Source organism: Macaca mulatta, chromosome 16 (genome assembly GCF_049350105.2).
Source record: "Macaca mulatta isolate MMU2019108-1 chromosome 16, T2T-MMU8v2.0, whole genome shotgun sequence".
NCBI classification, from domain to species: domain Eukaryota; kingdom Metazoa; phylum Chordata; class Mammalia; order Primates; family Cercopithecidae; genus Macaca; species Macaca mulatta.
Window position 1 is genome coordinate 20,247,660 of NC_133421.1, and position 132,643 is coordinate 20,380,302.

Consider the following 132,643-nt stretch of genomic DNA (forward strand, 5'->3'; position numbering starts at 1 on the left):
CAGTGAGCCGAGATCGCGCCACTGCACTCCAGCCTGGGCGACAGAGCGAGACTCCGTCTCAAAAAAAAAAAAAAAAAAAAAAGAAAAGAGGCTTCTGGGATTGAAGGGCCTCAGCGGCCCCAGCATCTGAAGATTCCTCAGTTCCCTGGGCTCCTTGGACCTCCTGCAGTGACGTGGTGAGGGGAGACCCTGTGTCGGTCACCAGAGGAGCGGGGTGGCGGGGGGTGGGGGCAGATACTACTGTGTCATGTGGTGGCACAGCCACGAGCCCAGCAGGGCCGGGGAGGCCCAGAAGAGGGAGGAGCCAAGGAAGCCTTCACAGAGACAGTGACGTCTCAGTTCCATCTTGAAGGATAAGTACCAGTTCACCAAGCAGACTGAGAGGTAGGGGGACTTGAGGACACCCAGGGAGGAACTGGGGGCAGCAGGAACTAGAGCTGGGTGGGGGCAGGGCTAGGTTCCAGGGCCCCTGGTGCCGAGCCCAAGGCCTTGCATTCAATCTCTGGAGCAGTAAAGGCCGTTGAAGGTAAGTTTGAAACAGGCGTGTCATGTCCAGGGTTAGGCTTTTAGGGTGTTCTGACATCCTGTGCATGGCGGGCAGATTCAAAAGAATAAGACTGGAGGCCGGTGATCCGTCCCTCTCCGCCCGTGCTGGGCGCCTGGTCTGCATCGGTTCCGTTACCTCCCAGCAGCCCTTCCCGGCTGCCTTCACTTCCCTCCACTCTGTTACTCTGCTGGCTGAGCTCCGGGTTCTCCCATCCAGGTGCCCGCTTGACCACTCCCCCCGAGGGCCTGAGGCTGGACAGTCCAACCTCCATCACTGCCCGCCCAAACCCACCCTCTCCCCAAGCTCCCTGGGCTTGGCTGGGACCCCAGGGGCTGAGGGGGGCAGTCATTCATTCCCACTGAATACCTGTCATGAGCCATGCTGGGTGTTGGAGTTTAATATTAAAAGGGCAGATTCAAGAGCTGGACAATTTGGGTTCAAAGTCCTCCTCTGTCTCTTAGTTGCTGTGTGACCTTGAGCAAGTTTCTCTCTTTCTCTGTGCCTCAGATTTTCCATCCTTCAAAGAGTTGGGAGAGTTGAGGGTGGACCATGCGTGCACACATGGGACCGCTCAGTAGGCGTCCGTAACCGTGGTAAAGATGAGGCTGTGGGCTGGCCCCTGGGGTCCCAGCCGAGCCCACTGAACTTTGGGAGGTGGGGGGGTGGATGGGGAGTGATGGAGGGTGGACTCTCAAACCTGAAGCCCTCAAGGGGAGTAGTCAAGAGGGTACCTGGATGTGAGAACGTGGTACTCGGCCAGCAGAGCAGCGGCGTGGAGGGAAGTGAAGGTCACCTGGAAGGGCTGCTGGGAGGTGACCAACCAACGCAGATGCAGGTGCCCAGGACAGTTGGGCAGGTGAGCATTCAGGAAATGGTTGTCCAGGACCCACCACCCTTCACAAAGCACCTGGCAACACTGTCCTTGAGCCTCCCTATCAGTGGCAGGAACCTGCCTGACCTGGCTGGTGAGGGGAGCCCAGGCAGGGTCGGGGGCACCCCTGGGGGTCAGCTTGCTGGTCTAAACCAAGGCCAAGGTCAGAGGTCTTACAAAAAAGCCCAACCCACACCAGAGCGTAAAAAGTGATAACTTGGGCCAGACACAGTGGCTCACGCCTGTAATCCCAGCACTTTGGAAGGCTGCTTGAACCCAGGAGTTTGAGAACAGCCTGGGTAACATGGTGAGACCCTGTCTCTACAAAAAAACACAAAACTTTGCTGGCTATGGTGGTGCATGCTTGTGGTCCCAGCTACTTGGGGGGCTGAGGTAGGAGGATCGCTTGAGCCCAGGAGGCTGAGACTGTGATTGCACCACTGCACTCCAGCCTGAGCAATAGAGCCAGACCTTGTCTCAAAAAAAAAAAAAAAGTGATAATTCTCCTTTCTCCTCTCCTTAGCAGTTTGGTGTGTGTCCTTCAAAACACTGTGACTGTTCAGCACCTTACATTGTACATAATGAGAGGATAAACATGGATATAGATCTATATTCTGTAGCTTGCTTTTTTCACTTACAAGTATATCATCCTTGGCCAGGTGCGGTGGCTCAAGCCTGTAATCCCAGCACTTTGGGAGGCCGACACGGGCGGATCATGAAATCAGGAGATCGAGACCATCGTGGCTAACACGGTGAAACCCCATCTCTACTAAAAAATACAAAAAATTAGCCGGGCGAGGTGGCGGGCGCCTGTAGTCCCAGCTACTTGGGAGGCTGAGGCAGGAGAATGGCGTGAACCCAGGAGGCGGAGCTTGCAGTGAGCCGAGATCCGGCCACTGCACTCCAGCCTGGGCGACAGAGCGAGACTCCGTCTCAAAACAAAACAAAACAAAAAAACAAGTATATCATCCTTCCATGCCATTATATAAAGCCACCTCATCTTTTCAATGGTCATGGTGTTGCATGGTTTGGAGGTCTCATAATTCACTCACCACCTTCTCTGGGTGGTTATGTAGGAAATTTCCAAACTTTTTGGCTGCCCTGAGCACCCTTGCCCTTGCAGCTTGGGACTGTTGGGGAGTGTTTCCATCAGGGCAGACAGGCAGACAATACTTAGCAGGAATAAATGATCAGTCTTGTGCTTATTGCAAAAGCAGGAGCAACAGATAAGCTGGAACTAGACCTGGCAGGCAGGCAGAGAGAGGCCCTGGAGGGGTTCGCTGCAAGCTGCCACAGATGACCGTGGGCTCCCTTCACTCACGTGCGGTCCGTTCCAGTGCTGCCCAGCTCATCCCATGGTTGGTCACGCCTTGGTCACAATTCTGAAACACTTAAGAAAGAAACTCATAAACTCATAGATGTCCCCCATACACAAGATACAAATGGCTCCAGTCATCCCGCTTAGGCTCCGCTGACCCCTCCACGTCCCGTTCCTGGTTCTTATGAGTCTGAGGGACTTCTTCTGGGGATGGAAGCGGCTTAAAGGGGGGTGGTACGGATGACTTCTCAGCTAGAACGGTCTCCATCTTTCTTGGGGTGAGTGAAAAGGTGACCCTGCTGGGTCAGGTGGGGTGGGAATGTGGGTGTGATTGGGTTCCAGGTGGCATTTCATCTTCCGCAGACATGGCTGGGCTTGTTTGGTACTTCTCCCTCCATGTCCTCCGCCACCACCCTCCTCCTGTTCCCGTCCTTCAACAAATCAGTCTCAGGCCCTTAAGAGCACCTTTGGCCGGGCACGGTGGCTCAAGCCTGTAATCCCAGCACTTTGGGAGGCCGAGACAGGCGGATCACAAAGTCAGGAGATCGAGACCATCCTGGCTAACATGGTGAAACCCCGTCTCTACTAAAAAATACAAAAAACTAGCTGGGCGAGGTGGCGGGCATCTGTAGTCCCAGCTACTCGGGAGGCTGAGGCAGGAGAAGGGCGTGAACCCGGGAGGCGGAGCTTGCAGTGAGCTGAGATCTGGCCACTGCACTCCAGCCTGGGTGACAGAGCAAGACTCCGTCTCAAAAAAAAAAAAAAAGAGCACCTTTACTGGTGCTTTCTTTCCCCAGGCATTTTTTTCTCTTTTTTCATTGTTTTTTTTTTCCCCTTTAAACTCAGGGGCAAAAATCCCTAGGACTTTTGATCCAAAGACGGCAATTATCACTAAGTGGTTTATTTCCTTCTGAGACCTAGCCAAGGCTCTCAGAGCCAATGCTGCTGGTACAACTACTCTATCTTAATGAGATAGGTTGGATAAGTGTGGATCCTTCCAGCTGGGTCCTTCTGATCAGTGCAAAGCAGTCTTTTATTTTATAACACATTTCGAGCAATGGCTTGGGAAGTAAACACCATCTGAGACTGGCTGGCCGGAGGCAAAGGGAGATGGCAGGCAGTTGAGCCTGCCTGTGGGTTCTCTCAGCAGTGACTTCCTTTTTCCCTTCCTTCTTCTACCTAGCCCTGTATGTGAGGGGATTAACTGGGTTTTTTTGTTGTTGTTGTTTGTTTTGTGAGATGGTATCTCCCTCTGTCACCCAGGCTGGAGTGCAATGGCGCAATCTTGGTTTGCTGCAACCTCTACCTCCTGAGTTCAAGCAATTCTCCTGTCTCAGCCTCCCAAGTAGCTGGGATTACAGGCACGTACGACCATGCCCGGCTAATTTTTGTAATTTTAGTAGAGACGGGGTTTCGCCATGTTGGCCAGGCTGGTCTCAAACTCCTGACCTCAGGCGATGCACCCGCCTTGGCCTCCTAAAGGCATGAGCCCCCCAAAAGCATGAGCCACTGCGCCTGGCCGAGGTGATTAATTTTTACCTGCACCTCAGGGTTATCCAGTAACAGGCTGGCTGGGTTTGCAGGCCAGCGTGTTCCTGGTGGCAGTCGCTCACTCATTAACACTTCTGGAAGTGTTGCTTGTCTGGTTAAACTGCAAATGCTTTGCAAAGTCATGTCACTGAGCAGAGGTGTGAGACTGCCAGCCAGCCCTGCTGTGTACACTGATAGAATTAGTGAGCAAGCATCCCACTCTGATGGAATCCAAATGGAACTGTCACTGTCACTGCGGTGGAGACGGTGGGGCCACATCTGCACTGAAACCTGCTCTGTGTCTTCAACGGCTGTGTAACGGCGGATGGCCATTTCCTTGAGTGGGACGAGACATTGCCTACTCGGCGTGGCTGCTGGGAGCGTGAAATGGGATCATGTGCAGAACAGCCACGCATGGTCCTTGGTGTTTGATAGACATTGGGTCCCTCTGTGGTCCCAAGCAGACACTGGGGGCGGGGGCAGAATGGATGGTCAAGTTGAGGGGCTTGGGGCTGTTTCACCGGTCTAGAAAAAGACAGCAGAAACGTTGGCAGCAGGACTTTATTGTCCAACACAGGGCTGTCTCTGAGCCTTAGCTGTGTTGGCTGGAAGTGAGCCATAATGCAGGTGTCACCCTCCTAAGCCTTGCTCAGTCCACTCACAGCCCGATGGCCAAGGGAGGACATGGCTGCCCACCACGGCAGTGTCTTCAGAGGTAAGGCATTCGTCCCGACGCTCTGTGCTTCTTATACAAATTAGATATAGCTGAAGCCACCCATTAAGCAACCCAGCCTTTCTGGGACTATTTGGTTTGCCCCTGGGTCCACTAAACACAGTTAATTTTCCCCAAGCCCCCTCCGAGTTCAAGGATGTGGGGAAAAGAAAGAGATCAGCCTGTTACTGTGTCTATATAGAAAGAAGTAGACATAAGAGACTCCATTTTGTTCTGTATTTGAGATGCTGTTAATCTGTGACCCTACCCCCAACCTTGTCCTTGCAAGAGACATGTGCTGTGGTAACTCAAGGTTTAATGGATTTTGGGCGTGCAGGGTGCGTCTTTGTTCCTAGAAAAGCTAGGTATTGTCCAAGGTTTATCCCCATGTGATAGGATGAAACAATGCTGCTAAAAGGATTTTCCTTTAAACTTATTCATGTCACAGAGATCCTTGTTCTTACGTCTTACTGCTGATTTCCTCCCTAAAAAGGATTCTATTGTCCTGCCACTCCCTTATCTTTAAGATGGTAAAGATAATTATCTATAAATACTAAGGGAACTCAGAGGCCGGTGCCGGCGTGGGTCCTCTGTAAGCTGAGCGCCGGTCCCCTGGGCCCCCGCTTTTCTTTCTCTATACTTTGTCTCTGTGTCTTATTTCTTTTCTCAAGTCTCTCGTTCCACCTCGCCCACAGGTGTGGAGGGGCAGGCCACCCCTTCAAAGGAGGCTCCCTCCCCTCCTCCTCCCACTCGCTTCTCCCAGCCTCCCTGACTCCTACACTCTGAGATCTGCTCCCCACTATGGGATGAGGAAGCCGAACGGCATGGTGACGCAGCTGCCCTGCACGCAGCCACACCATGGGCTGGAGATGCCACTGTCCGCTCGGTTTAATGATCAATTAGCTCCCTGCCAGGAAGTCCTTTCTGACCTGGTTTGCCCCTCAGTCCCTCGGGCTTGGACCTAGTGCCTGCGGCAGGACAGCCATGGCCGCCAACTCCACCAGCGACGTCCATGCTCCCGGGACGCAGCTAAGCGTGGCTGACATCATTGTCATCACCGTGTATTTTGCTCTGAATGTGGCCGTGGGCATATGGGTAAGGGGAACTGTGGTGGTGGCGGCCAACTGGGCTCTCAGGGTGGGTGCTTGGGATGGGAACCGGGGTCCAGCATGTCCCTATGGTGTCAGCATTGGTCCCACCTGGTGGCCTGGTGATCCTGTGGTCCTCCTCCCAGCCTGGGGCAGATTTGCTTGGAGACCTTGACCAAGCCCCTTTCTCTAGTTGGGTAATGGCGTCTCCATCTGTAAAGTGAGGAGAAGGAAGGTCTCTGGAACAGGTAACTGGGCTTTTGTGCTGCTGCCCAGTTGGAGTCCTTGGGTGTGGCCATCAGCCTCCTGGTCCCAGTCTCCATGGTGTCAGTGACTCCCATCTGCTTGAACAACAGGCTCCCAGGGATTCCCTGGCTGCACCCAGAGCTGCTGGATCAGAATCCGGAGGAAGGGAGGGCCCTGGGAGCTAGGGGTCTTTATTTTTAACAAGCTCCCTGGGATTCACATCCTGTGGCCTAGCTCTAGATCATAAGCCGGTTCTTTCTCCTTTCGTAAGAGTGAGAAGTGAGCAGTGATCTGACCCCACGCACAGATTCCAGGCGCAGCGGGGCCCTTGGAGACAGGCTGTCTCATGTGCCGATGGAGAAGCCAAGGCTCTGGCCCTGCGGCAAGGGAAGGGCTCCCCTTTGGTCTATCATGGAAGCCTTCCTGAGGGAAGGTGGACCTAGCCTGGTCCAGGTCACCTGCTCCACGCTTAGTGCCTGGAGGTTGGGCTCCACTTCCTTAGTCCCAGAGGTCCCCAGGCTGGCATCCCTGAGCCCTGACAGTCTCCTGGGGAGAATGAGTACTCCTTCTTCTTTTTTTTTTTTTTAACTGAGACGGAGTCTAGCACTGTCACCCGGGCAGGAGTACAGTGGTGCTATCTTGGCTCACTGCAACCTCCACCTCCTGGGTTCAAACAATTCTCCCGTCTCAGCCTCCCAAGTAGCTGGGATTACAGGCGTCCACCACCACGCCCAGGTAATTTTTTGTATTTTTAGTAGATACAGGGTTTCACCATGTTGGCCAGGCTGGTCTTGAACTCCTGACCTCAGGATTTGACCACCTTGGCCTCCCAAAGTGCTGGCATTACAGGCGAGAGCCACCGCACCCGGCCGAGTATCCCTTCTTATCTACCATAACCCCTGGCCTAAGCACGAAGGCCTGGCAAACAGGAGACTGGTCACGTCCCCTTAGTTTTTTGGGCCTCAGTGTTCTGATCTGTGACATGGAGACACCACCTACCTGGGGTGAGGTCTGCTATCAAGAGGCCCGCACAGGACCAGACCTTGCTGCTGCCATTGGTTCTACAGTGGTAGTGGTGGTGGTGGTGGTGGTTGTAGCAGTGGTGATTATAATAGTAGCAGCCGCAGTCATTAAAATTAATTATCACAGGTTGGATTTCAAAAATCTAAATCCCAAAATCTGAAACATTTTTAGAACATCAACATGATGCTCAAAGCAAATGCTCATTGGAGCATCTCAGATTTTAGATGTTTGGGTTGGGGATGCTTAACGGGCAGGTATTCTGCAAATATCCCCAAATCTGAAAGAGTCTGAAATTCAAAACTCTTCTGGTTCCAAGTATTTCGGATAAGGGCTCCTCAACCTGTATGTGATTAAATATTAACTTACAAGTAGCCCAGTGCTGGCCATCGGCAAAGCCGAGTTCAAGTCTCGGCTCTGCTCTGTGTACTTACGTCACTTAACCTCTGTGGTCTTCAGTTTCCTCAAACACGCAATGTGGGTTTCTGTGCAGCCCACATCTCAGGGCTGTTCCAAGGAGCAAGGGGCCAATAGAAGTGAAAATCTGTTGCAAACTGTAATGTGCTATATTCCTGTGAGAGTTGGTGGCTAGAATTCAGTGGAAGAGGTGCCCATGTGGGGCAGAACAGTCAGTGGAGGGTTTCTGGATGAGGGGAGGTAAGGGCCAGGTAAGATCTGAGAGGGAAAGAGGAGGGGAGACAAGGCTGTCCTGGCTAGCACAGGTGGGGTATTTCGTCAGAAGTGCACGTCTAAGAAAGATGTTCTGGGCACCTGAGGCCAGGCCCTTTGTAGCGCAGTGACTTGGGTCACCAGCCCTTGTTGCCCATGACCCACCTCTCCTAGCTCAGCCTTGCTGTTTGCAGGTTGGTGCCCCTGGCAGTAGGGCTGTAGGATTTCTGCCCTGTCCCTCCAAGCAGGCCAGGCTGGCCCGGTGGGGAGTGGCTAGCCAGAGAGCAGTGAGCACATCCAGAAAAGATCAGAACCAGACAGGGAGGATGCTGGAGCTGCATCCCACAGGGAGAAGCAGACAGAGCAAGCCAGGCAGGTGCAGCCCTGCAAAGATGTTTAGATGGTGGGCCTGGGAGAGTCTGCGGCGGGAGCCTTTAAGGAAGAAATGTTCCTGGAGGAGGGGACTTTGAGCTGAGCCTTTGCATTCATTAAAATATCTGTTAACAAGTGACAGAAAACTACTTTCAAATGAGCTCGAAGATTATAGGAAATGTAGGGCGGGCGCAGTGGCTCACTCCTGTAATTCCAGCACTTTGGAAGGCTGAGGCGGGCGGATCACGAGGGCAGGAGCTCGAGACCAGCCTGGCCAGCATGATGAAACCCCATCTCTACTAATAATGCAAAAATTAGTCGGGTGCCTGTAATCCCAGCTACTCGGGAAGCTGAGGCAGGAGAATCGCTTGAAACCAGAAGGCAGAGGTTGCAGTGAGCTGAAATCACACCACTGCACTCCAGCGTGAGCAAAAGAGTGAAAGTTTGTCTCAAAAAAAAAAAAAAAGAATACAGGAAATGTAATTGCGTCCAGCAACAGAAAGGGCTTCAGGTGCAGTATGATCCAGGTTCACAGCATTATTAAGGATACGGCTACACCTCACTGTGGTTCTTTTAGCCTCCATCCATGTGTAGCTCTGTCCTAAGCCAGCTCCCCTCATTTCCTGATGTGAAATGACCAGCCCAGTGATTGAGCCTGAGTTAAAATCCAGGCTGCGCCACTTGCTAAATGGGTATGTTTTCATCTCTGACACCATCAGATTCCTCATTGGTAACATGGCACCTACTTCATAAGAGCTGTTGCGAGGACTAAGAACTCCACACAGCTCAAGCAGTTGAAGCCAACTCTGGCATAGGGGGTCCTTGGGGAGCCTTAAATGGGTACATGTGGCCCCCAGCAACTGCCAGCAGCCCCCAGAGCCCTGGATATAAGAAGGCAACTGACAATGCCCACTATAGGCTTGAAAGATGAGAAGTGTCAGGAAAAAGCACTGGCCGTAACCATAGATGCTCTGAAGTTGTGCAGTGCACCCCGTACACATCTGGATATGGCCATCCGGGCCAAGATGGTGAGCCTTCAGACTATGCTGCATGTAGTATGGCAAGATCACAGCACACAAAGAGAAAGTGGTGGGAGCTGGAGCTGGAGCTGGAGCTGGAGAGAAACATTCAGGAGCCACATCAAAAGTTCTGAACTGGGTGTGGTGGTGTCCACGTGGTTCCTGCTACTCAGGAAGCTGAGACGGGGAGACCACATGAGCCCAGGAGTTCAAGACCAGCCTGGGCAACATAATGAGACCCTGTCTTAAAAAAAAAAAAAAAAAAATAGGCCAGGCGCGGTGGCTCATGCCTGTAATCCCAGCACTTTGGGAGATCGAGGCAGGCGGATCACCTGAGGTTGGGAGTTCGAGACCAGCCTGACCAACATGGAGAAACTCCATCTCCACTAAAAATACAAAATTAGCTGGTTGTGGTGGCACATGCCTGTAATCCCAGCTATTAGGGAGGCTAAGGCAGGAGAATCACTTGAACCCAGGAGGCAGAGGTTGCAGTGAGCCAAGATCGCGCCATTGCACTCCAGCCTGGGCAACGAGAGCGAAACTCGGTCTCAAAAATAAATACATAAATACATAAATAAATAATAGATAAATAAAACTTTGAATGGTGAGTCCATACAATGAAGCCTAATCATCTTGAGTATAGGGCAGGGCAATTAATGCGGGAAGAAAGAGACCTGCATATTGATGGATATATTTTGTGATCCAGCCTTATGTATGTTCTGAAAAGAAATATAAAATCTATGTCTAAATACCTGTCCTGTGCCCCTCTTTTCAAATTCTTCTGTTTTTTCCTTTTTTCTTTCTTTTTTTTTTTTTTTTTTTTGAGACGGAGTCTGGCTCTGTTGCCCAGGCTGGAGTGCAGTGGCCGGATCTCAGCTCACTGCAAGCCCCGCCTCCCGGGTTCACGCCATTCTCCTGCCTCAGCCTCCCGAGTAGCTGGGAGTACAGGCGCCCGCCACCTCGCCCGGCTAATTTTTTTTTGTATTTTAGTAGAGACGGGGTTTCACCGTGTTAGCCAGGATGGTCTCGATCTCCTGAACTCATGATTCGCCCGTCTCGGCCTCCCAAAGTGCTGGGATTACAGGCTTGAGCCACCGCGCCCGGCCCTTTTTTTTCTTTTTTGAGACACAGTCTTGCTCTGCAGTCCAGGCTGGAGGGCAGTGGTGCCATTGCGGCTCACTGCAGCCTTGACTTCCTGGGCTCAAGTGATCCTCCTACCTCAGCCTCTCGAGTAGCTGGGGTTACAAGCATGCACCACCATGTCCAACTAATTTTAAAACTTTATAGAGACAGAGTCCCACTATTTTGCCCAGGATGGTCTTGAATCCCTGGCTTGAGCAACCCTCCTTCGTTGGCCTCCCAAAGTATTGAGATTACAGGCATGAGCCACCATGCCCAGATGATTTAACTTCAGTTTCTCCCATCCAAATAGCACTAAGGAGGGGCTTGAAAAATCCATGTACCAGCCAGGCGCAGTGGCTCATGCCGTAATCCCAGCACTTTGGGAGTCCTAGGCGGGCGGATCACGAAGTCAGAAGATCGAGACCATCCTGGCCAACATGGTGAAACCCTGTCTCTACTAAAAATACAAAAAATTAGCCGGGCGTGGTGGCGGGCGCCTGTGGTCCCAGCTACTCGGGAGGCTGAGGCAGGAGAATGGTGTGAACCCAGGAGGCGGAGCTTGAAGTGAGCCGAGATCACCCCACTGCACTCCAGCCTGGGCGACAGTGCAAGACTCCGTCTCAAAAAAAAAAGAAAAAAGAAAAATCCATGTACTCACTGACCCTTATCGAACACTTACCAGATGCCAGGCACCATTCTCAGCATGCTACAGGTATTAACCCACTAAAGCTCATAAAAACCCTCTGAGCGTTGGGAAGCCAACGCAGGTGGATCACATGAGGTCAGGAATTAGAGACCAGCCTGGCCAACATAGCGAAACCCCCTCTCTACCAAAAACACAAAAAATTAGCCAGGTGTGGTGGTGTGCACCTGTAATCCTAGCTACTCTGGAGGCTGAGGCAAGAGAATCGCTCAAACCCCGGAGGTGAACATCGCTGTGAGCTGAGATCCTGTCACTGCATTCCAGCCTGGGTGATGGAGTGAAACTCTGTCAAAAAACAAAACAAAACAAAATTCATGAAGGAAGAACTTCTTAGGACCATGTTACAGAGGAAGAAACCAAGGCACATGCGTTCAGTAACTTGCCCAAGGTAACATGGCCAGGAAGCAGAGAAGACAGGATTTTACTCCCAGACATTCTGATTGCAGATTTTTTTATTCCATCTACATGGAGGACAAAATTCTACACTCCCCCGAAACCAAAGGCATGTGGGAATACGTGGGTAAGGAACTGACTGCTTCTGTTCTTTTTATAAAAGTTGAGATGAAATTTACATAATATACAATTCATCATTTTAACAATTTTAATTTGTTTATTTATTTAGAGATGGAGTCTCACTCTGTCGCCAGGCTGGAGTGCAGTGGCGCAGTCTCGGCTCACTGCAACCTCCACCTCCCGGGTTCAAGCAATTCTCCTCCCTCAGCCTCCCGAGTAGCTGGGACTACAGGCGCCTGCCACCTCGCCCAGCTAATTTTTGTATTTTTAGTAGAGACAGGGTTTCACCATGTTGGCCAGGATGGTCTCGATCTCAACCTCGTGATCCATCCACCTCGGCCTCCCATAGTGCTGGGATTACAGGCGTGAGACACCGTGCCTGCCCATTTTAACCATTTTAAAGTGTGCAATTCATGGCATTTCGTACATTTGCAATGTTGAGCAACCATTACCTGTAGCTAGCTCTAAAACATTTTCATCACTCCAAATGGATACCCTGTCCCCATAAGCAGTCAAGCACCGTTCTTCCTGCCCCCCAGCCCCTGGCAACCACTCATCTGCTTTCTATCTCTATAAATGTGGCTGTTCTGGACATTTCATATAAATGGAATCATACAATTCGTGGCCTTTTGTGTCTGTCTCTGTTGATGAAGCATCGTGTTGTCAAGGTCCATCCAAGTTGGGCATGCATCAGAGCTTCATTCCCAAGATATCTGTTGTTGTTTTTTGAGATAGGATTTCACTCTGTTGCTCAGGCTGGAGTGCAGTGGCACAGTCACTGCTCACTGCATCATCCACCTCCTGGGCTCAAGTGATTCTCCCACCTCAGCCTCCTAAGTAGCTGGGGCCACAGGCGTGTGCCACCACACCCTGCGTTTTTTTTAGACCTAGGGTCTCACTATGTTGCCCAGTCTGGTCTCAAACTGTTCGGCTCAAGTGATCTACTTGCCTCAGCCTCCCAAAGTGCTGGGATTACAGGCATGAGCTACGGCACCCAGCAGAACTTCATTCCTATTGAAGACTGAATAATATTCCTTTATATAGGATACACCACATTTTGTTTATTTACTCATCAGTCAACAGAAATGTTGGTTGTTTTCACTTTTGGCTATCATGAATAATGCTGCTATGAACGTTCGCGTACAAGTTTTTGAGTGGATGTGTATTTTCAGTTCTCTTGGACATGCACCTAGGAGTGGAACTTCTGGGTCATATGGTGATTCTGTGCGTAACTTTTTGAGGAGCTGCCACGCCGTTTCCGCAGCAGCAGTCCCATTCTACTTCCCACCAGCAGTGCACGGGCTTCCAACTTCTGTCTCGTCTTTCTCTTCTTGCAGTCCTCTTGTCGGGCCAGCAGGAACACGGTGAATGGCTACTTCCTAGCAGGCCGGGACATGACGTGGTGGCCGGTGAGTGCACCCTGACTTCTCACACACCCCATTTTGTCCGTGGAGCTGTGTCTGATCTCTAGGTCACCTGGCACTTGCATCTCTGAGCCAGTCCAATTCAGTGGAACAGGCCGGAGGCGGGCAGGAGGTCCCCAAGTGAGGGGCATAGGTCTGAGCTGCTAGAAATTGTGTAAGGGGCAGGGGCTTTGGAGTGTGAAACTTACATCCACTCCTTAGCTGTGCAGCTAGTCATGGGTAGAACTCACACCCTGGGCTCCTCATCCATGAGGTGAGGCTAGGATGCCGCTTAGGTTTGTGAGGATGAAGGAGAAGCTGTCAGGCCCAGGATGGGGCCGGTGCAGGGAGCCTGCCTCTGATGCGTTTCCCTTTCTCTCCTCCAGATCGGAGCCTCCCTCTTCGCCAGCAGCGAGGGCTCTGGCCTCTTCATTGGACTGGCGGGCTCAGGCGCGGCAGGAGGTCTGGCCGTGGCAGGCTTCGAGTGGAATGTGAGTCCTGGAGGACGGGCAGCCTGTGGGAGAGCCAGGGCACAAGGTGCGGCCACAGCCCTGGAGGGGGGCAGCTCCCAGTGGCTGGTGTCAGCCCATGTCCAGGTGGGCTCTGGGCCAAATCCTGTCTTCAGAATACCAAGGTGCTGGATGGCATGACTGGCAGGGAGCTGTGGGCCTTTCCCCAGACTCAGAGAGGGGAAGAAGCCACCCAGGATCTCATGGCAAGTCAGGAGGGGCGGGGGGAAGCCAGGCCACCAGATGGCTCTGTATGCTGTGTCTCTGGAGCAGAGCTGTGGGAGCTGCACCTGCAGTCCTCACCTGCCTCTGTCCCCACAGGCCACGTACGTGCTGCTGGCACTGGCGTGGGTGTTCGTGCCCATCTACATCTCCTCAGAGGTGAGTCTACTCATGAGGCCTCCAACCGGGGGGCTGGGCCTTGGTCCAAGTTGATGGTAGTAATGGACAGGACCACCGTGGCCTCACATCAGGACTTGGTGAACTCTTAGGGCTGGGTTTGCTATTAGCCCAACTAACATTTGTATCAACCCACTAAGGTGGGTCCCCTCGGACCTCAGCCTGGGTGCTGTGTTGGCTGGTTTCCATGGCCCTGAGTGCTGCATCTCAGGAACAATGTCCCATCCAGCAGGGCACATAGGCTGCACACCTGGCCCACACACCTGGGTGGCATACCTGGGCTGTACACCCGGGTGGCATGCCTGAATGGCACACCTGGCTGCACCATCCTCGACTCTGCCCACTCCTTCAGCCCTGGCCATGCAGCCACTAAGTCCAGTCAACTCCACTTCCCAGATGTCTCTCAGCCTGTCCCCAGCTCTGCCCCTCGCAGCCACCTCCCTCATCCAGCCTCATCATAGTGCACCTGGATTTGTCAAAACAGCCTCTAAACTTGTCCCTCTGTCTCCAGCCACGGCCCCTCCAATCCATTCCTCGTCTCGGCCCTAAAGAGCCAGTCTTGGGATCTCAGCCTGCCACTCCCCTGCCTGACACCCTCGGGACGCAGCTGGAGCAGCCTGGGCTTCAAGACCGGGTGCGGAGGCTGTAAGGGGTCAGTGCCTGGGCCTTGCCCTTGAGAGGCTCACAGCTGCTTTGTGGCAGTGGGAGAGGCAGAGTGACTGAGACAGGCCCTGTCTGGAGCGCTGGGCATCATCTGGGGGATGCTTAGCCCCTACCCATGTGCCTCCCCAGATCGTCACCTTACCTGAGTACATTCAGAAGCGCTATGGAGGCCAGCGGATCCGCATGTACCTGTCTGTCCTGTCCCTGCTACTGTCTGTCTTCACCAAGATATCGGTGAGCTGCCCCCCGCTCCCTGCTGGCATAGCCTGGAAACACCCTCAATCTGTGAGCCCCTCAAGTGGACCTGACGTCTTCTCATTCATCTCTGCCTTGTTTCACAGCTGGGCAGACTGAGGCCCAGAGAGGGGCAATGACTTACCTGGGGTCACGCAGCGAGTCTGGACAGGTGGTCCAGAGCTCCCTAGTCAGGGACAGAACACAACCTGCTGACTTCTGCTCTGACGCAGGGTGTTAGGATGGTCTGAGGTCAGCACTGGGGCCGACACGGGGGTGAGCCAGGACCTCCCACTAGGGGGCGCCAAAAGCCCACGTGGTCTTGGCCCTGTCTGGTCTGCACTGAGCTGACCTGCCTCTCGCCCCAAGGCTGGTGGGCTCCATCACTGACACCTATCCTTGGGGGCCTGGCCCTGCCCCATTGGCATATTAAGAGGAGGAACACACCTCGAATGTCAGAAGCATAGAGCTCATCTTGTCCAAGCCTCTGACTTTACAGAGAGGGAAACTAAGGCCCAGGGAGGGGAAGATTATCCCAACCCTCCTGGTGACCTTGTGGCAACACCAGGCCTTTCGCTCTCACTCCAAGTCCCTGGGGGCAGCCAGCTTCATCCAGCCCCAGGCTTCTGAAGGGGCTTGAGTCCTGGGGCTGCCTGATTCTGAGGGGGCCGACACTAGCCCCTGAGACCCCCAAGCGTCCCTGTGCCTGGGGCTCCTCCCTTGTAAGGAGGGGCAGCTGACCCTGTCTCCCAGGGTTCCTGTGAGGCCGGTGAGGGCTGCTGTGTCTGTGGGAAGCGCTCTGTGAGGCCCGGCTTTCCCTCAGAGGCAAACGGCCTCCTGGGCCGTCTTCATTCAGCTCTGGGACTAGGAAAGCCCAGAAGAGGCGTCGATTAAGTGGAGGGAATGGAGGTGCAGGAGAGGTAGAGGCCTCGCTGGTCAACCAGGAGCTGTGGGCAGGATTACCTGGAAAGAGGACCCTGAAAGGGTCCATCCAGAGCCCCCACTGGGCCTCCATCTGCACTGGCGTTGCTGGGTGACTCTGAGGGGGTTCCCAGAGTGTCTCATCCTTCTTGTGGGCAGGTCTCAGGGGTGGCCAGCAGCAAACCCTGGGCCACAGTCTTCGCCAGATGCCCTTGGTGTACTCTAGGAGGTTTGCTTTCTCTGGGAGCCCTTTAGAGTCCGGAGGGACTTGGCCTTGGCCTGCCCTTAAGGCTGAGTTTAGAGTTTTCCACTCATATTCTCCCTTCCTCTCCCACATTTCTTGATCTCCACCCCACCCCATGCCAGCCACCTCCCTGGAAGCCAGAGATACAGAAATAAACAAGACCTGGCCCCGGCCTGCCAGGGGCTCGCACTGCAGTGAGAAATAGATGGATGCATGGGACAGGCATGAAGCTCAGAAGAGGACACAGTGGGGCTTGCTGGGGGTGGCATTTGAGTTGGGCTCTGATGGAAACAGGGATGCCGATGGGGGACAGGAGCAAATGACAAAGAGAGAGGTGAGAAGAGGCAGGATGTGTCTCGGGGTGGTCGGGTCTGGAGCCCTAGACTGTAGGGATCACTAAGTCAGACACCTCTGGGGACCAGATAAAGAACAGTGTGGGGAGAAGCTGGGAGTGAGTAACAGGCAGTAGTGGGGACAAAAGCAAACCAGAGAACATGCCTCAGCATTCACACACGACAGGCCCGTTGCCACATTTGCCTCTTAGCTGCCAGCTTTCAGCGTCTGGCCTGCAGTGAGAGATCAGGTGAGGGAGGTTTAATTGTAAGAGGTTGAAGTATCCAGGGAGCCCAAGTGGAACAGGGGTGGTGTTTTAAGTAGGATAGTGACATGGTCGTGTTTGTACTTTGTGCTCTCTGGAATCTTCCAGAGGGTGGACTGGAGGGGAGAGAGACAAGAGGAGGCCAGGCCTGTGAGGAGGCCCCAGGTAGGTCTGGTGAGGGAGGGAGGCTGAGCCGCGGGCACAGGGTTTCACCCTGCTGGCTTCTCTGCGGTGGAGCTTATACCTCACACTCGGAGGGTCCTGAAAGTGGATGGCTTGGGCGGGACTTCTAGAAAGGCAGAGGGGGCCTGCACGGTGGCTGGCGCCTGTAATCCTAGCACTTTGGGAGGCAGAGGGGGCTGGCACGGTGGCTGGCGCCTGTAATCCTAGCACTTTGGGAGGCTGAGGCGGGCGGATTGCCTGAGCTCAGGAGTTAAAGACTAGCCCGGGCAACACGATGAAACTCCATCTCTACTAAAATGCACAAAATTAGCCACATGTAGTGACGTGCGCCTGTAGTCCCAGCTACTCAGGAGGCTGAGGCAGGAGAACTACTTGAACTGGGGAGGTGGAGGTTACAGTGAGCTGAGTCTCCAAAAAAAAAAAGCAGAAGGAAGAGCTCAGTGAAGTGAGAGGATCTTAGGGACAATCTTGTCCGGCTCTCCGAGTTTACAGATGACACAACTGAGGTCCAGGTCACAGCGAGTCAGGCAGGGACTACTGTTAGAACCCAGGCCTGTGCCTCCCGGCCAAGAGGCCCAACCTCGGCCCTGCTGCCCTGAAGCAGCCAGGACATGGCCCTTCAAACTCCACTTTGTGATGGGAGTGATTCAGTGTACCCAACTATAAAGCAGTGAGCACCCACTCACATCAAGGCTGGGCTTCAGAACCAATGCTGGGGCTGCCTGGATGAAGCAGAGGACGAAGCTTGAGGAACGCTAATTGCTGGGCTTGGCTGCAAGAGGACTGGTACCCTGGCTGTTTGAAGTGCACGCGCCCAGGCGGTCCCCAGAGGTCCTGACCTCACTGGGCTGTGCCCCAGGAATGCCTCATGTGTCTGCGCGTCCAGCACCTGTCCCAGCCGCTGCCTGTGTAGACAGAGATCTTAGGGTGCCTGCTGCCATCCCTCAGGCAGGGGCACTGGCCCACAGGAGGACCCGCGATGGCAGGACATGGAGAATCACCACCCTGACCCTCAGACGAAGGGACCCAAATCCAGCTCCATCACTGTGGGGCTCTAGCCAGTCATTTAGCCTCTGGAACCGGGCGCGATGTCCCACGCCACTTGCAGTAAAGGTCCTCCACGGGGTCGCTTTGCGCCCTCACTGACCTCACCCCTCCCTCGCCCTGTTGCCCCCACCCGCTCCAGCCACACTGGCCTCTGCGCTTCCATGGACACACCAGGCATGTTCCTACCTCGAGGCCTTTGCATTTGCTGTGGCCTCTGCCTGGAACCTTCTGCCTGGATATCCACGTGGCTCCCTCATGTCCCTCAAGTTTTTCCATTCCCTCCATCTTCACCCCCGTCCCCGCGGGCCAGCCCCCTACCTCGCTCTACCCCCATGGGCCGGGAATGCCTGCTGGCTGTGTGCTCTGTTGGTTCCCTTGCTCACTGGCACATCCCCAGGGTGGCCCGCATGCCTCGTGGGTCTAGGTGAGAGAATCTGTGCCAGGGGTCAGCTCGTTTTTTCTGCAAAGGGCCAGAGAGGAAATATTTTCAGCTTCACATGGTCTCTGTCCTCACTCCTCAACTCTGCCCCTGGGGCCTGAAAGTGCCTGCAGACGATACTGCAAGGCATGACTGGGCCTGGCCTGCGGGTTCTGGGCTGCCACTCCCTGCCCTATGGAAAGCGCCTACTTACTGTGCACCTACTGTGTGCCAGGCCCTGGGTGAGCCCCCCACAGCCATAGATGCTTTCTAGACATCTAGACGGGGTAAGGAAACAGACCAAGGAAATCATAAGAAATGGTAAAAGTGTGTGATAAAAGAAGTAAACACGGTAGGGGGGTGGGGCAGAAATGGGGAGACAGGATCAGGGATTGGGCTCACTGGAGACAGCGCAGTCTGGGGTGGAAATGCCAGCCTTGCTGCAGCCTCAGGGAAAGAGCTTGGCAAGTCCGGGAGCAGGAAGCTGGTGGGGCTGGGGCTGCGTAGGGATATGGAGGGGTAGCGATGACCAAGAGCAGAGAGGCAGTGGGGACCACTCAGAGCCTCTGGACAGGGCCTCTGCCGGGTGGGGGTGCACCTTACTCCTGGAATGGTAGAAATGCAGAACCTGGCCGGGCGCAGTGGCTCACACCTGTAATCCCAGCACTTTGGGAGGCCAAGCTGGGGGATCACCTGAGGTCAGGAGTTCGAGACCAGCCTGGCCAACATGGTGAAACCCTGTTTCTACTAAAAATACAAAAAGTTAGCCAGGTGTGGTGGCACACACCTGTAATCCCAGCTACTAGGGAGGCTGAGGCAGGAGAATCATTTGAACCTGGGAGGCTGAGGTTTTTTTTAAAAACAAAAACAAAAACAAAACAGAAATGCAGAGCCCCAGGTTTTCCTTGCACAAGCCAAGTGCAGGAGGGACCAGTGAGGGGCTGGCAAGGGGACTGGGCCTAGGATGGGGTCAGTAGAGGTTTCGGGGAGTGGGTATGTGTTTTGGAGAGGGAATCCACAGTATCGGCCTGTGGGTCAGAGGCGGGGAGTGTGGCAGGGGGGAGCCCCGGAGGACGGTGATGGCCTCCATGGAAATGGGCAAGGCTCAGGGGCAGAGGACACCAAAAAGATTTGGGAGAAATCATAGTCAACTCCTACTGCCAGTGCAGGGCTCAGCCCAGCTTCTCTGCTGTCCCACCAAGGATGGGAGATACAAGTTCCATGTGGGGGCTGGGTGCGGTGGCTCAAGCCTGTAATCCCAGCACTTTGGGAGGCCGAGACGGGCGGATCACGAGGTCAGGAGATCAAGACCATCCTGGCTAACACAGTGAAACCCCATCTCTACTAAAAATACAAAAAACTAGCCGGGCGAGGTGGCAGGCGCCTGTAGTCCCAGCTACTCGGGAGGCTGAGGCAGGAGAATGGCGTGAACCCGGGAGGCGGAGCTTGAGTGAGCTGAGATCCGGCCACTGCACTCCAGCCCGGGCGACAGAGCGAGACTCTGTCTCAAAAAAAAAAAAAAAAAAAAAAGTTCCATGTGGGAAGGTAGCCAAGAGGGGGCAGGGCAGGGGCCCAGGGCAGGGCAGCCGGAGCACCAGGGCCGGTCTCCAGCCTTCTTCGGCCTCAGACATGTCCTGGAGTGAACGGTTTCCATCGACTGGGAGATGGAGTGAGGCTCCTTCATGCACATGGGGAGCTTGGGGTTCTCAGCTGTGCAGAGCCCACCAGATCAGCCCCATCCTGCACCACATGGCCCACACGTCCTCTCTCAGCCTTGCTCCCTCCTTGTGTACGGGGCTTCCGCCCTTGCAAGCCCCCAGTGATGGCTAGATGGTGCCAGGAGAGGAGCGGCCTTCTGCCAACAGCGTGCGCTCTCTGGGAGGGCCCCTGCCATGAGGTTCCTCCCCAGGACCTTGAAGGCCCCGGGGTCAGCCAGCAGGAAGGGCACGTCCTTGGGGCCACCTCTTAGGATGGTGGGACTTTGACAGAGTCATTTCGCTTCTCCATGCCCAGGTGCTCCCCACGGTGGAGTGGAGGGGATTATCACACCCACCGGGTAGGATGGGGGAGACCTGAAAGACATCAGGGCGGCATGTGGCCCAGAGGCACATTTGTCACTTGTCAAAAGTGGCCAGTCAGCAGGGCATCCTGGGGGACAGCCAGGGCCGTGAAGGACCGGCAGGGTTTCTGGGTACAAGATGAAGGGAGGAGCTGTGGGGGTCCTGCGTGGGGAGGAAGGAACAGGGAGGTGGACAGGACACTTTGTGCAGGGTGAGTGTGGGGCCACATCACAGGAGCAGGCGGGCGCCTCTGAACAGAGCTGGGAGTGGACCAGTAGCTCCAGCCCCATGGGTGGCGGCCTAGAGTGAGGTCCTGGTTTGACCTGTGCCCCAGGAGTGGCCCTTCCTCGGGATGCCGTTCCCGGGTGCAGTCTTCTTGATTTTGTTCTCAGTGTTTTGCCTCCGTGGGCAAGTTCCTCTGCTCTTCGGGCCTTGACCTCCCCATCTGTGCCTTCTAGGAGCTGGAATAGACTCTGGGCTGGGCGCGGTGGCTCACACCTGTAATCTCAGCACTTTGGGAGGCCGAGGTGGGTGGATCACCTGAGGTCAGGAGTTCGAGACCAGCCTGGCCAACATGGCAAAACCCCATCTCTACAAAAATACAAAATTAGGCCGGGCGCGGTGGCTCAAGCCTGTAATCCCAGCACTTTGGGAGGCCGAGACGGGTGGATCACGAGGTCAGGAGATCGAGACCATCCTGGCGAACACCGTGAAACCCCGTCTCTACTAAAAAATACAAAAAACTAGCCGGGCGAGGTGGCGGGCGCCTGTAGTCCCAGCTATTCGGGAGGCTGAGGCAGGAGAATGGCGTAAACCTGGGAGGCGGAGCTTGCAGTGAGCTGAGATCCGGCCACTGCACTCCAGCCCGGGCTACAGAGCGAGACTCTGCCTCAAAAAAAAAAAAAAAAAAAAAAACAAAATTAGCCGGGCGTGATGACGCACACCTGTAGTCCCAGCTACTCAGGAGGCTGAGGCAGGAGAATCGCTTGAATCTGGGAGGCAGAGGTTGCAGTGAGCCGAGATCGCGCCACTGCACTCCAGCCTAGGCGATAGAGCAAGACTCCGTCTCAAAATTTAAAAAGGCTGCAGTTGCTCCTGGGTCACTGGGGAGGGAGGCACAGAGGAGAGTTGGCTATCTCAGATGGTCCCAGGGGCCATCCCGTGCCAAGATGAGGGGGTGGAGGGGCTGCAGGGTGCCGGCAGGTATGGAGGGGCTGGGTGGCTGGCTATGTGTGCTCCACACCCACTTCCCCATGTCACAGATCAGGGGCACTGAGGTTCAGGGGGTAAAGTGGCCTGCTCAAAGCCATGCGGCTGGGACACAGCAGACCAGGGACACAGAGCCAGGGCTGTGTGGCTCTTGGCGTCTGTCAGGCTGAAGCTTGCCCGGGCCCACAGAGAAGAGTGCTCAGGCTGCAGGAGGGGTTGGATAGGGCTAGGTGTTGTCTGACTTCCTCACCCGGGGGCTGCCTGGGAGTTACAGGCAACTGCACACCTATTGGGCCTCTAGCAGCAGCAGCAGCAGCAGCAAACCTTCACTGGATGCCATGTAGGGTCCAGTCTATAGGGGAGACAGCAGTGAAAGGCCCACCACACACCCTTGCTCCTGCCGTTCCTGCACCTGCGGGACTTCTCTTCAGTCTTTGGGGCCTGCCGCCGTGGAAGGAAGGGCAGGAAGGAGGGAGGCAGGCAGGAGGGAGGGTGCATGAACAATAAACTCAAGGAGCAGAGGGGCTGGCATGGCTGTGTTTTGAACGATGAGAAGCAGAGGCTGGGATGTTCCAGGGCAGAGGGAATCTGGTGAGCCGGTGAGCAAAGACCTGGAGGCAGCTAAGTTCTGGGCATGGGATGAAGGGCCATATGTCTGGCGTGGCTAGAGCCAGAGGCCGGGCACACAGACCTGGGTTCTGTCCAGAGGCAGCCAGGGTCCAGCGGGAGTCTGGAGCGGTGACTTTAGGACAGAAGCTTGCAGGCTGCTGTAGTGGGCCTTCTAGAAGCCTCCTGGTCCCTCTTGACCTTCCCTCTCCTGGCAACTCCAATCTCTGATACCTACTAGGGGCTGACTTTGGGGACGTCCTTTCCCTTCCTGGGGCCTCAGTTTCTCCTCTAGTCTGATGGGGCAGCGGCTTGAAGAGTCCGTCCTGCTCTGATATTCAGCACCTCTGCACTTCTCTGCTTGGGCTGGAGGCAGATCAAGCCCCCACCCCCCACCACACCTTCCCCTGAACCACCTGCCCTTCCTACACACACACACACACACACACACACACACACAGAGAACCAAAGATAAGGACCAGAAGGGGCCGAGGTTCTACTGAAAGCCCCTGGCCAGTTTCCAAACTGGCTGGTCTCTCTAAGACAGGTTGAGAGGCGCCTGGAGGGAGAGGTACAGGAAGCACAGGCTTTGGAGCCAGATCCCAACCCGCCTGGGCCCTGTGTCCCTGGGACTGGGGGAGGCAGGGATCCCTGCCTGGGGGAGCTCAAAGGGGCCTGGGGCCTGCACTTCCTGAGCCTCGTGCAGATGTGTCCCCACACTAGGAAGCGCAGGTCTCCGGCCTTCTCAGGAAGCTCCTGGCCCCAGAGGCTGTGTGTTGGCTCATCTCGCATCTCCTGAGTCAAAGCAGAGCGATAGATTTAGGAACTCGGGGTGGAGCAAGATGAAGCCTGTTATCAGCCCATGTCCCAGACAACAGGGTCCTGCCCTCCCTCTCTCTGGGCCCCCACTGCCAGGTGGAGGGTGGGATTCTGGTCTGTGAGGCCCATGCCAGGCTGAGGTTGGCCTCCAGGCTAACACTCCTGCCTTTAGGAGGAGCAGTCCCAGCTTCTGCGAGGGCAGGGGCTGTGTTCAGTCAGTGGGAGACCAGCTTCAGCCTGAGACCCAGCCTCTGAGCCACTCCAGGCTTCAGTTCCAAACCCACCGGGGGGTGGGGGCAGGAAGCAAGGCTGACCCTCTGTTTCCTGGCCCGCCCAGCACACACTTTTCCTGAGGCCTACTGGTCTTCACGGACTCCTCACAAACTCCTCAGCAAGGTCCCCCTGGGAACCGAGGGGACAGGGCTCCACCTTTTATCCCCTGGGGAAGGGGCCAGATTCAATAACAACGCTGCTTTCAGGAAGGGCATTGGCCACTTTGGACTTTATTAGTAACAGTAACGTCCCCTGACATCCACACAAGCTTGCAGCTTCTCCATGGCCAGTTCTTCCCCCAACCTCACAATGGCCCCCGTGATGCAGGCAGACAGGCGAGTGGGGGCCTCCCTTCCTCATCCACAGGCCACTGAGGCCCAGAGAGGGCCTTGCCTGAGGTCACCTAGGGAGTGGCTTGCTGGAGCCCTGGGTCTAACAGCAACTTCAGCCACCCACACAAGCCTCTCTCCCTCCGCAGCTGGACCTGTATGCGGGGGCTCTGTTTGTGCACATCTGCCTGGGCTGGAACTTCTACCTCTCCACCATCCTCACGCTCGGCATCACGGCCCTGTACACCATCGCAGGTATGGCGCCCACAGCAGGGAGATCCACCCAGGGGACGTGTAAAAGGGGCAGAAGGCCACCTCTCCTACAGGCCCGAGGGAGCAGCCCAGGAAGTGGCCCCAGCAGGAGCCCCAGAAGTTCCTCCCTGTGTCCTTCCTCCCTGGGGCCAGTGCCCTCCCCAGCAACCTTGCTTCCACTGGCAGGGGGCCTGGCCGCTGTAATCTACACGGATGCCCTGCAGACGCTCATCATGGTGGTGGGGGCTGTCATCCTGACAATCAAAGGTGAGGACAAGGTCTGTGGCCATGGCGGGGCTATCCCCACAGCAAGCCCTGTGGAGTCTGGCACTGCCCGGCACTCTGCAGGACTCATGCTGTTGGGGCTCTGGGTAGCATCGCTGGGGGTGGGTGGGTTCAGGAGGTTGAGCCACTAGACAGTCAGCCCCACTGCTGGCCCCTCAGTGACTGCCCTGGCTGGTAGAGGCTGCCCACCCTACTACCCCGCTGTTACCAGCTCTGGCCCTGGCAAGGAGCTGACTCAGGAACTCAGGACGAGCCACACCCACATTGGCTCAGCGCTCGATGGTGAGGTGGGGCTGTAGGCGGGTGTGAAGGCACACAACCAGGAGACCACAAAACTGCCTGGGCGGCTCCTCCAATTGTTTAAAAGCATGTACAAAATCCCAAGAGGTGATGCCACCTCCTGCAGGACAAAGGCCAAGAAGGAAAGAAGAGAGCTTGGAGATATTGGCAATACTAGTCTGGAACAGATAGGAAGCTCACAGGGCTGCCCGGAGAGAGACAGAGCTCACCGTCCCTGGAAGTATGTAAGCAGAGCCAGGAGGACCCCGCAGAGAGTGAACACATGTCTAAAGACTCTTCCAGACTCAGACACTGGGACTCTGTGGTTGAGCAGTTTCTAACCCTTGAATGGCACTTGTTCATTTGCTCTGAGCCTCACACGAACCCTTGGTCTGAATACAGAGCCTGGCCTGAGCTCCATGGAAACGGTGATGCTGGGGGACCAGCATCCAGGCAGCAGGCTGCCTCTTCCATGTCCCACTTGGAAAAGGCTAGGGAGTGGGGCCTGGGGTGGAAACTAGTTTCCTACATCCCGGCTTCTTCCTCTCAGACCAGGGAGGAAGTGTCCCTAGGACCCACCTCATGAGAGGGATCTCAGCAGCCAGGCCCAGTATGGAAGGGAGGGGAGTGACAGACACAGACGGGCCAGGGCTTGGCCATGCCAGGCCCTGACCCCGAGGTAGACAGGAAGAGTGAGGCGTTCCGGACTGGAGAGGAAAAAGGCCCGGCTTGAGGCCGCCAGATGGGCTGTGTGGTCTTGATGGAGGCCCCCTCCCTCTCTGGACCTCTGTCTCCCTCTTCTCTGTGCCTCAGGGGGTTGGGGCCACGTCACCACCAGCCACTCTCAGCTCTGCTAAAATCACACCCTTCAGGTGATCAGGATGAACACTTTAGAAGCCTCAGGAAGGTCCTCAAATGTCAAGAAAAATTACTGTTGCTTCCTTGAATCGACAATCAGAAACCTGGCTGAGAACCTCTTGCCCAAGGCTGATGGGTGTCCAGAGGCCAACAGTGACTCCTGCCGGGCCAGCAGGACACTGGGGTGCCCATGTGCAAAATGCTCACTTAATAGTATTATTTTAAATACAAATAAAATAGTCATTCAAATACACCTTTAAAAAAAAACAAAAAACCCCTCTACCCTCACACCTTTCCAAACACTGGGAAAGATGAGGTGGAAAAAAACCCTAGTTTGGTGCATCAGGAAGTTTCCTGTGAGATGAAGGTAGGGGGAGCCCGGGGAGTCAGGGCCCCCCAACCACCAAATTGTCCCTGTCCCACCCTGACCCCTCCAGCTTTCGACCAGATCGGCGGTTACGGGCAGCTGGAGGCAGCCTATGCCCGGGCCATTCCCTCCAGGACCATTGCCAACACCACCTGCCACCTGCCGCGTGCAGACGCCATGCACATGTTTCGAGACCCCCACACAGGGGACCTGCCGTGGACCGGGATGACCTTTGGCCTGACCATCATGGCCACCTGGTACTGGTGCACCGACCAGGTGAGTGCCAACGTCTCCCGCCCATCCCACCTTCCTGCCGTCCCAGCGGGCTCCGGTAGGCCCAGGTGGCCCGTCTGCCCTCCGCATCATGAGTCCGGGCTGGGGCCTCCGAAGGTGTGGCTCCAGGCTGGGACAGGCTGCTAGGGGTCTTTGCGGTCCCGGGGGGCTTGAGCCCTCCGTTTAGAATCAGATGAGGCCCACTGGCTACCACCCGTCCTGGCCTTTAGATGCTTCGACTGAGACAGTTTGGAGTATGGGATTCCGAAGGGACTCGAATGCTCCTCGGTGGCCTTGCCATCGGCCAAGGGGCGGGCATTTCGGGCCAGTCTTGGGCTGCCAGGATCCGGCAGCAGGCGGGGTACCTGGCCTCCCTTGGCCTGCCAGCGGTGGGGGCCGGCCACGGCTGGGCCCGCGTTTCTGGTAGAGCTCTGGACGCCATCAACAGCAGAGCGGTACCTAGGGGGTCCTGGGAAGCCGTCTTTATCCCTAGTCCCTGAGGCAGGGGCCCTGTGATGATGAAACTGCTGGGCCTGGAAGAGAGGGAGCAGAGAGTGAGGCTGAGCGAGAAGGGCCAACCCCGCCCCAGCACAGGACCCTGCTCAGGCACACAGGAGCCAGCAGGCCCGGGTTCGCCTCCTGGCTCTGCCGTTCACCAGCTAGTGGGCCTAGGCCAGTTGGTTCAATCACTCGATGCCTCAGTTCCCCTGTCTGTAATAGGAATAATCCTGCCCTTTGTGGGTGTAGCAAGGCAGCTTCCTCCCAGCTCACCCCCACCAGCCTCCTCTATTTCGACACAAGCCTGGACGTGGTTGGAAATGGGCTGAATGGGGTTGTCGAAAGCAATGCAGGAGTTTGTGTTGAGTGCAGGGGGTGACTCTGGCCCTGCCCCCAAGACCCTGTCACCAGCCCTCCAGGTGACCTCAGATGAACTGCTTCCCGTCTCTGGACAGAAGCAGATGGTGCCCTTGCTTTGCTTGTCCCAAAGGCCGTGGGCAGCTCCAGGGAGCATGTGTGTGGGAAAAGGTCTGGGAAGCAGTGGCCACAGGCCCCACGACTGTCCATGCCTCTGGACCCAGCCCCAGGGGTCCACCATAGGATAAGGCAGCCTCTGTGGAATGAACGATAACAGCGCTCACACAAGCCTTTCCCATGGGGCCTCCCCTGGGAGTAGGCCTCGCCAGCTCCATTCATAGGACAGAGCACTGAGGCCAAAGACAGAGACGGATCTGAACCCAGAGTGGAGTGACTTTTCCGTGGTTCCCAGCTCTGCTCTTCCTCTCCCAAGCAGCACAGGCTCCATCAGAATCTGCCCAGAGACCCTCCCTGGGTTCCAACAGTAAGAACGGACCCCAGCTGGGAGCTATCAGAAGCTCTGGAAGGCTGGGCCTCAGTTTCCCCATCTGTAACACGTGGTCCTCAAGCAGGGCCCCTTGTACTCCGGCATGCTGTGCTCACAAGCTGCTCACATCCTCCATGCCTCATGGGAGGGCTCTCCAGGGAACGTGTGGGCTTACAGCAGGCATCTGCCCAGTTCTCCTGGGAGGGCTGAGGGCCAGCCCCAGTGGGCCAGGGGTTGGTGAAAGGTTGGCCGTGGAGGGCACAGTAGGCATGTGGTACCCTGCCAGGCTGAGCCCCTTTACAACTGCCACATCCCACCTCCTCCCAACGCAGCATGGGCCTGGCATGGCACGGGCGTCTCTGGGTGGAACATCAGTCAGGAGATTTTCCCATCAAAGCCAAATGAATCTGCACACGTCCTGGCCTTGGGGTCAGGGTTGGGCGGGCCCCACTACACAGATAAAGAGCCCGAGACCCAGAGAGGATCACACAGGGAGGTGGAGGAGGGACACTGCTGACCCCAGGTGGTTCAGGGCACCAACCAGCATCGGGCTGTAGCCTGGCCTCTGCCCTATCTCCCTATCCTCCTCCCCTCGGGCTGGATCTGCCTGCTGGATGCGGGGCCTCGGTCCAGAAGCCCAGGCACTAGTCCTGCTTGAGGTTCCTGGTCTCTGCGTGGCTCTCACTGACACTGGGGACTTTTAGGGGCACCTAGGGGTCTGACTCCACTTTGCTGTGGGGCCAGGGTAGCCCTCGAAGACACCCACGGTCTAGTCAGAAGGGAGGCAGCAGTTCTGTGTGCTGAGACCATGGGACGTTTTGCTTTTTTTTTTTTGAGATGGAGTCTTGCTCTGTTGCCCAGGCTGGAGTACAGTGGCGCCATCTCGGTTCACTGCAAGCTCCACCTCCTGGGTTCAAGCAATTCTCCTGCCTCAGCCTCCCGAGTAGCTGGGATTACAGGCGCGCACCACCATGCCCAGCTAATTTTTGTATTTTTAATAGAGACGGGGTTTTACCATGTTGGCAAGGCTGGTCTCGATCTCCTGACCTCGTGATTCACCCGCCTCAGCCTCCCAAAATGCTGGAATTACAGGCGTGAGCCACTGCGCCCAGCCAATTTTTGTATTTTTAGTAGAAACAGGGTTTCAGCATGTTGGCCAGGCTGGTCTCGAACTCCTGACCTCAAGTAATCCACCCACCTTGGCCTCCCAAAGTGCTGGGATACAGGGGTGAGCCGTTCACTATCTTCTGGCTCATCCATGACAAATGGGTGGCATTTTTCTAACCAGAAACAAAACCAGTAACGAAGAGGCAGAGGGTCCAGTGGACAGAGCCCTGGTCTGGGCTCCCATCTGGGCTCTGCCCCTGCCCCTCCCTGGGCCTTGGTGTCCCTGTCTGTGAAACAGGGCGGTGCACAGACCAGAAGGCCTCCCAGGGTCCTGCCAGCTCTGTCACCTGCTGATGCTGCAGCTCCAGGCTGGGTGCCCTCCCTTAGTCAGCAGCAGCCTCCTCAGTCATAACAGCAGCCACAGCTTTCGTGGGCAGCGTGCTGACTCCAATGGCCACACCCCAAAACTTACTCACTGAGAAAGGGAACTCACATTCAGCGGAGGCCCTTGAGGAGCCAGGGACAGGCTTGGCTGGCTACACTAGCAGCCTCACTTAAGTCGTTGCAACAACTCTCCTCATTTTGCAGACGAGGAGTCCAAGGTGAAATGGCCACTCAGGGAGTGAGAGCTTCCTCAGGGAAGGGGGTCTGGCTGGGACTGGACACGAGTGCTGGGAGGTGGGGGTGAGCAGTGGCCTGCTGACATCTGAGTAGGGGGGCCAGCCTTGCTATCTGACAGTCAGGGGTGGGGAAAGCCCCTGCCCTATTCAGGGGGACTGGCAGGCCTCACAGCTCATGGGAACTCTGAGCCTCAGCTTCTCCACCTGGAGTGACAGCACCTGTCCCTGGGCCAGCTGCCATAAGTACAGATGGAAATATAGAGGCAAATATCCCATCAATGGCAGAACGACATGCAGGGTCTTAGGGAAATGCTTCTCTCCCAAGCACCTAGACAGAACCACCATCTAACTCTCTCATTGTCCAGATGGGACAGCTGAGGCCCAGTCTGAGGCAAGGACTTCTCCCAAGTCACAGAAAGCTGGCAGAGAAGCAGGAAGGACAGCAGCTTGCCCTGCGTTTGGAGGCTGCAGCCCACAGACACTCCTAGCCTCTGTAATTAATGTTTCCGTGACATCCACAGCTTAGGGGTAGATGCTAGGAGCTATCCGTTAAACTAGCAAGCTTGGAAAGTAAGTTAAAATCATGGAGGCTTCCTGCTGCTGAGTTGCAGGTGGTGACTTAAACTGTGGAACTGCAAAGGAAAAATACTTACGTTTCAGAGTCATAGGTCGTACAGCTTTGTGAACATACTAAAAACCATGGGAGTGTACACTGTGACTGGGGGAATTATATGGTCTGTGAATACCTCAATAAAGCTGTTTAAAAAGTAACTCTTTTGAAGTAGAATCATAATATCAGTGCTGGGAGGGATCTCAGACATTATGGGTCCACATTACTGCTCCCTCCTCCCATTCTGCAAATCTGGAAAGGCCTGGTTAGGATTTGCCGAAGGCGCCCAGAAGGGCCGATGCCCTCAGGTAGCTTCTAGCCTCCCTCTGCTACTGAACTGCAAGCTTTCCAAACCCCAGGTCTTAAAGCGCCTGAACTCTGCCAGCCATGCAAATACAGTTGGTGCCAATGTCTGCTCCTGGCATCATGAACGTGCCAGCTGCTGTCATGAGGGTCCAGGAGATGAGGGTAGGGGTGTGTGTCCCCATACCACCCCACCCAGGGTCTCCTCCAGCCCTGACAATTGCCAGGGGTGGTGGGCTGGGCAGGATCCACAGCTCCCCTATTGGCAGGTCAGGGGACTGAGTCCCTGGGAATGAGTGTACCTCGGCTCTCGCTGCTTGGCCTGCTGAAGTGAGCTCTCCTGGTTGGTTGCTGACAGTATTGGGGCTTTGAGTGTGGCTGTTTTGGGTGGGTCGGGGGCTAATGGGACATCATCGTGCCTGATGCCCACTCCCTGAGGCCCACCAAGGACCAATCCTGACACAAGCGTCCCTCAGGCTTGGACTCACTCCGTCTCGCACTCCACCCCCAGGTCATCGTGCAGCGGTCACTGTCAGCCCGGGACCTGAACCATGCCAAGGCGGGCTCCATCCTGGCCAGCTACCTCAAGATGCTCCCCATGGGCCTGATCATCATGCCGGGCATGATTAGCCGCTCACTGTTCCCAGGTAGGACAGGCTCTGGGCGCTGAGCCCAGGCTGCAGGGCACCCAGGGTTCTGGGACCTTGTCCTGCAAAAGTCACCAGGAGGAGAGGCAAAGGATAGATGTGAACTGTTCCCCAACCTGGGGTGTGGGGAAGAGTGGTCCTCAGGGCCACAATCAAAGGGATTAACATGGATGTGGCTTGGTACAAGGTCTGGACAGGTATCACTTACTGCTGCGTGACCTCAAGGCTGTAAACGAATGTCCCTGTGCCCCGCCGTTTCCTCATCTGCAAACTAGGGACTGTGTCACCCACCTGGAAGGTGCCATCAAGATCCTCTAACTACAGGCATTGGAGACGTATGGGTGGGGAAACGTCATTTCCTTAGGTTGCCTTTTCAGGACTCTGGGACCAAGAGTCCCCAGCATTAACGATGGCCTTCCATACGGCCCTGGATGGTTCCCACCCCTGCCTGTTCATCAGTTTCCCCATCTGTAACAAGCGAATTGAAGTCATCAGAGTTAGGGACACCGTAGCCCAGAAGACAGCAGCTCGGGCTCTTGGGTGGCTGGCAGGGAGGGACTCATGACCCCTGGTGTGCAGGGACCCTGACTCACCTGTGCCTCCTTGTCTGGGGAGTGCTGGGCCTGCATCCTCCTCGACACATCTGCTTCTTCTCTCCCCCGACTCTGGGCCCACGGGGAGCCACCCTGGGGTCCAGCAAAGGTCCCTCGGGTTATATGGGGGGCACTCAGCTGCCGGCGCGGTGGTGGGGTTGGCCCGTTGGCCACTTGCTCTGAGTGGCGCCTCCGGAGAGGGACTGAGTGCTCTCTCACCTCATAGTACTCCTCTGACACAGAGGAGGCCACTGAGGGCCGTCGGGGGCCAGGCCCACGGCTGGAGCTGCCTGAGTGGCTGTCTTGGTCACTGAGGGTTATGTAGTCGTCATCATCTTCTTCTTCCGCCCCATCCAGCCCATTGGGGAGCCCCACCCCAAGTCTGTCGGGGTCATCCTGGGTCACAGATAGCTGCCCCTGGAGTGGGGCGTGGCCTGGGCCTGCCATCCTGGGTAGCCTATGGTCTGTCCCATTCTGGGGAGCCTCCTCTTTGGGGAGCTCCAGGGCCCAGCCAGTACCACTGCTGTCCTGGGCTAGTACATCTGCCACAAGGACTGTCCGGGGCTTGGGCACAGGGGGCAGTGGCTCAGGGTCCCCCTGGGGGAGGCCATTCTCAGCTGGGATGCCGTCCTGGGGGGCACTGGGCTCTAGGGGAGGGCAAGGTTCTGGACGGGGCCTGCTGTCCTGGCTCTGCTTCCACAGCTGGTGCTGGGCGCTGGCCTGGGAGGTGTCACGGATCTTGATGCGGTTCATCTGGCTGGGCTGGGGGTTCCAGATGTTGGGGTCGATGATATTGATGTAGCCCAGGATGTCGCTGCCAGGCTCCGGGTCTGGCTCCACCCACGTGGGCAGGTACTCAAACATGTTGGCCCTCTCCAGGTGGAGCAGTCCTGGGTGGATGGGTGGCAGCAGCTCGGGGATGTCCCCTGGATGCTCGGCCAGCGCTGGGCCCTTCAGCCCCAGGGGCTTCTTGGCCTCCTGCTTCTCAGAGGAGATCTTGGCAATCTCATCAACGCTCTTGGCCTTGACCAGCGCGTACTTGGGGTTGACGAGCTTCTTGGCCACAGAGCCCGCGGGCACCAGGGGGACCACAGAGGGCAGCACGATAGGCTCTGGCTCCGGCTCCTTCTCCATAGGGATGCCCTTGAGGCTCACACTGTGTGACATGAGGTACAGCTCCTGGAACTGCCGGTCGAACATCTCCACCACCTGGCCAGACAGCACGGAGATCACATTCCGGTCCGTCCGCGCGGCCGACCACGTGAAGCTGCAACAGAGGGAGGGGGCGCTGGTCAGGCACACGACCCTGCTTCTCCCAGCAGCCCCTGTGTACCCGCAGCTGCTGAGCCTCAGACTGTGGCCACAGGGCCCTGGGATCGAGAAGTGAATAGGGGCAGAGAGCAGGTGCATGCTGTGGGGTCAGACTGAGTCTGGGATGTCAAGCAAGTTGGTCGCACCAAGCCTGTTCCCACCTCTGCAAATGGCACGGCACTGTACTTCTCTCAGGCTGGTACAGGATTCACTAAGCAGCTCAGGAAGGCCCTGGACACCGTGGGGGTTGCTGCACGTGGTGGCCACTGCTGCCATGTGTCTATGCTGCCACCAACCCCCATGTAACCATGGGCAGTGCCCACCCCATGCCGCATGTGGTGGTGCCCACAGAGCTGGCCCCATCCCTGAGGACAGCTCTCAGAGTGACCCCCATACGCTGTGGAGGCACAGTCTGGCCACACCCCACCTCCAGGCCGGTGACATCTCCAAGCTGGAACAACAGTGTCCTCAGACAAAGCCCTTCTCTGCCTGCCTCCAGAGACAGACAAGCAGGCAGGTGTGCTCCAGCCCTGCGCACACCTCAGCAGCCTTGGGATCAATGAACTGGAATAACCACGGTGTCGTAAGTTAGCATTAAGGACAGAAGCCAGTTGGGAACCAGACTGGCTCCCACAACTTCCCTGAAAGCTGGAGAGTCACCTGTAGGAGCCGCACACTGCCCGGTCTCCATCCACAAACATGAACTTCTGGGCCAGGGCACCCTTGAACTTGGTTGCCGACCGCGTGAAGAACTCGGTTCCCCCGCTGCTCCGCACTCTGAGATTCTGTGTTGGGAACCAAGAGACAGAATTACACGACTGCAGCCCTGACCACACAGGGCAAGGGGAGGACGGCAGCTGCCCAGGGCTCAAAGGGGACTTTGGGGTAGTCAGGAGGGGAAGGAAGAGGCTGTAAGGACTGGAGGAAGGAGCTGGTGTGTCTGGGACTGCAGGCCCCGGGGTAAGGAGGGAGTTGCTGAGCCGTGAAGCTGCAAAGGGGGCAGGCACTGGTACAAAACGGGTGGGATTAGATGGTCTGAGCTTTGGCCCCAAAGGTGTCTGAAGAGCAGCATCAGGCAGGAAAAGGCTTGCACAGCCAGCCGGTTTGGGAAATGCTGCCATGGGTGGTGGATGCTGTGGTGGGGTCCTGAGCGGGAGGGTAATGTGCACATGTTTTAGAAGTGTCTCGTGGATGGCTAGGGGGTGATGCAGCCAGAGGAGGGCAGGAAGGGGGCCTGCCCTTCGGAATCTGGCCCTTACACTCCAATAAGTCTGTGGCCCTCCAGGGTGCGTGGCCCTACCAGGCCGCTCCCCTGTGCTTCTCAACACCCCAGTCTCTGGAGGGCAGGACTCACAGCAAACCTTTCTCCTTCCCCATGGCCAGGACACCACCCAGCACCCAGGCCAGGTCCTGTACATGGTCAGAGATTCAATTCGGTGCCGGCTTACACGGTTTGGCCCAGGAGCAGACCAGGAAGGCCCTCAAGAGACTGTGGCAAAGGGAGATGCGACCCAAGGAGAAGAGGGTTCGTTGGGCATTAGGAGCACAGCGGGTCCCTCAACTGCCTCAGCTCCAAGGCCAGGTTGTCACCAGCCTTTTCCTGGACCCTGGCCACACAAGGGCCCTCTGTCCCAGTGTGGAGTCTCTGGAGCTGCCAAGGGCCTGTGTGTTGCAAGTTCCAGGTGCTGACTTCCCTTCCCCGGCAGCAGGGCCTGCTGTGAGGGAGGAGCACATGGTAAAGGCTGGTGCTGGGCACGGCAGACCCCAGGAAGGGCAGGGCGAGCCTGGATGGAACCCAGGTGTCGAGGATGGCCAAGGGCATCCCGAAGTAGAATCTCAGGTGTAAAGGGGATCTGGGGCTCATCTGGCCCGTGTCCAGGGCAGTTTTTAAGAAATGCTCCTGGGTGCCCTGAGGGTCTGACTCAGGAGACCTGCGGTCAGGCGGGGAATCTCAGTTTTAACACCAACTCCAGGGATTCCTGACTGGTCTGCCTGCATGCCTCCTGTGATGGGAGTCTCACTCCCTCCCGAGGGGCTCTGTGCCGGCTTCTGGCTCTCGGCTATGACGTGTTCTTAGTCAGGCTGAGCTGTGACTTACTGGTCTGTCCCCTCACCCACTCACTGGCCCCAGCTTATTCACCCCACTCATTCACACAGTCACCAACCCCTGCCGAGGCCCCCAGCTGCAGACAGAGATGCCTGTGATGAGGATCCCCCCTGGGAGGTGAAGGGGAAGCAGGGAGGTAAACGAAAACGAGCTGAATGCCCAGGATTGCAGAGTAGTAGCCCGAAGTGTGAAGGGCTGGCCGGGAGGCTCCCAGGAAAGGACGACATGGGTCACAGGGGGAGGTGGGGAAGCATTCCAGGGAAGGGACTCAAAGGCCAGGCATGAGAGGCCTTTATACAAGAGCACCTCAGGGGAGGAGGGGTGGGTGACGGAGCCTGCAGAGCGAGCAGGGGCGGGCTCCTGGTAAAACACCCAGCACCTTCTTAAGGGCCTGAGCTTGGCCCCGAGCTTGGCCCTGGGGCCAACAGGGAGCCATGGGAGGATTTAGAGCAAAAGCGATGGGGTTGGGTGTGCATCTCAGGAGCAGTTCTGGCATCAGGGAGTGGGTGTGTGAAGCGAATGCTATGGGAGAGGAGCGGAGCCTGAGAGAGCAGAGCCGCCCGCCATGCCATCCAGCCTCCTGCCCCGCCAGTCCTTTCCGTGTCCCAGACCCGTGGGGCTGGGGTGGCCCCAGGCCAGCAACCACAGAGGCGGGCAGGTGTGGGCCGTGGGTGAGTCCCTATCTGATGCCCACCCGTGGGATAAACGATCGCCTTGTCATAGGGCCCAGTGCAGAAGGCAGATCTGCTCTGGGCCGCCCTCGCTGGCTCCCCCCTCCCCTGCCCCACAGGCTGCAGGTCTGCACATAGCCAGCTCAGCAGGAAGCTGGCCACGGCCCAGGACAATTAGCACTCGTGACTTTGTACCCAACACGGAGCACGCTCGGGGTTGAGAAGTCAGACAAAGATCCTGGAGGAGGTACAAGGCCTTCCCTGTCACTGAGGCCAACCAAGCCCAGCTCCATCGCCTCCTGCGGGCTCCTGGCCCAGCCACAGGCCCCTCCTTAGCCTGGAAAATCGGCCACCAGCATCAGGACCCCTCTGGACAGTGTCTGTCCCCACCCATCCCAAACCTTGTCCTGATGAGGGCTCGGAAAGTCACCACTTCCATCTCAGAGTGACTCAGACTCCATGTGAGCCGCAGACCTTGGCTGGGCCGCTGACTCGCTGTGTGACTTGAAGCAAGTCTCGGGCCCTTGCTGGGCCTTAGTCTCCCTTAGCACACAGCAGGGCGGGCCTCCAACTCTTAGGCCCGTTCTACCTGGGGCTCAGCAGCAGGTGGGGGCCTGCAGCAGGGCCCCCCACCTCCTGCCTCGTGACCTGCTCCCCCGCTTGTGCCTGGATGGGCCCCACCCCACGGGGCCTGGCCTGGATGAGGTAACGTCTCAAGACTCTGGGCTCGCGTGTGCAGAGGTGGAGGATCCCACAAAGCCGCATTGTCTCTGAGCTCCTGGGACACCCCCGGCAGAGGACAGCAAATGGGTGGAGGGACGCCGGGGCTGACCCAAGAGGGGTGCCCTGGGCAAGTCTTTGGACCCTCTGGGACCTCAGTTTCCTCATACGTAAGAGAGGACGTCAAGGGCGAGTCAGGGCAGGAGAGGATGGCCGGGCGGTGCTTCATCTGCTCTCAGAGGGTGGCAAGGTGGGGACTCCAGGGCTGGGGCAAACTACAGCACCCTGCCCCCAATCCCTGAAGGCCTCTAGGCCACATGTGCTTAAAAGGACTCGTGATCCAACTGTACCAAACCCGCTGGTGGGACGCAGAGGGGGCTGAGCCCAGGTGTCCCTGGAGCAGAGTGGGTCTAGGGTCTAGGCATTCCTGAGCTCCAGTCAAACAGGCTCCAGTCCTAGCACCAAACGGACGCCAACCAAGGCCTCTCTTTCCACGCCTCAGTTTCCTCATCTATGAAAGGGCTTACTCATCCGTGTGCTACAAGGCTGCTGTGAGGACTGAATAGAGCCACAGTATAGGCGGGGCCCACCCAGGGAAAGTGTCCGGCTCCCATGGGGTGCCCCATGAACTGGAAGTGGCACAGTGGGCTGTGGGGGACCAACACAGAGGACCACAAAATATTCAGGAAGGCACGGACTCCCCAGGGAGGCCAAGACTGTCAGCCATATGGGGTGGGTGGTTGGTGGGCTCAGGGAAGGGAAGTGACCTGCCCACTGTCTCTCAGTAGCCCTGGGCTGGCCTGGGACTGAGGACAGGGTTTCTTCATCACCCACCTCCTCAGGGCCCTGTCGGCATCTCCTGGCCCAGCAGAGGAGTGGGGAGGCCCAGAGATGCATCCTGACCAGGTCTGAGCTGGGAACATTGAGGCCAGGCCAGGCCTAGTGTAAGGAATGCAAGAACAGAGCCCAATATGGCGGCGGGAGCCTGGCTGCCTGAGGTGCTGGCCCCCAGCAGCCTCCGCTCTCCTCTACAGAGCCTGTCTCAATCTCTGTGGAGGGTGGGGAAGGGCGGTCAACACTCACCCTGGCCTTCTCCAGGCTGTTGTGAAGTTGGGGTGGTGGGCCCTTTGTGAACTACATTTGGCCCGACGTATGTGACGGCATGAAGAGGCAGGGCCAGCCTGGCTCCAAGGCCCTGGTCTGAGGAGCTCCTCTCTCCCCTAGGCCAGGGCTGCTCAGCCTCTGCGCAACTGATACATGTCCCCTTTTGTGTGGGACCTGTCCCCAGCAGTGTGGGATGTTTAACAACATCCTTGGCCACTCGATGCTGGTAGTACCCCTTAGGTGTGACAGTTAAAAATGCCAAATGTCCCTCGGCAGAGTGAATCCCCCCGTTCGAGAACCCCTGCCTTATACCCTGAATCCATCACAGACCCAGGCCCAAGTAGAGACAGCAAGACCCAGGCATCCCCGGGGACCGGGGGAGCCTGGGCAGCGTAAGGGCTGCATCGTGCGTGTCCAGCGGGCGGCCTGAGCGGCAGTGATCCTCACGTCCTCGCCGCATGCCTTCCCATGGCCATCCAGCCGATGTTTCTTTGTTCACCAGAAATGGGAAACAGTCTGGCCTTTGCCCAGGGGCTGCTAGTTTTTCCAGTTTGGCTGTACGAAGCCAACTAGCTTTTCAGATGGCCCAGGCATCTCATGGCTCTTGTCTGTCCTAAGCTGGGAGCCTCAGGCCCAGCCTGTCTCCTGTTAGCCCGGGAGCATCCCCCCACACCCAGTATCACCCCCAAAAGCAGCCAAGTCATGCGGCCTGGTCCTGTGACCCTAGGGGGTGGCAGTGAAAGGTCTGGCCCTCTTCCCAAGGCCTGCTCCCCATTTGTCATTTGGGGTGATCACTTCTGTACTCCCACCTGGAAGGCCATCAGGGGCCGGCCAGGGCAACTGGCTGAGGTGCTCAGGAATGGCTGGGAGCCCCACACTTGGGGAGACGCTGGTGCATGCTGCTCCCGCCTCACCTGGGGACCAGGAGTGGGCTCGGCCCAAGCAACAGGGCAGAGTTTTGAGAGTGTGTTGGTGTGGGCTCCATGCTCAGGAGGAAGGAGCCGAGTCAGGGTGAACCACGGCCAGACCCTGGCACAGAGGGAAAGAAAGCCGCTTGGCACTCAGACCAGAGCTGCGTCTCATGGCGGAGCTGTGCCTGTCCCCAGCCAAAGACAGTATGGGAAGGCAGCTCATGACTGAAGGCCCGCCACACAAATGACCTCCTTCATTCTTCACAGCAGCCCTGACAAATACATGACCATATCCCCATTTTGCAGACAAGACAATGGAGGCCTAGAAAGATTCAGTGACTCTGCCCAAGGTTACCATGCAAGTGGCACAGCTGGGGCTCAGGACTGGCTCCTGCTATCACCCCCAAACTGGCACCTGACACCCCAAGGTCATAAGGATGACCCTACCAGAAAACCTGTACCCTGGGCCCGAAGGAGCTGGGGCAGATTGGTGCAGAGCTGGGCAGGGGTGGCGGCAGCTGAGGGCAGGCCCAGGGATTATCGGCAAAGGAAGTGCTCCTGGGACAGGTCTGGGCCCAGCTAGCCCAAGGCGAGGGAGGTAGGTGGGGAAGGCAGGCCCTCCGACAGGGTGACACTAGACTGGGCTGGGCTCTCAGGGCCTCTGGCCACCCGCCCAGGGCTGTGGAAGGGCAAGCTCAGAGGCGAGAATGAGGAAGCCAGGGCACACTTTCCCATGGAGGCGTCTAGCTCCTGGATACGTCACCTTACAGACCCTGCCACCTTCCCTGGGGAAGCGAGACGGCCGAGCAGGGCAGGCTGGGCCAGGGACCTGCAGTGCCAGCTGCCCTCCCCTGACTGGCTGGTCACAGAAGGGCTGGGGGTGGGACAGGGCAGGCCTCATACCCAAGCCCCTGCCCCAGTCCAGGGCCTGGGGTTTAGAATGTATGGTTCTTGCCAGCAGCTGTGTAACTTTCCTCAGCACACAGGGCACTTTACAACCACCATCTCCTTTCATTTCACCCTCACACAACCCCGTGAGGTATCACTATGGCCATGGGGCACTCGAGGCCCAAGAGGTAGAACCACACGCCCAGGTCCCATGGCAGGTCAATGGCCAGTGAGCCGTGCGGGCAGCACCAGGGCAGGCTGCGCTGGCAGTTGGCTTTGATTTTATAACGGAAGCCAGTGATTACCTCCCCTGCCCATAGTGGGACGGCCATTCCTAGGTTTATTGATAGTTGAGCAGTTGGTGTGAATGAGTGGGGTGGGAGTCCTAGAAGATTGGTTGAGACAATAAAAAGGATGAGAGAAATTAGTATGAGGGATCAAGTTCATCCTTTGATGCTCTGCATTATTATTTGCAGTTATTATTATTTGCTGCTTGAGTACCAGGGATCTGCATCCTCCTTATCAGAGCTGATTTCTCACTACTGGCTTTTAGGCGCCACCCCTAAATTGTTGGGAATGGCTTTGGGCAAGGCATGGCCTCCCTCGGACCTCAGTTTCCCCATTTGTGTTGTGGGAGCCTCATCTGAATGACCTCAAGGCCCCTTCAGTCCCAGGCACTCCAGGTCCCCCACCTGCCCCATTGCCTCCGACTTCCTGGAAACTCAGAACTCTGCAAGCAGAGGAGCAGCCAGGGCTTCTCTGCTGAGAAGGGGCCTGGGGGCACTGGGTGGAAGGCGAGGTCTCTGGAGCAGCTGGTCCCAGGTTAGGGTCCCTGCTCCAAACCGATAGGCTTGCTCCCTGCCTGCGTCTGCACACTGGGGGAAGAGCAAAGCACTCGCTGGGCCTGGGGCAGGGGCACGGTGCTGGTGGGGCCCCACTGGGGTCTCTTCCTGGGCATCGGGCAGGGCCAGGCCTTCTGCAGTCAGGTTTCCAAAGTGGCCTTTCCACACTGTGGCTCTCTCCGGCATGAGCTGTCTGCCACCGGAATCGATTCCCTGCGCTAATTACACGGCGGGGAGTGAGGTGGGCGTGGGGCTTGGGGCCAACCCACCAGGGACACCACATTAAAAATGTCCCAAGAGCTAGAGACTCACCACGGAGTGCTCACAACCACTTGAAAGGACTCAGCCGGAGGCGTTGGGGTTGGAGGGGCGGGGTGGGCGCGCTTGACAAATGCTGACAAATTACAGTCGTGGAGCCCGGCCCCTTGTTAACCAGACTGGTGGTGCCCCTTCTCCTAGGACCACAAGCCTGAAACCTGCAGAATTCTGACCTGTCAGACGCTGGTGCTGAGCCCAAGGGTCTGGTGCTGGCCCCTACCCCACTATCTTTAACTTACTAGCAGTGACACAGGGTATGTGGCTCTATTCCCTCATCTGCAAAATGGGAACAACTCCCTATCCCACTAGGATGTTGTGAGGATTAAATTAACCAATGCAAAGTGCCTGTGACAGGGCCTGGCGCACGGTCAATGCAAAAGAAATATTCACCGTCATCACGCACGCTGATCTGCTCTCAGGGAAGCGCTCTGCACACAGCAGGTGCCAAGCGATGGCTGGCAGAAGGAGCGCTCCAGACACCAAATGCCAGGGTGTCTGGGCAGAAGAGCGTTGGACCAATAAGATCCTGTAGCCCAGAGAAGGGAGGTGACATGCCCAAGGACACAGAGCAAAGCAGTGCTGAGAACCACAGCCCACCCTGACCCCATCGGCAGCCTTCTCTGATCCACTTCTGTTCCGTGGTTTCCCCCACCCCAAAGGTTCTTTCTCCTCTGCTCTTGTGCCTCAAATTCACTTCAACTGAGCAGCCATCGAGGAAGCTTTCCCTGACTTCAGCCTCAGGGAGCTTCCTCCGTCTGAGTCAGATCCTAAAACAAGTAAATGGACATTCTAAGGAGACAGATTTTGGCTCAACCCAAGAAAGGACTTGGGAGTTGAAGCTCTTTCTGGGAGTTGAAGCTCTCTAGAAAGGCCATGAGCTACCTGAGGAAGGAGTGAGCACACTATCACCAGAGGTATGCAAGCAAACAGATAACCGATGTGGCATGGGCTGCTCTGAAATAACATGATGCAGCACTTGGCATGAGCTCCAGCACCTGGTCAGCAAGCAACTCATCAACGCATATCTTATCTCTGCCACGTTGGAGGTAGTGAGTATCCTGTCCCTCAGGGAATTCAAGCAGAGGCTAGGTGACTGCTTGGCAGGAGGCTCTAGAATTACTGGACTCTCAGTGCTTGGCACAGGACTCCGTCCTGGGCAGGCAGGTACTTCAAGTGTTTGTTGACAGACTGAATGACCCCTGCCCTCCAGTCACCCAGGCAAGTGAGGAGCGTGCTCACCTTGAGGTGTCCCAGGTGCATTCGGGCCCGCTCACACATGTGCAGGAAGTACTTGACGTTACTCTCATCCACAATGATGTACACGGCCACTTTCCTCTTGAAGCCGGCGTCCAGCAGGTCCTTGAAGATATCCACGTCGGTGAACATGTCCATGACCACAGCTATCACCTGGGAGCAAGAAGAGAGACTGGGGCCTGTCAGATGGTGCAGCAGTGGGGATAGGGTGCCCTGGCAGAATGCACAGCCCTCCTGTGCCACCAGCCTCTCATGGGTGCCCACTCTGACCCCACTCCTGGAGCCTCAGGCCCAGGACCAGGGGCCTCTCTTGCCCTGAAGTTCTAGTTGCAGTCCCAGTTCTGGGCTCAGCCCAGGGGCCCTGTGTCGGTGCATTCCCAGGCCAGGGCCGGCTATACTCTGCCCTCCTTGTAATACCTGGGGATGCTGAGATGAACCTGATGTGTCAATGACCGGAAGGGCAGCAGCTGGTGTGGCGGCTCCCTGGGGCCTCCCGTGCATTCCTGGGCTGGTGTGGACTTTGGCCAGTGCCTAAACCCAGGTGCTCTTCCTGTCAGCTGACAATATCTGTCCCCAGAGCAGGTGACCTGCTGGACCTGGCTCAGGGTGGGGCCTCAGTGGTCAGGGTATACCTACCTACCCCCAGCCCAGCCAAGCACCACCAACAGGGCAGGGATCCTGGGTGGGTGAAGGTGTGAGGTGGAGCATGCAGAAGGACAGGATGAGGTGATATGGGCCCGGCCCCAGTGGGGCTCAGTGACTGTCAGGCCTCTCTCACACCTAGTCCCCTCCCTGTCCCTGGGCAGCAAGAAGAGGGAGTCAGGCCAGGGCCTGTGCCTGGCCACAGCCGTCCACACTGCTGATGCAGACATATGTCCCGCTTTTGGGCGGCCCCACCCCTCCCACCCCTCCCACCCTCCGAGGCTGGCACCACCATCCCTGTCCTAGGTCTGAGGACCCCCTGGAGAAGAGGCGAGGGACCTGCCCTGGGTCACACAGCAAGCTGGGGACAGAGTCAGGCTACAGACTACCCAGGTTTGCCAGGGAACAGAAGTCAGCCTTGCTGGGATGCGGAGATTCAGGGTGATGGAGGCGGTCTGGAGCCTGCTGGGGATGTGTGTGCACGCCCCACAGTGAGCTCACCAGGCTGGCCCCTGCAGGCCCATCTGGGCTCCTCCTGGGCCTCAGGCCCCTGCTGACACCCATCGTTCATCTGGCACCAAAGCCCAAACTCCAGCAGAGGGGAGGGCTCCATACCTGCCCTGCCTCAGACTCACTGTGTGACCCTGAGCAAGACACCTGGCTTCTCTGGACCCAGTTTTCTCATCACTACATCAGGCTCCATCTCTCAGGAGAACTGAGCACACCTGAATACCGCAGCACCTGCAAAGAGCCCGACTGGGGGCGATGCAGAGGGGGGCTTGGTGACGCCTGTTTGCTGCCTTTCTCCCACAGTCACCCCGCACGTTACCGTTTACAGGGGATCTTGTCAGTCTGACTCCTGCAACCTCTCACAGGCACCATGGTGGTGACAGCCCAGCATGCAGCCGGGTAAACTGAGACTCAGTGAGGTCGTAAGACTTGTTGGATGTCACAAAGCAAGTTGGGCCAGGGCCTAGACCCACCTCCGAGTCAGGTCAGGGTTGATCTCCAGCCCTTTGCCTTGGATGTTTAGTCTCGGAGGGCCTGCGAGACAGTGGTCCCCCTCCAGACAGTGGGGGCTCAGAAGCGGAGGTGTGCGACCAGCTGAGACTCACAGAACTCCCAGGCCTAGGGTTCTCTCTGTCCTCTGCGGAGATGACTGCTCCCTATCTCTCTGTTTCTGAAGGGCTGTTTTGAGGCAGAGGGAGTAGCTGGTTGATGCAGGGTCTACGACTGGCAGGGGAGGCAGAATTGGCACCAGATGGGAAGAACTTGCTGCCCCCAGGACTGCCCCAGGTTAGACAGGGATCTTGAGAGGGAGCTCACTCCCTGACCCAGGAGATGTTCAAGGAAGGCCAGAGACTGCTTGGAGAGGGGGCGGATGAGAGGGCAGAGGAGACACAATGCGGGCTGGTCACCATGACCCTGGATTGAGCCACCAGTCAAGGGTGATGAGACACTGGGCAGGGGTGTGTGATGGTAGCAGGGTCCTCCCTGCCTGGGATCTCCCAGACCCAAAGCCACTGCAGCCCCGGAATCTCCTTGGTTAAGCCACTTCTGAGCAGGCAAACAGCCTCACGTGCCACCCTGGAAAAGAGCCTAATGAGGGCGCAGCAGGCATGCTTCTCCCGGGAGAGCTCCAGGGCCTGCCTACCATGGCAGATGGGGACTTGCCCTGGGCTTGGGTTGGGGGACGTGCCCCAGCAGGACCTGCGCCATGTGCGCCATTCCCCACGTTGCCCTCAGCCAGCAGGGTGCTTGATCCAGGGACCATCTGCTGTCAGGTTGGATATGTTGAGGCCTGCACCCCAAAATGGATCCCCCTACAGTGCTGGCTCCCCCCAGGCATTGGGCTCAGTGCCTGGCGTGGTCAGAGATGGGTTTGTAACAGGTGCGAGCTTATGCTGGGGATGGGGAGGGGGTGCCTGGTGCTCCACAGGCAACCCCCAATAGCCTGGCCTGTCCATGGAGTCACAAAGGTTTCTTGGGGGCTCTTGAGTCCTGTCATGCCCTTTCCCATTTTATACACAGGAAAGCTGGGATCACAGTCCATGACTGAGGCTAGAACCCAGGGCCCTGCCCCACCCAGAGCACCTTCTGCGCAAGCGACTGGGCGCCAGTCCTGGGCCCTTGGGCTGCTTGATGGTTTATAAGGAGCCTTTACAACTGTTACCTTGTTCAGTCCTCACAAGCACACCGGGAGGCAGTGGTTCTTTTTCCCATCTTGCAGATAAAGAAACTGAGGCACAGAGGCATTCGCTACCTTGCCTAACTCTGTTGGGAGGCCCAGCTCACTCGTGACACTGTGAGCTCAGCAAGAGCAGAGCCCTTGTCTGGGCCCAGGATGGGGCCTGGTTTAAGGAAGGTCTTGGAGAGCTGTTATCAACTGAGAACAAGACCAATTGGCTTGGTCTGGGAACGACTGCAGGAATCAGGGCACCTGGGACCACAGCCCCTCCTGGGCCCTTGGTTTCCCCATCTGTCAAGTGGGGATATGGGCCTGGCTTGCCCCTGTGGTTTCATCCAGTTCACACATTGGCAGAGCTGGCCCAAGTCAAGAAAAGTACCAGATGCTTCCCGCGGCCCCAAGCCCGCACGTCCTCTTAGAGGTCCTGGGCAGGGCAAGGGCTGTGGAAATGAGAGGGGTGGCTGACTCCAAAGACCAGCTCTGCCTGCTGTATGTCAGGGGCCATACTGGGCAGGAGGCGGGTGGCCTGCATCCCAGCACTGAGCTTGTTCCGCTCCTGAGGCAGGAACCAGCCACGTCCATGTGAGCAGCTGGCATAGGGGCAGGCATGGCGGGCGGGCACGTGCGTGTCCTGCACCCCAGGCCCCATTGTCAGAGCCGATGGGCAGCTCCCAGCCCAGCAGTCTATAATCTGTGCAGGCCGCGCAGGCCACACAGCCCAGCTCCCAGGTGAGGGAGGGAGCCCAGTGGTCTCTGTGCATCTTACTGATGGACAGGCCTCTGCTGGGCAGCCTTGAGGCCTCAAAGATGCAGCTGCAGAACCCAGGAGGCGCAATGCCCAAGACAACCATCTGGCTCCTGCCAGGGTGTGGGAGGATGACCCAAGATGGCAGGGTGTGGGAGGACGGCCACACCTGGGGGGCAGAGGCAGGCAGGCTGCACGTGCTGGGACACCAGCAGGGATGTGGGATGGGCACTGGGCTCCAGTGAGCCAAAAGCAAGCCTGCGCCTGCCCCAGCCCAGGCCTCTCCCTGGGAGCTCCTGGTGCCCAATCGCCTCCTGCATGTCTGTCCAGGGGTGTCCATATGCGTAAGCCCTCCAGCGCCCCGCCCTATGAGCACCTCCTCCCATGCTGTATCCTCCCTGCCCAGTGGATCCGCCAGCCCACTCCACCCTGTCTTCTGCCTATGTCTCGAATCCCCCGTGTCCCTCTGTGTCCTTGGGACAGGTGAACATCTGCCTCCATGTGAGAGATGCAGAAACTGCGGCTGGGAGAGGGGAGGGCACTGGTCCAAGGTGGTGCTGATAGGGATCCCCAGTGCCCTGCCAGGAGCACCTCCATCACCCAGGCAGTGACCGGAGCGGCTTGAGCTGGGGTGGAGGGGTGACAGCATCTCACACAAAGGAGTACCCCACCTGTGGCCACTGACCCCCAGCAGACACGGCCTGAAGCCCCATAACGCTGGCTGCGGGCACTGCGGGTGGGACAGGGCTTTAGGTCACAGGCAGGGAGCACAGGCATGCGCCTCCTCAATCTCCCTCAGCCCCAGCCGGAGCCCCCTGAGCACGGGTGGAGCGGGCGGAGTGGGCCCAGCCCCGGCGCCTGAGCTCTAGGCTGGGCTTTGGGCGAGCCACACCTGCATTCTGGGTCTCAGTTTCTTCATCTGTCCAAAGGAGAAGGTGGACAAGATGTCCAAGGCCCTTCGTCTCTGATGTTCCTGCCGAGGGACCCCAACTCCTGTTCCCTGCCCGGTGCCCGGCAGAGCCTGTCTGGGCAGCTAGCACATCTCATTGTGCCCACGGGTCTGGGAGAGGAAGTGCTGGTGGCCGCCCTCTCCCTGCCTCCCCACAGGGCTCCTGCCTCACAGGTGCCGACAACAGCCTGTGGCTCCTGACACCCACAACAGCTGTTTCCTAGCCTTCCTGTGACCACAGAACCACTCTTAAAGCAGAAGTGGCCTCGCAGGGCGAGTGGGTAGAACAGGTCTCCACAGAGGTGCCTGGGGAGGAGGGGAGGGGCAAGACGGGCTGGCCTGGTTCCGAACATGGTGGGAAATCATGGGTGCGCAGGCCCGGCTTCTGCAGCAGCACCTCTTCAGGGGGCCCTGACCAACGTGTCCTGACCCCTCTCCCGGACGCGTCCTGACCCCTCTCTCCGACGTGTCCTGCCTCAAGTCACCGTGTCTCCTACATGCTGTTCTCCTTGCCACCTGCCCATTTTGCATCTGCCCAGACAACTCCTACCTGTCCTTCAAATCCCAGCTCCAGTGCAGCCCCAGCCTCCCGTGTCGTCACTCTGACCCGTCTGGGTTGAGCGTGTATCACTTGCGAATTTCTTCTCAGGCACAGCAATGGAGTCTCCCCAAGGACTGAGTCCCAAGAGTGGGTAAGAGCAGACAGTTTCCAACCTGCACATGACAAGCCTTACAAAGAGAGAGCAGAGAGGTGGCCATATTCTCCCTCCTCACTATGCTGCAGGCAGGTGGAGGACAGATACCCCCAAGCCTGCCCCAGAGCCTGGAGCCCTGAAGCAGCCATAGACACTGTGCACACTGCAGACAAGTCCCTAGGCCTATCTGAGAAGTGCAGGGGGTGGAGACAGTCTCTCATCTTGGGGCTCGATATTCTCCAGCTCTGATGGCAGATGCCCAGGCAGTGGCAGTGCGGGCTCCGCACCCGCTGGCTCCAATCTCAGCTCCTCCTGGGAAGCTGCATGGCCGTGGGCAAGTACCTTTGTTTCCTCACGGGGACAGTAACAATCCCCACCCACAAGGTTGTTGGAAATTACAGTGAATTCATGCAGGTGAAGGCCCAGCATGGGATGCACAAACAGCAGCTGCACGGACCCTCCTCGTCCTCCCACTAACCCAAGTCCCATCCCACCAGACCCACGGCTCCCTCTGGGGTGAACAGGCCAGGAGCGTCTCACTTCCCTCCGGGTCAGCTGAAAGGCTGTAAGTGACGTGCCAGGGCTGCTCACAGGAATGCAGCAGACTGTCCTAAAGGTTGAGGTGGTGGCCATGATGACCTTGGATTCAACTTCCACTTACGGCCATAATGGAATGACAGAGATGGAATTTACCCTCCTGCCTTAGCAATAAAAAACCCGGATAAAATCTATGATGCCATGGACAACAGGCTTCAATCAGCACAGCGATCCCTGAGAGAAGAGGAACAAACCAGCTGAACCCCAGGATTGCCCCACTACTTCCAGGCTGCAGCACAGGGAGGGGCGCCCCTGTGGCGTCTCGTGGTCTCCCTGAGTTGAGAAGACAGGGTTCACTCTGAGTGTGGCAGCTAGGATTTGCAGGACGGAGTGCCACAGGGGAGAGAGTTGCACAGAGTGAACTCCAGAGACCTGCAGAGGGTCGCCCTGGAGTCTTCGGCTGATGGCCGAGCAGCACCCGAACGTGAGGAAACTACTGAGGCTGAGAAGGGAACCACCGGAAAGGGGAGGCTGAGCAGAGAACCACCAGAAGGGGGCGGCTGGAACAATCGCTGGTGATCACGCAGGACCAGGAATAGTGTATGTGCCCCCAGCCAGAATAGAAACCCCTCCTAACACACAGGGCCTGCAGGGGGGTCCTCAGAAGGATACTGCCTCAGCAGTGGACAAATAAGTCCTAGACCAGGCATAAGCAAACTTCCTAAAGAACCAGAGTGTAGATATGTGAGGCTTTGAGGGCCATATGTTCTCTGTCACAACTACTCAAATCCGCTGGTGTAACACAAAAGCAGCCAAACAAAGTACATAAATAAATGTCTGTGTTCTACTGTTTATAAAAGCCGGCAACAGGCCCAGGGTCCATAATTTGCAACTCCTACCCTGGAGTGAAGTCGGCTCTGGACCTGCCTAATAAAGCTTGACAGGAAGCCACAAAAGCATTAAATTGTTTCCAAGTAACGTAACTGCATCTCAGGACAAGGATCCAAAATATTTAAAGGAGAAAACAAAACAAACAAAAACTACAAGCAGCCCACAACATAAAATCCAACATGCCTGGTATCCAATTAAAAATTACCAGACATACAAAGAAACAGGAAAACATGATGCACATGAGAAAAAAAAAAAAAAACAACAACAATCAAAATCAACCAAAAAATGACACAGATGTTAGAATTGGCAAACAAAGACATGAAAACAGTTAAAACTGTGTTCCATGTGTTCAAAAAGTTAGGTAGAGATGTGGAAGATTTTTTTTTTAGCCAACAAATCGAAATTCAAGAGGTGAAAATGCAACATTTAAGATTAAAAATATAATAGGTGGAATTAACTGATTAGACACTATAGAAGAGAAAATTAGTGAACTTGCAGACATGTAAGTAGAAACTATCCAAGATGACACACAGAAAGACTGAAAGAACATAATCACAGCATCAGCAAACTGTGGGTCAACTTCAAGCCATCCAATATATGTGTAATTGCAGTCTCAGAAGGTACAAGGGTTGGGAGTGAGGGAGAGACCAAAAATAAATAAATAAATACATAGAAAAAAAATGGCCAAAACACTTCTACCATTTGATTAAAGACTAAATCCAAGGCCGGGCGCAGTGGCTCATGCCTGTAATCCCAGCATTTTGGGAGGCAGAGGCAGGTGGATCACATGAGGTCAGGAGTTTGAGACCAGCCTGGCCAACATGGCAAAACCCTGTCTTTACTAAAATTAGCAGGGCATGGTGGCATGTGACTGTAATCCCAGCTACTTGGGAGGCTGAGGCAGGAGAATTGCTTGAACCAAGGAGGTGGAGGTTGCAGTGAGCCGAGATTGTGCCACTGCACTCCAGCCTGGGCAACAGAGTAAGACTCTATCTCAATTAAAAAAAAAAAAAGACTAAATCCACGGGTCTCGGAAGCTCAATGACTGCCAAGCAGAAGAGACATGAAAAAACTATACCAATGCACATCATAATCAAATCACTTAAAGTCAATAACAAAGACAGCCTTAAAAACAACCAGAGAAGAAGACAACTGCATGTCAAGGAACAAAGTAAGTGGCCTTCTCATCAGAATCACTGCAAGCCACAAGACAACAGGCAATATCTTTAAAGCACTAAATGGAAAAAGAAAAAAAAAAATCAACTTAGAATTTTATACCCAGCAAAAATACATTTCAAAACAAAAGGCAAACTAAAGACTTTTTCAGATACAAAAAAGCTGAGAGAATTCATTACTAGCAGACCTGCACTCCCTCCTCCAGCCGCAACCCCGTCCTCCAGCAGCACGGTTTGGACAGACCTGGCTGCAGCACCTCAGTTTTTCTATGCTCATGACATGATCCTACTCCCTCTCCCCTCCTCCTCCCCTGCAGGCGGCTGGCAGGATTAGTGAGATGCCATCTGAAGAGGCCCAAGGAGGTTCTCTGGGTTAGGAAGGCCTCCTAGGATCCCTGGGTGGTGCTCCCTGCCACCTCCTGGCAATCTCCAAACCAGTTTGCCCATACAGTGGCTCTGAAAGCCTGTCACCGAGAGGACTAGTTTAGCTAACAGTCTCATCTTGCCTCCCAGGGTAAAGGGAGTCTGTGTACTTGGTAACAAATGCTGACCCCAGCCAGAGCAAGGATAATTAGGTCAACCAGCTGGCACGCATACAGGTGTCCCTTTTCTGGAGACAGGGAGGGGTGGTGATGGCCACTCCCGTTTTCCAGAGGGGGTGTCACTGTCCCAGTGCCACCCTGTCAACTAGTGGCAGAGGCCTCCTGTTCCTAGGCTTTTCTCCTAACGGGGGACCCTGTGTCCATTCCAAGCTCTGAACCCACCCACAGCCTCCCAGAGCCCACCTCAGCTCCTGAAACAAATACCTGACCCTCAGCACTGTCTGGAAGGTCAATGCTTGGGCCTCCCTGGCTCTGCCATGCCTCCCCTGGGTGGTCTGTGGCGGGTCACTTCCCACTCTAAGCCTCAGTTTCTCTTCTTGGTAACACAGGGAGTGAAACTGGATGAACTCTGAGGTCCCGTTCCCCTCTGACGTTCATCAGCTCTGTGAACACCTTCCCCACCGACTATTAAGACTGAAGCCTCATTAAGGCCAATTAAAGGAAGATCAGGCCTTCTGAGCACCAAATGGCTGCAGTGGGTCGGGGTCAAGAAGCCCAAGCTAGTCATGCCCAGAGCGCTCTGACCAGGAGGCTCTGCCTAGCCCAGTGGCATGGAGGCACTACCCTGAGTCTCCTACCTCCCCCAGACGGACATCAGCTTCCTTGCCACGGCTCAGGAATACTGCAGAGACAAGGGGCTGGCAGAGCTTGGAGAAAGGCCATGAGGTGACCAAGGCTATTCCCTGTGGATGAGGCAAAAAGGCAAGATCCTTTCCCGCTGGCCGCAAGGAGCTTCAGAATCCTCAGAGCTTCCAGGCTTGCAGGCACAGGATCCAGCCAACCAGACCATCCCATGTGGGCAGCAAATGGCACCAGCTGAGAATTTTCAAACAGGAAAATCTCAGAACCACCGATTCAAAAGCCTTTAAAACCTCAGCTTCTCAGGGTCCAGGAGCAACAGACACTGGGGACATCAAGCATCCTAATGCCCCAGAAAGCCTGGCTTGGAAAGGACTTGCCCAAGGTCACAAAGCACGCCAGAGCAGGGTTGAGGCTTCCAGGCCACCTGGTGCCCACATGCTCTCTGCTGCATTCCACTGAGCCCCTGCTTGAACTTCTGCCAGGACAGCAAGCTCACCACTTCCACCCCCAGACTACTCCCAGAGAGAAGCTCTCAGGACAGGAGTGAGGAGTGAAGGTGGAGGAGGTGAGGGGAGAGATCTGGCATCTACCAATGCCAGCTCCATGCCAGACACAGAGTGTTTTACACACCCCACTTTTTCCCATTTAAATCTCACGATGACTTTATGAGGCAGGTGTTAGCTGTTAGCACCACCATGACACGGAGGAGGAAGGAACAGAAGGTCAAAGAGGCCAAGCAACTATCTCCGAGCAACCACTAAAGATAACACCAGAGCTGGGGCTCATGCCTGGGTCCCAGTAATATGGACGCCTGTCTTCCCACGACCCCACGTGGCATTTAACCTGGCAAGGTACTCGAGGCCAGGGATCATTCAGACCCTTAAAGGGGACTAGGACAGCCTGCCAGGCTGGGGCCAACGTGGGCCATGGCACAGGGCGAGACCCCATCTTTCTCCCCAGCTGCTCGCGAGGCAGAGGGTAGCTCAGTGCTTTTGGATGCTCCTGTCTATCACTGCTTCAAGACAAGGCCTGATCCCCATTTTACAAGTGAAGAAACTGAGGTCCAGAGTCCTGCAGCATGCGAGTGGCTAAGTGGGACCAGTACCCTCTGCTGGCCCAGGGGCCAGGACCCTCAGCTTTAGGGAGACCCTCTCCAACCAGCGAGACCCAATCCAGGTTCAGCCACACCTAAGACCTTTGGTGTAACCTTATGAAGGCCCCAGCCGACTCTGAGCCTCAGTTTTCCCAGCTGTGATATGAACATGACGGTAGGCCCTGGCTCTTGGGGTCGTGGGAAGGAGGCCAACCCGGTGGCTGAGCAGCTGCCTCTCCCACTGGATTGCCCAGACGGGCAGGCACTCTCTCCTTAGAGCTCCTTCCTCGAAGGGCTGCTCCCAACTATCCTGAAACTCTTAATTAAGACGCAAGCGCCGCGGGGAAGGGAGACTTTGGAGCGCACAGGAGTTAACACCTGGGATTCCCTTATCAGATGGTTCCCCACCCACTCTCTGACCTGTGGTGGGAGCCTGGGCCAGTCTGTGGGCCCCCCAAGGAGCCAACTGGGCTACCTGTGGCCTCTGGCAGTGTGGGGAGCTGTCCTGGCACTGCCCCGCTAAAGGATGCAATGAGTGGCCTTCCTCCTGGTCCCCAGGCCACAGAGCTCACCCTGTTCTTGTGAGTCCCCGTCCCAGCTCTCCTCCAGAGAGCCCAGTATTTAGCTGCCAAGGAGTCTCATGAAAACGCTTTTACTGCCGGGCACAGTGGCGCATGCCTATAATCCCAGCACTTTGGAAGGCAGAGGCGGGTGGATCACAAGGTCATGAGTTCGAGACCCGCCTGACCAATATGGTGAAACCCCGTCTCTATTAAAAATGCAAAAATTAGCTGGGCATGGTGGCACACGCCTGCAATCCCAGCTACTCAGGAGGCTGAGGCAGGAGAATCGCTTGAACTCAGGACGCGGAGGTTGCAGTGAGCAGAGATTGCACCACTGCACTCCAGCCTGGGCGACAGAGCAAGACTCTGTCTCAAAAAGGAAAAAAAAAAAAAAACGCTTTTACTGTCCTGAATCAGTAAACAACAGGATCCAGCAGCGAGGCTCTGGTGCTCCCATGCAGGGGTAGGGCTCAGAAGGAACAGTGACACTGCTTCTCCAGGGAATGGGGGGTGCTCAGGGCCTGCAGACTGGGGATCTGGGCCCAGTCCCTCCAGATATCAGTTCTGTGACCTCGGGCAAGTTATTTGCCACCTCCGGGCCCCACCAAGCCTCAGTTTCCTCATCTGCAGCACAATGGCGACAACACCTACTTTCCAGAGTTGTGGGGAGGATTACACAGCACGGTAAAGTGCCCGCTCAGCACCTGGCACGGGGTTGGCATTTAGTAAGCGCCTCATTAAGCTGCTTCTATTCTCCCAGAGCCAAACTGTGGGCCAGGACTTCAGCGTGTGAAGGCAGGGGCCTGACAGAAAAAATGTGGGGTGAATCAGGCATCGTGAAACCTGGGTTCGACTTTATTTCTCTGGGTCTGTTCCCAAGCCCCGGCCTGGCATGCAGAGATCAGCGTTCTGGCCCTGGCCACCGGCGCCTCACCCTCCCTCAGTTTCCTCAGCTGTGAAATAAGGAAGGTGTGATCCATCCCTGCTCCTGGGGCTGGTGAGGGATCCTGCTAGGGCCCCCATGCCGTGTCAGGTTGAGGGGGGCTCAGCACCTGCTGGAGGAACCAGCTGGAACATCTACATCCAGCTCTCTCTGAGGGAGCCCCAACCCAGCCCAGCCTCACCCCTTCTCAGGCTGCAGCCGAGCAAGGCCGGGGCTCGCCCCTCCCAGGCGTGATCCTACAGGCCCGTCCTCTGGTATGCAGTTGGAACCCCACAGCAGGTTTTTCCCCAGATAAATCATGGCTCCTGGGGCTGGGGGAGGGGCAGGCAGTGACCTTCCATCTTGGAGTTGGAGCCCACTAGGGCTGGAGGTTAGGCTCGGAGGGCACAAGGTGCTGGGAGTGAGACCCGGGACCCACCCGCCTCTTGTCCCAGGAGAGTCTAGGATCGCAGGGCAGCAAGGTATCAGGGCTGAAGGGGCCCCTAACAGTCTTCAAGACCTGTACCCATTTTACAGATGGGATGGCCGGGGCTTGGAGAGGAGCTGGGGCTTGTTCCAGGTCACACAGTCAGGCGGAGGCAGAGCACGGACTTTTGGCTCCTAGTCCTGCCGTCCGCTAGTTCCATTCTAATCATTTGGGAACGGGGGGGGGGCAGGAAGGGGGGACTGACAGCAGTCCTGACGGGAACACAGCCGCTCCCCTGAGTGCTGTGTCACTTCCCTGCCCCAGGGTCTGCCTGTTGTGCTGACAACAGGTAAGTTGAGTGAGGAGGCGGCGGGCTGGGCTGTCCTGACTCAGCCCCAGCAGCCCCAGCCTGAAGCCCCCGGTAGGAAGGGGCCAGTGTGTGGCGAGGGGGCCCAGGCAGAGGGATCCCCAACCCAGGCAGGGGGCAGGCAGAGTTCTCCCCACACCATACCAGAGTGAGAAGGGGAGGCGGGAGCAGGGGCACAAAAGATGATTCATGGGGAGAGATAAGGCAGGGAGCGCTCCCGGCAGGCAGGCAGGCGGGCAGACAAAGAGCACCGTCAGCATCCGTCAGCGTCCCGGCCCTGCCCCTGTGAGCCTGGGAAGCAGCCGGGGCAGGATAGCTGGAGGACTGCAGTGGCCTGGATGAGCTGCCCCTCCCAGCCCCGGCCTGTCACTCTGTCCTGCCAGGGCCAGGGCATAAGGGGTAGCCTAGAGTTTGAGGGAAACACAGGCCTGATCCCCACCCCTCCACCCAAGAACTAGCTAGGTGACCTTGGGCAGGGACTAACAAGTTTCTACATCTGAAAAATGGGACGGATAACACTAGCTGAGATTATAAAGCGCCTCGCACTCAATCAGCACTTGCTATTGTTATTATCCCCGCCCACATATGCCATGCTGGCCACGGGTCCCAGGACAGATGTGGCAGGGAAGGACGTGCCCAGGGCAGAAAGCAGGGGCTTGGCTCACCACAATGCTGTGGAGTCATGAACAAATCCCTGTCCTTCTCTGTGCCTCAGTGTCATTGTCTGTCAGATGAGGGGCTTAGTCTCTACGGCCTCTGAGGCCCCCACTGTGGGACACTTGAGGACTCCCTGAGGTCTGAGAGTGGGGAGCAGTCTCAGCAGTGAGTGCCCCTCCTGAGGGCTGGAAAAGCAGAGAGCAGGGCCCATCTGTCCGAGGCTCGAGGACATCACTCACTGTGGGGCCGTGTAGACAGACTGGCACCCAAACTGGAGACCAGCTTCTTCCTGGCTATGTCACCTTAGACAGGTGACAGCAATAGCCTTGTGGGAAGCAAAGGAAGGCAATGTCACCTTAGGTGACATTATAACCTTGTGGGGCTTTTGTGGGAAGCAAAGGAAGCTCCAGGTGGCCCATGAGACTGTATGGAGTGGCTGGGTCACAGCTGTAGCCAGAGACTCAGGGAAGAACCTGGAGTCAGCAGGGGAAGCCCTGGCCCTGGGAGCCCCTATCTGGCCCATCACGGGGTGGGGGATCTGTCTGTCTGTGAGAGAGCAGACCCTCTGGCTGTTCCCATCTGCCTCCTTCCTGTCTCTGACAAGGAAGGGAGGCACAGAGGAGTGGGAACCTTGGCACAGCAAGTCCCCCTACCCAGGGCCTCGGTTTCTCTGTTTTCAAGATGGAAGTGGAGGCTGGGTAATGGGATCCCAGCAGGCTCTCTGTGAAGACTGGGTTCTCTAGCCTCCAGCCAGTCATCTCCACCAGTCACAGACGTCAGCAGCACTTCCCACACACCATGGCAGGTGTGGGGAGGGTCTCTCAGCCTGCAAACTATGAAAGTCCCTTCCTCCTCCCCCTCCTCCTCCTCTTCCTCTAACTCCTTCCTTACTTTTGTCACCCGATATTCCATCTTCACAATAGCCAAAGATGCAGCTTTTATCTGCACCACCTCCATCTTATAGACCAAAAACCCGAAGCCTCAAAGTTGCCCAGGGTCAGTCAGTGAATTGAGAGCAGTCAGGCTGGGGACCAGGCACCCCGACCCAGCTAGCTGACCCAGCTGGTCCCCTTGTTGGGCAGGGACTCCACCTTCCTGGAAACTGGAGCCAGGGCCAGGAGCCACCGGGGTCACCTCATCAGTTCTTGACCCACTTCTGGTTTCTCTGCCTACAAACTTCCCCAAGGCCCTGTCAGTTAGCCAGGATGGTCTCTGAAGCCAGCATTCTGGTCTTGTGCAATTGGCTGCTCTGCTCTGGGATTGGAAGTATAAAGGGATTAGACCCAGCAAGGAAGACCTCATCCCACAACCTGAGGCCCAGACCTGACTTCAGAATCCCCTTCTCAACACAGCTCACTAGGTAAGCTTTATTTATCAAGTCAAGATGTGCTTGGCAATGATGAGAAGGTACTTACGTGCAGCAGGCATTAGCACCTGCTCATGGTCACAGCTGTCCAGCAGTGGCCTAGCTATCTCTGCAAGTGGCAAGCACCCCTTCTGAGAATGTGTGATGGTGTGTCAGCCAAGAATGGCCCCCACAGCTAGGGCACTGCATAGCCCAAAAGGGGTGGAGAATGGGAGGGCCAAAGAAGGCTTTGTCCTCACCCGTGCATCCTGGCCTGGAAAGTTTCCACCATTGCAAAGCTCACAAAGAGACTCAGAGAGGGTGCACAATCTGCTCCCAGTTGCTCAGCACAGCTAGGAAACAGGCAGTGTTGAACCAGGACCTCCAGGCCAGTCTCAGATGGACTCGGACCATGCCTATCCCCTCACCCCGCAACAAAAGCTCTCCCCACCAGAGAGCTCACGGTGTGTGGGGGCCTTCACAGCGAATCGGAGACACTCTAAGGGAAAGTGAGAGGAAGCCCTGGGGTTCCTCCCCTTCCCACTCCACCCTATCTTGGTCCCTTCTTCTGGGGAACCAGAAACACCCCGCAACAATACAGAGGCCCTTTGAGACAGGGCAGCCCACTGTCACCGGCTAGGACCTGGGAACCCTATCCTGCAAGGAAACTGCGGATCCCCACAAAGGTGGGGAGGAAACCTCCACCTAGGAGGCAGCCAGGGAAACAGCAGAAATCCCTAGAAGGCCATGTTGGGCTCCCGTTTGGGGCTCTGAGTGAGCCTGTATTGAGGGGTCCGGTCGCTGGTTGGGCCTTGGCTCCCAGAGTCCCCACGCTGCCTCACCTTCTGTGCCTGGCTGATCATCTTCCGCACCACCTCTTTGATGTGGGCCTGCCCGTCTATGGGGGGCTGCATGTAGACGCTGGCCCGGGTCACGCCGCGGTAGGCGATGGTGTCGGGCCAGCCCAGGTCCAGCTGCGGGATGGAGCGGTCCGACTTCTGGGGCCAGTACTCCAGGGAGGGCAGCGGCTCAGCCTCGGTGGGGACCCCATCCGCCCCGCTGGCTTCCTCTCCGTCGCCGACCCGGTGGTCCTCGGGCCCCTGGGAGGGGTCCGTGCCCCGAGGGTCCTCGGAGCCCGGGTCGTACACCTCGATGGTCTCCAGGATGCGCTTGAGCTCCAGCTCCGAGAGGAAGTCTCGGATGTTCTCCCGCTTGAGCACCTCGTAGAAGGCGTCCCGGCCGCGGGCCACGAGGGCCTCCAGCGCCAGCCGCTGCTCCTCGCTGTAGAAGAACTCGGGCTTGGACTCGCTGGAGCGCCAGTTCACATGGTTGTCGTCCAGACACTGCACCTGGGAGAAGGCCATGGTGCCGCCTGCCCGGGCACTGCTGCCGCGGGTGGGTGGGCAAGGTCCGGCTCCTAGCTCCGGCCCGGCTGGGGCACCGCGCGCTCGGGGGCCTCTCCGCAGCCTCGGCTCCTCTGCCCATGAGCAACCTGCGGGAAAGACCTGATGAGCCCGGCTCGGCGCGGAGGGCGGGCCGCGCGGGAAGGGGCGGCGGGGGGCGGGGCCGGGAACTCAGGTGGGCGTGGGAAGGACGGGGCTGGGGCTGGGACTGGGAAGATGAGGTGGGGGCACTGGACGAGGATGGGAAGAAAGTAAGGGATCGTAACAGCAGGGAGGGAGCTGTGGGCCACGTCCCAGGGCTCAGCGTGCCTCTATGTGCAGGGGACAGGGAACCCACATCCCAGGACTTGCCTGAAGTCCTGGCAACTTCTGAGGGAAACTAGGGCAGCCGGGGAACTTCCCAGTAGCTTCTTAGAGTGGGAGGCGGCCCCGGCACAGCGGCGCCCCGCAAACCGAGGGCTTCCGGGTAAGGGAGAGGTCTTAAAATTCCCAGGTGCCGGCAACCCAGGAGGCCTGCCCTGAAGAGGACGGGGCTCTGGGAGGGGTCCAGGAGAGCCAGAAGTGCGGTTGTGGGGCGGCGGCGCCCCGCAAGACCCGGGATCCCGGGGGCGCGGCTGTGACTTGCTTACCGAGTGGGCACGGGCGGAGCGCGGCGCACACGCAGCGGCGGCGGCGGCGGCGGCGGCGGCGGCGGCGGCGGCGGCGCGAGGCCGGTCGGGGGAGCACTGGTGACTCAGGGCCGCCCCGCCCACCCCACCGTCGCCACCTGCAGTCACGTGCCGCCCGGGGCGGGGCCGGAAGCTGATTCACCCCTCCACAGGCAGACAGACCTGGGGCGGGCGCACTGCCCACTGTCCCCTGGTGCCCGAATTCCGAAAAGCTCAGAGGCCTAAGCCCAAGAGCTCCTGGAACACCCAGCCCAGAGAGGGACAGTGTTCTTCCTGAGGTCACACAGCGGGTCAACAGCCTTGGCACCCCCTGTGCCCCCAGGGTCTGTTGGTGATCCTGGATCAACCCTGGCTGTGCCCAGTTTCGCCGGTGTGGCGGGAAGTCCGTGCGGCTGTGTAGATTTCCAGCTGTCCAGTTGTGGAAATAGGTCTAGGGTAGTGGACTGGGAGCCCCCAGGCAGGGATAGAGCACTGACTGATACAACCTCTGGCCTTTCCTGAGCAGGTACCTAGTTCTCAGTCCTGAGCCCTGATCCCCTCTGGGAGGGGTCCCCGGACTGCTTCTGCGTGGCGGGCAGCACCCGACCTGAACCCTAGGGCAGGGAGGGGCCAAGAGGGCAGCTGTGGGCTGGGGTCAGGCCCAGCTCTCTGCTGAGCGTCCCCTGGGGTTGGGACCCTGGTTATGGGGAGCGTGGAGACCACATCTGAAGGCAGGCTTTGAGAGTGGGACAGCAAAGCCCATTAAACCTGGCCCAACAAACAGCCCCCACCCCATCGCGTGCAGCAGCCAGTCTGCCAGGCACCAGGCCCAGCCCTTCCTCCCATCCCCCATACTTGCTCTGGATCTGGATGGGGCTGGTTTGGGGCCCTTAAGGATGCTGCTTCGGTAGGCTGGTGACATCTCTAGGCCTTGCGCCCTCAAATCCTCCTCCTCCAAGGCCATCTCCACCATTCATGGCCCATCAGGACTCCTTGCTTCTGAGTCCACTGCCCTGGACAATGACTGGCCTCCTAGGCCTAGCATCCTTGTGGTCCCCATCACTGACCCCTCAAGCCTGAAGTCCTACACTCTGCCATACAGGCCCCCCCAAGGGCTTTATGCTACTGAACATAGTGGCCCTGGGGGGACAGGCACACATATTTGCATCCCTCTCCTGCCCCAGGGCCAGAGAGGGGAGGTGGTCCCAGCAGGGGAGCCCTGCTTTGAGGGTCCCAAAGACCCATTTATAGCCCCTCTGCCACTGTGGATCCCCTGCAAGACCCTCTCTGAGCCGCCTCAGCTTCTCACTGTGTTCTTACCAATGCACAGAGGCTGGGGAGTTCAGGAAGGGAGTCCAAGGTCTCACCCTCCCCTCCACCACCCCCACACTTCTGCAGTTGATGAACAGGAAGGTTGTATGCACCCAGTTTTCCCCAGTAGCGACGTTTTGCATAGCTATAATACAATAATATCACAGCCAGAAAATTGACACTGGTGCAATCCACGGAGTTTATTTAGATTTCACCAGTTTTTTGTTTGTTTTGGGACAGGGTCTTGCTCTGTCACCTAGGCTGGAGTACAGTGGTACGTACAATCATTGCTCAATGCAGCCTTGAACTCCTGGGCTCAAGCGGTCCTCCTGCCTCAGGGTCCTGAGTAGCTGGGACCACAGGCACCATGCCCAGCTAATTTTTTTTCTTTCTTTTTCTTTTTTTTTTTTTGTAGAGACAGGGCCTGTCTATGTTGCTCAGACTGGTCTCAAACTCCTGGCCTCAAGTGATTCTCCCACCTTGGCCTCCCAAAGTTCTGGGATTACAGGCAGGCATGAGCCACTGCACCAGTCAGATTTCACCAGTTTTACATGCACTTATTTGTGTGTGTGTGTGTCTACATCCTTACTATGTATAGAGATTTGTGTAACCACCATTACAGTCAAGATACAGAACTGTTCTATCACTACAAAGATCTCCCTGTCTATAGCCATCCCCACACCTCCCCCCACCACCATTCCTAACCTCTGGCAACCACTAATCTATTCTACAATTCAACAATTTTGCTATTTCAAGAATGCTATATAAATGGAAGATGTCGTATATAAACTTTTGGGATTGGCCTTTTTTCCCACTTAGCATAGTTCTCCAGCAAGTCATCCAAGTTGTTTCATGGATCAATGGTCTGTGCTTTTCATTGCTGACTAGTATTCCACGGTACGGATATACCACACTTTGCTTAACCATTTCAGTGATTAAAGGATATGTGGAGTTTCCAGCTTTTAATTATTACAAATAAACTTGCTATGAGCATTCATATACATATGTATATAAACATCAGGTTTCATTTATCTGGCATAAATGCCCAAGAGTGTTATTCCTGGGTCCTGGTAGTCGTGTGTTCAAACACTGCCAAACTTTTTCCAGAGTGGCTGCACCATTTCACATTTGCACCAACAATATGTGCATGATCCAGTTTCTCCACATCCTTGCCAACATGTGGTGTTACCATTATTATTATTATTTTTTTTTTTTTGTCCATTCTGATAGGTAGGTCATATCTTACTGTGGTTTAAACTTGTGCTTTCCTGATGGCTAATGTCATTGAATCTCTTTTCACGGGCTTATATGCCATCTGTTTGTCTTCTCCTTTGAAACATTTGTTCATGTCTGTTGCCCATTTACTTTTTTTTTTTTGAAACAGAGTCTCGCTCTGTCGCCCAGGCTGGAGTGCGGTGGTGCGATCTCGGCTCAGTGCAAGCTCCGCCTCCCGGATTCACGCCATTCTCCTGCCTCAGCTTCCCGAGTAGCTGGGACTACAGGCACCCGCCACCACGCCCGGCTAATTTTTTGTATTTTTAGGAGAGACCGGGTTTCACCGTGTTCGCCAGGTTGGTCTCGATCTCCTGACCTCGTGATCTGCTCGCCTTGGCCTCCCAAAGTGCTGGGATTACAGGCGTGAGCCACCGCGCCCGGCCACTTTTGCACATTTTCTAATTGGATTGTCTATTTTTTAACTCTTGAGTTTTAACTTTTTTACTCTTTTGTTTTATTAGAGATAGGCTCTTGCTCTGTTATCCAGGCTGGAGTGCAGTGGCATGATGATAGCTCACTGCAACCTCAAACTCCTGGGCTCAAGCCGTCCTCCCACTTCAGCCTCCCAAGTAGCTGGGACTACAGGTGTGCACCACCATGCCTGGCTAATTGTTTTTTATTTTCAGTAGAATCATGGTCTCACTATGTTGCCCAGGCTTATACTGTTGAGTTTCAAAAGTTCTTTATATGTTCTAGATACAGGACCTTTGTTGGGTATGTGCTCTGCAAATATTTTCTCCTAGTTAGTAGCTTGCCTTTTCTTTTTTTTTTTTTTTTTTTTTTTTGAGACGGAGTCTCGCTCTGTCGCCCAGACTGGAGTGCAGTGGCCGGATCTCAGCTCACTGCAAGCTCCACCTCCCGGGTTTACGCTATTCTCCTGCCTCAGCCTCCCGAGTAGCTGGGACTACAGGCGCCAGCCACCTCGCCTGGCTAGTTTTTTGTATTTTTTAGTAGAGACGGGGTTTCACCGTGTTAGCCAGGATGGTCTCGATCTCCTGACCTCGTGATCCGCCCGTCTCGGCCTCCCAAAGTGCTGGGATTACAGGCTTGAGCCACCGCGCCCGGCCCTAGTAGCTTGCCTTTTCATCCTCTTTGCAGGTGTCTTACACAGAGCTAAAGTTTTAAATGCTGATGAGGTCCAGTTTATCAATTTTTCCTTTGATGCATCATGCTTTTGGTGTCAAGTCTAAGAACTATTCACTTTGTTGAAGTCAAAATGAAAATGTAGAGACGAATCTCTACATTTAACGTTTTATTTGGGAAGAAAAATTGCAATTCAGGGCATACACAAAGACTGGGTGGTCTTTGATGTGTCTGGAGAACACAAAGAAGGTTAGAGGTTTTCTAAAAAGCAGAAATGTTACTTAGTGCTCTTTGAGAAAGTTCCTTGGCACTAGTAAGGGTTTGGGGACCTGGAGAGTTCTGATTGGTGAGTGACAGTGGTAAGCAAAATTAGTCCTAGATTTGTAGCAAGTTATCTCAGCAGCTATAGATAAAACTGGTTTCAGGTTGTAACAGGACGTTGCTTTCACCAGCCAGGCTCACAGGGAATTGCATTTTTGGAATAATGTTATGTACCCTCGGTGCTTTCCCCCACTGGCCTCTTACCTCTGTTTTAGTTCTGTAGACAAGAATGACCCAATACGTATGATCAACTTTTACAGCCTAGACTTAGGTCCTAAAGATTTTCTCCTATTATTTTCCCCAAAAGTTTGATAGTTTTTTTTTTTTAACATTTTACATTTAAGTCTGTGATCTATTTTGAGTTAATTTTTGTATAAGGTGTGAAGTTTAGATTGAGGGTCGGTTTTTGACCTATAGATGTTCTCAGAAGAGTTTTTACAGAGGAGAAGACAGCCTCACAGATTTTTTTTTTTTTTTTTTTTTTTTTGAGGTAGGGTCTTGCTCTGTCTCCGAGGCTGGAATACAGTGGCCTGATCTCGGCTCACTGCAACCTCCATCTCCTAGGTTCAGCGATTCTCGTGCCATAACCTCCCAAGTAGCTGGGACTACAGGTACGCACCACTGCACCTGGCTAATATTTGTATTTTTTGGTAGAGACAGGGTTTTTCCATCTTGCCCAGGCTGGTCTCAAACTCCTGGCCTCAAGTGATTCATCCACCTCAGCCTCCCAAAGTGCTAGGATTACAGACATGAGCCACCGTGCCTGGCCAGTCTCAGAGATCTTAATCACTCAAGATCATACAGCAAGGGATTGGGAGAGCTGAGTTTGTTTTGTTGTTTCTGTTTGTTTGATTGAGACAGGGTCTTGCTCTGTCACCTCCAGGCTGGAGTGCAGTGGTGCAATCACGGTTCACTGCAGCCTGGACCTCTCATACTCAAGCAATCCTCCTACCTCAGCCTCCTGAGTAGCTGAGACTACAGGCACGAACCACCCCGCTAATTTTAATTTTTTTGGGAAAGACATGCTTTCACCAGGCTTTTTTTTTTTTTTTTTTTGAGACGGAGTCTTGCTCTGTCGCCCAGGCTGGAGTGCAGTGGCGCGATCTCCACTCACTGCAAGCTCCGCTTCCCGGGTTCACACCATTCTCCTGCCTCAGCCTCCCGTGTAGCTGGGACTACAGGTGCCCGCCACCGCGCCCGGCTAATTTTTTAAATGTATTTTTAGTAGAGACGGGGTTTCACCATGTTAGCCAGGATAGTCTCGATCTCCTGAACTCGTGATCCGCCCGTCTCAGCCTCCCAGAGTGCTGGGATTATAGGCGTGAGCCACTGCACCCGGTCTAGGCTTTGTTTTTTTTGTGTTTTTTTTTTTTTTTTTTTTTTTTGAGACGGAGTCTCGCTCTGTCGCCCAGCCCAGGCTGGAGTGCAGTGGCGCGATCTCGGCTCACTGCAAGCTCCGCCTCCCGGGTTCACGCCATTCTCCTGCCTCAGCCTCCCGAGTAGCTGGGACTACAGGCGCCCACAACCGCGCCCGGCTAATTTTTTGTATTTTTAGTAGAGACGGGGTTTCACCGTGGTCTCGATCTCCTGACCTTGTGATCCGCCCGCCTCGGCCTCCCAAAGTGCTGGGATTACAGGCGTGAGCCACCGCGCCCGGCCTTAGGCTTTGTTTTTTAATTGAAATGGGGTCTCCCTATATTGGTCAGGTTGGTCTTGAACTCCCAGCCTCAAACAATCCTCCTGCCTCGGCCTCCCAAAGTGTTGGGATTACAGATGTAAGCCACTCTGCGTGGCTGATAACTGGATTTGAACTCAGGTCTGGGAGCCTTTCTCCTGCTCCCTCCTGCAATGGCAGTGTCTGGACTGGCTCCTGGGAATGGGTCAGGCCTGGTTAGGGAGTGGAGAGCACCTTGATTACCCCTCAAGGGACTCTGTCCAGTGACCTCCTTGGGAGAAAATCATTCACTCAGTCAACAGACACTGGCAGAAGCTGCCGTATGTTTGCTTGCGCTAAGCACTGTTGAGACCCAGACTTTTCCCTGAGGCCCCATAGTCATAGCCTGGGTGGGAGGCAGGACAGTCACAGGGCATAGAGTTATTGGTGCCGTGGAGGATATAGCCCCAAAGCCTGAAGGGCTCAGACATCCATAATGAATTGACAAGAATAAGTATAAGTTCCCTGGGATAAACCCAGGGAAGGGCAGAAGGTGGGAAGGGTGTTCCGAGGAGAAGGAACAGCAAACACAGAGACCCAGAGGTGTCCAGGAGAGCCTGGGGTGCCAGAAGTCTGGGTGAAATTAGTCAAGGAGAGGGTGGCTGAGCGAGGTGGCCATAGCAAGGGGTGTGGGAGGGCCTTGATTAGAGCCTGTGGTCCCCCTGCAGTGGCTGGAGAGGCACGGAGCGGATGTGAGCAGGGAGGAGCATGGGCGGATTGGTGGGTTTAGAAGTTCCCTTTGCTTGCTTGCAGTGGGAGTGGATTAGGAGGCACAGCGAGGAGGTAGTGCAGTAATCAAACAGGACTGGGCATTGGCCATGGGGAGGGAAGACAAAGGGACGAGGAGAGGCAACCCCCAGCTTCTGGTGTGGGCCCTGGCTAGACGGAGGGCTGATGCAAAAGTGGGGCCCAGTGGGGAACTCCTAGGCCTGCAGAAGCCAGCACCCTGGCAAACCCATAGACCCCTGCCAGCTCCCCAACTCTCACTGCCCCCCACTCCGCCTCCCCGGGGCTGCTTACTCTGGAGTCCTGGGGGACTGTGTTTCAATGGTGACACCACTGCCACTGTTCTCACAAAGGAGAAGTTGTTCTTTCTTGCTGCTCAGCACAAACACTTAGTCAAACCAGTGGTACTCAGGGCAGTTTCCCATGCCGAGAGCCTGGAATGGCCTGAAGAAGCTCACGAAGAATCTCCTGACTCCGGCTTTCTGAACCATTATATGGCTGCGACACCTCACCTATCCCTCCCAGGAGGGCTGGGTCCTCTGAGTGCCAATCCGCCTGCCTAGGCTCAAAGCCCATCAGCAGTGGCCCATCACCTGTCCTGTGAATCCTGGACCCCAGTGGCCTCAGAGTTCTGCCATGGGGTCCCTGGCTCTGTCTTGGATCTGATTGTGTCCCCCAGGCAAGTTATGTCCTTTCTGGTCCTGAAAAACTAATGGGGGTAGAGGTGGTAGGATGGGGCAGCTGGATCAAACAGTGCTCTTTCTGGGATGCCTCCTCCCACTCCTCCTCTCCTCCTGTGCCTTTCCTCCCTCCACCCCACCATGCAGTCACTTATTCATTCATTCAACCAGTGTTCCCAGAAAGTCTGTTCTGGGCCATACCTGGGACTTGGAGATGATTCAAACCCAGTGTCTGCCCTTGGGGAGCTTCAGTCCTGGTGAAGGTAGACTATGTAAACAAACAACCGTGATTCAATCTTTGGCCTTAGGAGCCCTTGGGAGGAAGCTGCTACTGCCTGGGGGGGGGTGGGAGAGTCAGGGAAGGCCTCAGAGGACAAGCCCTTTGCAATGAGCCTTGAAGCAGGAGGTAAACAAGGGTGGGGGTGGGTGTTAGACGGACGGTAGTGCCCTGGGAGGAGGGACTGCGTCTGCAAAGGCATGGAGGCGTCCAAGTGCTGGGTGTGTGTGAGAAAATGCAAGCAGGTCAGGGTGGCTGGTGCACGGTGCTGGGATGGGAGGTTCTGGGACCAATTGTCAAGGGCCTCGAATGCCATAGAAAGGATTTTTTTTTTTTTTTTTTTTCCTCAGGATGCCATGGGCTGAGAGGTGGAGATAGGGAGGAGGTTCCTAAGAAATAAGTGATATGCTGAGAGCTGTGATTCCAAAGTGTGGAGAAGATGGACAGGAAGCTGGGGAGGAGCTTGGGATTGGGCAGGGTGGGCCGCAGACGGGAGGGGGAAAGAAGCCACGGGCCTGGGGGCTGATGGGAGGAGCCAGGGAGGTGCCTGGGGGATGACAGGAACCTGGTGTCCAGGAAGCCTGGAGCTCAAACAGGCTGGGCTGGAGACTGGGACACAGTCAAGGGTGCCAGGGTAGAGGACACTGCCCCAGCCCAGCTGGCCTGGAGGAAGAGGTCTGAGGCCCGCCCTTCCCCCATGGGCTGGGCATCTAAGAAGGGACATATCAGAAAGGGGCTTTGGAGGGTGCAGCCTACACAGGGAGCACTAAGACAGAAGTGTCAATGCCGGCCGCCCCTGCAGCTGCTGTGTTGCAACTCGGCCTGCCCCTAACAGGCCACCACAGTGCTGTCAGTCAACTTGTTTCTGAACTCCCCCATAATCATCGTCTCCCGGTTAGCTCTGCACTCTGGGCCCTGCTGAAAACCCCCGGGAGCAGGGGCCAAAGGTTTCTAGAAAGTCTTTTATGGAAGGAAACCGTGAATGTGGGTCAACTCTCTCCATCCCTACATCACTAGACCAAAGTCAGGCCCGCGACTGCCAACACCAGCAAAATCTCACTGAGCGGAGCAGTGAGGGGAGCCCCACACGTCATCAAGGCTATGGATGCGGGTCGGGGTTCTGCCCCACACAGGGCAGGAGGCCGAGGGATGCCTGGATTTAGGGTTCAGTTGGGATCTGGCCTGAGCCTGGGAAATTCGTGAGTCCTTCATTCATTCAACAGATGAGCCGTGTGCACCACCCCAGCCATGGGGGAGATAGCACGAGGCAAATCCCATCCTCTCAGGACTCGCCTGCCACAGGGAAGTGGCAAGAACCGAATAAACATGTCCAAGTCCTCCCAGGGATGACAAGGGATGAGGGAAAGTGATGTGGGGCAAGGGGACAGATGGGAGAATGGGGTGGGGAGGACAGACCCGAATTCAGGAAGGAGGCAGTCCTCAGGGGAGGCCTGGGGCAGGCCTGGGGTGGGAGCGAAGAGGGACTTGCGGGGAGGGGCTGAGGGTCTGGATCACCCAGGGTCTTGCAGACTGTTGAGAGGCTGAGCGGCTAGAGAGTCCTGGGCATCAGCTCAGCAATCTGCAGCAGGAAATAGCCTGGCCTAAAGCTTGGACCCCAGGGTTGGAGACAGAGGTATGGATGGGCTCTGACCCCACGTCCTAAGCCAGGAAGCTGGAGCAGGCAGGCCTCGCCAGTCCCTGAGCTTTCACCACAGCCCTGCTGCCTGAGCTGCAGCTGTGTGACAGCACACTCAAGCCAGCTGCCCATGGACAGACGCCACTTGTCGACTTGTTGCTGAGTGAACACAAAGCCCAGGGGACAGGCTGAGGGCCTGGGGAAGGGCCCATCCTGCAGGGCTCTCTCCTCTCTAGCCTCCATTTCCCCCTTTGGGGAGAATGGCTGGGGACGAGGGGAACAAGGGAGGCTCAGGCCCCACGTAGACTCTAATGGCAGACCTCACACAGCAGAGCCAACGGCAGGTGAGCCCCCTGGCCAAGGGGAAGTGGGATCAGGGAGAAGCGTTATGATGGAGAACAGCAGGGAAAATAATTTTCAGAGGCCATGCCCTCCCCATGGCTCCTGAAAAGCTAATGGGGGTAGAGATGGTAGGGTAGGGCAGCTGGATCAAACGGTGAAACTGTGAAACAGTGAAACTCCCCTGTGAAACTGAGGCCCAGGGCCAAATGGTAACAGGCCAGAGGCATTGACAGAGCAGGTCTGGGCCAGGCTCCTGCCCCTAGCCCTGTCTTGCCCACCTCAGGTGCCCATGTCTATGGGGAGAGACACCAAGTGTCCCTCTCTCAAACAGATGACGTGGGCTGCGTGGTGCCATCCGAGTGCCTGCGGGCCTGTGGGGCCGAGGTCGGCTGCTCCAACATCGCCTACCCCAAGCTGGTCATGGAACTGATGCCCATCGGTGAGGCTGTGTGGGTGGGGGTCTGGGTGGAAGGCGTGGGTTGGGACCTGGGGCCCAATGAGTGTGGGGACTGTGGAGGCCACTGTGGATCCAGTATGATGCTGGGTGACATCCAGGTGGGCTGTTCTGCTCCTAGGAGAGGAGAACAGAAGCACTCACAATAGAAAACACTCGAACACCCACTGCATGCCACCACCATCCCCAGGGCTTCCCAGGTGATGCACTGGCCTCCTCTTCTCGGGAACCCCTAGTGCTGTTAGTATCATCCCCATTTTTATTTTTATTTTTATTTTTCTTGAGATGGAGTTTTGCTCTTGTTGCCCAGGCTGGAGTGTGATGGTGTGATCTCAGCACCCCACAACCTCCTCCTCCCGGGTTCAAGCTATTCTCCTGCCTCAGCCTCCCAAATAGCTGGAATTAAAGGCGTGTGCCACCACACCTGGCTAATTTTTGTGTTTTTAGTAGAGACGGGGTTTCACCATGTTGACCAGGTTGGTCTCGAACTCCTGACCTCAGGTGATCCACCCGCCTCGACCTCCCAAAGTGCTGGGATTACAGGCGTGAGCCACCGCACCTGGCCTATATCATCCCCATTTTAAAGACAGGGAAACTGAGATCCAGAGAGGTTAAGTGACCTGGTCCAAGTCACATGGCAAGTAAGCTGCAAAGCTGGGATTCTGACCCGACGCATCTGCCTGCACACCTTGACCTCCTATCTCTTGCTGTACCATCTCTTGAGAAAGGCCACCCACTCTCTCCTCTTGCATGCCTACTGGGCGCCAGGCCCTTTACTAACAGTTTCTCATTAAATGCTATGAGATAGGGTTATTGGCTCCATTTTACAGATGGGGAAACTGAGGCACAGAGAGGGGAAAGTGACTTGTCTGAGGTTATATAGTCACTGAGACACAAACCCAAGACACAAACTGCTTACTCTGCTGGGATCAGGACCCCCCACTACATCTGCAGGCATGAGTGCCTATCCTCTGCACCGCCCCGCCCTGAGACACTGCAAGCCGACAGGTAGAACTAGTGGGCAGGTTTTGGCTTTTTCCATGTTTCTCGTGGTAGCAGCATCCCTGCTATTCTAATGTGGGGTGATGAGTTCCCCATCACAGGAGGTATGCAAGTTCCCCATCACAGGAGGTATGCAAGGTGGAGGAAGCAACATGGCAAGGGGTGTGGGAGGTTCAACCCTAAGCAAAAAGCAGAAACAGTTTCCTGAGCCTTTGGCAGCCCAAGCTTTTCCTGTACAGATTCTCAGGTGCTGGAGCTTTCCCTGGTCCCCCTCCCTCTGACCCCCTCCCTCTAATTCCCTCTTCCTGGAAGCTTTCAGTCCCTCGGGTGAGCCCCACCCTGCTCTTTCTTCCTCTCCTTCCCTCCCTCCCTCCCTCCCTCCTGCAGAGCTCAGGCCTAATGGAAGTGAGTACACAAACCTAGGATCAGATCTTGGCTCTGCCACTAGCTGGCCAAGAAATTTGGGGCATGTCACTTCCCTGCTTGGAGCCTGGGTGTCCTCATCTGTAAATTGGAGATAATGGCATCTACCCAGCCCTCAGCGTTGTTGCTGGGATTAAACATAATGACATTGGGAAAATGCAGGCTTGGCCACGCTGTGGTTCCCACCTAAGGGCTTCGCTTTTCTCTTCTGTTCTGGGCAAAGGGACTTGCTAAGTCCCCCGGGGCTGACACTGAGCCATTGTTGGGCCACAATCCCTCTCTAGGCCCTGAGTTCCCTCTCTCAGAAATGGATGGAATAAGCTCCAAGTTCATCCATCTCCATGAGCAAGACAAGGGGGCGGGTGGAGAAATGTTTTGGGGAAAACTGTGATTTGACTCATTTTCCTTTGGGCTCCATCCTAGTCAGCTTCTGACAAGTGAACAGAGAGCCCAGAGACTCCTGGAAGTCACACAGCCAATCAGACGCAGAACCGAGGCCAGAGAACCCAGCCAGGCAATAAATGGCTGTGCCTTCGGGACAGGGAGGCCAATGCCAGGCTTATCCTAGGACAGACGGGCAAAAGTTTGTAGAGGTAAAGGAGTTGCTTAAAATTGTAGGAGTCCTTGTAGACAGACTTGAACTTGTCCCCAGAGAGGGGAGGTGACCAGCCTGAAGCCACACAGCAGAGAGCGGGCAGTTCAGCATCGTTCCACCTTCTTTAGGGTTCCTCACCCCCAGGCCCTCTTGAGCCTACAACTCCCAGAAGGCCTTTCACAGCAATGCTACCCGCACCTCCTAGGGGAGCCCTCACTCCCACTCTGGAAAACCACAGAGCCAAGGAGAGAGGGGATCCACTATGCCTGCTGGGTCCTGCCATGCACAGGAAGTGGTGGAAAATTCCAGATACTGGGGCACTGCATGCTGGGGTAAGGTGTGCATCTTGCCCAGGGTGTGACCTTCAAGCAAAGGCCCCGCCCAAGCCTTCCTCACCAACCCCACCGCACCCCAAAGTTCTGCCTCTGGCCTGCTGTGAGTCCCTGGGCAATCTCTTCCCTTCTCTGAGCTTCCATTTCCTCATCTGTCAGGCGGGTTAATCACGCTTTCCTCAGACGGAGGCATGGGTGTGAAAGTGCTTTGTCAACGCCAGGCTCTGCAGAAAGGAGAGGTCTGATCGCGGCCTCAGCATTATGAGTAATTACGGTCGGGCCTAGGGTTGCCAGCAAGCCTAGGGCTCAAGCAGCCAGCTCCGAAGTCCCCACGGTTTGTCCTTGGCCTCCCCAGTCTCCTCATTTTGGGTCTTGCTCACCTCAAACCTCCTCAGCTTCTCTCCCTCCTGGCCCTCTGCCTGGAGGGGCATGGGAATGGCAGGCAGGCCTCAGGCAGTAGACCTCAGGCTGGAGGGGCTCCCGGGGCTGTTACCGGACAGGGTCACGCATCCCCCGTCCCACCCCAGGTCTTCGGGGGCTGATGATCGCAGTGATGCTGGCCGCGCTTATGTCGTCGCTGACCTCCATCTTCAACAGCAGCAGCACCCTCTTCACTATGGACATCTGGAGGCGGCTGCGGCCCCGCTCCGGCGAGCGAGAGCTGCTGCTGGTGGGACGGTATGGGGGTGGGGGAACGGTACGGGGGTGGGCGCCGGCACTGACTTTGAGGGATGAGCGGGAGTTTGCCACTTAGAGAAAGGTGGATTCCAGGGAGGAGTGAAGAGAAGGGCCCAGTGTACCCCGTCCATACCACCTCTCACATTGCTCTCCTGTCCACCTCTGTGTGATCGCAGCCCTCATCTGGGATGCGTCTCCACCCCCGAGCTGGATTCCCTCTGCAGGGGCCAGCCCTCTCTCCCCAGCCATACTACAGATCTCTCTATCTTCCCCAAAACCTGGGCCCCCATTCCTCCTGTGGTTCCCAGCTGCCCCACAGAGGGCCCCCGTGCTAGCACTCAGGGCTGGCCACACTTGACCTGCCACATCCCTCAGCCTCCATGGCCTTGGCCCCACTGAGCTCCGGCTTGTTTCCTCCCAGCCCAGCTTGTCCCCTCCTTTTACACCTTGATGACTCACGCTGATCTTTCTACACTCTACCTGTGTCCCCTCCTCCATGCAGTCCTCCTTGAGACCCTCAACCAAGGAATGAGCCCCTCTCCCCTTCATACCCCAGGAACTCTTGCCAGATTCTTCCCACAGCACATGTGGCCATTATAGGCCAAGAGACCTCCCCGACACCCTTCTCTACGTATCTGGGCTCTTCATGCGGACCAGGGCTGTGTCTGGGGAACAGGTGGTGTTTGGTTCCATGAATAAGTTCTTTAGTGGTGATTTCTGAGATTTTGATTTTGGTGTACCCATCACCTGAGTGGTGTACACTGTACCTAATGTGTAGTCTTTTATCCCTCACACCCTCCCAGCCTTTCCCCTGAGTCCTCAAAGTACATTGTATCATTCTTTTTTTTTTTTTTTTTTTTTTTTTTTGAGACAGAGTCTCGTTCTGTTACCCAGGCTGGAATGCAGTGGTGCGATCTTGGCTCCCTCCACCTCCCGGGTTCAAGAGATTCTCGTGCCTCAGCCTCTTGAGTAGCTGAGATTACAGGCTCCCACCACCACGCCTGGCTACTTTTTGTATTTTTAGTAGAGACGGGGTTTCACCATGTTGGCCAGGTTGGTCTCGAACTCCTGACCTCACGTTATTCACCTACCTCAGTGGGCTGGGATTACAGGTATGAGCCAGTGTGCCCAGCCCATTCTATCATTCTTATGCCTTTACATCCTCAGAGGTTAGCTCCCATGTGCACGTGTGTGTCTATTTGCACCCTCCCTGCCCCTCTAGTCCCTCCCTCCTGTTGTCCTCTGAGCAGTGTGGCCCACACTCTGCTGGTCAGGGTTCTAGCCTTCTGGCACTTAGCTTGGCCAACAGTGAACCCCCTGGTCAGGAGCCCAGGGCACCCATCCTGGGGGTGGGGTCTCCTTCCGAGCTCCAGGCAGCCGTCCTGGGGATGCAAAGCAGTCAGACTTCTGTCGGAAGGGCCCTGTTGGGACATGTCAGAGGCGGGTGCGAGTGAGCTCATCCACGGGCTCACAGGATCCTCCAAAACAAGGAGCCTCCCGCCTCTCACTGGGCAGGACACTTCCATGTCCCTGTGTCCTGGGCACTTGGCCCCTTGACCTCCTCTCCCCCTCTGGCTCCCCTGCCTCTCCTCAGAAGCCATGTGGCCTGGGGAAGACCCTGCACCTCTCTGACGATGCGTCTCCTCTGCGGCCAGACCTTGCTCTAAGCCCCTCCATGCTCCAGCATCCTGGGCCCTGGGACCTGGATGCCCTTCTGCCACCCAGTGTGTGACACTGGTAGCCCCTCTACCTGCCCAGTGGCCCTCATGTCCCCTGCCCACTACTTCCTGGTCTCCTCACCCAGACTCCCACCTGCAACCAAAGTCCTGACCTGGCCTCCTGCTGTGCCAGCTCACCCACCCATACAGCTGCCCAGGCCCTTGACTCTCCTTCCCACCTCTTCTGCCAAGTCAACCCCCCGCCCCCAGCCCTGCAAGCCTGGAGTTCAGCCTCCCTGAGGAGCAGGGCACAAGGCTGTGTGGTGCGGGGCAGGTTGCTCACCCTCTCTGGGGCCCAGTTCTCTCAGCTGCCAGCTGGTTAGAGCAGAAAGGGCCCTGTGCCAGGTGTCAGGCTGGCCAGTTCGACTTCCCCTCCCTCTTACAGCACTGGGATACCCTCAACACCCCCAGCCCCTCAAAGTCGTCTCAGCCTCCTCCTGCCCTAACCACTACCATTGGAGCGGTATCTCCTAGGCCCCCGTGGATCATGGATCTCTGGTAGGGTGAATGGCCTGACAAGAGCCTCCGTCAGGGAGAGGCAAGGCTTAGAGAGAGAAGACCAACAGTCCAGAGGCCTGGAGAGGAGGCCATTGCAGGGCCGGGTACAGGACCATGCCAGTGCCATGATGGCTCCGTCCAGCTAAGCAGAGGCTGGAGGAGCTGTCACAGGTTGGGGAACAACGATGACCACTCCCCGGCTATTTGCCTGCCCCAAGCCCCCACACCCCAGTCCAACATTCTGCCACTGCCCTCCCCACTCTCCCCTGTCTGTGGTCCTGGCTGTTCAGTCCACAAATGGGGCCCACGGCCTCCCGGAAACCCTGTACAGCACTCAGAGAGATCTCAGACACCCCTCCTTGAGAGGTTCCACGGTAACTGTGGCTGCAGCCCAGAGAGATGCGGGAGGGCACTGTCCACCCTGATGGTGGCATGGGAGGGGGTAGCATTCCAGGCAGAAGGAACAGCCTCTGGGTTTGGGGGTCCTCTGGCAGACTAGGTAAGAAGGCTGCATAAGAAGGCGAGGGCCTGGCTGGAGTGGCCCGGGTCCTGGCACAGAGATGCAGAGTCTGGTGTTGGGCGGGAGAGCTGTGTGCAGAGGGCGGGGTGGGCAGGCGTTAATGGAGGCCCCCCTCGGCCTTTGATGAGGGCAGCGCCCGCCTGCCTGCCTGGCTAGGGGTTAATTAGCCTTAATCAAGGTGGCACCTCCTTCCTCCACCCTCTCCCTCAGGCCTAGAAGGGAAGAAAGGGAGGGAGGAAGACGAACAGGCGCAGAGAGGACCCACCCTAGCTGTACACATAGCCTCTGTCATCCCTGCCACCACAGCCAGGGTTCCAGCGGGTCACCCACCACCCACCTTGGGGGTGAGGAATGACAACTGACCCAGGACACAGGGGTGAGGTGCTCAGCCAGGAAGGAGCAGATGGATGCCTTGCCCCAGCTTTGTCCCCTTAGCTGGGTCCCATGCCCCTCAAGGCTCTTGGGGGGGGGCCTCCTCCTGGAAGCCCTCCTAGATTGATGTTTCCCCTGTGCTGCTCCAGCCCAGCCCTGAGTGTAGGTAACAGGCTCATCTGTTTTCTTTGCTGGACTCTTGAGTGCTGGGCAGGCACCAGGTCCCACTCATCGCCCAGCTGGGGATCCTAGGGTAGTGTCCTACCCAGGTGGGCACCTCGCCAGTGGCTCGTTGGATGAACAAGTGAAGCATGTGCCTGCTGTGGAGGGGCTCTGGCCTAGGGGAGAGGCGGGCAGGAGCTGACACGCAGGGGACAGGAGGGGACAGGCTCATGCTGGCCCAGCAGAGCTCCAGCTTCACAGCTGGGGAGTATAGGCTCTAACCCCAACCCACACCTCTGGCTCCAAACCTTGCATCCTTAGTAGGGAGGTTGCCCTGTGAAGGATGTGCGGCACAGGCCTGTAGGGGTGGGGATGTGCCAGCCAGAGGTCCCAGCTCCCGCAAAGGCCGGCCGGTGTGAAAAAGCCTAGTGTCTTCAAAGAACCACCAGGCAGTCAGTCTGGCCCGGATGTGGGGGCAGTGGTCATTAATGCACTCAGCAAATGCTTAGTGAGCACCTACTGTATGCTGGAAGACACAGCAATGAACTAAAGGGATGAGGCTCCTGCTCTCCTAGTGCTTCCAGTCGGGAGGGGAAGACAGGCAGTAAACAAGTAGACACCCAGGTAAATGTGCGTGTAGTGGTTGGGACAGGTGCTTTGAAGGAGAGACAAGAGGGAGAGGCTGGGTGGCTATGGCAGAGCTCCAAGGGCTGGCTCCACAGAGAACCCAGGGCAGGGAAGGAGCAGACAGCACTTAGAGTCAGGAGCTACACCTACAGGAGCCAGGGAGCTGCCAAAGGGTTTGGAGCAGGGCAGGACTGGCCAGGTCACCAGTGGCATGGACCAGAGGCCAGGGAGGGGCTGGAGCTGGGGTAGCAGGGGAACGATTAGAGAGCAAGTCTTAGTGACCAGGGGAGGTGGGAGAGGGCTGAGGAAGAACCTCCCAGGACGACCGCTGCCTGCCTTCCACCTGCCCACAGGCTGGTCATAGTGGCGCTCATCGGCGTGAGTGTGGCCTGGATCCCTGTCCTGCAGGGCTCCAACAGCGGGCAACTCTTCATATACATGCAGTCAGTGACCAGCTCCCTGGCCCCACCAGTGACTGCAGTCTTTGTCCTGGGCATCTTCTGGCGACGTGCCAACGAGCAGGTGGGTATCGGGGGACAGGACTAGGTGGTCTGCTCTCCCTAGGGACATGCCACAGTTTGCTCTTCCCTGCTGCCTGTCAGGGGATCCTTGGTCCTCTTCCCATAGCCCCACATGCCCTGTCTCCCTCCTCCCCAGGGGGCCTTCTGGGGCCTGATAGCAGGGCTGGTGGTGGGGGCCACGAGGCTGGTCCTGGAATTCCTGAACCCAGCCCCGCCCTGCGGAGAGCCAGACACGAGGCCGGCCGTCCTGGGGAGCATCCACTACCTGCACTTCGCTGTTGCCCTCTTCGTACTCAGCGGTGCTGTTGTGGTGGCTGGAAGCCTGCTGACCCCACCCCCACAGGGTGTCCAGGTGAGCCAGCCCTGACCCCTGACCCTGACCCCTAACAGTTTCTTACTCTGGTCCTATTCTGATCCCCGACCCGCTCTGACTCAGAATTTTCTAGCCCTGGACTCCCTAACCCCATCCCTTTTTGAACTCAGCTGCCATCTTGCCATCCCCAACCTCTGATCCTGTCTGGGTCACCCCTACCCTGCCAGCCTCACCCCATCCCTATCCCCACTGGTTTCTTACAGATTGAGAACCTTACCTGGTGGACCCTGGCTCGGGATCTGCCCTTGGGAACCAAAGCAGGTAAGTGGGTGACCTTAGACACTCCTCCACCTTGACCCTGGGCTGGAGGCAAGGGCACCAGGTGTAGCCTTGTGTCCTTCATCTGTCCCTCTCCTTCTGCAATCCCCTCCAGGTGATGGCCAAATGCCCCAGAAACACACTTTCTGGGCCCGTGTCTGTGGCTTCAATGCCATCCTCCTCATGTGTGTCAACATCTTCTTGTACGCCTACTTCGCCTGACACTGCCACTCTGGGCAGGAAGGCAGGAGCTCCGAGTCCTCAGGTCCACCCTTTTCCCTCATGGGGATCGCGAGGCCCCAAGAGGGGCAGATTCCCCTCACGGCTGCACAGCAGCTCGGTGCCCAAGAACTGGCCAAGCCAGCAAAGCAGGAGCCCTGAAAACTTAGGGGGGAAATGGGAGAAAAACATGTGACATTTCAAAAACAGTGCCAAAGCAGTCATCATTGGAAAGAAAATTAGATTTCTGATGGACATCCTGATGTTGGTTTTACTGTCTTTGTTCTGAATACACAGGCCAGGTCAGGAGCAGTGAGATTTGCCAGCACTCAGGGCTCTAGGGTCTTGGGCCGTCTCTGGATAAAGGGAGAGCCCCACATGCCCAGAACAAGGCCTCCCATTAAGGGACTGTAGCCACCTCCAGGGGCTCCTCCCTCCACCCACCTGCTCCCAAATGCCAGAGGGAGCCTCCTTGCCCTCCCTCCCTGCCCACCATCCCCTCAACCATCAGCCTGGCGTTTAAAGCCTTTTCAAGTCCCACCTCACTTTTCCCGCTCCCAAAGGTGCCCAGGCTCTGGGCAGGCCCTGCTCATATCCCTGATGGTGGCACATTCTCTGGAGGACCCTCCTGTTCTCAGGTAGGGGCCGTGCCCCACCTAGGTAGCTGTCCCACTGGGATCCTGTAAGATCTCTAAAACCCAGCTCTGGCACCAACTTTCTGTCTGGCCTGGAGGTTTCTCAGCCTCCTGAGAGCTCTCCTGGGCCCTGGTCTGGGCAGACCTGGGCCTAAACAAACAAGAGCCAGGGCAGCCAGGGTCTCTGCGTGGCTGGGCCCAGGGCTTGCCCTCAGAGCTCATCTGTCCAACAGGAGAGGAGTGTGCCTCCACCTTCCCTACTGCCAGCCCCTTTTTCAGGGTCTCAGGGCCTCTAGTCCTGTGGCGGGGTGCGGGTGCTGGGTGCCCCAGGTGGAATTGAAGTCATGGGGCTGTTGAGGAGCGGTGTCCACCTGGAGTCTGTCCACTGAGTTTAGGTCAACAGGTGTGCAGTCTGTCCTTCCAGGTTGAGCCACCTCCCAACAGCCCGTACAACTCAAGGGGCCTTTTGAGGGAGGGGCAGGCAGGCCCAGTGGGTGGTCAGCCCAAGGTGTACCCACCCACCATGGCCAGGGTTCCTCAGGTTGAGCCTCCGGTGGGTGAAACCTGGGAGTCCTCAACCTTCCTGGCAGATGGGACCATTGACCAGAGGAGGTGGGTGGGGCCTCCACAGACTTCGCCCTGTCGTGTCACACAGCTGGCAGCCAATGGGAAGCAACCAGCCAGGAAGCCCCAGAGCTACCCTTACAGGGTACCCTTGCTGGGGAACCTGGGCCATCCCAATTTGTGCAAAGTGGCTGGAGGCAGTTGGGAGCCCACATTCGGTCCAAGGCCGTCCACTGAGCCCCGTGTGACTCTGACCGGGCTGGGGGTGTCCATGTCCTCTCGGGACCTCAGTTCCTGTAAAATGGCCCGTCGGCCAGATCGGCCGCCGGGCTGCTCACAGGTGCACGGGCTGCACGTAACTCCGTGGAAAGAAGCCAACGCGCCCGCAGGACCGGCCTCGCCACCAGTGGGGGTCTGGGCGCTCCAGGACCTCGATGATGTCGCCACGGCGGAAGCTGAGCTGCGAGGGGTCCTGGGCTGAGAAGTCAAACTGGGCCTGGGCAAAGCAGGCCCCAGGTGACTGCGAGAGGAGGAGGTGGTTAGTAGGGCGCCTTCAGAAGCCCTGGAACCCACCCTCCCTCAGAGGCACCCAAGAGAAGTGATTTGCCACAGGTGAGGAGGGGTCTGGGGCAGCACTGAAGTTGAACTTTAAGTCCAGATCAGTGGTGATGCCACCACTGGGCCTCCTGCTGCCCACACCCCTGCCTGTCTGCTGTGCAGATGCTGCATCTACCTAGAACACGGCTTTCCCAGCCGCCCAGCTGGGATCATAGGGCTGGTGGGCCAGGGGACCTGAGTCCTGGTCCTTAGGGTGGGATTTTGGTTAGGTCCCTGCTTCTCTTGGGATCCTATTTCCCTGACTCTGCAGTAGCCATGGTAGCTTCTGACTCCAGGTCACAAAGCCATGAGAATGGGCCTTATAAACTGTAAAGTGATATGCAGCTAAGAGCCATGTTTACTGCTTTTGCCCTTGGTCAGCCACTGAGGGAGAGAACTGTCACTTTGAGCTCTCAGGCCTGGGTTCCAGTCCTATCCATGCCCCATGTGTGATGCTGGGTAGGTCCCTGCCCTTTGTGGAACTCAGTTTCCCCACCTGTGCGTGGCAGCTGGACAGGAGCTCTCTGCAGCACGTCTGCCCGGCACTGTGACTATTCCACCCAGCACCCTGGCCCTGCCTGCCCACCAGGATCTCAGCTCTGAACCTGCAGAATCTCATCCAGGGCGGGTGATAGGATCAGCAGAGAAGCTGTAATTAGCAACTGTCTGCCCAGGAAGGAGGAGGCGTCATGGGTCCCAGGGGCCTGAGGCAGCTCTGGAGTCGAGCCACAGGGTAGGTGACCCCATGGCCTGGGCCAGAGCGAGGTGGTGGGTGTAGGGGAACTCTCAGTTGCCCCTGCCCCAGCTCCATCCTGGCTTCCTCACACTCTCCCAGGGCAGAGCTGGTCCAGGCAGTGAACAGGGAGGAGGATGGAGATCTGGCAGGCAGGGGCCCACCTGGAGAGAAAAGTCCCCAGAGGCTGGGAGCTCACAGTGACCTGGGCACTCGGTCAGGCAGGGAAGGCCAACAGAAGAGAAACTAGTGGGGGTCTCTCAAGGCACTGTTTGACTCTCCTGGCATATCAGACCCCAGGGCTCATCCTATTGAACAGAGGGGACACTGAGGGGATGAACTGGCCTCTGATCACATGCAAAGGTGGCAGGGGGCGGGTGCTGGGAACAAGACATGGCTGGAGCTTCTTTGCAGCGGTTATCAGCTTCTCCCCAGGCCTTGGCTACACTCCCCATCTCCTCTGCAGAGCCCAAGTTCAAGTGTCCCAGGGTCTTGACCTCCAGCCCCAGGCCTTGCCAGCATCCCCGCTCCTGAAGAAAACAGCCTGTTGGGGTTGATAACCCCAGTGGCTACTGTCGGCATCCTAATCAGCTTCAGAGCTGGCCCTTGGGGCCGCCTGATGAAAGGGCTGGCTGGCAAATTGCTGTTATTGCGAGGTCAAGGGGTGGACGACCCCCACCCCCCACCCCGTGGCTAGCCAGGACCTCGCCCATGAGCACTCCCGCTGCCCCACACCCAAGGTCAACTTTTCTGCGAGCAGAAACCAGGACTGAGCCTACTGAGTAAGTGTCCTTGGATGTGTCACTGCACTCTCTGAGCCTTGGTTTCCTCATCTATATAATGGGCACGATGAGGCTCCCAGAGTATAGAGACCAGTTCAGTGCATGGTACGCAGTACACTCAGCGGGGGTCTCTACCTTCCTGCACTCGATGAACATTTATTGAGCACCTACTGTGTGCCACACACTATTCTAGGAGCTGAGAACAAGCTAGACAGTTTGTCCCCATGGGATTCTCCTTCTGTCCCTTGCTTTTCTTTCCCTCTTCTCCTTTCCCACCCTTGCAAGTCTCACCACAGCCACCACCAGTATATAACTTTGAAGCCTGGGCTGGACCCCTCTTACAACACCAGGCTGCTGGGGAAGGGAGACCAGGCCCGTGCTTGGCCTCGGTGTCAGCATTTCCTCTGCTGCAGATGGCAGGAGACACAGAGAGGCTCCCACAGGCCAGCCCCCACCCACTCCTACCTTGAGCAAGGGATCCTCGTCGCGCAGGAAGATCTGCCGCTTCTTGGCGATGGTGGTGGTGCGGTAGAAGTCGACCAGCTCGTTGAGGGAGTTGAACTTCTCCTCCCACAAAAAGTACTTCCCAGAGGCCTCGCGCAGCACCTTGAAGTGCTGCACTTGGTCTCCATAGCTAGGGGAAAGGACATGGGGCCACCTCAGATGGTGGCCGTCCCAGCCTGGCATGGTCCCAGGGGCTCCCGTCTCACTTCCACCTGGAACCAGCCTGTCTCAGGGTGGGACCTGGAGTCAGATAAGGTGCAAATGGGAGAGGCCACACTGAGCCAGCTCCCCATGGGGTCTGGGGAGTCCCATCTGGCGGTGGAATATGGGGTTAAGGGTGTGGGCTCTGAACCAGGTCACTTTCTCACTGTGTGACCTCATGCAAGTCTCTTAACTTCTCTGAACCTCAGTTTCCTCATAGTGATAACATCTCCATTATGGGTAAGTGCACAGTGGCTGGCATATTGGCAACGTGAAATAGGTACCTCTGAGTGCGTCGTGATCAGAGAGCGTCTCCTTCACATCTTTTCGCCATTCGCCTCAGCTTGGACCTTCTCCCTGCTCCCCTGCTCCTCCCAGTCCCCATGGTCCCTTGGGGAGCAAGTCCTAGACTCATCCTGACTCAGACCAAAGCCTACTGCTATGAGAGGAGCTCAGACCTGTTGGATGTCTCATGTCCTCCCCCTCCCACGAACCTTCTATGGCTTCTCCCTCGGCCTCAGGGTAAATTCTCAACACCTCAGACTCAAGATCCGGCTCTACTTACATGTCCAGCTTCATTTACTTTATATCCTCTCCGATGAAGCAAACAGGCCCCTTTCTCTCTTTTTTTTTTTTTTTTTTTTTTTTTTGAGACGGAGTCTCGCTCTGCCGCCCAGGCTGGAGTGCAGTGGCCGGATCTCAGCTCACTGCAAGCTCCGCCTCCCGGGTTCACGCCATTCTCCTGCCTCAGCCTCCCGAGTAGTTGGGACTACAGGCGCCCGCCACCTCGCCCGGCTAATTTTTTGTATTTTTAGTAGAGACGGGGTTTCACCGTGTTCGCCAGGATGGTCTCGATCTCCTGACCTCGTGATCCGCCCGTCTCGGCCTCCCAAAGTGCTGGGATTACAGGCTTGAGCCACCGCGCCCGGCCAGGCCCCTTTCTCTCTTATTCCCAGTCTGTGCCCAGACTTCCAGTCCACTACCGCCAAATCACCCCAAGTACCTTCTGGCCCAGTGGAGGAGAGAGCCTGCTCTTTCAAACTGGCCAGAGGCAGAGCCTGTCCTAGCTGGGACCAGGCAGAGGGACCTAACTGGAGCCTCTCACACTCGGCATGTCTCACCCGGGACAGGCCGCGTGGGGCTGGGACTGGAGGTGGTGCGGCTGTGGGTCAAGATCATGGCAGACATGACTACGGCGCTGCCCCGCTGTGCTGCGGGGGTGGCTGGCCTGCCTCACGGCCCAGGAGGAGCAAATTGGGCCCTGTGTTTTAGTTTCTCCACCCGTCATCCCTGGGGTGGCTTGCTGCTTTATTGATGTTTTAAGATGAAAGATTTCAGATAAAGATATGTTCAAGGCCGGGCAAGGTGGCTCACGCCTATAATCCCAGCACTTTGAGAGGCCGAGGCGGGCAGATCACGAGGTCAGGAGATCAAAACCTTCCTGGCTAACACGGTGAAACCCTGTCTCTACTAAAAATACAAAAAAAAAAAAAAAAAAAAAAATTAGCCAGGTGTGGTGGCGGGCGCCTGTAGTCCCAGCTACTCCAGAGGCTGAGGCAGGGGAATGGCGTGAACCCAGGAGGTGGATCTTGCAGTGAGCCGCACCACTGCACTCCAGCCTGGGTGACAGAGCGAGACTCTATCTAAAAAAAATAAAAAAAAAAGATGTGCTCAAGGTTCTCACCCTCTGGTCTGTATGAGGCGTAGGGCAAAATGGGATTCCCCCTACTCCATTCCAGTCAAGGGGTCCAAACCACTTCTAAACACACTTCCAGGCATTTGCACACAGTGTGTCCTCCAGCTGCAAGGAATTTTTCTTGAACTCCTCATGCCTCAGTGGGGAAACTGAGGCCCTGAGTGCAGCCACGACCTGCCCAGAGCCACAGCAGCAAAAAAGGTCAGAGCTGGGGCCACATCTGAGTTCACACATATAAAATGTTGCCTAGTGTCCTCACGATTGGTTATTATCACAAAACAATAGCAATAATAATTATTCCAATTATGATATTACTATTGTCCCAGATCTCATCATTCCAAGTCCATTTCTACTCTGCCATGTTGCTACCTGGGCTGTGCCCCCTAGGAGACCCTCCCTCCCTGCCTCGTCCTCTCTGCCTGGCCAAACCTTAGCTACCCTTCCCAGCTCTATAGCCAGCCTGCCTGGACTTACACCCCAGCCCCCTCTCTGGGCCTCCGCGTCCTGGCCTGCCAAATGTGAGCATTAGTGCACTACTCTCAAGGGAATTGAGAGGCCTGGGACGCTGGGGGCTGTGCGGGTGCTGCCAACAGAGCTGCCCTAGGCCCACCTGGCTGGGCTAGGGGCTGTGGGGAGAACATAGAACAGTCCCAGCTCCCAACCAGAAGAAGACAGTTTAGGACCCCGAGGGAGGGCACCTGTTCAGGTGGCTGGCAGAGCTGATAGCTGGGAAAGCCTGGGGCCCTGTGAGTGGGGTGAGGCAGGATAGGGGCACAGGATGGCCACTGGGAGGTAGATGGCCCCTCAGCCTCCTGAGCCACAGGCTAGGGATCTTTTTGTTCACATTTGGGCTAAATGAGATCCAACCACCAGTCCAAAGCACTTGATGACTTGATGGTACATATGCGCGCGCGCACACACACACACACACACACACACACACACACACACGCCTCCTGGGTTGTAAATTAAAATCTGGTTAAACAATTTGGTTGCAATACATTTGCAAGCTGGGATTCACCCACAGCCTGAATTCCTTCAGGTCTATGGTTATCCTGAACAAGAGGGTGGTGCCTGTCACCCCAGCTGCCCGGATCTGCTGCTCCATCTGTCCTATCCCCGCCTGTGGTTTAGTTTCTCTACCAGTCATCCCTGGGGCGGCTTACTTCCTTATTGATGTTTTAAGATTAAAGATTTAAGATATAGATGTGTTCAAGGTTCCCACCCTCTGGTCTATATGAGGCATAGGGCAAAATGGGATTCCCCCTACTCCATCACAGTCAAGGGGTCCAAACCACTTCTCTTTTTTTTTTTTTTGAGACGGAGTCTCGGTCTGTTGCCCAGGCTGGAGTGCAATGGCGAAATCTCGGCTCACTGCAACCTCTGCCTCCTGGGTTCATGCGATTCTCTCGCCTCAGCCTCCCAAGTAGCTGGGATTACAGGCACCCGCCACCACGCCTAGCTAATTTTTGTATTTTTAATAGAAACGGGATTTCACCAAGTTGGACTGGCTGGTCTCAAACTCCTGACCTCAGGTGATCTGCCCACCTCAGCCTCCCAAAGTGCTGGGATTACAGGCATGAGCAACTGTGCCCAGCCCCAAACCACTTCTAAATACACCTCCAGGCATTTGCACATAGTATTTCCTCCAACTGGAAGGAATTTTTCTTGAACTCCTACTCATGCCTCAAGGCCCAGGTAAAATGGCCCATCCTCTGAGAGCTGCATCAGATCCCATCACGCAGAGTCAGGGCCTTCTTGGGTCCCTCAGCCCCTCTCACACCCGTCTTGTAACTTGCTATTCATAATGATTTGCATATGAGACACTAAAAAGGCAGGGAGGCAGGAGTGGGCCGTGAAGGTCCAGTCTAGCTGGGACTCAGCGAACAGAGCATCACTGCCCAGGCCTTAGGTCCTCATTGCGATGCTTTGTTCTTGAAACCCTCTTCTGTTGGTTCTGAACTGGGATGGCAGCCCGCCAGGTGTTCTGACCCTGAACCCAGGCTCTGGTAGCCGACCCATTGCTCTAAGATGCATCCAGCCCTCAGGGTCACAAAGCCAGATGGGGAGCCAGTTCTCCCCATGAGAACAGAGGCTCTCGACAGGTGGAACAATGGTCCCCAAACCTCAGACAAAGGTGCTCACGTGCCGTCAGAGGACCTCGTTCCCAGTGACTCAGCCACTTGTGTTGCCAGCTGTGGGACATATGTGTCCATTTGCTCGTGACGCGGAGGTAGGTGTGCAGGCAGATGGATGTCTCCCGCCCTGTCTGACCTGCTGAAGCCTCCCAGAGGCTTCTGAGAGGCAGCCTCTGAGCCCCATGACTCCCTAGTGCCACGTGCTAACCAGCCCAGGGTTTACTGGACTTTGGTCGTGGTGCCCGGGGAGGAGCGGTGCTTCAAGAAGTGGAGTGACAGTGACGCACAGCTGGGCAGGCGAGAAGCCTGGAGACAGGAATCCCAATGACTCCACCTCTGGGGCACCGGGTACCCAGGCAGAAGGCCCTGACTCTCTTGGCCCCGAGGAAGGGCTTGCGTACAGGTGGCCTCACTCCTCTGAGTGAGGGGACAGAACGGGTGTGGTGGGTTTGAAAAGGATTTCAACCCCAAACGACCACAACTTTGAATTTTATGGTATTTGTTTTTGTTTGTTTGTTTGTTTGTTTGTTTTTGTTTGTTTGTTTGTTTGTTTTTGAGACGGAGTCTCGCTCTGTCGCCCAGGCTGGAGTGCAGTGGCGCGATCTCGGCTCACTGCAAGCTCCGCCTCCCGGGTTCACGCCATTCTCCTGCCTCAGCCTCCCGAGTAGCTGGGACTACAGGCGCCCACAACCGCGCCCGGCTAATTTTTTGTATTTTTAGTAGAGACGGGGTTTCACCGTGGTCTCGATCTCCTGACCTTGTGATCCGCCCGCCTCGGCCTCCCAAAGTGCTGGGATTACAGGCGTGAGCCACCGCGCCCGGTCTGTTTGTTTGTTTTTGAGATGGGGTCTTGCTCTGACGCCAGGCTGGAGTGCAGTGGTACCAGCTCACTGCAACCTCCACCTCTGGGTTCTAGCTATTCTCCTGCCTCAGGTTTCTGAGTAGCTGGGATTACAGACGCCCACCACCATGCCTGGCTAATTTTTGTATTTTTAGTAGAGACAGGGTTTCACCATGTTGGCCAGCATGGTCTCGATCTCTTGACCTCGCGATCCACCTGCCTTAGCCTCCCAAAGTGCCGGGATTACAGACGTGAGCCACCGCGCCCGGCTAAATTTTATGGTATTTGAAGGTCATCTTTAGATACTTGGAAAGTTATCTGGAGCAGTTCTCTGACCATGTAGTAGAGTCAGGGAGTGGAGAACAGGAGATAAGAGAAAGGGAGCCAGGGACCCAGGGATTCTACGGCTTTCCAACCTGGGAATTGAAGAATTCTCAAATCTGGAAACGTGCATGTGCCAGTCCCTACCTAGTCTGTGTGTGGCACACACGAGGTGCTCAGCAAATGGCAAATCTTGTCCCTTCTCCCACCTGGTCCAAACGTCCTGCTTTACAGCAGAGGACAGTGAGGCTTGGGTGGAGCCCCTCCTGCTGAGCCAGTCCCTGCCTGAGGCCAAGCGCTGCTGTCTCCGTCTCACAGCCCAGCACCCCAGCAGTCACTCCCTCTCCCAGCCTGGCCCTTTTCCCCAACGTGGTTGGGCTCTTGCTCATGGCCCTCACCAGAAATAATGCCTTTTCCCTTTTCTCGGTCTAGTCTTGGCCTTAGCCATCCTTCAAGGCCCAGGTTCAGGAACTGAATCTGAGTCCAGATGGCCCCGGAACGAGGAGGGCTGGATCCAGTGCAGCCAGCTCTGCTGCATGAGCCTCCCAGAGCCAGAGGAGGGAGAGGGCACTGGGATTGTGGGCCTGAGTTGGTGAGAGGAGAGGCTGCTGGAGCCATTCACTCCAGTGGGCAGTGCCTGGGGTGTGAGAGCGTCTTCATTATGTCTGAGCGTGCATTCCTGGGATGCTTGCGTGTGTGTGTCTGTGCGTGTCTCCCACTCTGTGGAGTGACTGCTATGTGTGAGTCTCTCACTGAGCAATCATGGGTGTCTTTGTCTCTTTGTGTGACCCCTACTTCCACCTACCCAGGGAACAAGGGGCTAGGCTGGCCCCTGGGCTGTCAGAAAAGCCCCAAGGACCAAGTCAGGCCTAATGCTGGCAGCAGCCAGTCCTGCCCAGCGAGTTTTTCTGGCCTGGTGGCAGCAGCAGCAGCAGCAGCAAAGGTAACAGTGTCAGCCCAGAGAGGAAAAACAAGGCTGGGGTGGGGGCAGGAGCCCTAGGACCCCCCCACCCCACCAACCACGCCAACCAGGGCTTGTGGACCTGTGGGCCCACCTGGATGCTAACTGCCTGCTGGGTGATCTCCATCAGGCATGGCCCCTTTCTGGCCTCAGTTTGCCCATCTGTGAAAAGGAGGGGCGGAACAACCTGTCCGGCAGCAGACAGGAACCAGAGTCAAGCTGACCTTGGGAGGGGCAGGACACGGGTGCAGACAGACTCCTGCTGGGTCTTTGGAGCTCAGGGAGGGTGGGTGGAGGACAGACCAGGTCTGTCAGGGCACAGAGGTCGGTGGGCACCAGCTCTAAGTTCCTTGCTGTGTGACCTTGGAGAAGTTGCTGTACCTCTCCAGGCTTCAGTTTCCTTTACCTGCAAGCTGGACTTCTGGGGATCATGCAGGTTTCCTCACTTCCTCCCTATCCTTGCCTGCAGCCAGTCCCTTCCTCCTAAAATTGCACCCCCCCTCCACCCCTTCCCTGCTTCGTTTTCTCCAAAGCCTTGGTCATTGTGTAAGATTTTATATAATTTTCTAATCACTTACTGTCCGTCACCCAGTAGCATATGAGCACTTGAGGGACAGAGAGCTTTGTCCTATTTTGTTGGTGGCTGAATCCCCAGGCCCTGGGACAGGGCTGGCACACAGCAGGGGCTCAGTGACCAGTTGGGCAGGGCAAACACATGTGCATTGACTCCAGGGTACCTCTGGCTAGAAAGGAGGCAAATATGTCACTTGGAGACAAACTGTCATTTATGGCAGAAGAGTCCACAGTAACTTGGATAGGAGTGTGGGGCAAAAGGTAGGCAGCCCAGACATTGCACGCCAGCCTTGGCCCCTGGCCTGCTGCCTGCCAGCTCAGACATGCTCCCCGGAGGAGGAGGGGGACAGCCCTTTGTAAACTCGTAAAGGGCAGCTAGCTGTGGCCATGGTTGCTCTGGGAGGCAGCATGAGGCCCATAAACCCCACCTCTGACAGCTTTACGGGGCTTGGTGTTAGTATGCCAGAGATGCCATGCATAGTGGCATCAGAGTTCACAAGTACCAACCAGCAAGGGCGGAAGAGCTCTTACACACAAATCTGCCAGGTTGTCATTTTCCTAGATGGCCATCGGGTCACCCGGCTTCCCAGCATCTGGGTTCCCTGCCTCCCTGTGCTGCTGCCTCTTCTCTAAGAGTGTTGGATTCATGGGCAGGGGGTGGGGGGCAGCCTTCCAGGCCAGAAGGGCCTCCCTAATTCCTCCCCAGCTTGGTGTGCGGTCCTTTAGGGCTTAATATAATTATGACAACTGGCACTTATCATGTGCCAGTCATCATACAAAACATGTTACAAAGCTGTCCATTTTATAAATGAGGAAACCGAGGCTCAGAGGGGTAACTTGCCCAGGATTATACAGCGAGAAGCCAGCAGGTGTCAGAGCTGACTGTTGCTCAAAATACCATGCTCTTAGCCACATGCCCCATTTAAGCCTCAGCTTCCGACTCTGACCCCTGCTTGGTGGTTGTCCAAGGACCACTGAGAGGCCCCATGACAGATGATGGACAGTGGGAGCAGGACCCAGAAGCCTGGGCCCAGTCAGGAAGAAACCAAGGGTCAAGGGCGCCACCTGTTGGTGCTGTGTGCAAACCACAGCCAGCCAAGCCCAGGAAGCCCCTGACAGTTTTGACCTGGGCACACTTGGCCAGTGTGCCTTGGAGAAAGGGTTGGGGGGCACAGGCCAGGATTTCTCTGAGGGTCGCTTCCAGATCCCTTCCCAGGAAACACCAGTGCTGGCTCACCTGCTCAAGAACTCCCTAAAACTGTTCATCTTTCCTCCTGGTCAGAAAACACCTGTTATCCAAACACACCCCTCATTTCCCCACCTCTAGATCTCTGCTCACGCTGTTTCCTGTGCCTGGCATATCATCTACTCTCCTTGTACACCAAACTCCTACTCATGCTTTAGAGCCCAACTCAGATGTCACTTCCTCCCTGGTGCCTACACTATGTGGAATGTATCCACTGTCATTGAATTTCATTTATTCATTTGCTTATCATAGAGACCCCTGGGCCAGGCTGTGACCATTTCCCCTTCACATGCCTCTGGTTTGTCTCCTGTTCCAGTCCTGCCTTGTGGTTCTTGCACAGCTGATGCTCAGTAAATGCGTGCTGAACAAACTCACACGGCTGGGGTGTTCAGGTCTGATCATGTGCGTGTGCGCAGGTGGCTGCACTTACAGAGAGACGCCTGAAGAGGGCAGCACACTGGGGCGCTAACTTGGAGCGTGAGGCCGCGTGATTTGCTAGAGGAGGAAGCGGAGGGCGGAGGGAGAGCGGAGGGAGGGCCAGCCCCTCCCCCTCAACTCGGGCTCCAGACGTAGTTTGAGTCCCCTGTGCTCCCACTTTGCTGGGTGACCTTGGGCTTTGGGGTTGGTTCCAGGAGCCACTCAGCCAGGCCAGCCCGCCTGGCGGACGCCACTCCCAGGAGATGACCAGACCCTGGACAGCCGACACTTGGAAGACTGCCACGTCCTGCCTCTGCAGGAGCCGCAGCTCCCCGGGACTGCAGGGAAGTGGGGGCTGGGCTGGGGGCTGGGAGGTGAGCCCGCGGGGACTCCAGGCTCCAGGTGCCCACACCATCGCGGGGCTGGGCAGTCAGGGCCAAGTACGCGCAGTAACCCCCCAACACACACACACACACACACACACACACACACACACACACACACACACACACACGCTGATAGCACTCGCATTTTTAAGATGGGGAAATAGAGGCTCAAAGGGGGCATGCGCCCTTCCTGCCCCTCAGGATCACCAGCCTGCCCCCTGGAGAAGAGGGAAGGGAACAAGACTGATGGCTGGTTCCACAAATTGGGGGACCAGGCTCAGGGTGCGGGGCCTGTGACCCGTAACACGTAGGATCTGCCTCCCTGATTTGTCCCCTCCAAATCTCACCTTGAAATGTGACACCCAGTGTTAGAAGTGGGACCTGGTCGGGGGTGTTGGGTCACGGGACAGACCCTCATCAGTGGCTCTTTGCAGTAATGAATGAGGTCTGGTTGTTGAAAAGAGCCTGGCGGCCGGGCGCGGTGGCTCAAGCCTGTAATCCCAGCACTTTGGGAGGCCGAGACGGGCGGATCACGAGGTCGGGAGATCGAGACCATCCTGGCTAACACGGTGAAACCCCGTCTCTACTAAAAAAATACAAAAAACTAGCCGGGCGAGGTGGCGGGCGCCTGTAGTCCCAGCTACTCGGGAGGCTGAGGCAGGAGAATGGCGGGAACCCGGGAGGCGGAGCTTGCAGTGAGCTGAGATCCGGCCACTGCACTCCAGCCTGGGAGACAGAGCGAGACTCCGTCTCAAAAAAAAAAAAAGAAAAGAGCCTGGCACCTCCCTCCCCGACTTGCCCCCATCTCGCCATGTGACGCGCCATGCATAAAAGCTTCCTGAGGCCTCACCAGAGTCACATGCCAGTGCCATGCTTCCTATACAGCCTGCAGAACACCAAGTCAAATAAACGCCTTTTCTTTATAAACTACCCAGCCTCACGTGTTCCTTTATCCCAACAATAAAGGGACGAACACACCCCTGGAGCCACCTTCCTGATCATAGGCTCCTACCCCTTGCAGGTGCCTGCAGGCCCAGGGGAGCTCACCACCCTGCAGGGCTAGCAGCAGATGTGCTGATCCCACACAGTGAACAGCTTGAGCTTGTTTCGAAACGGGCTGGCTGAACACACGGGAGCCACAGGGACCCGGCAGAGCCTAGAAGGCATCAGGTGGGGATGCTTTTCCCCCAGCAGGAGCCCTCATGGGGCATCATGACCCAGCCTGTCTGAAGTCTGCCTTTGTCTGCTTCTTGCGGACCCCAAGCCCCATCAAGCTTGCATCTCCACACCCAGCCCCAGTGTTAGCTGTCAACCCAGGCCTGTGTTTCTTTGTCCTTCATTTTTATTTTTATTTTTATTTTTAGAGACAGAGTCTCACTCCACCACCCAGGCTGGAGTGCAGTGGCACAGTCTTGGCTCATTGTAGCCTCTGCCTCCCAGGTTCAAATGATACTCATGTCTCAGCCTTCCCAGTAGCTGGGATTACAGGCGTTCGCCACCATGCCTGGCTAATTTTTATATTTTTAGTAGATATGGGGTTTCAGCATGATGGCCAGGCTGGTCCCAAACTCCTGACCTCAAGTGATCCACCCACCTTGGCCTCCCGAAGTGCTGGGAATACAGGTGTGAGCCACCACACCTGGCCTTCTTCATCCTTTAGGAGATCATGAGAGGCCACGCTGCCCTCCTCTGGGGCCACCCCTTCCTTCATCCCTTCCTCCCAGCTGGCCTCTTTGCCACTCCAGTGCTAGCTCTGCTGGTGGCAGTAAGAGCAGGCACGGTAAGCGCCTCCTCCGTTCTGGGCTCTGTGCCCACAGCAGCCCTGAGAGCTGGTATTGCTGGTGGTCCCCCCGCACACCTCCACGCCTGGGCCCAGTCATTTCTCTGTGTCCCCTCAGCCCCTTCCCGTACAGTCCCAGAGGCCATCATCTCCCTCCTGGCTCCCCACAGGCCTCCCTGCCGCCACACTCTTCCCCCAACAGTTCTTTCTCCTCACAGCAGTCAGAGTCATCTGCTAAAAATGGAGTCCAATTACATCTCTCCCCTGCTCGAGACCCTCCATGGCTCCCTATTGCTCTCAGAGAAGACCCCACCTCCTTTCAGGCCCTCCGTGATCACTGGATGTGTGGGTGGAACTCCAGCCCCTGCCCTTCGCTCACTCTGCTCCAGCCACGTCACCTCCTCCGGGTTCCTACACACCCCAAGCGCATTCCCACCTCAGGGTCTTTACAAATGCTAATCCCTCTGCCTGGAAGCCTCTCCTCTCAGGTCCTCCTCATTCCTGAGCATCTGGGAAGCCTCCACCTGCTAGTTCAGATCTTTGCTGCGATGCCACCTCCTCAGAGAGCCCTTTCCTGACCACCTTGGTTCATTCCATATTTACATGTTTTCTTGTTCACTCACTAAGACTGAAACCCACGACAGCAGCAACTTTGCTTTTTCCCACGTGGTCTCCCCAGCCCCTAGAGCATCCTGGCACATGGCACGTAGTCAGTAAATATTCCTTGAATTAAAGCATCTAGATGCTACCAGGGCCTAACAGTGGGAAGGACAGATCAGCCAGGAGTCTGACCCTGTCTCCCCCCACCCCTATTCCTGCTGCTACCTTCCAGCCTGGATTCCTCGATCACCCCAGGGTGGCCCTTTGGGGTTGGGTCCTGTGCTGCCCAGAGGCTGCCACACCACGGCTGAGGGCCGCCCTAATACAATGCCAGATGTTCCCCAGCACGGCCACCCTGCCTCCATGCCAGGAACTATTCTAATTGCTTTAAATATACTAACTTGTTTTTTCCATGCAATAGCCTATTTTACATGTGAAGAAACAGGCATAGAGAAGGTAAATGACTGGCCCAAGCTCACACAGCCAGGAAGTGGCAGAACCAGCATTCCAACGCAGGCAGCCTGGCCTCAGGATGCATCTTCCCAACTAGATCACATAGAGTGGGACCCTGTCCGGAGCACATCCTGGACACCCGCCCTGGGCACTTCGGCACTCTCCTGCCCTCAGTCTCTTGCCACACCACCACCCTGGACATCGCCCTCTCCTGATGAAGAACCTATGATGGCTCCTATGTTCGTAGAAGCCTGGACCTTCAGCCTGGCACTTGAGGCCTTCCACAGCTGGCCTGAGCCTGCTTTCCCGACACACCCCAATGCTCTGGGCTGCACCCTGGGGTGCCCAGACCATCACCTGTGTCCAGGCCTCCGCCCGGGCTGCTCCCTCTGCAGGAATGCCATTCCTCCACCCTCACTCCGTGAGCCCGTCCCGGGCCCCAAGGCTCAGCTCAGATGCTGCCCATCCCCTGCCCACCCTCCTCTGCACACACCCCCAAGGGCCAGAGCTCACTTCACAGAGACGGAGAACTCCCCTGGGGAGCTCTCACTCTCCCGGATCAGGAAGGCTCCCAGATGGTTCCGCTTCATCAGAATCTCTTCAGCCAGCTGCCGGGAAATCCTGCCCGAGTACCACCTGTGGAGAGAGGGAGCCGGTGAAGGCAGCGGGAGATCAGGCTCTCAGCCAGCCTCCCACCCCGTGCCAGGTGTTCAGTGTCTGAGACAAGGGAGATGTGATTGTACCCGTTTTACAGATGGGAAAACTGAGGCACAGAGAGGTGAAGCAATACACCCAAAATCACACAGCAGAGGCAGGCAGGAGCTGGAACACAATCCCAGCATTTTAGCTCCTAAGGCCAGCCTACCTAACCACGCCAGCAAACACACACCCTTATGAAAACAGAAAAGTCACACTCCAGTGAGCCACAACCCAGCCAACCTCAGTCTAACTTTCCCTTTGAGATGGTAGATTCTTTAAAGTCAAAACACAAATCAGGCTTGGTGGTGCATGACTGTAGTCCAGCTACTTGGGAGGCTGAGATGGGAGGATCACTTGAGGCCAAGACTTTGAGACCAGCCTGGGGAATAGAGCCCCCCGCAACCCCCTTCCTAAAAAAAAAACTTTGGGCTGGGCGCGGTGGCTCATGCCTGTAATATCAGCACTTTGGGAGGCTGAGGCGGGCGGATCACAAGGTCAGGAGATCGAGACCATCCTGGCTAACACGGTGAAACCCTGTCTCTACTAAAAATACAAAAAAATTAGCCGGGCATGGCAGCGGGCACCTGTAGTCCCAGCTGCTCGGGAAGCTGAGGCAGGAGAATGGCATGAACCCGGGAGGCGGAGCTTGCAGTGAGCCGAGATCGCACCACTGCACTCCAGCCTGGGTGACAGAGCAAGACTCTGTCTCAAAAAACAAACAAACAAAAAAGTCTCGTTCTGCCGTTCAGGCTGGAGTGCAGTGGCATGATCTCGGCTCACTGCAAGCTCCGCCTCCTGGGTTCAGGCGATTCTCCTGTCTCAGCCTCCCGAGTAGCTGGGACTACAGGTGCGTGCCACCACACCCAGATAATTTTTTTTGTAGTTGTTGTATTTTTAGTAGGGACAGGGTTTCACCATGTTAGCCAGGATGGTCTCGGTCTCCTGATCTCGTGATCTGCCCACCTCAGCCTCCCAAAATACTGGGATTACAGGCGTGAACTACTGGACTACTGCTGCGCCCAGCCAAAAAAACATAGCAACTTTTTAAGTTGAAAAAATATAAAACTAGACAACAAAAATAATAGTAGCTTTGATCTGGTGAGGAAATACCTCTCTCCGTACCCATTCCACAGACTCCAGGCCACCTGGATTCTTTTTTTTTTTTTTTTTTTTTTTGAGATGGAGTCTCGCTCTGTTGCCCAGGCTGGAGTGCAGTGGTGTGATCTCGGCTCACTGCAAGCTCCGCCTCCTGGGTTCACACCATTCTCCTGCCTCAGCCTCCCCAGCAGCTGGGACTACAGGCGCCCACCACCACGCCCGGCTAATTTTTTGCATTTTTAGTAGAGACGGGGTTTCACCGTGTTAGCCAGGATGGTCTCGATCTCCTGACCTCGTGATCCACCCGCCTCGGCCTCCCAAAGTGCTGGGATTACAGGAGTGAGCCACCGCACCCGGCAACCACCTGGATTCTTTTCACAGGCACAAGTTCCTTTTCCTGCTGACCAAACAGAACTGGGTATGCAGCAGGTGCCTGGTAAATGCTTAGACTCTTGCAAGATCCCCAGGGTCTGGGAGTGAAACTCCTTTTCCAGTCCCGCTGATCTTGCTGTGTGGCTCCTGGTAGCCCCTGACCTCTTCAGGAATTAGCCACTGCTATAGGCTGACTTTGTGTCCCCCAAAATTCAAATATTGAAACCTAATCCCCCATGTGACAGTAGTTAGAGGTGGGGTCATTGGGAGGTGACTAGCAGCCCCCATGAATGGGATTGGTGCCCTTATGAAAGAGACCCCAGAGAGCTCACTTGTCTGCCATGTGAGGACACAGCTAAAAGACACAGCCGTCTATGAACCAGGAAGCAGCCTCACCAGACACGAATGTGTCGGCACCTTGATCTTGAACTTCAGCCTCCAGAGCAGTGAGCAACCAATGTTTGTTGTTCATAAGCCACCCAGTGGATGGCATTCCATGACAGCAGCCTGCAGGACTAAAACACCCACCACTGGAGGCGCTGCGTGGTCTCTGACTGGCTTTCCTAACTCCAGTGTTTTAGCCCAGCTTTGGCTCTGACCCCTTTATTGTTCAGATGGAGAGGTTTCACAGTGGGATCATGACAGAATGTTTCCCTTCACTCCTTCCATAAATGCTCCTCTCCCTGAGTCAGACTGAGCTTGGCACAGGTGGTGGAAGCCAGGCGGGACTTTTCCTGTTGTCTCGGATGTTGATGAGCCCTCGGGGCTGAGTGCAGAAGGCGTGTGGTGCCGCACATGCCGCTAGTGTCCTGGCCATGTCCTGGCACCGGCCTTGGCAGGATGAAGGCTGCTCAGCGCAGACCTTGGGGCTTTTTTTCTGGTGATTGACATATTTGGCCTGGGTTCAGGGCAGGCTGAGGCTCCCAGGAACGGTCTGACTCCCAGCAGTGACTGATGGAGCAGGGGGGTAGACACCCCAGCGCCCAGCCCTCCGGAGGGACGACTCCCAGGTGCGCATTCTGTATTGTCTCCAGCTGGCGCTCATCCCCAGCCAGATGGAGCTCCGGTTGCCCCCAGCAGCGATGACACCAACAGTGGGCCCCACTGGTTCCCCCTCTTCCCTGTCCTCTTCCCTGTCCTCTTCCCCATTGCTAAATAAATTCCTTGTGATCAGGCTTGTGTCCCAGGGACAGCTTCCGGAGAAGCTGGAGCCCTAGACATGAGATTCTAGACCGCTGCTGCCCCCAAACGAATGGGGGCCCGTCGGCCCTGTCCCAGTGAGTTTCCTCCTGGGAGGGAGCGTGGGGAAGGTAGCCGCTGGGTATAGGGCTCGGGGCAACCATCTGGAGAGCTCAGCCTGGGTCTCCTGGGGTTTGGAGACCTGAAGGCAGGTGCCCAGCCAGCCTGGGTGTCTCAAGGCCGGAGATGAATGCCACAGGCTGCGGCAGGAGGAGAGCACAGGGGGCCCAGGGTTGGGCTTACCAGGGAGGGGAGTTGCAGAGAGCTTCTTCACCAGGAGGCCCCCAGCTCCATCCTGGAACCGTGCCCAGAGTGGCCCAGTGCGGGAGTTTCCTGAGGGGCAGGTTTCTTCGAAGAACCCACAAAACTCCTCAGGCGGCATCAGTGTGTGGGCGGCTGTTGCCCTCAGAGAGTGTCACAATCACACCCTCCTAGGAGTCTCCCACGTCCCCTGCCAGCCCTGCCCCCACCATGGCTTGACAGATGGAGGCAAGAAGAAAGCACTTCCTGAAACCCCCAGGGCCCGGCTCCTTCCCCCACACCAGTGTCACTCCATTTGTGGCCACCTCGCACCATCCCTGTTTTACTGATGTGGAAACCAAGGCCCAGATGGGGGCAGAGACGCCCCCACACCCCACCAGATCGCATAGCAAGTGCATGGTCTGGACTCTCCCAGTCCCACAGCCGTTCTTATGAGCTTCCCTGCTGTCCTTCAGGGTGTCCCAGCCCAGGGCCACGCCATACAGCTGCAGTCCCGCTCCACCTCGTGCCGGTTGTGAGATCCTGGACAGGCACTCAACCTCTCTGTGCCTCTGTCTGCTTGTCTCAAAGACAGCGATGGCGGTGCTCAGCTCCTAGGGCCTTGGGAGGATGCAGGAGCTGCTTGAATGCGGGTGTTTGCTGCTTCCCCCACACTTCCCCCTGCCAGGCTTGTCTCTGCCTTCCCTGGCAGCGTCCATTTGAACTTCCAGGCCCAGCGGGCCACACCCTTCCTGTAGGAAGCCATCCCTGACTCCCACGGGCCATGAGGCTGGGTCATGTGCCGCTGTGGTCCCTGCTGATGGGACGGCTCTGGAACACTTGGCATACATTGTGCCTCCTCCAGGGGCTCCCAGGGTTGGCAGGGGTGAGAGGAGATGCCCAGGGAAGGAGTGGGCCTGGCACAGGCACAAGGCCTACCTCTGAATTTCTGAGGCCCCAGCTCTCTCTCTGCCCCCACACCCTGGGGCCTTTACGGGCTGAGTCAGGTGTGGAGTTGGAGTTTCCCCGTAGTTATTTTGGGAGCAAAGCAGGTGCTGAGGTTAGTCGAGGACACACCTGGGCACCACTTCAGGCAGGTTAGTCAGGGGCCTGACCCCATCCCTGCTCTGTCCCAGACACAAGTGGCCAGAGATGACCCCAGAGGCATGGAAGGCTGGAACCCTCCATGGCTCCCAACTGCCCTGCTAGAGTCTTGCCTTGACCACTGGCATCCCCCCGACTGGCCTGGCCTGGCACCGCCATCTTTTGTCATCTTTTCTCCCCTACCTGAGCAAATGCGACCCTCTCAGCAGCTGTAGGCCAGCCAGCCTTCCAGCCATTGCCAGGCCATTTCCTCCACCTGAAGGCCCCTCCCTGACAGCTTGGCCCAGGGGAATTGCTCCCATTCACGCCCTCTGGCCTGTCTGGATGTGCCTGTTGGCTTACAGGGACCTGGGGCACTCGCTCCAGCTTGTGGCCCTGGGTCAGATTCTCTCTGTCTCTCTCCCTCTTCACGTACTCCTTCCCTCTCCCCCTTAATTGACAGAAAGACCACAGAAACCTGCCCAATGTCACACAACCACGAGGGACATAGTGGGGCCTGGAACCCAGGCTGCAGCCCCAGATGCCAACTGGAAGCGGCAGCCGCTGTGGGGGAGGCTGGGAGTGCCTGGAGCCCAGGCAGGTGGCTGAGGACCTGGGTGGGAGGGGGCCTCGCCCAGCACAGGAAGCTTGAGGTGGTGGCAGCTTTGGAACCAACTTAAAGAGAGATAAAGAGGAAATACCTCTCAGGCCCCACCCTGGCCCTGCACCTCCTTCCCTTCCTACCCCACAGCCGCACACACATCTCAGCTCCCAAACTGTCCCTCTAGCCTGCCTGGCCCTGTCACCTGTCTCCATATCTGACTGGGTCCTAACATAACACCTCCGTGGTTCCCCACATGGCTTGGCATTTGAGGTCCTCCTGCCAGTCCCACACACCACAGGATCTCTCTCATTGCTCTCCCTTTGCTCATCCTGACCTTCTCCCAGGGATGCCTTTCTCTTTTTCTACTTAGCCAACTCCTACACATCCTTCAAAACCTCACTCATTGCCACCTCTTCTGAGAAGCCTTCCCTGGGAAATCACCTTAATGCTCACTGTCTTCCCATGTAGTATGTCCTTCATGTCCTCTGTCTCCCCCAGAACACGGCTGCTCTGACTCCTTGTGTCTCCAGCATCGCCCAGGCTGGGACCCCTGGAGCTGTGGCCAGTGTTTAGTGAATGACTAAGTGGCTGTATCTTGGGGCTGCCTCAGCTGTCATTCAAAGCATATCCAGTTGGTTCGCATAGATTTCTTGGGCCCCATGCCTGTTCTGGGGCTGGGCCCTGCTCCAGCCATTCTCACGGCACAGTATTGGCTGCCACCTGCCCAGAGCCCCACCTGGGACATCCCTAGGCCGGCAGGTCCCAGGCCCCAGGATAGCTGCGCCCCAGGCCCAGTTCCTGCTCCACCCTGGTCCCAGACTCTGCTCTGCCAATGTCCAGTTCCACCCACAACCCAAAGGCAGGGCCTACAGGATCTGCTTCCTGCCCAGCCCTCTCCCAGTCACTACTCAGCGCCAGACCAGCTCTCAGCAAGAGCTCTAGAACCCTCCACAGTCTGAACAGATTGGAGCATCTGCCCTCCTTGAGTTACAGATAGGAAAACTGAGGAACGGAGAGCAGGGACCTGCCTGAAGCCACACAGCAGCCAGTGGCCCAGCCAGCTAAAAGCCCAGGACCTTGTCCTCTCTCAGGGACCTCCTAGACATTCTCCACTGGCTCAGGTCCTCGGTGTCAAGGCCTGGGCTTGCCCTAACTCTGCCCCAACCCTGGGTAAATCCTCAGAACTCAGTCTCCTGTGCCTGCTCAGGCTGGTGGCCTCTGTGGAGCCTGGGGGCCCCAGACAGATGGACAGAGGTCCAGGAGTGAGGGGGTCCCATGGCCAGGAGAGATAGAGCCACGGGGATGGGATGGGGGGTGTCCACTCACGGATGGGGCTTGACGTGGATGTAGTTCTTGGGAATAAACCCCTCGACGCCCCGGAGCTCGGCCTTGTACCAGTTCTGGTCATCCTCCATGTTCAGGATCTGTGGGCAGGAGACACAAAGCCACTCAGTCACCGAGAAAGAACAACTGTCACCCCCGGAGATGCCACTGCATGCCAGGCCCCAGGTGGGCTTCGCCTGCACCAGCTTCTGAGTCTACTCACAGAGAAGGGCTGGGGGCCTGGGACAGGACTTGCCCACGGTCACAAGGGCTGAATTAGAACACCTCGTTCCTCAGTCCTGCCCATCCTCTGGCCCCAGGACAGCCCATCCTCAGGCGATTCACAGACTCCAAGGGAGGCACAGTCGGGGACTCATAGGAGGCTTGGGGTGGCTGCAGCTGGACTCTCAGGCTCCAACAGCAGGAGCCCTGCGGACCATGGGGTTTGCAGGAGCAGAACTGGGGATCTGAGTTCCTTCCTGGGCTGTGCCCGCGAGTTTGGGGGGTCCACAGCACCTACATGCCATGCACTGAGCCTTGGGGTGAAAGTCGGGGGGCCCAACCTGAGCACAGCCACCAGTGGTCACCTAGGGTCCCTCGCATTTAAACAGCTGAGGGGTGACAATTCAGTGGGGGGATTTCAGGCTCTGGGGAGCAGAAAAGGGGGTCTTTGGTCTGAGACAGGCTGTTTCTCAGCCCCGGCGTGGCCTGCTCAGTCACACGGGCTCCTCTTCACCCCACAGGTGGGCCGGGAGGAACTGAAATAGCCAGAGCGGGGGTGGGAGTCCCTGAGGGGGAGCAATCAAGCGACCAAGGCGGAGCGGGGCTGGGCCTGGGAGGGGCACAGCACAAGGCCGGGGGTCCTTCCTCCATTCCCTGGGCACGCCTTCCATGTGTCCCCCTGATTCTGATATAGCCCCCAAGGTCAACATCACCAAATGCTATTTTACAGATAACAAAACTGAAGCCCAGAGAGGGGAAGTGACTTGGCCAAGGCCACACAGCAGGGGAGAGGCGGAGCCTGTTTGGTCAGCTAGGACTCTGAGGCCCGGGGTTTTTGGCTCACTGGTCAAGGGGGTCCTGGCCCACCAATTTTCGCCTCCAGTCCTCTTTGTCTCTGGACCCCAGCTTGAGGGGACATCTCTCCTGTGAGGAGTCCTGGAGCACGCTCCAATGTCAGCTCAATCTTTCAGGGGTACTTGTTGAGAGAAAAAAAATGGGCATGGGGTACCAAAGGCCCAAGGCAGGCCAACATAGGGGCATCAACTCCAGCAATGACATTTTGCCAAGAGTAGCTGGGATTGGCCTCCTAGGACCCAGGCCTGAGGCCCCACCCTCACAGGTGGCCTCTGCACGCCCATCTCCACCCCCGCTTTGTCCACCAGGCCAGGCTGGCTGAGCCCCTTCCTTCCTGTCCCCGCAGCCTGGGCCAGGTCAGCAGCCCCAGGGGCGAACGGAAGCAGGTGGCTGACTCAGGAAAACTTTCGCTCAACACAAAACAAAACAAAACAAAACAAAACAAAACAGGCTGGGCACGGTGGCTTATGCCTGTAATCCCAGCACTTTGGGAGGCTGAGGAGGGTGGACCACCTGAGGTCAGGAGTTCTAGACTAGTCTGGCCAATATGGTGAAACCCCATCTCTACTAAAAATACAAAAAATTAGCCAAGCATGGTGGCACACCTCTGTAATCCCAACTTTCTCAGGAGGCTGAGGCAGGCGAATCACTTGAACCCGGGAGGTGGAGGCTGCAGTGAACCGAGATCGTGCCATTGCACTCCAGCCTGGGCAACAGAGTGAGACTCCATCTCAAAACAACAAAACAAAACAACACAACTCCCCCAACCTAAGGAGAAAACAAGGACCTGTAGGCCACATGCCACAGCCATGGATTCCAGGAGGAGGCCCTGAAGCCTGGGGCTCCAGAACATTCTGTCTGCTTCTGACTCTCTGTGGCTTTGACCTCAGTGTCCTCCCTCTTCTGTCCAGTGGGTGTATTTGTGGCCTGCCTTGCATGCAGCAGTGTGGACATGGGATGCACTATATCTCTTTTTTTTTTTTTTGAGACGGAGTCTCACTCTGTCACCCAGGCTGGAGTGCAGTGGCCGGATCTCAGCTCACTGCAAGCTCCGCCTCCCGGGTTTACGCCATTCTCCTGCCTCAGCCTCCCGAGTAGCTGGGACTACAGGCGCCTGCCACCTCGCCCGGCTAAGTTTTTGTATTTTTAGTAGAGACGGGGTTTCACTGTGTTAGCCAGGATGGTCTCGATCTCCTGACCTCGTGATCCGCCCGTCTTGGCCTCCCAAAGTGCTGGGATTACAGGCTTGAGCCACCGCGCCCGGCCGGGATGCACTATATCTCATGCAGTCCCTGCTTTGTTTTGTCTCCTTGTCATCTGCACTCAGAGGACCCAGGAGTGTCCCATTGGTTACGTTAGTTAGTGATTTCTTTCTCTTTTTTCTTTTCTTTTTTTTTTTTTTTTTTTTGAGATGAAGTCTCGCTCTGTCAGCAGGCTGGAGTGCAGTGGCACAATCTCGGCTCACTGCAACCTCTGCCTCCCAGGTTCAAGCGATTCTCCTGCCTCAGGCTCCCGAGTAGCTGGGACTACAGGTGCCTGCCACCACGCCCAGCTAATTTTTGTATTTTTACTAGAGACGGGGTTTCACCATGTTGGCCAGGCTAGTCTCGATCTCTTGACCTCACGTTAACTGATTTCTTACTGTGAACATTGTTCGAAAGCCCCAGACCCTCTGAGGCCCGGGAATTCTCAGAAGGGAGAGAGGCCAACCCCTCCCTGGAGGAGTATCACTGCTCAAGGTGAAAGGCAGACCTCGGCTTGCCCCGAGCCTTTGCCCCCATGGTGCCCTCCACCTGGGCTGCTGCCCCACTTTACCATCCCAGCCTGATGCAGTTGCTGCTTGACAGTTGTTTACTGAACACCTACTGTGTTCCAGGCACCCCACGACAGAGCAGGGAACAAGAAGCTCACATTCTAGTAGGCAGAGACAGACTATAAACAAGGGAAGAAACAAGTAAGCAAGGTAGTTTAATGGAGCAGTAAGTGTTGTGAAAAATGGCCATCAGGAGAGAGATGGAGAATGTCTGGTTGGGTGGGAGCGGGGAGATTGTCAACACGGGACAGGTGGGGTGGTCCAGAAAGGCCTTTCTGAAGAAGTGACATGGAAGCTGAGACCCGAATTACAAGAAGGAACCAGCAGTAAGAAAATGTGGGGAACAGTGTCCAAGGCGGACGGAACAGCCAGTGCCAAAGCCCTGAGGTGGGGGCATGCTCTGTACCCGAAACAGAAAGGAGGCCAGGGTGCCTGGAGCCGAGGAGGGAGGAGCAGGTGTCATGAGATATACAGGGGAGGGCCAGGCTCTGAGTCATGGCCACTGCATGGAGACTGGGCTGGGAAGCAGGGGGTGGTGGGGGGAGGCCTTGAGAGCCACCGCACAAGCCCAGGTGAGTGACGATGGAGGCCTGGGCCAGAGGAGGGACTTCAGGTAGGTTTGGCCAGAGTTGCCGACAAGACAATGACAGGCTGCAGAAAGTAGGTTCGGGGAGCCCAGGGACCGTCACCCTTTCCCATGGAGATGGCAGGGTGACATGGGCTTCCTGAGTCTGGGTCACGTCATCCAGGCTGCTCGTGGAGAGATGGGAGTGAAGCCCCCTCCAGCTGGCAGCAGCAGGGGGATGTGTGCACCCAGAAACGCCTGGCCCATCAGGGAGGGAGGCTTTGTCCCAGAGAGGTGATGTTTGGGGCCATTTGTCCAGAGTGAGTCCATGAGCCAGAGTTTTCATCCAAGACCAAAGTTGAGATTTGAAGAATGGGCTTCATTGCCCACTCCCCCAGGCTGGACTCAATCTGTAGGCAGGCAGTGCCGTGGCAGGGGCTGGCCCACAGGGAGTGCTGGAAAACACTTGCTGGGCAAGAGGACAGGCTGGTCGTGGAGCTCAGCTTCCACCCCAGCCACTTGATCCCTCCATGCCTGGCTCAGCGCCTCCCGCGCACCCCATTCCTATTTCATCACTGCCCCACTCCCTCCCAACACCACACCTGGGTCTAAAGACCTCCAAGTGCTCTCAGATGAGAAACGAAGACTTGGATCCCCACAGAGGGTCATGCCTTGGGCTCACAGCCCCAGTGCTCAGCCTGGCCCTGTCCACGAGGCCCACAGCCAGCACTGCAGTGACCCCAGATGCCAGCACCCCAACATAGAGAAGGAGGAATTGCTCCTCCTCCTCTGGACCCCAACCCCCAGCCCAGCCTGTTCAGACCAAGTGCAGGTTCCACAGTCAAAGGGATACAGTCAAAGGGACAAAAGGACTCCATACCGAGCAGGTCATGTTGCCTCCCTGTGCCTAGTTTAGTCACCTGTGAAATGGGGGTGCCAGTCCCCATTGCTTAAATGGAACATGGGGTGTGCTGCTGAATTCAAGGCCTGGCTATAGCAGGGTGATGGCACAGGGAGCTCTCCCGTCTTGTGCTTGAAGATTGTGGTCAAGAGCAGCGCCCAGGGCTCAGCGCAGAGGAGCGTTCAGTCTAACACCCATTGCTCCAGTGAGGAAACTGAGCCCCAGGGAAGGGCAGTCACTTCCCTAGCGTGGTTTACTGGCAGTTCCAGTGCACATGTCTTGGCATGGCTACTCCCAGAATCCTGGGCATGGCTTTCGTATGCAAACTTTTAAGCAAGGACATTTCCAGAGACACATTCCACAGGCCCATCTGTCTAGACTGTCTTGGAAGGCTGCAATGTCTGTCAAAAAGCGGCCCAGACAAGGAAAAATGAACTGTGGTATGACCCTATTTTCCCTTTACTCCACACTACTGGGAAGCTCATCCTTGATGCCTTCATCACAGCTATTTTAGCCCTACTAGGTTAGCATGTGTACTTATTTCTTTCCTAAGACCTTCTCTCTCTCCCTCCTTCTCCCTCTGTTCTCCATTCCCATACTCTGTCTCTCTCTCTAGCTCTCATTCTCTCCCTCTCGCAACAATTTTCTTTTCAAACTTTTTCCTGGAAAACTGGGGGTTGAACTAACTCCTGCCAGACACTGTGGTAATATCTCATCGAATCCTCACAGCAGCCCCAAAGGAGGGTCATCAGTTATCTCCCCATTTCCTAGATGGAGAAACTGAGGCTCCGAGGGAAGAGGTGGCTTGTCCGGAGTCACACAGCCAATAACTGGAGAGGCTGGGCCTGTCTTCCAGGGGCCACCGTCTGCTTGGGATAATCCCAGGCCCCCGGTTTCTAAATCCACCCCCACCCCGTGTGGGGCCAACTCAGCAGGCTCCAGCCCCCCTACCTTGAGTGTGTCTCCCTTGTTGAAGGCCAGCTCATCGCTCTCTGTGGCCTGAAAGCTGTACAGGGCCACGGACTCCATGCCGCTGCTCGGGGCTCCAGCAGCTGGGCTCAGAGCTGGGCCGACAGCTTCCTGCTTCCTCTGCAGTCGAGGACCGTCTTCCTTTGTTTTGAGTGCGTGTTTGTTCTTTTGAAGTTGAGACTGAAACTGCTCCTGATGGGGGAGAAACAGGAAATAGACATGTCAGAGAACAGGGAGGGCTTGTGAGCCAGCTCGGTCCCTACCTCAGACCCCAGGTGCCAGGAATGGCCTTTGGGGAGTCTCCCTGAAGCTCTGGGAGTGGGGCCCCCTTGTGCCCATGTTTTATCCTCCATAAAAGTGAGGTGCCTGGAGGAGAAGTGCCGAAGCTGTCCTGCTGGCTCAGGCACTGAATCTCATGGCACCAGATGCTGGCCCCCCTTCACCAATTTGCCAATGACCCTCCATCTTTTCCTAAACCCTGGTGCCTCTTGTGATGCCCTGCCTCCTGCTCCTTCAATCCCAAGCTCTTCACCTGGCACTCAAGGCCCTTGCAAGCCACCACCTCCACCTGCCCCTACAAACAGCCCCCATTCTCATCCTTTGTCATCCCCTTCACTCTAAACAAACCCGGGGCTTCAGCCACAGCAAGGGGCCACACCAAACTCTCATTTCAACCACAGACTTTAGCACATGCGGTTCCTCTGCCTGGTGCTCTCCTCTTTCTGCTCCCGGGAGACTCCTATTCATCCATCAAAGCCCAGCTCAGAATGTACCTCTTCTGGTTTAAACACGGGCACCTTAGGTGTAACTTAAATTCTAAGGTCAATAAGACTTGTGGGCTGGGGCAATGGCTCATGCCTGTAATCCCAGCACTTTGGGAGGCCGAGATGGGCGGATCACTGGAGGTCAGGAGTTCGAATTCCGCCTGGCCAACGTGGTGAAGCCTCATCTCTACTATAAATACAAAAAATTAGCCTGGCATGGTGGCACGTGCCTGTAATCCCAGCTACTGGGGAGGCTGAGGCACAAGAATCACTTGAACCCAGGAGGCAGAGGTTGCAGTGAGCCAAGGATCCATCCAGGCTCAAAGCAATCCTCCTACCTTGGCCTCCGGAGTAGCTCGGACTACAGGTGCCCACCACCATGTTTGACTAATTATTTGTCTTTTTAGTAGAGATGGGTTTTCGCCACGTTACCAAGGCTGGTCTTGAATTCCTGGACTCAAGCGATGCGATCCTCCTGCCCGAGATTGCACCCTTGCACTCCAGCCTGGGTGACAGAGCGAGACTCCTCAAAAAAAAAAAAAAAAAAAAAAAGAATTATAAATAAATCTCTACCTTTCCTTCGTGGGTTTGTTATGAGCAGGGCATCGGTGCAGCAATTCTGAAACTGTTTTGTAAGTGTTGCAGGATAGAGCATGCATGGATAAGCACAGCTATATTGTTTGGAACCAGGGTTCTCCCTGGGAAAGAAGGGAGACACAGACGTGGAAGGAAAACCAAGCAGAGCCCTGTGGTGTTGCATGGACACTGGATGAATCAGTGTGAAGTCACATTTTTTTTTTGTAAAGAAATTTTTCTTCCTTCATTTATATTAATATGGACTCATGGTTTCATATTTTAGCCAGTGGATTATAATCCACTACTATCACATTTATTTTGATGCTCAAATGATTAGGCCAGTGGGGTCTCCTTCAAGCTGGCTCCTTATCCTTTTGACATGGACCCATCATTCTATGAATGCACCCTGACCTTCTGGCCAATAATAGGAGAATCGCTTGAACCAGGGAGATGGAAGTTGCAGTGAGCCAAGATCGCGCCATTGCACTCTAGCCTGGGTGACACATCTAGACTCCATCTCCAAAAAAAAAAAAAAAAAAAAAAAAAAAGGTGAGAGGAAAGAATGGAAGATGACAGCTGCTTTCCTCCCAATGTGGAGTCCCTGAGCCAACCAGGCAGGATGGAGCTGGCCCTGGCCTCACCTAGCCCCATTCCAGGGCTCCTCCACCCTGCCCTCTACTCAAAGACCCCTGCCTTCTGGCTGCCCCCGACCCCAGGGGTGACAGGATGTTACAAGGCCCCTCTTTCCGGCTTTGTTGCAGTTGAGGTTTCAAAGCCTCAGAATGATGCAATGGAGGGGTTGGGATCCGCCCCCGCCTCAGTTTTGAGGTGCTTCCAACCACATGAGGGGAGAAGGACTTCCCCTTATGAAGCTGAATGTGTGTCCCCCGGGGCTGGTGGGACAGACGCCTGGTTTATTTTTATGTGTTTTAGAAGTATTTATTCTCTGCCAAGTCCTTCACAAAGAGGTAAGTGACCAATAGTTGGTAGGTGGCAGGGCTGGGGTTCAAACCCAGGCAGGCCTGAGGGCCAAACCATGCCTACAGCTCCTTCGCCTCATGGCCTCAACCCGGAGGATTCCTGCCCAAGGTGGTTCAGGCCAGAGTTGGGAGCCTGGGCTGCCTACTGTACAGTGAGCTCAGGGAGTGTAGTGAGGTAAGCAGCAAAGCTTTGTTGGAGGGTAAATCTGCCCTGATTCTGGGAGACCAGAGAGGACCCCACAAATGGGACTTGACTGAGAGGACCCTTGAATGCAGGACCCCAAATGAGGGAGACGCTGGGGCCTGGAACAAGGGGCCATCAGAAGCTGGAGGCTTAGGCCAGGCGCGGTGGCTCACACTGTAATCCCAGCATTTTGGGAGATCAAGGCAGGCAGATCACTTGAGGCCAGGAGTTCGAGACCAGCCTGGCCAGTAGAGATGGTGAAACCCCGTCTCTACTAAAAATACAAAAGTTAGCCAAGCATAGTGGCATACACCTGTAATCCCAACGAGGCTGAGACACGAGAATCATTTGAACCCAGGAGGCGGAGGCTGCAGTGAGCCGGGATCACACCACTACATTCCAGCCTCAGCGACAGAATGAGACTCTCTTTAAAAAAAAAAAAAAAAAAAAAAAATTAAAATTAAATAATTTTTTTTCTTTTTTTAAAATAAGAAGCTAGCTGCTTGCAGAGCATCAAGCCCCATCACAGGGCTGCAGCCTGGGTTCCTATGGGAAGTGTTGATGGGAAGAGTCAAGCGCTGTAAAATATCTGAAGAGATTTATTCTGAGCTAAATATGAGAGAACAATGACCCAGGACTCAGCCCTCAGAGAACATGTACCCAAGGTGGTCAGGCCATAGCTTGGTTCTTTTTTTGGGAGGGGGACGGAGTCTCACTCTGTCACCCAGGCTGGAGTGCAGTGGTGTAATCTCGGCTCATTACAACTTCCTTCTCCTGGGTTCAAGTGATTCTTCTGCCTCAGCTTCCCAAGTAGCTGGGACTACAGACGTGGGCCACCAGGCCGGGTTAATTTTTGTATTTTTAGTGGAGACAGAGTTTCACCATATTGGCCAGGCTGGTCTCGAACTTCTGACCTAGTGATCCACCCGCCTCAGCCTCCCAAAGTGCTGGGATTACGGGCATGAGCCACTGCACCCAGCCACACAGCTTGGTTTTACACATTTTATGGAGACATAAGACATCAATCAATACATGTAAGATGTACATTGGTTCAGTACAGAAAGGTGGGAAACTGGAAGAAAGGGTGCGGGTGTCGGGGGCTTCCAGGTCACAGGTGGATTCAAGAATGTTCTGACTGGCAATTGGTTGAGAGAGTTATTATCAATAGAAAGGAATGGGCTGGGTGCAGTGGCTCACACCTGAAATCCCAGCACTTTGGGAGGCCAAGGCAGGAGGATCACCTGAAGTCAGGAGTTCAAGACCAGCCTGACCAACATGGTGAAGCCCTGTCTCTACCAAAAATACATTAGGCTGGGCATGGTGGCTCACTGTAATCCCAGCACTTTGGGAGGCCAAGGCGGGTAGATCACTTGAGGTTAGGAGTTTGAGCAGCCTGACCAACAAGTGAAACCCCGTCTCTACTAAAAATAAAAAAAAAATTAGCTAGGCGTGGTGGCGAGTGCCTATAATCCCAGCTATTTGGGAGGCTGAAGCAGGAGACTCACTTGAACCCAGGAGACAGAAGTTGCAGTGAGCCAAGATCATGCCACTGTACTCCAGCCTGGGCGACAAGAGTGAAACTTCATCTCAAAAAATATATATACAAAATTAGCCAGGAGTGGTGGTGCATGCCTGTAATCCCAGCTACTTGGGAAGCTGAGGCAGGAGAATTGCTTGAACCCAGGAGGCGGAGATTGTAGTGAGCTGAGATCACCTTATAGCACTCCAGCCTGTGCAACAAGAGCAAAACCTCATCTCAAAAAAAAAATAAAATAAATAAAAAATAAGGAGTTTTGGAAGCCAAGGTTTTATTATGTAGATGAAGCCTCCAGGTAGCTGGCTTCAGACAATAGAGTGTAAATGTTTCTTATCAGACTTAAAGAGTCTGTTCTATCAGTAATTCCAAAAGTGAGGAGGTTATAACGAGGCATGTCCAGCTCTCCCTTCTCATCATATCCTGAACTCATTTTCAGGTTAACTTTGGAATGCCCTTGCCAAGAGAAGGAGTCCGTTTGGATGGTTGAGGGGCTTAGGATTTTGGTTTTGGTTTATGGAGGTCCCTCAAAAGCTGCTCACGGGAGGAAGACTCATCACTGGCCACAGGCCACACCAGGCCAGGGCAGACCCAGCCACTGTCTCAGTGCTGAAACCCTAACCCCCTGTGATCAGCTGAATAACGGCCCCAAAGACATCCAGGTCCTGACCTCAAGAACTCGGAATGTTCCCTTATATGACAAGAGGGACTTTGCAGGTGTGATTATGTTAAAGATCTTGAGATGGGATAGAAACTGCAATTTCAATGCAGTTTGAGTTCCGTAGTTATTAGACTGGACTAGACTACTAGACCCTGGAACACTCCAAAGAGGCTGACTGGGGAACTTTTTGTTAGCAGAGATTGGCTGAAACACCTGAGAGAACTCCCTGAAATTTTTTTTTTTTTTTTTTGAGACAGAGTTTTGCTTTTACTGTCTGCACTAGAGTGCAGTGGCATGACTTCAGCTCACTGCAACCTCCGCCTCCCCATGTCTACTAAAAATACAAAAATTGGTCAGGCATGGTGGCGCACACCTGTAGTCCCAGCTACTTGGGAGGATGAGGTAGGAGAATCACTTGAACCTGGGAAGTGGAGATTGCAGTGAGCAGAGATCATGCCACTGCACTCCAGCCTGGGTGACAGAGGGATACTCTGTCTCAGACAAAAAAAAAGAAGAGAAAAGAAAGTGAAGAAACAGGCCAGGCATGGTGGCTCACACCTGTAATCCCAGCACTTTGGGAGGCTGAAGCAGGAGGATTGTTTGAACCCAGGAGTTCAAGACCAGTCTGGACAACATAGTAAGACCCCATCTCTACAAAAATAAACAACAACAAAAATAGGCCAGGCATGGTGTTTCACACCTGTAATCCCAGCTACTCAGGAGGCTGAGGTGGGAGGATCACTTGAGTCCTGGAAGTCAAGGTTATAGTGAGCTATGATCACACCATTGCACTCCTGCCTCTGAGGACAGAGCAAGACTTTGTCTGGAAAAAAAGAAAATGCGAATGAAGAAACATGGATTCGTGAACATCTATGAATATTTGGTTTGAAAAGGTGAGGCCATGGTGTTTGCACTGAGATCATGGCCCCTCGTGCCCTTCCTCTCAGCTCAGTGAGGCTGAGACTCCACTCTGGACAGCTGCAGGCAAGAACATGGGGTCCCCTGCTGCCTCCAGACCAAGGAAACAGGGCTCCCTCTGCCCCCAGCTCCCAATAGGAGGTTTTCTTTTCTTTTTTTTTTTTGAGACGGAGTCTTGCTCTGTCGCCCAGGCCGGAGTGCAGTGGCCGGATCTCAGCTCACTGCAAGCTCCGCCTCCCGGGTTTACGCCATTCTCCTGCCTCAGCCTCTCGAGTAGCTGGGACTACAGGCGCCCGCCACCTCGCCCGGCTAGTTTTTTGTATTTTTAGTAGAGACGGGGTTTCACCATGTTAGCCAGGATGGTCTCGATCTCCTGACTTTGTGATCTGCCCGTCTCGGCCTCCCAAAGTGCTGGGATTACAGGCTTGAGCCACCGCGCCCAGCCAGGAGGTTTTCATTCCAGGAAGAACAGGACATCAATTTCCTATTCTACCCCCAGCCATCTGTTGCTGAGACTAAGTCCTGGGTGAGTGTAGCCAAGAGTTGGGGGCCTCCTTCTTGCACCCAGCCCCGCTCATGGAACAGAGGCTCTGCCTTGGGTGCAGTGTGCTGCGGGTGCTGGGGCCCTGATCACTCCGGCCCTGGCTCATGTGGAAGTGACTCCATACCAGGAGAGGCAAACTTCGAGGACCTCGGCCATTGCCCCCACTCCCACCAAGTCCTCAGCCCCTAGCGCAGGGTGTCACTCAGAGAGAAGCTTTCCAAAGTCTCCACCCCCAGCTCCAGGGCCCTGGCTCTGAGAAAGATTTTTGCCTGATGAAGAAACAGGTCATAAAAAAGACTTCCTAATCTCTTCCCAAAGCAACTGACCTCATTTGCTACAGAGAATGAAGGAATTCAAAGCAAAAGTTGCTTTTGTTTTGATTTTGGTTAGGTTTGTTTGAGAGTGCAGTGACTCAATCTCCGCTCACTGCAACCTCCACCTCCTGGGTTCAAGCGATTTTCCTGCCTTGGCCTCCCAAGTAGCTGGGATTACAGGTGCCTGCTACCACACCCAGCTAATTTTTTTTTCAGTTTTTAGTAGAGACGGGGTTTCACCATGTTGACCAGGCTGGTCTTGAACTCCTGACCTCAGGTGATCCGCCCACCTCAGCCTCCCAAAATGCTAGGATTACGGGCATGAGCCACCGCACCCGGCCCAAAAGGTGCTTTTGAGAATAGTAGAGATTACAGTGAGAGATAATTGGGAGAAGATTCAAGACACAAGCTGAACTCTAGGCTGCTCCTTTGCAGGAGAGAACAGGGAATAGCACCAGTAGAAGGAGCCCTCCCGAAGTCAGAACAAATAACAGACATGGACCTCACACACTATTCCTTCCAAGGAGCCAGACTTGATAGGATCAGTGTGTACAGCGGGGCATTACAGGAAATTATAAAGCAATCCATTGGCAACTTGTAGAGCTTATTTCAACCAAGCAAGGATTAAAACAAAGAAAGAAGGGCTGGGTGCAGTGGCTCACGCCTAAAATCCCAACACTTTGGGAGGCTGAGGTGGGTGTATCACGAGGTCAGTTCAAGACCAGCCTGGCCAAGATGGTCAAACCCCATCTCTACCAAAAAAAAAAAAAAATACAAAAATTAGCCGGGCATGGTGGCGAGTGCTTGTAATCCCAGCTATTTGGGAGGCTGAGGCAGAGGATTGCTTGAACCCAGGAGGTGGAGGTTGCAGTGAGCCGAGATTGCACCATTACACTCCAGCCTGGGCGACACAGCGAGACTCGGTCTCAAAAAAAAAAAAAAGAAAGAAAGAAAAAAGAAAAGAAAATTTGCATAGCTTAACAGCTGGGTATGGTCAGGGAAAGAGGAAGAGAGCCTTCGAAAACCACTGTCATCCCAGGGTAACTGCAGGCATACTCAAAGCTGGGCCCCCCTGAGAACGACCTTAGAAGCTGAACATCATAGGGAAGAAATAGACTTCACTAAAATAATCCAGCCAGTCACTAAACAAATAAACAAGAAAATAATAATAAGAAGCCCAGGGCAGGGGAGACTCATACCCAGAATTGCTACAATGTATTATTTAAATGTCCTGTTTCCAACAAAAAAAATATGAAGCATGCAAAAAATTTAAAAAACAGGAAAGCATGACCCATAGATCGGGGGGAAATGCAGGCAAAGGAAACTGCCTGTGAGAGGCCACATGTTGATTTATCAGAAAAAGACTTTAAAGTAGCCATTATACACATGTTCATAAAACCAAAGGAAACCACAACTAAATAAAGGAATGTATGATGACAGTGTTTCATCAAACAGAGAATACCAATAAAAAGACAGAAATTGGGCCGGGTGCGGTGGCTCAGGCCTGTAATTCCAGCACTTTGGGAGGCCGAGGTGGGCGGATCATGAGGTCAGGAGATCGAGACCATCCTGGCTAACACGGTGAAACCCCGTCTCTACTAAAAATACAAAAAATTAGCCGGGTGTGGTGGCGGGTGCCTGTAGTCCCAGCTACTCGGGAGGCTGAGGCAGAGGAATGGCGTGAACCTGGGAGGCGGAGCTTGCAGTGAGCCAAGATCATGCCACTGCACTCCAGCCTGGGTGACAGAGCAAGACTCCGTCTCAAAAAAAAAAAAAAAAAAAAAAAAAAGATAGAAATTGCTGGGCACAGTGGCTTACGACTGTACTCCCAGCGCTTTGGGAGGCCGAGGAGGGTGTATCATGAGGTCAGGAGTTCGAGACCAGCCTGGCCAACATGGTGAAACCCTGTCTCTACTAAAGATTAAAAAAAAAAAAAAAATTAACTGGGTATGGTGGTACATGCCTGTAATCCCAGCTACTCGGGAGGCTGAGGCAGGAGAATCTCTTGAACCTGGGAGGCAGAGGTTGCAGTGAGCTGAGATCGCACCACTGCACTCCAACCTGGGCAACAGGGTGAGACTGTGTCTCAAAAAAAAAAAAAAAAAAAAATCGAAATTATAAAAAAAGAACCAAATGGAAATTATGAAGTTGAAAAGTATAGGAACTAAAATAGCTGGGTGCAGTGGCTCACACCTGTAACCCCAGCTTTTTGGGAGGCTGAAGCAGGTGTATCACCTGAGGTCAGGAGTTCGAGACCAGCCTGACCAACGTGGTGAAATCCCATCTCTACTAAAAATACAAAATTAGCCAGGCATGGTGGCAAGGGCCTGTAATCCCAGCTATTCAGGAGGCTGAGGCAGGAGAATCACTTGAATCCGGGAGACAGAGGTTGCAGTGAGCCAAGATCATGCCATTGCACTCCAGCCTGGGCGACAAGATCAAAACTCCGTCTCAAAAAAAAAAGAAAAAAAAGAAAAAAAAAAAGTGTAGTAACTGAAATAAAACATTCACTAAAGGGATTCACCAGCTGATTTCAAATTCACATGGAATTGCAAAGGATCTAGAATGGCCAAAACAATCTTGATAAAGAAAAAAAAAAATGACTGAGTGTGCAGCTTGCGCCTGTAATCCCAGCACTTGGAAAGCCCAGGCAGGAGAATTGCTTGAGCCCAAGAAGTCAAGGCTACAGTGAGCAGAGATCTCATCACTACACTCCAGGCTGGGCCACAGAGCAAGACCCTGTCTCAAAGAATAAAAACCAGAAACAACAAACAAACAAATAACAATAATTAAATAAAAATTAAAAACGTAGGGGTACATTTTCATGCCTTGTATTTGGCAATGGAACCTTTGATGTGATACTCAAAACACAAGCAATAAAAGGATAAATTGTATTTTATCAAAATTAAAACTTCTGCTCATCAAAGGACACTTTCAAGACAATGAAAACAACCTACAGAATGGAAGAAAATATTTGTAAATAATAAATCTGGTGAGGGTTTCATATCCAGAATATACAAGAACTCATAGAATTCAATACTAGAACACAAACAACCCAATTAAAAATGGGCAAAGGATCTTAAAAGACTTTTCCCCGGCCGGGCGCGGTGGCTCAAGCCTGTAATCCCAGCACTTTGGGAGGCCGAGACGGGTGGATCACGAGGTCAGGAGATCGAGACCATCCTGGATAACACGGTGAAACCCCGTCTCTACTAAAAAATACAAAAAAAACTAGCCGGGCGATGTGGCGGACGCCTGTAGTCCCAGCTACTCGGGAGGCTGAGGCAGGAGAATGGCGTGAACCCGGAAGGCGGAGCTTGCAGTGAGCTGAGATCCGGCCACTGCACTCCAGCCTGGGCGACAGAGCAAGACTCCATCTCAAAAAACAAACAAACAAAAAAAAGACTTTTCCCCAAAGAAGGTATGCAAATGGCTCACAGCTCCTGAAAGATACTCAGCCTCATCCATCATTAGGAAAATGCAAGTCGAACCCACAAGGACACACCCCTCACATCCCTAGGATGGCTATTAAGCCAAGCCTGCTGTCTTGATGACCCCTGGCCCCTGTCTGCTGCCTGCCCATGTTGGTCCCTGAGGTCCACTGAGTGGACTCATTGTTGGCTCCTGGCCCTACCAAGCTGGGCCCTGGAATACCTTGGTGTCGCTAGAGTGAAAAGACTCATTAATTATGGACAGCCAGATCCTTCCAGGGCTAAGAGACCTGCCAGGGTGGCCCCAGCTTGTCCCTAACTTTGGATCCTAAAAAGGAAGCCCTGGCTGGGCGCAGTGGCTCACACCTGTAATCCCAGCACTTTGGGAGGCCAAGACAGGAGAATCACCTGAGGTCAGGAGTTCAAGACCAGCCTAGCTAACATGGTGAACTCCCATTTCTACTAAAAAAAAATACAAAAAATTAGCCAGGCATGGTGGCACGAATCTGTAATCCCAGCTACTTGGGAGGCTGAGGCAGGAGACTTGCTTGAACCCGGGTGGCAGAGGTTGCGGTGAGCCAAGATTGTGCCACTGCGCTCCAGTCTGGGGGACAGAGCGAGATTCCATCTCAAAAACAAAAAAAATGGAAGCCCTGAGTTCTGCCCAGTTTTGCCCTTTGAGTGTGAGCAGGAGATCCCACTATTACCCAAGCCCGGCTGTTCTGGGTATGTAAGTTGGGGCACAGTGGGGATCACAGCTCAGGAACCACTCCCACAGCCCCAAGAGCCTCCCCAACCCCACCAAGTCCACCTTTGACCTCTTCTCTGAGCTCCAAATGCCTCTTGGGCGCCATCCCCTGGACGTTTATCAGATGTACAACAGCCCAGATAAAACTCATCATTGCAGGGCGTGGTGACTCACTGGGCACGCATGACAAATAAAATGTTTTTTGAAGTATCTGTAGGCCGGACACGCTGGCTCATGCCTTTAATCCTAGCACTTTGGGAGGCCGAGGCGGGCTGATCACGAGGTCAGGAGATCGAGACTTTCCTGGCCAACATGGTAAAACCCCGTCTCTGCTAAAAATACAAAATATTAGCCGGGCATGTTGGCACGCACATGTAGTCCCAGCTACTTGGGAGGCTGAGGCAGGAGAATCGCTTGAACCCAGGAGGTGGAGGTTGCAGTGAGCCGAGATCATGCCACTGCACTCCAGCCTCGGCTACATAGCAAGTCTCCATCTCAAAAAAACAAACACACACCACATTTTATTGGGGCCGGGCTTGGTGGCTCACGCCTGTAATCCCAGCACTTTGGGAGGCCAAGGTGGGTGGATCACCTGAGGTCAGGAGTTGGAGACCAGCCTCGCCAACATGGAGAAACCCTGTCTCTACTAAAATTACAAAATTAGCCAGGCATGGTGGTGCATGCCTGTAATCCCAGCTACTCGGGAAGCTAAGACAGGAGAATCGCTTGAACCCGGGAGGCGGAGGTTGTGGTGAGCTGAGATTGTGCCATTACACTCCAGCCTGGGCAACAAGAGCGAAACTCCGTCTCAAAAAATAAAAAAAAAATTGTGGTTGGGCATGGTGACTCAGGCTCACACCTGTAATCCTAGAACTTTGGGAGGCCGAGGTAGGAGGATTGCTTGAGGCCGGGAGTTCAAGACTAGCCTGGGCAACATAGCAAGATCCCATCTCTACAAAAAAGTAAATTTTAAAAAATTATGACATTTTGAGCTCCTTGCTGAAAAAATATCAAAAAGAGAGAAATGCAAGCCTGTAGTTCCAACTAGTCAGGGTGCTGAGGTGGGAGGATCTCCTGAGTCCAGGAGTTCAAGGCTGCAGTGAGTTGTGAACATGCCACTGCTCTACAGACTAAGATATGGGAAAAACAAGAGTGTTTTTCTTTTCTTTCTTTTCCTGCTGTCATTGTATGAAATAGTCTATAGGTTTCCATTATATCCAGTTATAGAGGGTGTTACTGAGTTACGGATTTTCTGCCTGCTGGATCTGTCCGTTTCTGGTGGAGGGACATTGAAGTCGCCAATTATAATAGTTTCTCCTTGCAGTACTATCCCTTTTGGCCTCACATATTTTCATGTTCTGTTGTTAGGATCATACATGTTAAGGATTGTTATGTCTTCTTTGAGCACTGACTCCTTAATAATTATATAATGCCCTGTCTTTATCTCTGATGACTTTTTCTTTTCTTTTCTTTTCTTTTTGTTTTTGAGACAGGGTCTCTGTCAACCAGGCTGGAGTGCAGTGATCTCGGCTCAGTGCAACCTCTGACACTCACGCTCAAGCGATTCCCGTGCCTCAGCCTGCAGAGTAGCTGGGATTACAGGCAAGTGCCACCACGCCCCACTAATTTTTGTATTTTTAGTAAAGACAGGGTTTCATTGTGTTGGCCAGGCTGGTCTCGAACTCCTGGCCTCAGGTGATCTGCCCGCCTTGGCCTCCCAAAGTGTTGGAATTACAAGTGTGAGCCACTGTGCCTGGCGTATTCCTGATGACTTTCCTTGCTCTGAAGTCTGTACTGTCTGAAATTCATATAGAGACTCCTGCTGTCTTTTGATTAGTGTTGGCATAGTAGATCTTTCTTTATCCATTCGCTTTTAATACATATGTCTTTAGAGTGTAGTTTTTGTAAGCAACATACAGTTACGTCTTGGTTTTTGCTCTACTCTGACAATCTCTGTCTTTTGCTTGGTTCATTTGGACCATCGATACGCAAAGGGATGTTGATATAATTGGATTAATAGCTGCCTTTTTTTGTTTTTACTGTTTTCTATTTGTTTTCTTTGTTTCTATTTTTGTCTTCCACTCTTTTTCTGCCTCTTGTAGTGTTTTGTCTTCGGGGTTTTTCTTTTTTTCTTTTCTTTTACTTTTTTTTTTTTTTTTGAGACAGAGTCTCCCAGGCTGGAGTGCAGTGACACAATCTGGGCTCACTGCACCCTCTGCCTCACCCAGGCGATTCTCCTGCTTCAGCTTCCCAAGTAGCTGGGACAACAGGCGCGCACTGCCAAACCCGGGTAAGTTTTGTATTTTTAGTAGAGACAGGGTTTCACCGTGTTGGCCAGGATGTTCTTTATCTTCTGACCTCGTGATCCGCCCACCTCAGTCTCCCAAAGTGCTGGGATTGCAGGCATGAGTCACCGCACCTAGCCTATTTTTTTTTCTTTTTTTTTTCTTTTTTTTCTTTTTTTAGATGGTATCTCGCTCTTGTTGCCCAGGCGGCAGTGCAATGGCAAGATGTGTGCTCACTGCAACCTCCACCTCCCGGGTTCAAGCGATTCTCCTGCCTCAGCCTTCTGAATAGCTGGAATTCCGGGAGCCCACCACCACGCCCAGCTAATTTTTTGTAATTTTAGTAGAGACGGAGGTTTCATCATGTTGGCCAGGCCGGTGTGGAACTCCTGACCTCAGGTGATCCACCCACCTCAGCCTCCCAAAGTGGTGAGATTACACGCATGAGCCACCACGCTCGACCCTAAAAGTATTTTTTTTTATAGAGATGGATCTCTCTCTGTGGCCCAGGCTGGTCTCAAACCCCTGATCTCAAGTGACTGCCTGCCTCAGCTGCCCAAGTAGCAGGGATTACAGGCACAAGCCACCGCCCCCAGCTCTATTTAGGAACATCTTAGTTCCAAGTTTTGGCAATTATGGATAAGGCTGCTATAAACATATGTGTGCAGGCTTGTGTGGACATACGTTTTCAACTCATTTGGGTAGACACCAAGAGCTGCGTTCCAGCCTGGGCAACAAGAGCGAAACTCCATCTCAAAAAGAAAAAAAAAAAGAACAGAAATTAGGCCGGGCATGATGGCTTGTGCCTATAATCCCAGCACTTTGGGAGGCCAAGGCAGGCAGATGACTTGAGATCCGGAGTTCAAGACCAGCCTGGCCAACATGGCGAAATCCTGTCTCTACTAAAACTACAAAAATTAGCCAGGCATGGTGGCACAGCCTATAATCCCAGCTACTCAGGAGGCTGCGGCACAAGAATCACTTGAACCCAGGAGGCAGAGGTCGCAGTGAGCCCAGATTGTGCCACTGCACGCCAGCCTGGGTGATGAAGTGAAACTCTGTCCCAAAAAAAAAAAAAAAAAAAAAAAAAAAAAAAAAAAAAAGATTATCTCACAGTTCTGAAGGCTCAAAGTCAGGAATCAAAGTGTTGAAGTCTCGAACGGGGATCCTTCCTTGACTCCTCCAGTGTCTGGAGGCTACTGGCCATCCTGGTGTTACCAAAACACCAGGGGTTCCATCTAGGGCCTGCTGCTCACCTCACAGAAAGCCAATCACTGAGACAACAATTATTGCCAAGGACGAAGGCTCTAATCAGGTGCTGCAGCTGAGGGGATGGGAGGGATTTATCCCAGGAATGCAGGGGGTGGTTCAACATAAGAAAATCAACTAAAGTCATATACCGCATTAGTAGAACAAAGGGAAAAACACAGTCATAGCAGCTGACACAGAAAAAGCATCTAAGAAATTCTAACATTTCATGATTAAAACACAGAGAAAACTATGAAACGAGGGGATTTGCCTCAACATGATAAAAGGTATTTGTGAAAAACCCACAGTTATCATCATACTTAATGCTGAAAGACAGCTTCCCCCTAAGATCAGGAACAAGACACAGAGGTTCACTTTTACCACTGCTACTCGATGTTTTCTTGTTTTGTTTTGTTTGTTTTGTTTTGTTTTTGAGAGGGAGTCTTGCTCTGTCACCCAGACTGGAATGCAGTGGTGCAATCATGGCTCACTGCAGCCTCTGCCTCCCGGGTTCAAGCAATTCTCCTGCCTCAGCCTCCCTAGTAGCTGGGACTACAGGTGCATACTGCCATGCCCAGCTAATTTTTGTATTTTTAGTACAGACGGGGTTTCACCATGTTAGCCAGGATGGTCTTGATCTCCTGACCTCGTGATCTGCCCACCTTGGCCTCCCAAAGTGCTGGGATTACAGGTGTGAGCCACCGTGCCCGGCCTAGTCAACATTTTACTAGAAGTTGTAGCCAGAGCCTTTAGGTAAGAAAAAGCAATAAAAGGCATCAAATTGGGAAAGAAGAAATAAAACCATCTCTATAAATACAGAAAATCCCAAAGAATACACACATACAAATTACTAGAGCTAATAAGCAAATTCAGCAAAATTTGACAGGTGTGAGCCACTGTGCCTGGACCAGTTGTGTTTCTATGCACTACCAAGAAACAATTCAAAAATGTAATTAAGAAAACCGCTGGGCGTGGTAGCTCACACCTGTAGTCCCACACTTTGAGAGGCCTAGGCGGGTGGATCCCTTGAGCCCAGGAGTTCAAGACCATCCTGGGCAATGTGGTGACATCCCCTCCCTACAGAAAATACAAAAATTAGCCGAGTGTGATGGCATGTGCCTGTAATCCCAGCTACTCAGGAGGCTGACGTGGGAGGATCACCTGAGCCCTGGAGGTCAAGGCTGCAGTGAGCCGTCACGTCATGCATCATTGCATTCCAGCCTGAAAAAGAAGTGACATTCTGCAACATGTAACAATGTGCATGAACCTTGAAAACAAATATAAGTGAAATAAGCCAGACACAAAAAGACAATATTGCATATTTCCACTTACAGAGGTACCTACAAGAATCAAATTCATAGAGACGGAAAGTAGAAGAGTGCTTACAAGGGTCTGGGCAGAGGGAGGAAAGGGAAGTTTGTTTTTTGGGTACTGAGTTTCAGTTTGGGATGTCGAAAAAGTTCTGGAGATAAATAATGGTGATGGTTCCATACCAATGGCTACATGAAAGTACTTAATGCCACTGCATTGTATGTGTGAAAAATGGTTAAGATGGTACATTTTACGTCTATTTTATACCATCCCCCCCTAAAAAAATTATTTTTAAGAGTCAAGATCTCACTCTGTCTTCCAGGCTGGGGTGCAGTGGAGCAATCAAAGCTCACTGCAGCTTCGAACTCAGCCAGCTTCCCTGGCGCAAGCGATCATCCCGCTTCAGCGTCCGGAGTAGCTGGGTCTACAGGCGGTGCCACCACACCCAACTCATTTTTAATTTACTTCATTTTATTTATTTATTTATTTATTTTTGAGGTGGAGTTTTGCTCTTATTGCCCAGACTGGAGTGCAATGGCGCAGTCTCGGCTCACCGCAACCTCTGCCTCCCGGCTTCAAGCGATTCTCCTGCCTCAGCCTCCTAAGTAGCTGAGATTACAGACATGCACCACCAACGCCCAGCTAATTTTGTATTTTTATCAGAGACGGTGTTTCTCCATGTTGGTCAGGCTGGTCTGGAACTCCCGACCTCAGGTGATCCGCCCGCCTTGGCCTTCCAAAGTGCTGAGATGACAGGCGTGAGCCACCGCGCCCAGCCTGATTTTTACTTTTATTATTATTTTTGTTTTCCCCTTGGTAGGGACCGGATTCCGCTACATTGCCTGGGCTGGTCTCCAACTCACAGAACAAAGGATCCTCCCGCCTGGGCCTGGGCGTGGGAGCCCAGAACGCTGAGATTACGGGATTACAGGCGGGCGCAGCACACGAGGAACAAACACGTCCCACTTTAAAAGTTCAGGTTTGTCATTAAGCATTCCTTAAATTAAATTAATTTAGTTTAATTTAAATACATTTTTAAAACAATTTTTAAAAATTACATTTCCACCTAAAACATTAATATAAATTATTATTATTATTTTTTTTTTTTTTTTTGAGACGGAGTCTCGCTCTGTCGCCCAGGCTGGAGTGCAGTGGCCGGATCTCAGCTCACTGCAAGCTCCGCCTCCCAGGTTCACGCCATTCTCCTGCCTCAGCCTCCTGAGTAGCTGGGACTACAGGCGCCCGCCACCTCGCCCGGCTAATTTTTTGTATTTTTTTTAGTAGAGACGGGGTTTCACCGTGTTCGCCAGGATGGTTTCGATCTCCTGACCTCGTGATCCGCCCGTCTCGGCCTCCTAAAGTGCTGGGATTATAGGCTTGAGCCACCGCGCCCAGCCAATTTAAATTAATTTTTAAAACAAATTTTTAAAATTAAGTTTCCACCTGAAACATTAATATGTGTCGTTAAGTGATGATATTGGAAAAGAAGTTATTGCCAAACTATTTTCCTATTTATTTCCTAATGGAATCGGAAATAGCGAAAGTATCTCCCCATCAGTTAAAAGTGTGTGGCGGATGTGGACCCAGCAGAGGCTGAATGTGGGGGATTAAGACTATACTTTCAGGAATCATTTTTATTGTTTGTTAGTAGAGAAGTTTTTTTTTGTTTGTTTGTTTGTTTTGAGACGGAGTCTCGCTCTGCCGCCCAGGCTGGAGTGCAGTGGCCGTGCAGTGGCCGGATCTCAGCTCAATGCAAGCTCCGCCTCCCGGGTTCACGCCATTCTCCTGCCTCAGCCTCCCGAGTAGCTGGGACTACAGGCGCCAGCCACCTCGCCCGGCTAGTTTTTTGTATTTTTTAGTAGAGACGGGGTTTCACCGTGTTAGCCAGGATGGTCTCGATCTCCTGACCTCGTGATCCGCCCGTCTCGGCCTCCCAAAGTGCTGGGATTACAGGCTTGAGCCACCGCGCCCGGCCAGTAGAGAAGTTTTTCTGAACGTGTAGAGCATGCAAAGTCACGAGGAAGAGGCGTAGTGTTCTTTCCTGAGCGTGAAGTGGGGGTTTTTGGTGTTGCCTCAGTGCAACTGCTCTTTGCCATTCATGATCGTTCTTCTCTCCACGTTGGAGAGTAAGAGGGAGAGGGCGTGGTCTGAGTGGTTTCCTTTCTTAGTGGTGTAAGGACGGATGATGGTTTAGTAAGTTCTGTGTTTTTATTTTGGTGGTGGTAAACCTAGCATTTTATCTTAGTGATTTTTAAATCTTAATCTTGACAGAGGGGATTCTGTGATATATTCTACCTGTTTTTCCATTTCTTCTCACCCGCTGCCTCCTCTGCTCTCGCTTTTTTTTTTTTCTTTTTTTTTTTTTCTCCCCCAACAACCCTAGATGGAGTCTCACTCTGTCGCTCAGTTGCTCAGGCTCGAGTGCAGTGGCGCGATCTCGGCTTACTGCATCTTCTGCCTCCTGGATTCTAGGCGATTTTCCTACCTCAGCCTCCTGAGTAGCTGGGATTACAGGCGCGCACCACCACACCTGGCTAACTTTTTGTATTTTTAGTAGAGACGGAGTTTCACCATATTGGCCAAACTGGTCTCGAACTCCTGACCTCGTGATCCCCCAGCCTCGGCTTCCCAAAGTGATGGGACTACAGGCATGAGCCACAGTGCCCGACGTGCCTCCATTTTTTTCTCTCTCTTTTTTTTTTTTTTTTTGGAATCAATAGCATTTGATAGCAGTAGGAGTCTGAGTTTCCCCAATTGGTCTGCTGTTCCTGTGTTTTAAGCAATGCGATACAGCCAACAGTGTAGTTGGCTCTCCTTAAAGAGACTTACAAAGGAAAGCAATTTAACATTCTTCTAATCACTCTTGGGTGCTATGCTTACTTCTTTCATGTTTCTTTAGTAAAATAAAAATCAGCTTTTCTTTTTTTTCAGACGGAGTCTCGCTTGGTCCCCCAGGCTGGAGTGCAGTGGTGCCATCTTGGCTCACTGCAACCACCGCCTCGCGTATTCAAGTGATTCTCCTGCCTTAGCCTCCGGAATAACTGGGACTATAGGCGCATGCCCACCACTCCCCGCTGATTTTTGTATTTTTGGAAGAGATGAGTTACACCACGTTGGCCAGGCTGGTCTCAAACTCCCGACCTCAAAGTGATCCACCTGCCTTGACTTCCCAGAGTGCTGGGATTACAGGCATGAGCCACAGTGCCCAGCCTACAGATACTTTAAAAAACATTGTATTTGTCACGCCTGTAATCCCATCACTTTGGGAGGCCAAGGCGGGTGGATCACGAGGTCAGGAGATGGAGACTTTCCTGGCCAGCATGGTGAAACCCCGTCTCTACTAAAAATACAAAAAATTAGCCGGGCATGTTGGCACGCGCCTGTAATCCCAGCTACTTGGATGCTGAGGCAGGAGAATCGCTTGAACCCAGGAGGCAGAGGTTGCAGTGAGCCGAGATCATGCCACTGCACTCCTGCCTGGGCTACAGAGCAAGACTCCATCTCAAAAAACAAAACAAAAAAAACAAAACACACACACACACACACACACACACACACACACATATTTATTTGGGCCAGGCTCAGTGGCTCACGCCTGTAATCCCAGCACTTTGGGAGGCCAAGGCGGGTGGATCACCTGAGGTTGGGAGTTGGAGACCAGCCTCATCTCTACTAAAAATACAAAATTAGCCAGGCTTGGTGGCACATGCCTGTAATCCCAGCTATTCGGGAAGCTGAGGCAGGAGAATCGCTTGAACCCGGGAGGCGGAGTTTGTGGTGAGCTGAGATCGAACCATTACACTCCAGCCTGGGCAACAAGAGCGAAACTCCGTCTCAAACAATTTAAAAAAAAAAAACAAAAAACTGTGGTTTGGCATGGTGACTCAGGCTCACACCTGTAATCCTAGAACTTTGGGAGGCCGAGGTAGGAGGATTGCTTGAGGCCAGGAGTTCAAGACTAGTCTGGGCAACATAGCAAGATCCCATCTCTACAGAAAAGTAAAATTTAAAAAACTATGACATTTTGAGCTGCATGATGAAAAAAATTAAAAAAAAGAAAGAAAGGAAGAAAATTGCGGCCGGGCGCGGTGGCTCAAGCCTGTAATCCCAGCACTTTGGGAGGCCGAGACGGGTGGATCACGAGGTCAGGAGATCGAGACCATCCTGGCTAACACGGTGAAACCCCGTCTCTACTAAGAAATACAAAAAATTAGCCGGGCGAGGTGGCGGGCGCCTGTAGTCCCAGCTACTCGGGAGGCTGAGGCAGGAGAATGGCGTGAACCCGGGAGGTGGAGCTTGCAGTGAGCTGAGATCCGGCCACTGTACTCCAGCCTGGGCTACAGAGCGAGACTCCGTCTCAAAAAAAAAAAAAAAAAAAAAAAGAAAATTGGCCAGGTGCACACTTGTAGTTCTAACTAGTTAGGGTGCTGAGGCGGGAGGATCTCCTGAGCCCAGGAGTTCAAGGCTGCAGTGAGCTGTGATCGTGCCACTGATCTGCAGCCTAAGATACAGGAAAAACAAGTGTTTTTCTTTTCTTTCTTTTTCTGCTGTCATTGTATGAAATAGTCTATAGGTTTCCATTATATCCAGTTATAGAGGGTGTTACTGAGTTACGGATTTTCTGCCTGCTGGATCTGTCTGCTTCTGATAGAGGGACATTGAAGTCACCAATTATAATAGTTTCTCCTTGCAGTGCTATCGCTTTTTGCTTCACATATTTTGATGTCCTGTTGTTAGGATCATACATGTTAAGGATTGTTATGTCTTCTTTGAGCATTGACTCCTTAATAATTGTGTAATGCCCTGTCCTTATCCTGGATGACTTTCTTTTCTTTTCTCTTTTTTTTCTGAGATGGAGTCTTGCTCTGTTTCCCAGGCTGGAGTACAGTGTCTGGATCTCAGCTCACTGCAAGCTCTGCCTCCTGGGTTCACGCCCTTCTCCTGCCTCAGCCTCCAGAGTAGCTGGGACTACAGGCGCCTGCCACCATGCCCGGCTAATTTTTTGCATTTTTAGTAGAGATGGGGTTTCACCGTGTTAGCCAGGATGGTGTTGATCTCCTGACCTCGTGATCTGCCCGCCTCCATTCCCAAAGTGCTGGGATTACAGGCGTGAGCCACCGCACCTGGCCTTTTCTTTTCTTTTCTTTTTGAGACAGGGTCTCTGTCAACCAGGCTGGAGTGCAGTGATCTCGGCTCAGTGCAACCTCTGCCTCCCACGCTCAAGTGATTCCCGTGCCTCAGCCTGCAGAGTAGCTGGGATTACAGGCAAGTGCCACCACGCCCCACTAATTTTTGTATTTTTAGTAAAGACAGGGTTTCATCGTGTTGGCCAGGCTGGTCTCGAACTCCTGGCCTCAGATGATCTGCCTGTCTTGGTCTGCCAAAGTGCTGGGATTACCGGTGTAAGCCACTGTGCCTGGCCTATTCCTGATGACTTTCCTTGCTCTGAAGTCTGTACTGTCTGAAATTCATATAGAGACTCCTGCTTTCTCTTGATTAGTGTTGGCATAGTAGATCTTTCTTTATCCATTAATACATACGTCTTTAAAGTGTAGTTCTTGTAAGTAACATATAGTTATGTCTTGTTTTTTGCTCTACTCTGAAAATCTCTGTCTTTTAATTGGTTCATTTGGACCATCGATATGCAAAGGGATGTTGATGTAATTGGATTAATAGCTGCCTAGTTTTGTTTTTACTGTTTTCTATTTGTTGCCATTGTTTCTATTTTTGTATTTTTGTCTTCCACTCTTTTTCTGCCTCTTGTAGTGTTTTGCCTTTGGTGTTTTTCTTTTCTTTTCTTTTCTTTCTTTTTTTTTTTTTTTTTGAGACAAAGTCTTGCTCTGTCAAGCAGGGTGGAATGCTGTGGCACAATCATGGTTTATTGTAGCCTCAAGCTCCTGGGATCAAGCAATCCTACCATCTTGGCCTCCCAAGTAGCTGGGACCACAGTTGTGCACCACCGTGCCTGGCTAATTTTTTTAAAATTTAATTTTTTGTAGAGACAGGGTCTACTATGTTGCCCAGGCTGGTCTCAAACTCCTGGGCTCAAGTGATCCTTCTGTCTCAGCCTCTCAAGTAGCTGGGACTACAGTCACATGCCACCATGCCCGGCTAATTTTTTTATTTTTTGTAGAGATAGGATCTTGCAGTGCTGTTCAGGCTGGTCTCAAACTCCTGGCCTCAAGCGATCCTCCCGTCTCAGCCTCCCAAAGCACTGGGATTACAGGTGTGAGCCGCTATGCCCAGTCATAAATAAAATATGTTTTAGAGTATCTGTGTCCACTGATAAGGGTGTAGTCACTTCTTCCCTCACCCGCTCCTATAAGTGCCGAGGATTCCACTGCACTGACCCAGGGAATGTTGTGCCCTCAGGGAATGTTGAGGCCTAGCAGATGTTAAACAACATATGACACACCTAAGGATTTCGTTGGACTTACAGTACACAGGTGGCTCTTGGTTTGATTTTCTTCTGACTTTATTTCTCTCACTCCTGCCTCTCAGAGTGAAAGATTTGCTGCTTATCTTTGCTGTCCATGGGCTGTGGGGGCTGCTGGGCCGAAAGAAGGTACCACTTAAAAAGAAAGTCTTCGGCCGGGCGCGGTGGCTCAAGCCTGTAATCCCAGCACTTTGGGAGGCCGAGACGGGTGGATCACGAGGTCAGGAGATCGAGACCATCCTGGCTAACACGGTGAAACCCCGTCTCTACTAAAAAATACAAAAAACTAGCCGGGCGAGGCGGCGGGCGCCTGTAGTCCCAGCTACTCGGGAGGCTGAGGCAGGAGAATGGCCTGAACCCGGGAGGCGGAGCTTGCAGTGAGCTGAGATCCGGCCACTGCACTCCAGCCTGGGTGACAGAGCGGGACTCCGTCTCAAAAAAAAAAAAAAAAAAAAAAAGGAAAGTCTTCTTGCTCTTATAAAAATTCTAATGTAACCCACTTAAGGTGAAGAGGTCGATGATGACAAGAGTAAGGAGAGCAGGCAAAGCTTTCTCAGGACAGAGAGAAGATGGGGTACCAGGATTAGATTCTCAACCTATTAGGAAAAAAAAAAAATACCAGTGATTTATACAAGAAAAGGGTTTATTTCTCTCTGCCATAACAAAATCTGGGGGTAGACACTCCAAGACCAGTCTTGGACCTTGACTCTCTCCCATGCCACACTCAGTAAGGGCTGGTCTTGGTGACAGGCTCCTAAAACATGGAATGTGGCTAGTGGGAACAGTGGCTCATGCCTGTAATCCCAACACTTTGGGAGGCTAAGGCAGGCAGATCACTTGAGGTCAGGAGTTCGAGACCAGCCTGGCCAACATGGCGAAACCCTGTCTCTACCAAAACTACAAAAATTAGTCAGGCACGGTGGCACACGCCTATAGTCCCAGCTACTCAGGAGGCTGAGGGACAAGAATCGCTTGAACCCGGGAGGCAGAGGTTGCAGTGAGCCGAGATCGCACCACTGCATTCCAGCCTGGGTGTCAGAGTGAGACTTTGTCTCAAACAAACAAACACACAAAAAAACACAAAGAAATGGAATGCGGTCAGGCGCGATGGTGCACCCCTGTAATCCCAGCACTTTGGGAGGCTGAGGCTTGTGGATCGTTTGAGCTCAGGAGTTCGAGACCAGTCTGGGCAACATGGTGAGATCCTGTCTCTACAAAAAATGCAACAAATCAGCCAGGCACGATGGAGCATGCCTGTACTCCCAGCTACTTGAGAGGCTGAGGTGGGAGGACCTCTTGAGCCTGGGAAGTCGAGGCCGCAGTGAGCCAAGATTGCACCCCTGCATTTCAGCCTGGGCAACAGAGTGAGACCCTGTCTTTTAAAATAAATTTTAAAATAAAACTTTTAAATAAAGAAAAACAAGGAAGTTGATTTTTGTACTGTGTAAGATAAGGATCCAATTTGTTCTGCATGTGGGTATACAATTTTACCAATACCGTCTATTGCCACTTTGTCCTTGAAGAGACAGTCCTTGGTCCCTTTGTCGAGAATCAATTGGCCATAACTGTTGGGGTTTATTTCTGGGAGAGTGAGATCCTGTCTCAAAAGAAAGAGTGAAAGAAAGGGAAAGAACAAGCAAAGAAAAGAAAATAGAAGAAAGAAAGAGAGAGAGAGAAAGAAAGGGAGAGAAAGAGAGGAAGGAAGGAAGGAAGGAAAGGAAGGAAGGAAGGAAGGAAGGAAGGAAGGAAGGAAGGAAGGAAGGAAGGAAGGAAGGAAGGGAGGGAGGGAGGGAGGGAGGGAGGGAGGGGAAACGAAAAGAAAGGGAAGGAGAGGAAGAAATGGAACGCAAAAGAAGTGACACTGCGTAAACTTCAAGGCTAGGTCATGAGCAGTGTCCACCCTCTCTCCGGAAAACTCACTCTTGGAACCCTGCCACCATCCTGTGAGGAGGGCCAGGCCACACACAGAGGCGGCCTGAAAGCCCCACTGAGGTCTCAGCTGACAGACAGACAGCATCCGCCATCAGACATGGGAGTGGTCTTCACTTGTGGTCTCCATCTCTGCCCTCCATCTGACAGTAACCACAAGGAAGACCCGAGGCAGCCACCATCTAGCTGAGCCGAGGCAATCACCAGAACCAAGAGACGTAATAAACAATTAATGATAATTTTACACCACAAGTTATGACTCAGGGACATTTCCTAAAGAAAAAAAAAACAAAAAACAAAAAAAACCCTTAAGTTTGGGGTGGTTCATTAAGTGGCAGCACGTAACAGCTGTGTTCTATCCTGTCTCCCAGAATTCCCTGACAGGATTAAGACCCAGTTACCTGTAGCAGTAATTTACTTAATAACAATGCCATTTGGTGACTATTTCCCCCATCCTACTCCCTTATCACTATTTCTTAAGGTCATCTCCCAGCCGGGCGAGGTGGCTGACGCCTGTAATCCCAGCACTTTGGAAGTCCGAGGCGGGCGGATCATGAGGTCAGGAGATCCAGACCATCCTAACTAACATGGTGAAACCCCGTCTCTACTAAAAATATAAAAATTAGCCGGGAGTGGTGGTGCTCTCCTGTAGTCCCAGCTACTTGGGAGGCTCAGGCAGGAGAATTGCTTGAACCCAGGAGGTAGAGGTAGCAGTGAGCCAAGATTGTGCCACTGCACTCCAGCCAGGGCGACAGAGCCAGACTCTGTCTCAAAAAAATAAAAATAAAAATAATAGTGATAATAATTTTTCACTATTATTTCAAAAATCAATTTTAACTGGGCATCCTGTTTTTGCTTGTTCGTTCGTTGGTTTGTTTTGAGACAGAGTCTCACTCTGTTGCCCAAGCTGGAGTGCAGTGGTGTGATCTCAGCTCACTGAAAGTTCTACCTCCCGAGTTCATGCCATTTTTCTGCCTCAGCCTCCCAAGCAGCTGGGACTACAGGTGCCCACCACCACACCCAGCTAATTTTTTGTATTTTTAGTGGAGACGGGGTTTCACCGTGTTAGCCAGGGTGATCTCGATCTCGTGACCTCGTGATCCGCCTGCCTCAGCCTCCCAAAGTGCTGGGATTACAGGCGTGAGCCACTGCGCCCGGCCATCCTGTGTTTTTGAGGTGTGAAGCCGTAGGCATGGATAGGAAGTATGTAGCTGGCAGTTGCTGCTGGCTGCCAGCTAGAAGCTTAGCTGGGGCTGTTAGCCCAGGGCCTCAGTTCTCTGCATGGGTCTTTCTGTGTTGCTTCTTGGGCTTCCTCCCAACATGGTGGGTCATTTCCAGAAGGAGCATCCCAAATGATAGCAATCAGAAGCTGCTAGTCCTCTTGAGGTCTTAACTCGGAAGTCCCAGAACATTGCTTCTGGTGCATTCTAGTGGGGGTGCATTCCAGGGGTGAAAACAGCCACAGGGCCAGGCCAGATGCAAGGGGAGGAGAAATAGGCTTCACCTCCGGATGTGGGAGTGGTGGAGTGTACAGGGCGGGAAGAAGTTCTTGGTGGCCACCTCAGTAGATAATCAACTATAGTGGGAAGGCAATTTCCTTCTTCATTCACTTTCATTCTGTGGATTATGCCCAGATAAAATATCTGCACAGTGTTAGGGCTTTCTGTATTTTGCACTCAGTTTTTTCAATTATGGGGTGTGACCGCTTAGTGAGCTATAAAGTTAGTATACTGAATCCAAACTAGTTTTTTTAAAAACTTCTTTTTAAGGCCAGACGCAGTGGTTCACGCCTGTAATCCCAGCACTTTGGGAGGCTAAGGCGGGCAGATCACGAGGTCAGGAGATCGAGACCATTCTGGCTAACACGGTGAAACTCCATCTTTACTAAAAACACAAAAAATTAGCCAGGCGTGGTCATGGGCGCCTGTAGTCCCAGCTATTCAGGAGTCTCAGGCAGGAGAATGGTGTGAACCCGGGAGGCGAAGCTTGCAGTGAGCCAAGATTGCGCCACTGCACTCCAGCCTGGGTGACAGAGCGAAACTCCCTCTCAAAAACAAAAACAAACAACTTCTTTTTAATTTGCAAATTAAATCTGGACATGCACAAAAGTGGAACGTATGAGCCATGAGCCCCCACTACCACCACTCAGCCACGACCCCCATCTGTTTTTTTTTTTTTTTTTTGAGATGGAGTCTAGCTCTATCGCCCAGGCTGGAATGCAATGGCCGGATCTCAGCTCACTGCAAGCTCCGCCTCCCGGGTTTACGCCATTCTCCTGCCTCAGCCTCCCTAGTAGCTGGGACTACAGGCGCCCGCCACCTCGTCCGGCTAGTTTTTTGTATTTTTTAGTAGAGACGGGGTTTCACCGGGTTAGCTAGGATGGTCTCGATCTCCTGACCTCGTGATCCGCCTATCTCGGCCTCCCAAAGTGTGCTGGGATTACAGGCTTGAGCTACCGCCCCCGGCCCCCCCACCTGTTTTTATACTTCTTGCCTCTACCCACCTTTGAGTGCTTTAAAAAATAAAAATAAATAGATGGAAAAACAGAGAATAGAAAATATCAGAAAAGGAAGAATGTTACTTTGTGAAAAATTGTGTCTACTGAGTTGGAATGTGAAACATGTTTGCAAAACTGTCCTTACACTTCGCTAAAATACACTTTGCTAGAACAAAGCACTCACCCTGCACAGCCTCTGTGGGGAAGCATCCAACAGCATTTAATAACGTTTTGTTTTCATTCTATTCACTTTCATTGTTATTGGCTATGAAAGTGACACAAAATTTCCAGTTAAGAGTAGCAATAGATAAAGTTCCCCTTTAAGTACATGTATTGACCAGGTGTGGCCGCTCACGCCTGCAATCCCAGGAACTCTGGGAGGCTGAGGCAGGAGGATGGCTTGAGTCCAAAAGTTTAAGACCAGCCTCCGCAACATACCAAGACCCCGTGTCTCTACAAAAAATACATCAATTAGCTGGGAGTGGTGGCACAAGCCTGTGGTCCCAGCTACTCGGGAGGCCGAGGCAGAGGATTGCTTGAGCCCACGAGGCGGAGGTTGCAGTGAACCGAGATTGCACCACTGCAGTCCAGCCTGGGGGACAGAGGGAGACCCTATCTCAACAAACAAACAAACACCCCCCCATCTATTTATAGAATATAAAAATTTTAAGTTTTATTAGGTAGTTATAGATGAGGGAGGGTGTGGTGAAAACAGGAGAGTGGCCTCAGCCCAGTCCCACCACAGTCTGCGGAGCCGCTGTCTGTCCCGGCTCCTGGCCGATCTGCGGCAGATCCCGTCATTTCTGCCTCGGTCTCTGCGTCTATGGGTACCGGTTCGTGGGTGGGTCAGTCTCTCTCTTGCGTTCTGTGTCTGTGTGGCCTGGGCGCTGGCGGGTGTGGAGTGGCCCTGCCTCAGGCCGTCCTTAGCACATCCCCCGCGAGGACCCCTCATTCGCTTCTGGGACCGGAAGGCGACTGTAGTTCCGGGAGCCGCCGCAAGAGGGCAGAGGGGGCCATAGGATGGGGCTCTGCCCGTTGGGGCTGCCTTGAGATGAGACTAAGAATTAACCCGGCAGCCCTGGGAGGAACCGCACTCCCAGCGCCCCAGACTCAGATTCGAACCCGGGCTCCATTCCTAGGTTAAGGCTCTTAATCCTACCACCTTCAAAATGGGTTACTGTAAGCATTAAGGAATGTGAATATAAGGTACCTAGTTTGTGAACCTGTTTTTCCCGTTTGGTTGGGGAACTGTGGACCTCCCACAGGGGCTGCGACCATTTAATAAGTCATACAATTTCAGGAATTTTTATTTCCCTAGTGCCTGGTACTGAGAGCAGTGAGCAAGGGAATGACATGATTACAAAATGAAATAGAAGGAAAAGGAGGAGGGGGAGTGGAAGAGGAGGGGGAAGAGGAAAAAGAATATGATAAAATGCACTTAAAAAAATCCAGGGGCCAGACATGGTGGCTCACACCTGTAATTCCAGCGCTTCGGGATGCTGAGTTGGAAGGATTACTTGAAGCCAGGAGATCAAGACCAGCCTGGGCAACATAGTGAAATCCTGCCTCTACAATAAATAAATAAGTAAATAAATAAATAAGTCAGGTATGGTGGCGAGCACCTCTGGTCTCAGCTACTTGGGAGGCTGAGGTGGGAGGATGACTCGAGCCCAGGAGTTTGAGGCTGCAGCAGGCAGTGATCATGCCACTGCACTCCAGCCTGGATGACAGAGCAAGACTCTTATCTCTGAAAATACAAACAAACGAACAAACAAACAATTATCCTACCTCTCATTAATAACCACACTGGGTTTTTGGGTTTTCATATATGGATTTGTGGTCTTTTTCTCAGAACAAACTCAAACATCCAAATATAAATTTATGAATATTTGCTCACAAACTCAGAAGTGCAAGAAATGTCACACTACTTCATTAAATTAAAAAAAAATTTTTTTTAAGTACTTGTTTCATAAACATGCTGAACAGAAAAATTCCAAGCCACTTAGAAAGTATACAGAAAAGGCCAGGCACGGTGGCTCACGCCTGTAATCCCAGCACTTTGGCAGGCCGAGGTGGGCGGATCACGAGGTCAGGAGATCGAGACCATCCTGGCTAACACAGTGAAACCTCGTCTCTACTAAAAATACAAAAAAATTAGCCGGGCGTGGTGGTGAGCGCCTGTAGTCCCAGCTACTCTAGAGGCTGAGGCAGGAGAATGGCGTGAACCCGGGAGGCGGAGCTTGCAGTGAGCCGAGATCGCGCCACTGCACTCCAGCCTGGGTGACAAAGTGAAACTCCATCTCAAAAAAAAAGTATACAGAAAAAAAGAAATAAATCTCCCCCTATCTGTGCGGTTTTATATTTCATGAATATCATCATAGAATTCTCTCCACACAGCCTCAATCTATCTATCTATCTATATGGGATGAACGAACGGATGGACAGGTAAGTTTTTCGTTTTTTTGAGACTGGGTCTGGCTCTGTTACCCAGGCTGGGAGGCAGTGGTATAATCTCGGCTCAGTGCAACCTCCACCTCCTGGGCTCAAGACATTTTCCCACCTCAGCTTCCCAAGTAGCTGGGACTACAGATGCGTGCCACCATGCTTGGCTAATTGCTTTGTATTTTTTTGTAGAGATGCAGTTTCATCCTGTTGCCGAAGCTGATCTTGAACTACTGAGCACAAGATATCCGCCTAACTTGGCTTCCCAAAGTGCTGGCATTATAGGCGTGGACCACCGCGTCCAGCTGACAGATAAGTTTTTTTTTTTGAGATGGAGTCTCGCTCTGTCGCCCAGGCTGGAGTGCAGTCGCGTGATCTCGGCTCACTGCAAGCTCCGCTTCCTGGGTTCACGCCATTCTCCTGCCTCAGCCTCCCAAGTAGCTGGGACTAAAAGCCCCCGCCACCATGCCCGGCTAATATTTTGTATTTTTAGTAGAGAGAGGGTTTTGCTGTGTTAGCCAGGATGGTCTCAATCTCCTGACCTTGTGATCCGCCCGCCTCAGCCTCCCAAAGTGC

General features: G+C 54.6%; 3 protein-coding genes and 1 non-coding gene across 13 annotated transcripts; 2 read left to right on the forward strand and 2 right to left on the reverse strand.

Annotated features, from left to right (window-relative positions):
* The first annotated feature begins 5,761 nt into the window (after positions 1–5,761).
* On the forward strand, positions 5,762–76,117 carry SLC5A10 (solute carrier family 5 member 10). 8 transcript variants are annotated; one of them, XM_002800319.4, is made up of 15 exons: positions 5,762–6,073; positions 13,068–13,139; positions 13,520–13,624; positions 13,964–14,023; positions 14,834–14,938; positions 23,795–23,900; positions 24,084–24,164; positions 25,757–25,962; positions 30,453–30,588; positions 67,434–67,541; positions 70,436–70,586; positions 74,837–75,005; positions 75,141–75,356; positions 75,581–75,638; positions 75,751–76,117. In XM_002800319.4, the coding sequence occupies exons 1-15, from the start codon at positions 5,963–5,965 to the stop codon at positions 75,855–75,857; spliced, it is 1,791 nt and encodes a 596-aa protein (XP_002800365.4). In that variant the 5' UTR covers positions 5,762–5,962; the 3' UTR covers positions 75,858–76,117. The 8 variants fall into 8 exon arrangements, with proteins under 8 accessions (XP_002800365.4, XP_077826632.1, XP_028691922.2 ...); XM_077970506.1 differs by having other exon boundaries at positions 5,763–6,073; positions 23,795–24,164; XM_028836089.2 differs by lacking the exon at positions 14,834–14,938 and having other exon boundaries at positions 5,763–6,073.
* FAM83G (family with sequence similarity 83 member G) lies at positions 23,517–57,869 on the reverse strand. Of its 2 annotated transcripts, none has more exons than XM_077970504.1 (6): positions 57,720–57,869; positions 56,530–57,179; positions 41,293–41,460; positions 33,153–33,277; positions 31,182–32,448; positions 23,517–26,492 (listed from the first exon to the last, which is right to left on the reverse strand). In XM_077970504.1, the coding sequence occupies exons 2-6, from the start codon at positions 57,049–57,051 to the stop codon at positions 26,103–26,105; spliced, it is 2,472 nt and encodes an 823-aa protein (XP_077826630.1). In that variant the 5' UTR covers positions 57,052–57,179; positions 57,720–57,869; the 3' UTR covers positions 23,517–26,102. The 2 variants fall into 2 exon arrangements, with proteins under 2 accessions (XP_077826630.1, XP_077826631.1); XM_077970505.1 differs by lacking the exon at positions 57,720–57,869 and adding an exon at positions 57,442–57,699.
* GRAP (GRB2 related adaptor protein) lies at positions 76,099–103,428 on the reverse strand. 2 transcript variants are annotated; one of them, NM_001258059.1, is given in 5 exon segments: positions 76,106–77,573; positions 79,631–79,799; positions 91,796–91,918; positions 97,944–98,041; positions 103,248–103,428. In NM_001258059.1, coding segments are annotated over 5 exon segments (654 nt in total). In that variant the 5' UTR covers positions 103,326–103,428; the 3' UTR covers positions 76,106–77,387.
* Positions 103,429–120,711: 17,283 nt separating this feature from the next.
* On the forward strand, positions 120,712–120,919 carry LOC114673357 (small nucleolar RNA U3). Its single transcript, XR_003724065.2, has one exon. It is a non-coding gene; the product is annotated as a small nucleolar RNA U3 (small nucleolar RNA).
* Positions 120,920–132,643: the final 11,724 nt, after the last annotated feature.

What these genes read in the sequence shown, in the direction of transcription:
- FAM83G (XM_077970504.1), bottom strand. Translation starts at nt 57,051, where the DNA reads ATGGCCTTCTCCCAGGTGCAGTGTCTGGACGACAACCATGTGAACTGG. An exon ending in GCAGTGTGCGGCTCCTACAG is followed by an intron (nt 32,449 to 33,152) that starts GTGACTCTCCAG and finishes CCTCTGTTGCAG; the next exon opens with CTTCACGTGGTCGGCCGCGC. An exon ending in CCCCAGACAAGGAGGCACAG is followed by an intron (nt 26,493 to 31,181) that starts GTGAGTCAGGGT and finishes CCTCTCTTCCAG; the next exon opens with GCCCAGCAGTTTCATCATCA.
- GRAP (XM_028835529.2), bottom strand. Translation starts at nt 103,325, where the DNA reads ATGGAGTCCGTGGCCCTGTACAGCTTTCAGGCCACAGAGAGCGATGAG. An exon ending in ACAAGGGAGACACACTCAAG is followed by an intron (nt 98,042 to 103,247) that starts GTAGGGGGGCTG and finishes TCCTGCCCACAG; the next exon opens with ATCCTGAACATGGAGGATGA. An exon ending in GAGTTCTCCGTCTCTGTGAA is followed by an intron (nt 77,574 to 91,795) that starts GTGAGCTCTGGC and finishes CTCCTCTCGCAG; the next exon opens with TCACCTGGGGCCTGCTTTGC.
- SLC5A10 (XM_077970506.1), top strand. Translation starts at nt 5,963, where the DNA reads ATGGCCGCCAACTCCACCAGCGACGTCCATGCTCCCGGGACGCAGCTA. An exon ending in CCATCTACATCTCCTCAGAG is followed by an intron (nt 14,024 to 14,833) that starts GTGAGTCTACTC and finishes GTGCCTCCCCAG; the next exon opens with ATCGTCACCTTACCTGAGTA. An exon ending in CATGGAACTGATGCCCATCG is followed by an intron (nt 67,542 to 70,435) that starts GTGAGGCTGTGT and finishes GTCCCACCCCAG; the next exon opens with GTCTTCGGGGGCTGATGATC.